Consider the following 137,882-nt stretch of genomic DNA (forward strand, 5'->3'; position numbering starts at 1 on the left):
ATGGAGTAAGGGGGGAAAGGCTCTGCTGTGTGGGGAACTCACAAGGGAGAGCAGTGGTGGGGAGAGCCAGGGGTCTGGTACCGCAGACATCTGGGTTTGAAGCCTGACTCTGCTGCTTCAGGGAAGCAGAACACTTGAACTTTGGGCAAGTGTTCTTATCACAAACTAATCAGTCATACCAGATTATTAATAATTATGAGTTAATAACAGCGTGTTGGTCATATAATACTGACCTCACTGTGTTTGGCGAGGACAAAAGGAGATTATTTCTGTAAACTATCTAGAATAAAAGCTAGAACAGAGAAGTTTGCTCCTCTTCCACCTCTGCCCTGAGGCCAAAGACCAAAGTCTTCAATGTGGCTCTGAGAGCCTCTCTGGGCTGGCCCCCCACTCCTTCTCTAGCATCATCACTGGCTCCCCATTTCCCCCATCCCTAGTCACATGAACTGGTGCGGCCTACTAAACCCTTTGCTTTACCATGGGCCTCCCTTTCCAGTGAGGCATCCCCCCCCCACCCCAGCCCAGGTGGCAAAGTCATACTCCTCTTGTTCTACTCAGCAGCAATGCCTCGTTCACCAAGACTGTTCGAGTTAGCGTCTCCTCTGTGAGAGTGACATCTCCCTTCTCTGAGCCGAGCTGCACCAGGTGCTTCCTTTCATCCTGCCCCAGGACATTTTCGTCCAGCCACCAGGCAGGCTGCAGCCCATGGGCCAAACCAACCCCCCACCTGCTTTTGTAAGTAAAGTTTTATCAGCCAACACCTATTAGCACACCTAGTTCAGGTCCTTACCTATTGTCTGTAGCTGCTTTCATGCTGAAATGATAACACCATGTAGTTAGAACAGAGACTGCATGGCCTGTAAAGCCTAAAATTTTTATCATCCAGCCCTTTACAGAAAAATTCTGCTGACTTCTCTAGTATCTAGTACAACTACACTGGTTTAGTTAGTATCATTAAGGGATCTGCTGTCATTAGTGGTGTTGACTCCTGTGTAACTGGAAAGTCTGAGTATAACTTTTTTTTTTTTTTTTAAGATTTTTTATTTATTCATTTGACAGAGAGAAATCACAAGTAGATGGAGAGGCAAGCAGAGAGAGAGAGAGGGAAGCAGGCTCCCCGCTGAGCAGAGAGCCCGATGTGGGACTCGATTCCAGGACCCTGAGATCATGACCTGAGCCAAAGGCAGCGGCGTAACCCACTGAGCCACCCAGGTGCCCTGAGTATAACTTTTGACTCTCCAAAAACTTAGCTAATAATGTAGCCTACTGTTGACCAGAAGCCTTACCCATAACATAGCAGTTGATTAATACCTAGTTTGTGCATTATTATATACTATGTTCTTACACTAAAGTAAGCTAGGAAAAAAGAAAATGTTATTAAGAAAATCTTAAGAAGGAGGGGCGCCTGGGTGGCTCAGTTGGTTAAGTGTCTGCCTTCAGCTCAGGTCATGATCCCAGAGTCCTGGGTTCGAGCCCCACATCAGGCTCCCTGCTCAGCAGGGAATCTGCTTCTCCCTCTCCCTCTGTTCTCCTTGCTTGCTCTCTCTCTCTGTCAACTAAATAAATAAAAATTTTTTTAAAAGCAAATCATAGGAAATAAAATATATTTATAGTACTGTACTATATTTATAAAACAAACCAACAAACCCTGAGTCTAGATAGACCCACACGGTGCAAACACATGTTGTGCGAGGATCAGCTGTCTAAACTTGTGTCCCCTCACCAGACTGTGACCTGATGGCAGAGTCACTTGGCTCTCGAACCCCAGCATACTGGAGCACACTGCCTGACACACAGCGAAGGATCCGTAAATGTTTGAAAAGTGAAAGACTGAGCTCATCAATCAGTGAATGCCTGTGTCTTCTTCTATCTCCCTGATCCCTAGGGGGAGTGAGGACCCACCATATGGTTTGAATTTAGAGGCACAGGATTTGTTTGACTGAGAGGAAGTTTCCCAGATCTCAGTATGTGTATCAGAATGAAATGGTAAAATGAAGTAGCTTTAGGGATCTGGGTCAGGAAACGTTCAATCACATGAAAAAGATTCAGTTTCTCTGTAAAAAGCTCTGAGCATGGCCCCTAGGATACCCCAGAAATATCAAACAGACAGTCTAGACAGAAGAACGTGGAAACCCGAAGTGGTGTGCACCTGCTTCTGTCTCACCTGTCTGAGGAAGAGTTAGTCAGATTTTATAAAGAGGGAAAGCAAGTGATCCAATCGGGCAGCCATCAAGTGATAATGACTTTGTGCATTCAGTTGGCTGGGGCTTTTTAGACCTATTTTTGTGGAGGGTTATACGGAGCCTTTCCTCAGGTAGACAGCATCTTTTACCCTGTGATCGTATTTAACTTTGCCTAATTTCATTTCTTTGGGGCAGTAAGATTTATTTCCTGGTGTTCTGCAGGGAGAGGGCTGGGCAGAGGCACCCTGGTGTCTCAGATCAACCACCAATAGGTAGAGTCCTGGTGGACTGAGAGCAGTGAAAACACCAAAGGTAGGCTAAACCAAGTGAAATCTAGGGCTTTTTCTAATTCTATAATTCTGCCAATCTTATTTGGTTACCCTTGGATTTGGGAGTACAAAACTCCCTTCACCTCCACGGACTCAGGTAAAGGATCTCAGTTCAGAGAGAGACTAGTATCTGTTCTCAAGGAGTAGCATGTTGTATCAACTGCCTTTGTCTTTTTTTTTTTTTTTTTTAAGATTTTTATTTATTTGAGAGAGAGAGAGAGAGAGTGCATGAGCAGGCAGAGGGCCAGAGGGAGATGGAGAAGCCAGCTTGCTGAGTGGGGAGCCCGATGTGGGGCTCGATCCCAGGCCCCTGGGGTTAATGACCTGAGCTGAAGGCTTAACCGACTGAACCGCCCAGGCACCTTCTGCCTTTGTCTTCTTGCACCCCTTTCTGCTTCGTCTGGTAACAGACCTCACTCTCCAGGCTGCAGAGACAGACAGAGGACCCTGGCCAGACCAGTGCCAGAATCTTTCTTAGGTAATGGACTGTAAGAATTTGAGCCAGAGCTATTATGCCCACGTACCCCAGAGACAGGGAGCACCTGTCAGAGTGGAGCTGTCATGCAGAGAGAGGAGAAGTGACACAAGCAAAGACCAGGGTGCATTGCCCATCAGGTCCACTGACCCCCCAAAAAATCTCCTGTGCTCAAGGTGGCTTGGGGTAGGTGGGTTTAGCTCACCAGCACAGGCAGCTGGCTTGCGCAGGCCCAAAGTGCTGCCTTGTTAATGACCTTTCCGTTCTCTCTGGGACAGTCTTGTCGGAAGTCCTCACGGCGGTTGCACAGGCAAGTGCTAGAGTCCCACTGGACTGAATGCTGTCACTCACCAGCTGGGAAACACTGGGCAGGTGACTGCCGCTCTGGGGGCTTCAGGATTCTCATCTGCAAATTGGGGACGGTCACAGCACCAACCTCACGGGATTGAATAAATACATGTGACGTGCCTGGGCCCGGAAAGGGCTACGTAAGAGATAGTAGCTATTCGCGTGCAGCACAGTGACCTCATCCTCCTTTTACTAACATTTAGAAAACGCATTTTAAGATGATAGCCAGATCAAGGGAGCCAGGGGTGGCGAAATATTTGACAACTGGCCAAGAAGGGCGGCAGGACCCCAGAGGAAGCCATGCCTCACCTCACTGGCCTGCAGGGGCACAACAGGTCATACAGGATCACAGAATGGCACATTTGCGAGTGGCAGAGTCACTCTGGGATCTAAAACCTTAGGAAAAGAAAAATGCAGCTTTCTGGGTTCCCAGGAGTGTCCTTTCCCAAGGGGTGTGCTGACATCAGCTGTGGGGTCCAGAGCCTTCCTGGCATCTATTAGAGCTGGGAGATGTCAGAGCGTGATACATGGTCCCCTTTCGGTCCCGATGGTGTCAGGACATTCCTAAACGATCGTGTCTGACTTTGTGTCCAACTCGAGCCGGACAGAACCACTTCAGATATATATACTTTTTTACTGCTTCATCTTGCATTATTTATAGAAATTCAGCATTCAGGCCCCATTTCCTGTTTAGGACCTGCAAAGTGCTTAAAGGAAATGATACATGTTAGCCTTTTGTGGCCCTCTGTTCCCTACATGCTGACCTTCCAGACAGTTAACCCCACCTACGTGGCTACCCGACCCTGGGGTGGCCTGAACAAAGTGCCCCGAGTCTGGTTGGGGGGGGGGCGGAGTGTGCAGAAGTAGCTCTCCTTCCTGCCCCAACTTCCGTGCCACCCACCCGCCTCTGTGCTCTGTCCTCTTCACAAAGCTACTTCATAGGGAATCATCTTCCGTCTTACGCGGCCTCCAGGCTGGCTCAGTCCCTAGAGCATGTGACTCTTGATCCAGAGTCATGAGTTCGAGCTCCACCGTGGGCATAGAGCTTACTTCAGGGGGAAAAAATTTGACTTCTGTTTACGTAACAGTGTTTCGCCAATTTTCATTCAACCCTCCAAAACTCCTCTGAAAATGGGCAGTGTTGGATTTCATTCCCATTTACAGATGGGGAACCTGGCTCCAGGAACTCAGGGTGCTTGACCTCTGGAACGTACCAGGGCTATAACCGGCCGTCAGAGCCTCCGGACGGCTACAATCCAGACGTGAGCCTGTCCATCCCACTGTTTCCTGTTGTCTCTCTCAGCTAGAGGGCGGCTTCCCAGCCTGGCCCCGTGGCAGCAGGCAGGGCTGTTGCCTGAGCAGAGGCCAAGAGGCCCGGCCACCATGGTGAGGCTTATGTCCAATGGGAGGTCACATCTACAGGGACAACTTTAATTACTCTGGCAAGGGCATGCCTCTGGCATCTCTAGGGATGGAAAAAGAGTGATCCGTCCCCAGGCTCGACAGGGTGGAGGCAGGTGGGAAGGGGGAAGCGCCCCTGCAGCTGCAGCTCCCGGGTCTTGAGCCCCTCTCCCCTGACCAGGAGGCTGTGGTGGGCTCAGATGAGGGGTTCCTGGGGGGCGCCCCCTAGATGCTGGGATCTGAGCTATGCAGGGCAGGTCACAGGACTGTTCCCATTAGTGAAGGAGACAAGCAGGGGAAAATGTAATAGGCAGTCTCAGGAACATTCTGTGGAGACAAGAGCCCGCCCCACGGCCTCGCCTTGAGGACTTGAAGAGCTCAGGGGTGGCGTGTGCTACAGGAAGCCACGAGGCCTGCAAGCTACCACAACAGGATCCCTCTGACCAACGTGCCAGGAGAGTCTGTTTCTGATGTGGTGTGGGTTCTCCTGCTTGCAGGACAGACAAAAACATCAACAAACTCAATCATCGTTTTGAGATGCCTCTTACGGGAGGCTGATGCCGGCTTCTCTGCTTGGCCGTTGACAGGGGCCAGGAAGGGGGACGGCCACCCTGCCACGCGGCGTCAGGGCTGAAGCCCAGATCTTATTCTGTTTGACCTTATGGGCTCCCTCATGAGCGAGCAGCTCTGAGGCCACCGGCAAGTCCTCTCCGGGCCTCAGTTTCTTGCTCTGTGAATCGGGTGTAATACCTTCTCTGTCTCTCTCCCAGGATGTCACATGTTTGAAGAACAGACGTGAGAGCGTATATGAAAGAGCTTCGTAGCCCACAGAGCACTAGGCCAGTCAGTTATTAGCCCAACAACATGGCGGCTCAAGCCAGGCTCCCATGGGAGATTTTGGCTACTCCTTGTTTGAAGTCTCCTTCCTCTCACTATCTTTTCTCCAAATAGGTACCATCTCTGGGTATGAGAGCTGTGATGTGGTGACATGGAGGGCGGCATGATCGACGCCACCCTTCAGAAATAATTCGTACGTCCCTTTATGACTCAGATTACCTTCCACTTCCCCAGCGACCACCTTCCTTCTCCTCTTCGTGTTACCTGCCCCCACAGCCTTGCGGGTTGCCATCTCCTGCTCCTCGGATCTCCTGGCTCTTTGGCGCCAGTCCTCCCTGTCCCTGAGCACTTTGCCTTCAGCCAGCCTGGACACAGAGCCCCACGGCTCAGGGCCCACCAGTTGCTAGAAATTCTCATCTTAGAAAATCTTACTCTAATTCCAAGGTTCACACCTTGGCACTCTCAATGCTCTCTAAGGAGAGACTCTCCTATTCCCTGGGTTTCCAGTATTATTTCAAAGCAGTTGCTTTTCAGATCTTTAGCTATTACCTCTCCTATGCTGTTAACCCTTTGGGGAGTCTGTTTTTTTTTTTAAGTTGGTATCATAGGGCACCTGGGCGGCTCAGTCGGTTCAGCGTCAGACTCTTGATTTCGGCCCAGGTCATGATTCAGGGGCGTGAGATGGAGCCCTACATCAGGCTCCATGCTCAGCCCATGGGGTCTGCTTAGGATTCTTTCCCTCACCCTCTGCCCCTCCCCCACCCACTCACATGTGCACTCTCTCGTTCTGTAAAATAAATAAACCTTAAAAAAAAAAGTTGGCATGATAGTGTTTTCTAGCCTGATGTACACATTCTTCACATTCCAAGGTCATTTCTATATTAGCCCAAACACATGAAACTGTAACTTGGTGGGTCTGTGGCCCTGACCCTGTTACAGCTGTGATGGTCATGACAGGTAAGTACAGATTTATTTATTTGTTTTAGAGAGAGAGACAGAAAGAGAGAGAGAGAGTAGAGAGGAGGGGCAGAGGGAGAGAGAGAGAGCAAATCCCAAGCAGACCCCCCGCTGAGTGCAGAGCACGACAGGGGGCACACAACCCTGAGATCACAGCCCCGAGATCATGACCTGAGCCGAAACCGAGAGTCAGACGCCCAACTGACTGCGCCACCCAGGCGCCCCCACAAAGTCTTTCTTTTTAACTGGAGGTCAGGTCAGAATATTCAGATCAACAGGAGCTGTGTTCAGTGCCCTGAGTTCTGGCAACTTCCCTCAGTTTCTAATAAAAGCTGCAGACTGAGCCACCTCATCCCTGAACCAACACAGTGAGATAGGACAAGTGACATTTGGAATATGTGTGACTAAAGGCATCAATCTAAAATCAAACAGGAAACCCTGTATCCCACAGATAAAGGCTGGGGGAAAATTTTGATCTTAGATTCGCACAGATTGGTACAAATCTGTCACAGGGATTAAAAAAAAAAAAAGCTGTACATTTCAGTCAGTCATGATTTCAAAAAGCATCTTGTAAAACATGCATCATTTCCCCGAGGTGGAGTCTGGAGACGCAGAGAGCTGTGGAAAGCTACACCAGAACTTTATTCACTGGGCAAAAATGTTTGACTCAGGAAGAAGGCCACCAGGGCACAGTGCTGTGATGGCGCAGCGGGAAGGTGGGTCCAGTGTAAACAGTATGTTCCTGCTGCCCCAAACACGTGCTATTCCCCAGCTGGTGACCAGAACTGATGCAGAGCCTGCCCTGTGTAATCATCCGGCCTCCCCTATCACCGATGAGCTCATCGCAGAGGTGAGGGCTGGGCGGCTCTCTCCGAGGAGCCTGCACCACCACACACAGCAAAGACCTCACACTTTGGGGTCAGCCTAGGGGCAGAAGGGATGGAGGGATCTGTGCCCATTTGGTTTTGGTTATTGCTTTTTGTTTCAGAACAAAAAGAAATGACAGGAAAGGCTGAGAGGAGACAGATCAAAGACTTCCAGGAGGCTAACGGGTACAAAGGCAGAAACCAGCGCTCAGACATTGGCCCCTGGGGCAGCCACTTCTCGGTGTCCTCAAGTATAAAGTAAGGGATTAGAGTAGCTCAAGTCATTTGAAATTAAGCTGAACACAGACACCCTTAAAATCATAAGATTTTGGGGGGTGCCTGGGTGGCTCAGTGGGTTAAAGCCTCTGCCTTCAGCTCAGGTCATGATCTCAGGGTCCTGGGATCAAGCCCCGCATCGGGCTCTCTGCTCAGCAGGGAGCCTGCTTCCTCCTCTCTCTCTGCCTGCCTCTCTGCCTACTTGTGATCTCTGTCTGTCAAATAAATAATAAATAAAATCTTAAAAAAAATCACAAGATTTTGACAGAATACTTACAGCTATTGATGAAATTAGACCAATTAGTCTCTGGAAAATACCCCACAAGGGGCGCCTGGGTGGCTCAGTGGGTTAAGCCGCTGCCTTTGGCTCAGGTCATGATCTCAGGATCCTGGGATCGAGTCCCGCATCGGGATCCCTGCTCAGCAGGGAGCCTGCTTCCTTCTCTCTCTCTCTGCCTGCCTATCTGTCTACTGTGAACTCTCTCTGTCAAATAAATAAATAAAATCTTTAAAAAAAAAAAAAAAGAAAAGAAAATACCCCACAAAACTAAGTTCTTCTGTATACATAAATATAATATTAAGATACAATTTTATAATATCAGAAATGGCTGTATTTTGCATTTTCAAGTAAATATTCTTTTAATTAACAGACTTTTTTTTTTTTTTAGAAAAGTTTTAGGTTCACAGAAAAATTGAGCAGGAAGTACAGAATTTTCCCATATACCCTCTCTTCCCTGACACAGTCTCCCCCATCATTAATTTGTGTTTAATGTGATTTTTTTTTATTTTTTTTTTAAAGATTTTATTTATTTATTTGACAGAGAGAAATCACAAGTAGGCAGAGAGAGAGGGGGAAGCAGACTCTCTGCTGAGCAGAGAGCCCGATTCGGGACTCGATCCCAGGACTCTGAGATCATGACCTGAGCCGAAGGCAGCAGCTCAACCCGCTGAGCCACCCAGGCGCCCCTTTTTTTTCTTTTTTTTGAGAGAGAGTGAGAGCGAGAGAGAAAGAGAGAGAGGCAGTAGTGGGGGGTGGAGGAGCAGAGGGACAGGGAGAGAGAATCTTAAACAGGCCCCACACCCGGCACAGAGCCTAATGCAGGGCTCAATCTCACGACCCTGAGATCATGACCTGAGCCTAAATCAAGAGTCAGACACTTAACTGACTGAACCACCATGGTGCCCCTGCAAAATTGCTTTTAAAAGAAAAAAATATTATTAGCATTGGCTTTTTTTCACAGGAGTGCCACTAATATTGCTTAGAAGAGAGTACAGAGTTGCAAAAAATGTTTACAAAATGGCTTATTAAATCACCAATTTGGGCCACCTGGGTGGTTCAGTTGGTTAAACGTCCACCTTTAGCTCAGATCATGTTCCCGGGGTCCTGCCATTGAGCCCTGCATGGGGCTCCCTGCTCAGAGGGAAGCCTGCTTCTCCCTCTCCCACTCCCCCTGCTTGTGTTCGCTCTCTCCCTGTGTCTGTGTCAAAAAAAACCCACCAAAAACCAACACCTGAAATCACCAATTTTATGTCACTTTCCTCAAAGTGTTTTCTTTTCTGTGTTACCCTACTTGAGCCAAATAATACTCCCATGTGTTTATTGCTCTCAAAGAAGCTAAAGCAGAGGGCAAACTGGCCCAGAGTCATCCAACTAATTTTGGAGAAAAGAGACAAACTTCCTGATTTAGAGCCGCAGGCCCTGGCCAGCAGCCCTCACCAGGGAGCCAGTGCAGGTGGACAGCTGCTTGTTTACCCATTCTAGAAGTCTGAAACTGGAGGTCATGTCTCAGAGGTGAAAGGGGTAGCTTAGAACCAAGGACAGGAAGTTGTTCTAGAGAATCAGGAGGGAGAAACTCAATCCGCTCCAAAAGGGAATTGACTGAAAGTGAGATGTATTGAAGAAGAGTTAGAACAAATGCATGGGTGGGCGCCTGGGTGGCTCAGTGGGTTAAAGCCTCTGCCTTTGGCTCAGGTCATGATCCCAGAGTCCTGGGATCGAGCCCGGCATCGGACTCTGCTCAGCAGGGAGCCTGCTTCCTCCTCTCTCTGACTGCCTCTCTGCCCACTTGTAATCTCTGTCAAATAAATAAATAAAATCTTTAAAAAAAAAAAAAAAAGAACAAATGCATGGGTAACTTTGTAACAGGTTAAGGAGAATTCCTAATCTTCCAACAAGTTGTCCTAGACAAGCCTGTCCTTCCGCTGCCTGTGTCAGAGACTAGACACAGTCACACTAGCTTGGGTGCACTGTGGAGTCAGCAAGTCTCTTTTTATTAAAACAATTTAAAAGTACCAGGAGAGGAACTGACAAAAAAATCACCAAAAAGTACAACACTCAAACACTTGATTTTCTCTTCCAGCCTTTATTAGTACATACATGGGGTGTTCACCTGGTTTATATTATAGTGCATAATACAATTTGTTTTCTACTTCTTTGGGGTAATTGATAATCAGCTTCGATTTTCTATATAATTATATTATTAATCATCATAATGGCTATGTAATATTGCATTATACTAACATACTAGTACTTTATTTTTGGACATAGGTTATTCTTAGTTTTCAGATGGCCAAAATAAAGTTTTATACCTACATTTTCTTCTTTAGGAATTTAAAAAATTTATTTCTTTGTGCTACATACAATTGACCCTTAAACAACGTGGGTTTGAACTGCATGGGTCCACTTATATGTAGACTTTTAAAAAAATGCAGTACAGTACTGTAAATGTTTTTTCTCTTCCTTATGATTTTTTTTTTTTTTAAGATTTTATTTATTTGACTGAGAGAGAGAGCAAGAGAGGGAACACAAGGCAGGGGAAGTGGGAGAGGGAGAAGCAGGCCTCCCACTGATCAGGGAGCCCGATGCAGGACTCAATCCCAGGACCCTGGAATCATGAGCTGAGCTGAAGGCAGACTCTTAATGACTGAGCCACTTCGGTGCCCCTCCTTATGATTTTCTTAATAACATTCTTCTCTGGATGACTTTATTGTAAGAATACAACATGTAATACATATTACACAGAAAATATGTGTTAATCAATTGTTATCGGTAAGGCTTCTAGTCAACAGTAGGCTCTTAGTAGGTATTTTGAGGGGGAGTCAAAAGGTATACAAGGATTTTCAATAGGGTGGGGGGTCGGCACCCCTATTCAGAAGTAGAATTACTTCCCCAAGAAAATAACCCAATTTTTACCTTTTTACTTTTATTTATTTATTTTTAAGATTTTATTTATTTATTTGACAGAGAGGGAGAGACAGTGAGAGAGGGAATGCAAACAGGGGGAGTGGGAGAAGAAGAAGCAGGCTTCCTGCTGAGCAGGGAGCCCAATGCGGGGCTCCATCCCAAGACACAGGGATCATGACCCATGCAAAAGGCAGACGCTCAACAACTGAGCCACCCAGATGCCCCTGCCTTTTTATTTTGAAATAATTTCAAATTTATAGAAGAGTTGCAAGAATAGTACAAAGAACTCCACTACCATCTCGTGAATGATTCTTTTTAAAAAAAAATAAATAATTTATTTATTTATTTCACAAAGAGAGAGAGATCACAAGTAGGCAGAGAGGCAGGCAGAGAGAGAGAGAGGGAAGCCGGCTTCCCGTTGAGCAGAGAGCCCAATGCAAGGCTTGATCCTAAGACCCTGATATCATGAGCTGAGCTGGAGGCAGAGGCTCAATCCACTGAGCCACCCAGGCACCCCTTGTGAATGATTCTTAACAAAACAACCATATTTAAAGGTACTTCTCAGGGTGCCTGGGTGGCTCAGTGGGTTAAAGCCTCTGCCTTCAGCTCAGGTCATGCTCCTGGGTTCCTGGGATTGAGCCCCGCATTGGGCTTTCTGCTCGGCAGAGAGCCTGCTCCCCTCTCTCTGCCTGCCTCTCTGCCTACTTGTGATCTTTGTCTGTCAAATAAATAAATGAAATCTTAAAAAAAAAAAAAAAAAGTACTTCTCAGGATGCCTGGGTGGCTCAGTTGGTTAAGTGTCTGCCTTTGGGTCAGGTCATGGTCCTGGGATCCTGGGAAGGAGTCCTGCGTTGGGCGCCCTGCTTAGTGGAGAGTCTGATTTCCCTCTGTCTGCTGCTCCCCTGCTTGTGCTCTCTCTTGTGCCCAAGTTTCATACCCGAGAGACCACCAAGGAGCCAACACCTATGCGATCACACAAGGGTTTAGTCAGAAAGCTTGGGGTTGGGCCCAAGTGTACTCAACACAGCAGAGTAGGGACTTGGACCCTGAGCTCCATTAAAGCAGGGGTATTTATATGTTATTTTAGGGGATTGCCAGTAGGGGGTGTGGACCCTGTGTCTCAAGGTCCAGTTTCTGTTATCATGCGGAATACCTGGTTGGCTACTACTAGGGTGTTCTGTGGTTTTTCTTGTAACTGACGCTTGTGCCATTTTGCGGTTTTTCCCGAAACTAAAGTTCAGCCCCTGTAGCAGGGGCCTGAGATGGCTGCCAGAGCTAAGATGGCTGCACTTGTGCTAAGGCTAAACTTGAGATGGGTCGGCCTCATTTTTCTTGGCCTCCACACACTCTCTCTCTGTCAAAAAAATAAATAAAATCTTAAAAAAAAAAAAAGAAAGAAAGAAAGGAAGAAAGAAAGACAGACAGACAATTCACAGGCTTTCAGCCTATTCGATGTTTCTCGGTGTTTATGTGGAATTCAGGTCACTGATACGGCTGAGCAATCTGAGAGTCTCTAGTTGGGGTGAAGGCATAGTCAACGAATATCATGTAGCACTACCTCACATCTGTTATGATATCAACCTCACTCCCCCCCACTTTTTTTTTAAGATTTATTTATTTATTTGACAGAGATCACAAGTAGGCAGAGAGGCAGGCAGAGAGAGAAGGGGAAGCAGGCTCCCCGCCAAACAGAGAGCCCGATGCGGAGCTTGATCCCAGGACCCTGGGATCACGACCCAAGCCGAAAGCAGAGGGTTTAACCCACTGAGCCACCCAGGCACCCCACAAACCCACTCCCTAAAAACTTCGATGGCTGGGGCGCCTGGGAGGCTCAGTCGGTTAAGTGTCTGCCTTCAGCTCAGGTCCTGATCTCAGGGTCCTGGGATCGAGCCCCATACCGGGCTCCCTGCTTGACGGGGAGTCTGCTTCTCCTTCTCCCTCTGCCTCTGCTTGTGTTCTCTCTCTCTCTCTCAAACAAATAAAAAATAAGATATTAAAAAAACCACCCTGATGGCTAACAAAATTAAATCTCCCTAGATTGTACACAAAATTGCTGTCTTCTGGTCCCAAACCATCTTGTCCTAAGGCTCTTGCCCATTTTTCTTTTCTTGGACTTCCCACAGACATCACATCATTTCTTAGTCAGACCGCTGGGGTCTCAGGGCCATCCTTGTTCTCATGCGCCATCCCTGCACCCACTCCCGTGATAAGGGGTCCCCACTTGTGACTCACACAATCTTCAAGGGATGGGGGCCGCCAAGAAATTAGGCCAGCCTGAGAAAGCGCTATAGCAATATTTCCTTCCGGTTTCCCTGAGCCCATTTTGTGTCCGTGTTACTTGGGCCTGCGTCTTAACTTCTCTTCCTGGAAAGCAAAGGGTTTGGATAAAATTTTCCCAGGATGTGATTTCACCAAGATTTCTTTTTTCTTTTTCCCTCCTCCGCAGCAATCCCTTGACTAGAATCAAGGCCTCCATTGTCATGTATCAGCTTCTCTACACCTACCTCCTCCTGCTCAGGCTTCCCCGAAGAACAATCTCTTTTTTCATAGGAACACAAAGGCCCCAGTTCCTAGGTTCCTAGGGAAGTATAATCTGCTCTGTCATTTGGGTGTATTGTAGCAAAGCTGCAGGGTACCTCTTGGTGACCTGAAACCTTTCCTCTTAATCTCCTGGTCCCTCTTGGTGTACCCCTCTCTCCCTCAAGACCTCAGTCCTGCAGTTCCCTGGAGGCCAACAGACAGTTCCCTGCTGGAGACTACTTTGAAGGCCTCGATTAAATTAGCATTTTAACTGGGGGCTAAAAACCTACCGGAATGCATTCCTAAAGGTGGGATTGTAGGCACCCTGACAAGGGGTAGGAAAGGACTCTCCGTGTCGGCCCCTGGATCACACCCTGTAATATACACCATGTAACATACATCGTGGTATAGACCCTACTCCACTGCTCAAGCTTAGGAGCCAAAACCCAGACTCCAATCTCCGTATGATCTAAGGATTTAAACGTAATTGTTGAGGAGCAAATCAGCCCCCACAGGAGTTCAGATGAAAGACTCCTCCATCCCTGCCCAAACATAAAGGGCAGAAAAAGCTGCTGGCCCTTATCACGGCAACCTATATTACAGGGAAGTGGGACAGAGCCACTCTCTTACCTGATGTCCGAGCTCTAATGCTCTGCAGCTAACTTGACACCCCTCCCCCCCCCAGCTACATAAAAATATGGAAACACAGTTTGACTTTGGACACGCCTGCCTTACTTCCCCTCCTCAAAGTCAGCTCTCATCTCAGCTTTCCTCAGAATCTTTGGCCTCTCCTACAAGAGCTGGTCCTCCCTCAATTTCTGCTGCCCGCCTCAGCCTTCTGATCCCTCTCCTGGCATCTCTTCCTTCTTTCTCTCACACTGCCTTGTCTAGGCCAGACCTCAACCAACACCACAGATGCCCCGTCTCGAGGCCCGAGATACACTGGGGAGCGTGTGTCCGGGGTGCTGCTCTAGTCCACGCACGGCACCTCCGATGCGCTAGCTCGGATCTACAAAGCCCTGGCTCCGGTCACGTCCTTCATTACTGGTACCGCTGATTCAAGCCTGCTCCTTTTCCTTATCAGTCATCTGCAGGGTTCTAACAGGTCAAACAGGTTGTGCATTTCCAGGAGCATTTACATTTAAGAGCAAATTCCAGAACAGGGGAAAGTCTCCCTCAGTCTAAGGGATGGAGAGCCGATGTTAGAATTGCCTGTTAAGGCTGTGCAGAGAAAGAGTTTAGACAGAGCACTGGCTCAGGGACCCCCTGCCTTTATTCCACAGCCCCATCCAGGGAATGCTGGAGCCGAGAAGTCCTCAGCCATCTTTTTTTTCTTTTTTTAAATTAATTAATTAATTAATTAATTTTCAGAAAAACAGTATTCATTATTTTTTCACCACACCCAGTGCTCCATGCAATCCGTGCCCTCCATAATACCCACCACCCGGTACCCCGACCTCCCACCCCTGCCTTCAGCCATCTTTGAGAGAGAAGTGAGATGATTTTCTCCATGATTGTAGGGCGGGGGAGTGGCAGGGCTGGTGGCAGGGTCCAGATTCCAGGCCGGGGTACTTTCCACAGCAGAGGAGCCCGGCCCACCTTTATCAACCCCCACCCCATGCCCCAAGTGGCCCAACGCCCCTCTCCCAGCCCTTCTGTGCCTGGAGGGAACTGGCCCACCTGTCCAGTCCTTCCTTCTACCCTCTTGTGTCTCGAGGGGCAGATTTACTGCTGGAGATTCCAGAAGAAGCCCTTGGGCCCCCTCTGTGTGCATCTGTTTAGAACTGTAAATTCCTTTTCCCATGATAAGCTTACAGCCAGTTGATCCTGGGGGTCTCATTTAGGTCATAGACCAGAGCCTTCAAGGAAGATGATTGTTAAGGTTCCGTCGAACTCCCCAATTCCTGCGATTGGATGACATCAGAATTGTGAATAATCAGGCTGGCCCTAAGCCAGGTCGGGCTGTGCTGCTTCCATCAGAAACTTCCTCCCCCTCTTTACAAAAACAGGCCCGCCCCGTTGGGCTCCCTCCTGGCCCTGTCCACTGGGCATCCTCCTGCTGCAGAGAAACCCGCCCACCCAGGGCCACTGACCCCACCCCCTGCCTTGAAATTTAAAGCAGGCCAGAGCCGTGCAGGGAGATTGGAGCTGAGGTCCTGCAAGAGCCCAGGGCTGAAGAGAAAGCTGTCTCGGAGGGAGGGAAGGAAGGAAGGCAAGCAGGGGCGGTAAGTTGAATTCTGCGCCTCTCTGTCTGTCCAAGTCCTCCTGCCTCTCTTAAAAAATCTTTCTGGCAAAGGGCGCCAATAGAAGAATGCCTTAATGAGGGACTGACTTTGTAATTCAGGCAAAAAGCGGATTAGCAAGAATCCGAGTCCCAAGGGAGCCTGCTTTTTGTAGCTGCATTTCATTGGGATGGGCTGAAGGCTTTTGGAGGGCGTTCGGGGAAGAGAGAATAGGAGGGATTATTTCTTGGAGAAAAGTCTCAGCAGAGTAAAGGAGAAAGTACAAAGAATTAGGGACAAATGCTCTGAAGAGACGATGGGATCCGCTCATGAATAATGGGCAAAAAAAGTGCCATCCGCCGCTGCCTTCAGGACTTGTGGCTAGCAGAGCCTGGAGGGTCCGCGGTGTCTGGCTGCCCCCCCCCCTCGGTGAGCCTGTTAAGAAGCTGAGGCTGGGAATGGGGGAGTGAGGCACAGGACTGCCTCAGAGCAGAATTAAGTAGGTGGAAAGTGTTGGGAAAGAGAAGGCCTCTGCTCTCCCTCCGCACATCCCCAGCCTCCATCTCCACTGGTCAGTTTTGGCCCAATGTGCAAGTGTGCGGTCCTCTTTAAGGACTTTGCAATTACGGCGGGGAGAATAAAATGAATGGTTTTGCTTCCTAAGGTGCTCTGCGCGATGCCTATCAGGGCTTTCCAGATTTTCGCTGTTATTATCTTTATTTTCTTAACCTCCCTGGGAGGGAGGGCGGGAGGGAGCCAGAGAAGTAGGAGAACACTCTGAGCTCCCAGGTAACTAGCGACAAACTCAAATGCAAAGAAGTGTGGAAAGGATTTACCCGGTGGTCAGGTCGGATTAATAGCGGTGATCTCTTGCAGAGGAAAATTGTGTGTGTGTGTGTGTGTGTGTGTGTGTGTGCATTTGCAATTCCATGAAGAAATATTGCAAATACAACTAGTAAGCAGAGTCCCTTGAAGGTGACTTCCTCAGCAGTTCCTGCCCATGGGCAAGAAGACACATTCTGGGATGTAGACGCTGACTTGTCCAGAATCAATATATGACGGTCAGCCCGAGGGCTTCCTGTGAGAGCAGAGCCAGGCTCGGGAACCAGCAGGGATTTATGAATGTTGAAATAGAAAGAGCCCCATGCCACCCATTACTTTATTCTACCTAAAGTGTTCTCAGAGATGCTGACCTCAAACCTGGATCTCATCAAGAGTAAAGGGTAGCTCCCCTCTGCCCAGTGGCTTAGTCTCTGTCCAGACTCCAGACTTATTTTGGGATGCCTCCTATTAGATACTCCTGGAGTCTGGGCTACTCTTCAGTGGCTTCCTCCTGCAGAGGGACAGCAGCCAGGGGGTAGCTGAGGGACAGTAGTGACTTGGGTTACAGTAGAACCATGCTCAGTACAGTTCAGACTATAGTAACCAGCGGCCCGGCCGTACTCAGTGACCATACCCATCTAATGCTTTTGTAAATGACTGGCTGGGACCACAGAGCATCGGGGGGAAACTTTCTGTCCAGGGGAGCCCTGGTACTAATCTGCAAACAGCACCTTTTCTGGTTAGGGGGTTTTATAGCAACGGAAGGGGCCCTTTGACTAAGATCATTGTTTAGAAGGAGCAGCATTTCCAAAGCTTCTAAAATGTGTGCCGGTTCTTTTTGATCGGACAGGTAAGGGGGCAACATGGTTCCCAAGAATGGTGGTGAACTTAGCTCCAATCCAAACTCAAAGTCCATGCACTTCTTTGAAATACTGAGTGCCGCTGCTGAGGAAGAATTTAGGTGTTGATGTGGAATGTTCAGTCTCACTTGATTATTTGGCACCGTGTGTCTGTGGTTTTAGAGTAAAATGTCTACTTTCTGTGAGGGAATTTCAGCTCTGCTCTGATAAGGTGGCTACGAGGGACAATGAGTGGCCAGAATATTCTCTTCATTTATTCTTTGGGTCATTAGCTTTGCACGGAGAAAAATTCTGTACAGAGTTTCAGGCTATAAGCCAACCAGCTCACAAAACTGGTAGTCTCAAATCAAACCAGATAAAAGAACGAGGACAATTTAGACTCACGGGAAGTCAGAGCCAGAAAAAATCTTAGCAATCTTTCACTCTGGTCCAACCCCAGGTCCATCCACATGGTCTCCCAATACTGGCTTCGTTGTCTACTTACACATAAGAATAGCCTATTTTTTTGACGATCTTTTGTCCATTCTCCTCCTTGAGAAATTGACTTCTGGGGAAGAGGGTAGAGTGACAGACAAGGCTCTCGATCGCCTGAAAAGTAACATGAGTGCCAAAGGGAAAATGAACAAGGTGTTAGCCACACAACAGGCATTTCATAAACATTTTTAAAAGGGATGACTTGGGCAAGTTTGGGTGCCTATTACCATTATCCAAGAAATACCAACTAGCTGTTCTGCCTATAAAACTTAATGCAATTGCATGTTCTTCGCAGCTACCCAGCACCATTTGTGTCAACAGTCACAGTCTTCAGGGTGACTCTTGACTAGCGGGCCTATGCGCAGGTGAGCACGGCTTGCCTATGGGATGCTCTGACACAGGCATCAGCGGCTTGGAGAGGTTGTCTGGGGCCTGATCTAGAAAACCTGATTCTACCTTGAGCCTCTGAAGTAACCCACTTCAAGGTCAGGCTGAACCTAGACACTGGGATACCTTCATATGCCAAGCCTTTTCTGTTTATTACATGGTCACAGATAGTCCATTAATTTGCAACCAGACGTTAGGGAATCGACACCGAACTCAGGCCACAAAGGCTCCTGCATCTTTAGAACTCTCGGGCTTTCCAAACCATACTTCCTCCTAGGAAAGCCCTCGAAGGGAGAGCCTGGGATGTGTGAATCGAATTCCTTTGTCCAGTGGAAGGTGTTTGCTGAAGAGGAAGGGGCTCTGGCTGCTGGCTGCTATTACCCAGACCACAAGGCTTTGTAAACGACTGATCATTTACAAAATGACCAGTTTACAGCATTTATTGACCATTTACAGCAACGGTCACCTCTTGGCCCTATGCTCTGAGGAGCACTTCTTTATTTTGTTTAACCAGCGGCTTATATAATAATATCAATTCCAGGAAACCTACCTTGACCAGCTCCTCACCTCACCAAGAGGAAGTAGATCTCGCTCCTCTACGTTCTACTAAGACCCCTTCTTCCTCTGCATTTCCGCCTTCTACCCCGACCTCCCTGCGTATACCGCAGCGCTGATCTCACTGTACTATGAGGACCTAATTACCTGTCTGTCCCATGCCTAAGCTATGAGTTTTTGCGGACAGAGCATATATGTCCTTATACCATGGAGCCTGTGCATGGGCCGTGGTGGGTGCTCTGCAAACATTTGATGGTGAATACATAGAGGTGTTAGATCTTTGCCCATGAATCCAAGAAAGGAGGAAATTAGACTGAGCTGGGGCTTGAAGGAGAGGGGCTGGGGTCACGGACCTGACAGATATCGCCCAAGGAGGACACGCAAAGCGGCTCTAGAGCCCCTTTGAGAAAGAGAGCATTGCATGAACATCTTGATGTCAGCTGAAGCCTCTGCAGGTAGGGGACAGGACAGTCAGCAGGGAAGCTGAGCCCAGTAACCTGCTATGAGTAATCTAAAAGGGAAAGGCTGCCCGCTGGTCAGCTGGATTCCTGCTGGCTTTTCATATTTTGTCCTGTTCATAGAAAAGAGAAACTTGCTTTAGTTTGCCTCATCGGAGCAAGAGCCAGTGTCTGCCCCCTGGGCTGCAGAGAGAAAGGGAAGTTTTTTTTTCTTCTTCTTTTTCTGGGAAGCTCCGATTTCCTTATTTTTCTAGCCTCCTGTCTCTGGTTTTTAAACATCCATGTGGTCTGCTTCGGACGGGCCTTATCAGTAGCAGCAGCCTGATTTCCCAGTGGTCTCAGGCACTAATTCCAGTTTCCTCGGAGAGTCCGGCATAATCCTGATGTAAATAGGTCCCGGAGAGGCAAATTAAAAAAAAGAAAGAAAGAAAGAAAACATTAAAAATGAGGTGAAAGACACTACCTCATATATCCAGAAAATAATGATTCCTGTTCATGTAGATGAAAGGCACGAACTTTTAGATCAGTTGTGAAGAATCTGGTTGCGGGTTATCACAAGATGTCCACATGATCGAGGAAGGAGCATTTGGGTATTAATGCTTGACCACAGTGGGGAACCCCGTAGATGTTAGCATCTTTCTGTCTTGGTAGCTTTAGGTTGTTTTTCCAGGGAGAAGCTGTTCATGCCGGTGCCCCTGTTATTGAAGGACGCTCGTGACTGCCAGTACGGTTGACCTTACCGTGCACTGGCCATTGTGTCATAGGGCCTTTGCCTGCTTCTTCTCTAATTCAGCAAGGTGGGAGTGATTGGCCCATTAAAAAATCCAGGAAACCATACACAACCTGTGTGTCATGGTTGTGTCATGGAATTTGAACTTAAGACTATGCCCCTTGCACTGTAACATGCTGTCCTTCCCAAATAGCAACTCTGAGTGCATGAAAAACATAACGGTCTAGCATCGGGACGCAGGAAGGAGGGTTGGAAACAGTGTCGGTTCGAGTCTTGACACCACCTCTCACCACGTATCCCGCCTTAGGGCCAAGGTCCTGATGCTTTTTGGAAGTTTGATTCTCTCATTCGTAAAAACAAGAGAATACTATTATTCTATTATATATTATAGAATGCTATTCTATAGTATTACATATATTATATATATATTAAGGTTCTGTAGACTCTGCCTGGCGAGTGGTAGGTGCTCCAATGCCCATGGAGCAAGGGGCATTAACCCACACACAGTTCTTGCAAACACATCGTAACATTGCTTTCCTATGAGCCCAAGAAAAACGTGTACGCATTCAGTAACGATACAAGGAAAGCTTCTGATCAATTTTCTGACTCATGGGTGTTGAAATCTGGAGGTAAACTAAAGAATTACCAAAGGATTGTGTATTTCATTGCTTTGCAATGATGTTGACTTTAGGGAGTGGGAGGATCATGAGGAACTACCTTCATGCTTAAAATGAGACATTGTTTTAGATCAACCTCAGATTGAGGGGTTTGTTTAAATTCAGACTTTGGGATTAACATTTTATCGCACTAATTGCATTAGCATTTGTCAGCTAAACCTTGTTTTTTCTTCTCCGGGTAAAAAGTTTATTAGGAAAGGGTTTCTTTTGTTTTTATCCTAAAAGGAGGCAGGATGGACTTCTGGTTTCCTAGACCCACAAAGAGCTCTCCCCTATTTCCTCCAAGCAACCAGCGTTACCTGGCAAACTATGGACAGCGAGTAGACGACAGAGCTCAGTGCCAAGATTTGGAGTAGCCTGGTCAGTTTCACATAACTCAAGTCACAAGTCATCCCCCCGCCTATGGTTTGAAGATGTTTTGGAGAGAATTCTGCCCTGAGTAACTCATGAGATGGGTGGGAGCTAGCAGAGGATTCTGTTCTATTCACCTCATTGGAATGGATCATATTAGATAAGAAACAGGCTCTTCCTCTCTTGTCCGTTATGAAACAGGCTCTTCAAGAAGAGAGAAAATAAACTTTGACACACAGAAAGTTAAGGATTGAGAAGTTAAGAATTGTTCACATGATGGCAGTTTTTGAAAATGGTTTTTATTCTGAGAGCACAGCCTCTATAAAAAGCGGGACCTGTGTAAGTGAGACGGGGCTGCGAGGCTAGTGTGGCTCCCGTCTCGTGTTCCATCTGGAACCTGCAAAGGTGAGCTTTTTTTGGGGGGGGGGTCCCCGCATATGGGGGCAGGACTCCTCTTGCCCTCTCACCCCCTCTGTTGTCCCAGTGAGATGCCTTTGCTACTCCAAGGAGTTCTTCCTTGGGCCATTTCTTTTCTAATTTGTTGGCATCCATTCTGGGCCATGGTGGTTGGGGGGGTGGAAGGAGGGTGTTGTTTGTTTTAAAGCTATGAGTCACTTTAAAGTATTGGTATTCTTGGAGACTGACTTTTTCTTACTCAGATTTCCAGAGAGAAGCTTTGCAAAGCAGTAATAATCTGAGAATCTCCTTTACCAAAGATTAAGCTAGCAAACCTTGCACACGGTGTAAAATTTGATCATAGTATCAACTTACTTTTGTCTTTCCCTTGCAATTTCCCTGCTCCTCTAGCTCGCTCATATTTCTGTCTTCTTCCTGCTGGCAAGAGTGAAAACAGTCCCTGAGTTCTATACCAGCAGGGGCATTTGCATTGTTTGTACCTAGAACCACAGAACTTGGTCGAGTGACTGTATTTGCACAGTTCTTCTATTGCAGATCAATTTTACACATGTGGTCATGTTTAAATAAAAGTACTAATACACATTTTTAAGTGTTTCACAGTTTATACCCATTATATCATTTCTTCTCATAATGGCAGAAACCACAGTGTGTCAACCCTGGAGGAAACCTCAAGAGTCCATCCAACTTGGTTTTGCATCCCTGGGAGCTGATTTTTTTTTTTTTTTTAAGATTTTATTTATTTATTTAAGAGACAGAGATCACAAGCAGGCAGAGAAGCAGGCAGAGAGAGGAGAGAGCAGGCTCCCCACTGAGCAGAGAGCCCGATTCAGGGCTCGATCCCAGGACCCCGGAATCATGACCTGAGCCGAAGGCAAGAGGCTTTAACCCACTGAGCCACCCAAGTGCCCCTGGGAGCTGATTTTTGTGCCTCAAAATATAGATACTTTTGGGAAGGGCGGTGTATCAACTTTTACTGTCAATGTAACCTATGTGAATGAACATACCAGTCCCTTTCTGGAAGGCAGATTTTTAAGGGGGAAGATGGAGAGAAAAGGCCAATCAATGCAAAGGGACACGAGGGGCCCCTGGGTGGCTCAGTCAGTTAAGTGTCTGCCTCCTGACTGCAGTTCGGGTCATTGTCTTAGTTCATTATCTCAGGGTCATGAGATTGAGCCCCTGTCTGGGCTCCATGGGGCATTTGCTTGAGATCCTCTCCCTCTGCCCCTCCCTCATCACTACTCCCCCACCACCTGGGCATGTGCTCTCTCTCTCAAATGAATAGATCTATTAAAAAAAAAAAGGACATGTAAAGGCACTGAGGACAACAGTTCATCTACTTTTTCCCAGGATTTCTAGCTGTCCTGCCGCTGTTCCAGCAGCTTCACCCAATGCAGACCCAACACCTATGAATGGGCGCCCATCAGGCAGCCTTGCCCCATGTTACTGCTGCCAAAATAAATCCCGAGTTCTGGCTAGCGTGACCACTGACTTCTCAGGCACAAGGGCACACTTCCTTGGCTCTGGCAGAGTAACCCCCTCCCTGGTTACCAGTCCATTGTTCCCGTTTTTCCCCTAGAACAGTCATCACTCATGGTTGTTCAGAGGGACCAGGGAACGGAGTCACTGTATTGCTGTTGCCAGCAAGACCCAGCGCAGCTTCCAGACAGAAGGTCAGAGCAGCTCTGGAAGCAGATGAGGCTTTCGCATGCAGACATGCAGACTGTGTCCCTCACCAGGATTTCTACCCGTGTCTCCTTGAAATCCAGGCCATGCTTAATTTGCCAGGCCCGTATCCTGGGTTTTGTTTTTGTTTTTGTCTTTTTTTGTTTGCTTGCTTTGTTTTGTTTTGTTTTAGTTTTAGTTTTTTTTTTTTTTTTTTTTTTTTTGCACAGAGTCTTTGTCCATTTGCCAAGCTCTGTGCCTGCTGAATTCCATCCACCAGAGAGGGTGTCTTTTGCAAATCTGCAGAAATCAATTCACGTGCTAACATGGACCTGACAGGCCTGGGGCCCTGGGACCTTGGGGTCCCCAGGCCTTATGCCATTGCAGAATCCATTACTCTCACACGACGATGTCTTCAGTGATTCAGGGATTCCAGTCTAACAAAAGTGAGACCTCCTGGTGGTTTTCTTTCTCCCTACCTCCCACTCCATCCATTCATTCTTGCTTCTTTCTCTTACTTCCTTGCTTTTTTAGTTCTCTGACTCTGGGAAACTATGAAATAGGCAAAAGGAAGAGAACACGGGAAAAAAAAAATAACAAGTCGTCTTTGTATTTGTAAAATGAGCCCAGAAGGATTTCTCACACTTACTCCATACATCTCGCCCCCCACCCTCCTCACCACGAACACAGGGCACTCCAGCCTCTGGGGGCAGCCCCTGTTCACAGTGTAGAAGCCTGTCCTGGCGCTGGCTGGCCCCGTGGTCCCAGAGTCTGAGTCCCTGTTTCTGGTATTCACTTTGTTTTTTGTCCAGGCACTGCCCCCAGACCTCTACACCCACCTCTTTAATGAAGGCAAAACAAGGACACATTTTTTTCCTCCCCTCTTCCTTCTCCCTTGTCTTTGGACAACACTGCTTGTCTGCTGGTGGGATGACTCACTTCTTTGTCATCCCTCACCCCATTCAGCCCGTCCAGATGCTCTCATTGCCTCTGTGCAACGAGATGGAGCTAGTGTCTTGTTTGAGATTATCACTGGATCGGCTCAAGGCCTAGCAAGGTCCCCCCAAAGTGAGGGAAGATAAGGACTGACAGAACAGAGACTGTCTCAGACACTGCCCGGAGCAGAAGGCAAAAATAGACTCCTTGGCCCCTTATGCCCCTGGAGTTGTCAAGGGTTTTCCCATGATGCAGCTGTGTGGGAGCCACAATGGAAGTCATACTAAATCATGCTCCGCCTCCCCATCTGGTCCCCCTCCCCCATTTGTCCAGAGAATGCAAATGTGTCAATACTGCACTTCTCACTTGGCAATTTTCCAACATCTAGAGTTATGTTCCAGTTAGAAGGACCCAGATGTCTTTTTTTTTTTTTTTTAAAGACCCCGAATTCTTGAAATAATAAAACTGTCTTGGTGGGCATCCAGAGGAAAAAATGAAAATAACCCTCTGGGAAAGGGCTGGTTGGTTTGACAGGCAGTGCTAACGAGGGTTAAGTTCCTTGTTGATGCATGGCTCATGTACTCATTCATTGCTTCAGAATTTCTTCATAAAGCCAAGATAATAAAGGATGAGACAATCTATATGCGTCTGTGAAACAGGATTAACATCCGGAAGAAAGAGAGGGGATGCATTTAACAAGGTCTATTTTTAAAAGTTAATAAGAAATGGGATAAAGGGGCGCCTGGGTGGCTCAGTGGGTTAAGCCTCTACCTTCGCCTCAGGTCATGATCTTGGGGTCCTAGGATCGAGCCCCGCATCGGGCTCTCTGCTCAGTGGGGAGCCTGCTTCCCTATCTCTTTCTACCTACCTTTCTGCCTACTTGTGATCTCTCTCTCTCTGTCAAATAAATAAATAAAATCTTAAGAAAAGAAAAGAAAAGGGATAAAATTAAGAAGGGAAATTTCCTCTTTCTTATCAAGAAAGAGGAAAGCCAGAGCAGGTCCCATGGCCAGAATCAGAAGATTCCACCAAGGGCTCTCGTTGCCCATGGGCTCAACTCCCTACTGTTCTCTTCTGAAACTCTGAGAAGCCGGTAGTAGTAAGCTTCCTTCTCCCAAGGAGAAAAGGCCCTCAAAGAGCACATCCTATGAGGAGGGTCCTTGGCCCTCCAAATTAGAACTAAGGCAGATTAGATCCTGCCTTCTTTCTGTTTCCTTCACCATGGAGGAGGAGGAGGGGGCGGGGGCGGACTTGGTTGGTGAGCCAGGCCTCTGAGCCTCGCCTGCATTTGCTCCTTGGAATCCTGTTGACCAGCCACCCCCCCACCCCCCCACCCCCGTTGCTCCCTCCCCTCATCCCTGTCCCGGCTCCCTTTGTCCTCCTCTGCCTGTCCCCAGCAGCCCCAGAAGAAGCATTGGGGCATAAAGAATCCTCCCCCCCACCCCCTCTTTTTACCCTTGCTCTGAAGGGGGCCTGTGGCCAGTGAGGGAACGGACACTTCCAACAGGGAAGTTCTTTGCAAAGAAACAAAGGAGCCAGAGACAGAACCGGATGAAAAAGTCTTGGAAGCCTCTGATCTAACAGGGCCCTGAGGATCCTGGCGATGGGGGAGGGGTGGGACCGAAAGTTGTTGTGACTGAAGGGAAATGAGTCAAGGAAGAAATGCCTGATTTAATTCTTGTGGACAAAGGAGTGAGTGGGCCTGCCAGACCACAAAATAACACCCCGACCAACTAACCTAGTTTAAGCTGTGGAGGGCATGATCACTGGGGAAAGACACATAGAAACTGGGAATTTGGGGTCTAGGAGGATCTGAGTCTTATGACCAAAGGCCAGATGGCTCGGTTCCTTTCTGCCTATCTGTACTTTGCCGGGCCTGCCTGTAAAATAAGAGACAGACCTTCCAAGGGAGCAGCGGGGAGGGCAAGAGCCAGAGCAGAAGAGCATTTCTTGTGCTGGGCAAGGAGTTCTAAGTGTGAGAACCGAGGTAATGGGGGTAGGTTGGCTCTGTGAGGTGCTGGCCGTAGAGTCCCTATGGTGTCCTCAGAAAAGGTTTCAGAGCGGACATTTCTATGTTCCACCTAGTTGACCCCAGGGCAGGAATTCACTTTGAGGACACCAAACCGGGACACTATTGCCAGGAAGCGCCAGGTGTGGTCTCACTATTCAGCCAGCCCACAGAGATCTCTGGGCAAGACAATCTCCTAGCCACCTGTGCCCGTTGACGGATGAATGGATAAGCAAGATGTGGTCTATACAGACAACAGAATCTTCCTCGGCTTTAAAAAGGGAGGAGAGTTGGGAGCACCTGGGTGGCTCAATCAGTTCAGTATCCGACTCTTGATTTCAGCTCAGGTCTTGATCTCAGGATCACGAGTTCAAGCCCCATGTTGGGCTCTATGCTGGGTCCAGAGCTTACTTTACACTCAAACACACACACACATGAAAGGGAAGAGATTCTGACACATAGTTCCCCATGGATGAACCCTGAGAACGGTATGCGAAGTGAAATGAGCCAGTCACAAAAGGACCCATAGTCTATGATTCCACCCAGATGAGGAAGCGAGCGAGTTGCCATAGTCATAAAGACAGAAAGTATTGTACTTTCTGGTGGTTGCCAGGGGAATGGGGGTTATTGTTTATTGGGCACAGAGTTTCAGTTTGGGAGGATAATAACATTCTGCAGAGGGACGGTGGTGATGGTTGCCTAACAGTGTGAACACACTTAATGCCACTGACCTGTGCACATAACAGTGGTTAAGATGGTCCATTTTATGTATCTTACCACAGTAAAAACTATATATACAATTGAAAACATCTTCCAGGCACCTGTGGCATTTCCTGCCGTGGGAGTTGATGCTGGAGGGACTGGCCATGATCGAGTCGTAGGTTCTCGAACTTTGCCACACTCCTTGATTTCTCGATCCCACTATGAAGTCTTTTTCTCCCCACTTCTTCTTCCAGAATTCAAGGTTCACTCTGAAGGAACCATAAATACAATGAAGAGAGAGCTGGTGTGCGTTCTGCTGCTTTTTGGAGCAGCCCTCTCCTTGTCCAGCCAGGTAAGAGGTCTGTGCCTCGAGCCCGCCATGTACCCTCGTTGGACTCAGGAGCCCCCCCGGGGGTTATGTCCGAGCACAGGGGTGCAGCAGAAGTCAGTAGGTATGGATCCTCTCTGTCTAGGATGCTCAGCATTCAGGGTCCGTAGGCACCTCTTCAGACTTGGGTAAATAGGCCATGGCCTGCCTTCTTTGGAAGGCACGGACTGCCTTCTTTGGAGCTGTTTTTAAAGAGTGTGTTTGCATTCATCCATAAGACATCTTTAAAAAGGTGGTGCAGCAGCCATGAAGCTGGAAAGCCGCCCTACGCTGTTCACTATCCACTTGGGATGGAAACTATACCCTGGACACACTCTCTAAAAATGCCCAGCAAGCAGGGGCATCATGGAGGGCCCAGTGGGTAACACCCGCAGAGTGAGATTTTACAGGAGACAGTTGGGGACGGCGACATGGTGGGGAGGGAGGTGGGCTACCACTGCACTGACCACTTGCGGCTACAGTTAAATGCAATTAAAGATTCAGTTCAGTCGCACTAGCCCCATTTCAAGTGCTCAGTCGCCGCATGCGACTAGTGGTTACGGCACTGCACAGCACAGGAATTAAAGATTTTCATCACTCAGAAAGCTCTTATGACAGCACTGGTCTAGAAGGAGAGGACGAATTAGAAAAGAAGGCAAGAAGTGGACATTGCACCTGGGGCCAGCTATACCTGAGGGGGAATCTTCGGGCCCGGTGGCATCTGATTGGTGGGGGTGTGAGTGGTCTGTGGGTCAACCACGTTTATTCCTAAAACGCCTAGCATGTGCTGATCCTTTTTCCATCCCTGGTCGCTTTGCAGGAGATCCACACCCGATTCAGAAGAGGAGCCAGATCTTACAGAGGTGAGGTGAAAGGGGAGGTAGAAGGGGGAGTCTGTGGAAGCGGGAGCCAAAATCAGGGCTTAGGAGTTCAGGGTGTTGGAGGCTCTGTCGGGGTTTCTCTTCCACCACGCCCAGCTTACTTGAGCTGCGTGAAGGTGAAATTTTGCAGGGTGATTCTGTGAAGATGTCTGTGTCACCCCCATCCCTTACTCATTCACTTAGTTAACTAAGGCCCTGTTTTGAGAGGACAGGAACAGACGTGCCCTCAAGGAGTCAGGCTGTCAGGGAGTCACAGAGCTGGCAGGGTGGGAGGGAGGGGCTGCCAGCTCAGTGGCCCGAAGCCCTGTTACACAGGTGAGAAGACAGAGCCAGAGATTGAATGATGGGCCTGAAGGCCACCACCGTGGCCAGGATGCAGCTGCGCAGGTCCTCTGGTTTCCTTTTCTGGGCTGGGAGCTCCATCCTGCTGGCATCTTTGTTAACTGCCATCTCTGTGCATACCTGTCTTCCGGTTGGTAAAACCAGAGTAATGAGCCTGGGTTACCTCACACAAGTTGCACAGTTGTGGAAAGACTTTTCACTCTAGAGTCGACTCTAGAAACCTGAGGAACATCCCCCATGAGCACTAGGTAAGATTCCAAAAATAGAATATGCTCGCAGCCAGATTGTCTAGACTCTGGTTGGAAGAAATCTAGGCCCAGCTTCAAGTCTAAAGCTACCAACGTGGGGCCCTCCTCTCTCGTCCTTCATGACCTAGTTCCTTTGGGTCTGGAAGGCTTTGCAACACCTCTTTTAAAGTGGAAGTTTCCCCAGAGTGAAGTATGCTGTAATTTTTTTTTAAAGAAAAAGTGAGATAGAGAGAGCACAGGCACACACATGGGAGTGGTGAGGTGGGGCAGAGGGAGAGAACGAGAGAGAATCTTCAGCAGGCTCCATGCCCAGTGCAACATAGGGTTTGAACCAAGACCCTGACATCATGACCTGAGCCAAAACCAGGAGTAAGACACTTAACCGACTGAGCCGCCCTGGTGCCCGAACACTATACTCCAAGCCTTCATTGTTGGATAGCACAGCATTTCCAACAAGGGTATCCTGGCCCCAGCAGAGCCCCAAAAGAAACAATAATGTTATTTACAATGAGCATGTGTCACTGCTTTAGTTAATGAAAAGTTGAAGATTTCCTAAGTTGGCAGTCTGCTTTGCAAACAGAGAGAGACGAAGAGGCCAGGAATATCAATGCGAGGACTCAGACCGTTTTCATTACGTCACAAATACTAGTGAGAGCAGCACATTCCCCCCACACACTATGATGTCAGTTTTCTTTTGGGCTAGCAATGCATCATTTGTGTGGTAATACTCAAATGGGTCAAAAACTCTGGTAGCCAATTATATACATGTACATATTTCTGATGAAAGAAAATGAAAAATTAGGGGCACCTGGATGGCTCAGTCAGTTGGGCATCTGCCTTTGGCTCAGGTCATGATCCTTGGGTCCTGGGATTGAGCCCCACATTGTGCTCCCTGCTGAGCAGGGAGCTTTTGCTGCTCCTCTCCACTCATGCTCTCCCAATCTCTCTCTCTCTCTCTGATAAATAAATAAATAAAATATTCTTTAAAAATAAAAATATAAAATAAAATGAAAAATTAAAATATCACTTAGTAAATGCATTTTGATAGGTAAATTCTTCCAAGATGAGGGTCCGTCCAAGGAAGAACGACAAACACAGTCTTTGGTGACTGATTGGTAGATGTGTGTTATCTTCCAGCTGGGATGACAGATGGGTTGTATGACTATGATTGAGGAACTTTCTCAGTAGGACCTGGGGTGGGGCGGTGGCAGCGTTTGGGCAGCTGTGCCATCAAGAGGCCACCTGTCTCTCATTCCAGTGAGCTGCAGAGATGAGAAGACGCAGACACTCTACCTGCAGAACGAGTCATGGCTGCGCCCGGGCCTTCGGGGCAACCGCGTGGAGTACTGTCGCTGCGTGGGTGGCCGCCCACACTGCCACTCTGTGCCTGTCCGAAGTACGTAAGCGCTCGCAGCCCAAGCTTGGAGCTCCAGCTCTCCCACTGCCCCCCCCACCACTGCGCATGCGTGCAGAACTTCAGCCATTGTTTCCCCATGGGCTCTTCCGTAGGCCCATGCGAAGGCACTGAGTCAACAAGTGAGACTGTGACCCGGGGCCCATGCCTTCTCCAGCCTGGCCTCAGCTTCCTCATCTGTCCAATGGGGACAATGGGTGTAACTGCTTCACGGTTTGCAGAGAGGATGAAATGAGCTCCTTTTATAAACTGCTGAGAATAGTGCCTGACACGTGGAGCTCACTCCTATTATCCTTGGAACTGCTTTTTAAGGTGACCAGGGGCTTCCTTGTTTTGTCCCTGACAGGTTGCAGCGAACCCAGGTGCTTCAATGGCGGGGTATGCCGGCAGGCTCTCTACTTCTCAGATTTTGTCTGCCAGTGTCCTGAAGGGTTTATGGGGAAGCGCTGCGAAATAGGTGAGTGGTAGGTGGGCGGTGCGGGAAGAGGGACAGAATCCCAAGTCTTCCCAGAAAGGAGAGGCAGTGTGTGGTGATGTGGGGAGGTGGGAGGCGGTGGGGGTGGGGTGAGGAGCGGGGCAGGGAAGGATCCTGCAGGGGTTGGTTAGGAAACCAGAGTGTTGGGCCCAATGGGCGGAGCCTTGGGAGCCAAGCTGGAGTCTCTCTGGTGGACACGGCCAGCCCCGTGTACCACCCGTGCCCCAATAGCTTCAGCAGCAAACCTGCCTCGCTGGTTTGGGGTGACAACAGAGCAGACGTGAAACCCCTTTGGAAAACTAAATGACAGAAGGGGGAACTCACATGGGAGGCATCACGTGTCCTGCTTTCAATCAGATGCCAGTGCCACCTGCTACAAGGACCAGGGTATCACCTATAGGGGCACATGGAGCACAGCAGAAAGTGGGGCCGAGTGTGTTAACTGGAACAGCAGCGTGCTGGCCTCGAAGCCGTACACTGGGAGGAGGCCCAACGCCGTCCAGCTGGGACTTGGCAATCACAATTACTGCAGGTGAGAGGGCCACCTACGCTCCTGAGCTTGCTCCCCTCCCTGGGGAGGAGCTGCTACATCCGGAAGCGACCTGGAGCCGATCTGCCACGGCTCTCCAGAGGAACAGAACCAATACACTCCCTACCAATATGGTGATTCATAGCAAGGAGTTGGCTCGCTGCGGGGGCTGGCATGTCTGAAATCTGTGGGCAGGCCAGTAGGCTGCAAACTCAGACAGGCTTCTCTGTTGCAGTCTGGAGGCCGAACTTCCACCCCAGCTTTCGCTCCTAAGGCCTTCCACAGATTGGAGGAGGCGACCCACACGATGGGGGTTAATCTCCTTCACTTCAACAGATTGCTGATATTAGCCACAGCTACAAAATCTCTTCAGCACAGCACCTAGATTAATGTTCGATTAGATAAATGGGCACTTAGAGCCAAGTTAATCCATAAAACCAATCATCCCAGGCCAGCCCTTGTCAACATGGCTTCTGTGCACAAGTCCTTAACCCCCCTTTGGTCTCCAGATGGAGACAGTAGCCAAGTCCTACTTCCACCCAACCTGATCCAGCTCTCCCGGGTACAACTGGAAGTGCACGGACCTTTTCCCCGGAAGAGGATGCAGAGTCCTTGGGTCTGAGAGGGAGGCTTCACTTCTCTCCTCCCACGGCCTTCCCTGGCTGCTTTTTCAGAAACCCCGACCGTGACTCGAGGCCCTGGTGCTACGTCTTCAAGGCAGGGAAGTACAGCAGTGAGTTCTGCAGCACACCAGCCTGCCCCAAGGGTAAGTGCGGCCTCCCCTTCCCCCCCAACCCTAGCGTCCTGGAAGTAGAGTCTCAGAGGATAAAGCAACTGTGTTTCTACAGCTGAGGAGACAAAGGAGTAGGCTGCTGGTTCATCATTTTCATTGCAGAGGCAAGACAAGTCAGGAGATGTAGGTCTTCACCCAGGCCTGGCCTCTAATTAACTGGTTGACCTTGAGCTGGTTTCTTTGCCCCCGACCCTCCATTTCCTCAGGTACAGAGGAGAAGGGGGCCCGCATTGGTGGTTTCCAGGCCTTTTGAGGGGGAATGGAGATTCTCCCCTTCATGATTGAGGGGCGTATTTTCCATTGCTCTCTCTCTTTTTAAGAGAGAGATGTTAAACATATTATATGTTTAATATAAGAAGATTTTCCAAATTTAAAAATACTAAATTATCAAAAAGCACTATGCATTCTGTGGTGCTTTTACAAATAATGATATTGCAATAGTATAAAACATGTGTTTTAAAGTTCTAAATATTCGGGGCACCTGGGTGGCTCAGTGGGTTAAGCCTCTGCCTTTGGCTCATGTCATGATCCCAGTATCCTGGGATCGAGCCCCGCATCAGGCTACCTGCTCAGCAGGGAGCCTGCTTCCCCCTCTCTCTCTGCCTGCCTCTCTGCCTACTTGTGACCTCTCTCTCTCTCTGTCAAATAAATAAATAAAATCTTTAAAAATAAATAAATAAAAAAAAATAAAGTTCTAAATATTCATACACAATATTAATGTGCCTTCTGCCAACAGATAAGTCTGACATGTCTGTGAATTTGAGGACCCTTTACAGTAATTCTAAAGCATCTTCTCCCCTCCACGGATCAGTAAACTGTGACTCACTGGTCTAGGTAGCCTTAAAGATCATGTTCCTTATGTCGTTTAGAGTGGTACACTCTGCCAGTTTCAAGTGGGGAGAAAGGAGGGTAAAATGGGGCAAATAGGCAGCATCTGTAGGTCCATATGCTCTCTTCCTGCTCAAGGCCAACAAACCCTTCAGAGCACTGGCAGACAAAATCTGAGAAACTGGGGTCTGCTGACATGTCACTCCATTGAAGAGCCCCGGTTCACCACAACCTGTCAAGTATAAACAAGGAAACTCCCAATTACCTTCGAAGCAGCTCCAGCAATAATCACTACCAGTTGGGCATAGACCCTTCCTACCCAACATGAACGAACCCTCAAGGATCTCTCCACACAGCAATCTAGGAAGCCACATCCAACTGATGAAAGCTGGCCCACCAACCGAAAGCCATTTACCACTCATGTAGAAGGGCTAGGAGGAGGGGGAGAGGGGAGAGGTGGGATGGTTATCTCCTCCCTCCTATGGGCAGGCTGGCTGCCTTCATCCTGTCAGGCCTGCCGCCCCTCTCAGGACCAGCTGCAAACCCTGACTTACCTGCGGTAGCATTTAAATTACTTTTGTTTCAGTTTGAGATTTCTTTTGTTCCAGAAAAATATGAGGACTGCTACTTTGGAAAGGGGTTAGCATACCGTGGCACGTACAGCCTCACTGCGTCTGGTACCTCCTGCCTCTCCTGGAATTCTGTAGCCCTAGCAGGCAAGGTCTACACAGCGTGGAAGAGCAATTCTCAGGCGCTGGGCCTGGGCAACCACAATTACTGCCGGTATGCAGCAAAGCGTCCGTGGGGTTCATGTCTGGGCAGAAGGCAGGACTGGGGCGTGGGATGGGAGAAGATTTCATACCTCAAGTTATAGGAAAGACCCAGTGGGTGGGATATGATCTAGTCACCCCCATTCACTCGCCAGCATAACATCTTTTATAAAGAGTGAAGTTCACCAGTTTGTCAGCCCACATTGCAAGTTCGAGGTGCTGTCCCTTAGCCACTTGGGCCTCATCTGCTCGGTTCTTATATGGCGCCTTTCTCCCAGTGAATCATAAGAGTGTCCTCACAGCATAGCTTACAGTTCCTTCCAACATCCTTGTCAGAGGAGAATGTTGTGATAGAAAATGTGATAGAAAAACAAAACTAAAGTTGTTTTCCTCTGGTGAGATCTCTGACAGAGCCAAGTTCGGAACTCAGGCCCCTCCTTTCCAGCTCATTGTTTGGCTATTGGTTTACTGAGCCTCCTTCCTCTCTCACATGGCTTGTGATGTGATTGAAAACCTTGAACTCTCTTATCATCTAGGAACCCAGATGGGGATGCCAAGCCTTGGTGTCATGTGCTGAAGGACCGCAAGGTGACGTGGGAATACTGCGACGTCCCCCAGTGCTGTAAGGACTGGCCCTTGGCCACCTGCCGCCGCCCAGCCCCCTCTTGACCATTTCCTCTGTCACTTCCCATGTCCTCACAGCTGTCTGCTTCAGACTGTGTCACTCCCAGATTTTCAGGAAGGCTTTGGTGGGGAGGGGCTTTCCATGATTGAAGCAACGCTCTGGGCAGGTGTTCATTCCCCATGCACGAGGGTGACACAAAGGGGCAAAGCGAAAGAGAACTTGCCAGTTTCTCTTAGAATTCATTAGGCTCTGAACTTCTCTCTCCGGATGCCTTTATTAATGGTTGGTGATGAGGTCGTGGTGAGCATGGAAGAGGAGAGCTCACATTGATGGCTGCCTCCATAACAAAGTGCTCTGGTAGCATTCTCCCGACAGCGTGGTCAGAGGTGGTCTTCCTCTCTTTAGTTTCCAGATGAGGAAACCAGCTCCCAATCATGTGGCTGCCGAAGCTCACTGGGCTCCAGGTGGCAGAGCCCGTGTCTGTCTGTTCCCACGTCCTCTGACCCCACAGCTTGTACTTCTGCTGTGAACTCTTCCAGCTTTTCTCACAGAGCCCGTTTCCCACAGGGGAGCTGGGTGGGTGGAGGGAGAGGAAGACTCAGAGGAAATTCAAGCTGGCACATTTTGCTAAAAAACCTTAGTTTAGAAGTTGTCTGAGAATAGATTATTATGACTCCATTCCTGTGAACACACATTTAGCCCGAATGTTGCTCAAGGAACGTATTACATAACTGGGCGGGTAAGTCGCAAACTACCAGCGGACTCACAGCGAAGGCCATGCCTGGAGAGTCCCCCGTGAGCAGCATCAGTAAGCTCGCTCGGAGCCTGGTGGGCTGGGAGTGTTAAGAAAGCTGCATGAGGAGGTAGGATCTCATCTAGGCCCTGACGGAGGGGCAAGGTGGGGGTAGATGGAAGAGAAATGGGGCAGGCATTCTCCAGGAGGGAGCCGCAGGACCACCTTATTAACGAAGCCAGGAGGCGGGTACGGGGAAAAACGGGCTAAGGAAGCATAGCAGAAAGATCCCATTGGGAGTCAGACAAATCTGGGTTCTAATCCAGAGGCCGCTGTGAGCTTGAGCAAAAATTTCCCAGCCTCTCAGGGTTCTAAGAGAAGAAACCGGGGTAGGTGCTCAAGGAACTCACCTGAGGACTGCAGGTCTGATCTCCTTTCTCTGTCCTTTCCTCTCCCAGCCACCTGTGGTCTGAGACAGTACAAGCAGCCGCAGTTCCGCATCAAAGGAGGGCTCTACACAGACATCACCTCTCATCCCTGGCAGGCCGCCATCTTTGTCAAGAACAGGAGGTCACCGGGAGAGAGGTTTTTTTGTGGCGGAATACTGATCAGTTCCTGCTGGGTCCTGTCTGCTGCCCACTGCTTCCAGGAGAGGTAGGGACTTCCAAAAACCCAGTAGGTCTCCGTAGACTTTGAGGCCTTGAAACTGGGGCCTGTTAGAAGCAGCCCCCCAGCAAGCAGCGCATCCTAAGGCTGTTTCTCCATTAGGTACAATCCCCACCACCTCAGGGTGGTTTTGGGCAGGACATACCGCGAGGTCCCCGGAGAAGAGGAGCAGAAATTTGAGGTTGAGAAATACATCATTCATGAGGAATTTGATGATGACACTTACAACAATGATATTGGTGAGACGTCCTATTGTCCCTGCTCCAGAGGACATGACAGCCACCCGGCCCCACCATGGGCGTCCCCACCTCTGCCTCCCATGCCCTCGCCCTCTCCGTCTTCCTCCCCTCCTATCAGACGGAGCATCCCATGAGGCTTATTCTCTTCCCGATCTCCTTCCAGTCCTGCTAAAACTGCAGTCGGACTCGCTACACTGCACCCAGGAGAGCGACGCTGTCCGCGCCGTGTGTCTGCCTGAGGCCACCCTGCAGCTGCCCGACTGGACAGAGTGCGAGCTGTCTGGCTACGGCAAGCACGAGGCGTGTAAGTGGAAGGAAGTCTCGGCTCCGTCCTGTCTGTCTGCAGGGCAGCGGGCCATGCAAATATTGAGAGGAAGAAGTCACGAGAATGTTCTAGCCCTGGCCCAGGCACTGGTGCTGTGTAAATGTAGTCATGTTCCCCGCAGACCAAGAAGCCACCGTCTGCCTTCCCCACCTCACAGGGTCACTATGCAGGTCAAGAAAGGAGTGAATAGTACAAGTGCTTGGAAGGGCTTAAGATGGCAGGAAAGTTCCGATGAGAAGGGGAGGCTGGTGATTAGGGTGTGGGGCTCTTGGGACTCTCTGGTCCTGTAGGTCTGAGTCCACACCCTAGATTTGCACCTGGTAGCGGTGGGAGCCAGGACATGGGTTTTCCTGTTACACAGCTCCGAGCCTCGGCCCCCTCACTGGGAACACGGGGGTAGAATCACCTAGTGCCTTAGAGTATGAGAATTCAATGACAGTAGGTTAAGCCAGTGGTTTTCAGCCAGGGTCTTTGCCCCCCAGAACACAATGGCCCTGCCTGGAGGCATTTTTGATTGTTAGGACTGAGGAAGGAGGTTTATACTAACATTTAGAGTTGAAGCAAAGGGCGCTGCTGAATACTTGCAATGCACAGCCCTCCTCAAAAAAATGATCTGGCCCCAAATGTCAATAGTGCTGCTCCTGAGAAACCATGAGCGAAATAAACTCTATAAAATATCTAGGTTGGGGGATGCCTGGGTGGCTCCGTCAGTCAAGCGGCTGCCTGGGGCTCAGGTCATGATCCTAGGGTCCTGGGATCAAGCCCCACATCAGGCTTCCTTCTTGGTGGTGAGCCTGCTTCTCCCTCTGCCTGCTGCTTCCCCTGCTTCCACATGCACTCTGTCTGACAAATAAATAAATAAAATCTTTTTTTTTTAACATTTTATTCATTTATTTGAGAGAGATCACAAGGAGGCATAGAGGCAGGCAGAGAGAGAGAGAAGCAGACTCCCCACTGAGCAGAGCCTGATATGGGGCTCGATCCCAGGACCCCAAGATCATGACCTGAGCTAAAGGTAGAGTCTTAACCCACTGAGCCACCCAGGTGCCCAACAAATAAAAATCTTTTTAAGAAGTAAAGTATTTGGTTTTGTCAGTCAAAGCAGTATTGATAACATTTCCTAGGCTTCAGGCCCATCCATCTGAAAGCTGGATCCAAACTAGCCATTATTAGAATAGTTGGCTTCCTCCTTCTAAAGGTTTATAAGTAACTTTCCCTAAGACCGTAAGTTATTTTCCCTTCTCTGTTTCAGCTTCTCCTTTCTATTCTGAGCGGCTGAAGGAGGCTCATGTCAGGCTGTACCCATCTCGCCGCTGCACTTCACAGCATCTGTTTAACAAAACCATCACCAACAACATGCTGTGCGCTGGAGACACGCGGAGTGGTGGGAACCAGGCAAACCTGCACGATGCCTGCCAGGTAGATGCAGGGGTCTTGCCTCACTCGGGCCCTCCCAAGGGGAAGAGTGGCTCTTGGCCCACAGGTTCCAAGCAAGGAAAAAGTTAGAGCCAGAACGGTTGAGTTCTTCTTGGTGAGGCACTGGAGATTCTAGATGAGGGCTTCAAAGAAATAACACCATCCGAGTGAGATCAAAGTTACCCAAACCTAAGAAATCTAAATTGCAGGAAATTTCCCCGGTGTCTACCCCGGAAACTCCACCTGATTCAGGGTTTCCTGTAAGCCCAGGCAATTAATCGACTATTGAAGTGATGGGTAAAGCCACATAAATGAGGCGATGCTTGACTTCTGGAGGCTGGAGAGTTGGAGTCCGCTATGTAGGGATGGGGGAGGAGGAGCTGCTGCTCACCCAGAAGTTCGACCCAGATGAATTGTGAGACAGAAGTTTCAAAAACTCATACCAGCCTTAAGAGGAGGCTGGTCACCTGGGAAAGCAAACTATTTCAGGCTGTGTTGGCATCCTTATCAGAGTTGGTACTTCGGTTTTGTGATAACCAGACACCCGTAAGGGACACACCAGCCTGTGGGATTAGGACCTAGATATAACCAAGGCACCGTTATCAGTGAGCCATTTCAAGCCTACAGTGTGCCAGGCTCTCCATCGAGGGGCTGGGGTGAGAGGGGAAAAAAAAAGAAGGAAGCAGGGCTCCTGCACTGCAGACTTCGTGGGCTTTCTTCTTATAAGGTAAATCGCATCAGCATTTTCCCCCAGTTCCTTGACAACCTTTGTCTCTTTTCGGATGGTTTCTTTAGAAACCTCAGCTGTACCCCTAGCTCAACAGTCATAAAAGGTTGTATGCAAAGTGAAACCTTGATCTGCAAGCTTCAAGTCAAAAACAAAAAACAAGTGATTTTGATTCAATAAGACAATAACGGCCAACCGTGACCAAGAGTTTTGCAAAATGTCATGCTTTCTCCCAATTAATTCCCAGAACGACCTCTTACAGTAGAGAGTAGGATCCCGATCTTCAAGATAAGAATACCAGAAGCACAGTTAGCCTGAGGCCACAACTACTGGGTGGTAGAGTTAAAAGAAGGAGCGTTATGGCCCGAAATGGCTGAGCAATTATCTCAATTCCAGTTTGCAATGTAGATACAGCCTAACCGTGGACAGGATCTAGACAGTAGGAGAAGGAAAGGATAAGTGGATTGGGGGAAATGCGAGGGGGAGACGAAGCATGAGAGACTGGATTCTGAGAAACAAACTGAGGGTTTTGGAGGGTGGGGGGTTAGGTGAGCCTGGTGGCGGGTATCAAGGAGGGCACGGATTGCGTGGAGCCTGGGTGCGGCGCATAAACAGTGAATCTTGGAACACCGAAAATTTTTTTAAAAATCTTAAATTTTTTTGGAAAAAAAAAGATCATTGATAAAAATTTCCCTCTCTGAACTAAATACTTTGAAGAAGATGACATTAGGACTACAAATATTAACCCTAACTTCCCCTCAATGAATCTGCATTTTTGGCAAACAACTAACCTGTTCTCTCTACTGCAGGGGGACTCAGGCGGCCCCTTGGTGTGTATGAAGGACAACCGCATGACTTTGGTTGGCATCATCAGTTGGGGCATTGGCTGCGGGCAGAAAGACGTTCCTGGCATATATACCAAGGTTACGAATTACCTAGACTGGATTCAAAACAATATGCGACCGTGACCAAGGACATCCAGTTCCCTGAAATCACAGGGAGACCCTGCTTCCTCTACTTCAGAAGACACACCCAGGCGAAGTGCTTCTTTACAGAGCTGAGCCATCACACAGTACAAGCAGGTGGCGGGGCAGGGGGAACCCAGAGGAGAGGGAGAGGATAGGTTTTCATAGGTACTTCCCATTTTAGAAGTTTTCGGGGGTTAAGATCTGATTTCAGAAGATAGTTTGGCAGCTGAGAAGACAGATAAACGCCAACCCCTCCAGGAATACCATCATTTAAGGCAGAAGAGAGGGAGAAGAGAAGCCCAGCCTCCTGATCTGTCACCACAAGAAGCTTTGGAAATGGGACCACAAAGATAAAAGCATGTCTCAATAGTAAAAAAGTAACGAGATCCTTCAGGAAGGAAGGATTGCATTAGAAATGGAATGTCTATTTATAGTGACAAGGAAGCCCAATGGGGCCTCCTAATAAGGGATGGGCTGGCTGGCCAGATCGTGTTCCTCAACACCACCTTTTAAATCAAGTATTTGGCTTTTCCCTTTCTCCACTTTACAGATCTTGGAAGGAAATCTTTTTGTGTATAGTGTAAATCTTTTTTTCTATATAAACCTTATAATAAAACAGACTTGTATCATTTTAGTAACTGATAAACTAGGCTTTAGTATATTTATATCAACCCATTTTAGTTTTTATTTTGTTGCCACGCCCCTGTATTATACTGTGCGGAAATAATAAATTCAGATTATTTTTCACATATTTTCCCCAATCTGAGTGGGATAATTTTGTTATACTTCTGCAGAATCTTACAGGTCTTTTATTCTTGGTACTCACTGTCACATTTTAAAAAATCATCTCAAATATTTCCTTTCATTCATTGGACATACACAGAACACTTGCTGTATACAAGGCAACATGCTAGGTAAAAAGGGGGAGGAAAGCTGTTCTCAGTTTGACAGGAAAATAGGGTACTTAAAGAAATACCCAGGTACAACACAGATGGGTCATGAAAACTGGGTTTCAGTTGCAGGAAGTATGAGGGAATCTTAAGGAAAAACAGAGTTAGATAGGGCTTTCAAAAACTGGGCGAGCTTTGGACTGGTGGGGAGGTATGGGCAAGGCATCCTTGAGATCAGGAATGTCACTGCATAGAAATAGAAAGACCCGGAGAGCAACGTGGGCTGTGGGAGTATGGGGAAGGATTTTGTACAGGTTGTCAGAAGTGAAGGTCCTGAAGAATGTAGATAGGAACTTTGATTATCGTGCTTCGAAGGCCAAACTGAGTTTTGGACTTAATTCTCTAGGCAACACGGAGCTACTGGGGCTTGTGTGCAACTGAAGTAAAGAAGTGAGCATGCGCTGGGGGAAAATGCACCCCGAAGGGGTTGGAATGAAGGCAGGCTGGGTAGGCAGACTCCATGGACAGCACCCAGGGTAGTAGAAAGGGGAATGGGAGCGTGACCTTGTCAACACAGCAGCATCCCACCGCGTGTCAGCCGAAAAGCTAGTATTGGCCATTTTCTTTCCAGTCCATTTTCCTTTCCCGTTCATCTGAAAGAATGAACTCTTGGACCATGGGATGCCCGGCAGCCTCAGTTGGAGGAGCACACAACTCTTGATCTCAAGGTTGTGAGTTTGAGCCCTATATGGGGTGTAGAGATCATTTAAATAAATAAAACTTAAAAAAAAAAAAAAAAAGACCATGCACTCCCAGACCAGTCCATGCTAGTATGTTCCTTAAGGATGCTGCTTTCTGCTCCTCTTAGACTATTTCTTAGCTCAAGCTGTAGCTCCTATTCTTGGCTGCAAGCTGACCGGTTGTATCATCCCTGCCCGTCTGGCCCCAAGAAGAAATCTAAGGGTGCTTGCTGTTGGATATATGCCAGCAGTTTCCCAAAGAGGAGACAAAGTTGCAATTGCCTCTATCTCTTGAAAAGCTGTGAGAACAGCTCACTTTAGAGGTTCTTAGAAGAAGAAAAGTATGTAGTTTTAGCTCACAGAGGAGACTCTCTAAAGCCCAAGAGTTTGATTTAGAGGGGAGTGAAACCCAAACTTCCCTGAAATACTCAAGCCCCCTCCTCCCCCACCCAGAGCAGTTAAGCTCAAGGTCACAGATTCCTCCACCTTAAACCTCTCCCATGCGTTTTCTCACGGAAACAGTACATTTCATGGAAGACAGAAGTGTGCCCTGACCATTTAGACAATCCCTGCTCAAGGGCATCTCTGGCAGGAAGTCAGTGGGTTTCTCCCCCTCCCCTTTGCATGACAAGACTTTCTTCAGAGACCCGGATGAATGAAATAAACTGAAGCAGCAAGGCCTCCTGGGATAGAAATGCCAAGTTCCAGGCCCCAACATTCCTCCGGGTGAGGTCCTGGCAACCAGAGGCTGGGTGGAGACATTGCTCACAGGCTGCCGCCGACCAAGCTGCAGGGCAGAGTCTCAGCCCCACAAACAGATTCCTGTGAGTTACACTAAAATACATTCAAAGAACAACACATCATTCATTACCTGGTGTGGGTTAGGAAATTTAGGATAAAATGTCCCAGAATTTGGCAGGCACGGGAAAGGTGAAATTAAATAGTTCCTTATTCCCACCTGGTTAATAAAGCAAACAGACACTAATAGATCTGAAGGACAAGAAAGATTCTTAGACAGCTGTGCAATACATTTTAGTGGGTAAAGACTTAGAGGTACACAGATGATGGAAACTGCTATTGTCCTAGAGCCTCAATCTTAAGTCTGGTTATCAAAAAGAGTGTTATAAATTTGGGTAGGGGGTTTAACTTCAAAAGTCGAAAACTCACACCATCCCCAGTACTTGGGATCCCCCAGCACTGGAGGAAAGTTTAAGAGTTTCAAATTTGAATCTCTCTTTTAAAATTCTATGATCAATAAATTAATTTCATTGCTAGCACTGAGTCTCCACCTACTGGTCACAGAGGAAAGTACATGTATTTTTATATAAAATTCACTAGGTCACACCACAGTGCAACCAGAACAGTGCCAGCACTGGCTGGCACTGGGGAAGAGATGTTACCAGCCAGGACAGATGCAATGGAGTATTCATAAACACCAAACACTGTAGTTCATAAACAGAAAAAAAGCCCTAATGTCTTTTCATGACCACGAGGGATTTACCAAAGGATATCATTACAGATACGGGCTAACAGCCAGTGTCCATACTTCACAGATTGCCCATGACTTAACTGCATTTCACGCCTGAACTGGCCAACCCAGGATCAAGAGCGTGGTGAAAGCACTAGAATAGCCGTCGGCAGCTTTAATGGGGAAAAACGACTGATCTTCACCTTTGTTCTTACCACTTTATAAGTGACATTAACATCAACATCCCCTATTTCCAGAAGTAACAAGAATCCTACCATAACTATGGTGTTAGGTCTACTGGTTTGAAAAGACAAAAGCAGTAAGATCCTCCTGAACTGACTTATTTCTCACTGCTTCTTCTGAGGCCTGCCTGGCATAACACTGCCGTTAGTCCCAGTAACGAGACAGTCAGGACACAGAGAACTGGTAAAACTCAACTTTATTACGATTCAAACACAGGAGATACTTCCACGCATGTTAAACACATATGGAATTGAACAGCTCAACCAAGATGCCCTGCTGGGCAGTTGCAGCAATGCCCTGCTAGGCTTGAGGTCTCCTACACGCAGGATACCTTACTCCATATGCTAAGGCCTGTGGGTCCCATACCCTAGATATTTTACTTCTCCTCAAGTTCTTCCCTTGAAATTAGGATGAACTGTCCTGAAGGAAATATCATAGCTGGATGTATAACCCTAAAAACATCCAGGAACCAAGACTGACTGTTTTCCTATGACCTAGGAAACCTTCAAATCCTCCAGAGCTCTTAGAAGAAGTAATTCTGAGTATTCTGGAATCATAGGCAGAGCTGTTCCCCCTACCCTGCCAGGTGTGTATAAAGGACATAGTCATTTGGGACAAATTCTGGAGTGATGGGAGTATGAAACACACCTGTTTGTATACAACACAATTCATCCCAGAGGAAAACCACAAAGCAACATTACTGTGCAGGAAAAACAAGTTCAGGAAGTAGGGAGATAAAACTCGCAAAACAAAATTGCTGAAGGACTTGGAAACGGCTTCAGAGAAAAATGTAAGGTTTGGAGAGCACAGGTCTTTATTTTTCTCCATGCATGAAGCAGAGCACAATATCACTCTTTTAGCTAGAACAATAATAATTTTTAAAACCTGTCTTTTATATAAATATTTAAACGGGTAATAGGCATATTGAACTTGAATAAAAATTACCCATTGGGAAAGTCTGAGGTACTCCCTCAGCCGCCATGTTTCTTAAACTGGGGTACACATGATCAACATGGCCCACCTTCCTTCAGTAACAGCTTTATTCAAAGGTTTAGAGGATATATATATATCTTGAAACAAAGATGGGCCAGTAGATTTAGATTACTAATAGCTCTATTATAGAATGGAGCACAGAAGACTCCAAGGAGTTAACTTTACTGAGCAGCTTCCAGGATTAACCATGCCTCTCAATGGTAAGCATTCTTTTTACTTAGGGTTACTGATGGAAAAGTGTGAGACAGCAAGGCTTAGGCTCCAGCACTAGCCCAGCACCGACAAGTGTTAACTTAGGAGTCACTGGGTTACAGCTGTGATGCACTTTGTGAGGAAGTTGGTCATCTACACCCAACACTGTTGACACACAAAATCTGGCTGCCCTGGGATTATAGGATTGGCTTTTCTGCAACTGCCCTTGGGTAACAGGAAAAAGGCTGGTGAATTCTGCAGTGTAAAGTGAGTAAACCATTTTGGGTTAGGGAAAGGGGCATTTCAGGCAGCCTCTGCCAGGAAGAGGGCAGACCCCCTTCTCACAGAAGATGACAGACCAAGTGCTAAAGGCAAACAGTAGTTAGTACCTGAAAACTGGTCAGATATCATCATAAGTCTTCAAGGGAAAATCTAAAGCTACTGGGGTTTCCCATGTCATTAGTGGACTCAAATTTAGGAAGCTTCCAGTTCACTTCTAGAAGTACTGATGACTTTATATAAATATATCAAAGTAGAGGGATCAGAAACTCAACTCCACTCTTCCTTCCAACCCTCCTCCTTCATGTGGGGCTTGACTGCTTTTTCTGCCCCTTTCACTTGAGCCTGTGTCCTCATACTTCTTCGGTACTGTTTCCTTTCTTCTCCCTAATAGATCAGATTCATTATTAACTGGCCTTTCTGTGACTAGCATTCATTTCCTTCTAAGCTTTCTTTCCTTCATTCTAATCTTTCTACCTGAAAAAACAAAAAGAAGTCATTCACTGGCTTTATATCGTTAAAGCCAAGCAAGTAACAAATCCTACTCTTTTTCTATGGTAACCATGTTTAAAATAGTTAGATATGGCATCAAGTGTCTCTGCCCCCCGTCACACATCTCTTCTTGCAGAACTGAATGGGCACCGATCGTGTTTCAGTTCTGTCCAGTTCTCCCTGGCGACCCTTCGCTCCCTTGATTAGCTCCATGGCACGGAAGGCTAAGGAAAAAAGGGAGTGGGTGGGTCCAGAAGGGGATACTGACCTAGGAGACAGGCTGATTTTTTTACTTTTAGACAGTAAGAAATGAAAAAGCGTTCATGACTGTTCTTTTTGCAAAACTCTCCCTTCAGGTTCGAACTTGGAACTTTCCAGCTTTGGTCATGTATTTTATGCCCTTAAAGGGTTTGTACTTTTCTCCGTACATATCCAGACGATTCACCTTGAGTCCTAGAAGGAAGGAAGATAGGCAATTATTCAAAAAGGAGCATGTAGCATGTCTGTTTAAATTCATTGTAATGGGGCGCCTGGGAGGCTCAGTTAAGTGTCTGCCTTCCTGGGATTAGGCCCTGCGTCGGGCTCCCTGCTCAGCGGGAAGCCTGCTTCTCCCTCTCCCTCTCCCACTCCCCCTTGCTTGTGTTTCCTCTCTCACTGTCTCTCTCTGTCAAATAAATAAAATCTTAAAAATAAAACTCATTTTAATTCAGAGGAATCAGTGCAATAGAGATAGTTCTAACAATGAACCAGAAAAATAATAATAATTGCCCCTTATTTATTTCATTTTCCTGAAGCTCACAGATTTTTCACTCTTGGTTCAAACACTGATAATAAAAACTTCTCCAACAAAAAGGTATCCTATTTGGAAGACCTGTTTGTAAAGTGGCAAGGGCAGAAAGTTAAATGCAGACGGAAATGAGGATAAGGATAAAATAAGACCCTTCTATATTTTTCTCAAGTTACTGGATGGAATACATGAATTAATAATAATAAAATTCATGTATAATGAAATAAAATACAACTTAATTAATGAATGAGTGCTTCCTAGTGTTCTCACTGTACAGTATAAAAGCAAAATACCTTTAATACTGCACAGGGCTTTAAAGTTTGTGAAGTGTTTTAAGATGAAAGAGTTTATAATTGAAGTGAATGCTATCCACTTAAATTAGACAAATTCTGTTGGTAAAGAAAAACTTTATATAAAGCTGAAGTCATCTCCTATCTGCCTTACACACTTATTCTAAGGCAAATAATAGCATAGATGGAAAGTGCCTGGCACATAGGAAATGTCCGGTAGGCAGTTTGAGACAGGTGCCGATCGCAGTGGGCTGATGTGGGTTCCACATGGTAATAAAAGCAAATGTGAAAGTCCTTCTGAATCTGGGGGAAAGGAGCTGAAATTGTTCTTCTTGGTTGCCAGCTGAGAGTGCAGAAGCCTCCCATCCTGCAAACCTTGGGAGCCCCACACTGACAAGGCCAGGATGACTCAACTCCTGCTCGTCAACACTCCATCTACCCACACTGCTTCCTTCTCCACTGTGTCTTATACACTGGCAGTCAGATCACTTCAGCCAGCTTCAAAGTAAGGATGATGAACTTTCCCCAGAAATGCTAAAGAAGATTTTACTCAAGATTACCTGCCAGGAAATGAAAACAAACTCCATAAATAGGGACCCAGCAGAAGGCTTTCTGAGATATGTGGACGCAGGTCTGGAGGTGTCTCTGGAGAGAGCCACTTCTGTTCTCATGAAGCAACATTAAGCCATGAGTCACTCACCAGAAATGGCCAGCTGCTGGATCTTAAATTGCAGGTTAATTGTGGGGTTCTCATCCGGTTTGGAAGCTCCAGCCTGAAGACTCATGGTCCCCTTCAAACTTGGTAGCTTTTGGGGATTTATTTTTCCTACATCCCATGACAGCATCTTCAAAGAAAAAGAAAGAAGTTAGAGTGGAACTCTTCATTTGAGGTGATTGAGCTCTAACCTCAGGGCATCTATTCACAGTGTTACAAGCTGCCTCTAAAGTGGTTTTCAATAGAGAAAACTATTTGTTGCCACAAATTATCTCAAGGAGAAAAAGGATGTCCCCTTGATTATGCTTCCCTTTCAACAAGGTATAACGTCTAGGCGGAGGGCTCCTGCAAAAACACTTCCATCTAGTATCAGCAATTCAAAACCTCTTGCTTATTCTCCTCCTACCTTGGTAACTGGGTCAAATGTATGTGTCCCCTGAGATGGAGCGAGGCTCATATTCAGGACCCCTTTGGGCATCTGGCTGGTGACCATCACTCCCTCTATGGTCTTCCCCATAGTCTGCTTCGGTCCCACTGTAATTTCGAAGCGTCCAAGTGAACTACTGTCCCGGAAACTGATGCTATGTTTGACATACACTGGAATTGCCACAAGACTGGAAAAGAGACAAAAAACCCTTTTCGTTACTCTACTTGGAAAAATGGCGACATTTTCTTAAGCTTCCCCCAGCCCCCCATTGACAGCTTTTCCTTCCTTACCTAATTCTTTACTCATTTAAAAAAAAAAAAAAAAGCTCAGAAAAAACCCCCAGTAATCTTTATTTTTTTTTCTTTTTGTAAAACTAAGGCGCTAATAAGTGAACCAACTCTTCTAATGATTGAATAATATTAACAAAAACCAAAGAGTATACTAAATCTACTATGAGAAAGGCATTAGAGATAAAAATTAGGAGTCACCATATCTCTGTGTTTTACTTTATGACATATGACCCATAATTATTTGTATTTGGGAGAGCACTATTTATACCTCATGGACCTTTTATAGTATCTTCAGAGTGCTTTTACCAGACTTCCTCTGATCCTCACAAAAATCTTATGAGGTATGTATGGTAGGTTGTCATGATAGGACAGAACAGGAAATAGAGAAATCACAGAGTATTACCAAAGCAGTAATAGTCCTTAATAGCTATTAAACAGTCCTGTATGCCAGCACTATGCTAAATGTTTTATCTCCATTATCTTGTTTAATCCTCCCAGTAAGTATGAACTAGGTACTCTTCCTGTCCTGATTTTATACATAAATGATACTGTCTTTGTACTTCACTAAGATTAAGTTAACTTGCCCCAGGTCAACTGCAGATGGGGTTTAAATGTAGGCAGTCTGAGCCCAGAGCCTTTGCTCTCAAGCATGTACATTTTTTTCCTAAATTATTTATTTCAAATTCCAGATTGGTGGCTCTGAGGTGTCATGGCTCCCTCCAGTCTGTATACCTTCTACTACACGCCTTCTACTAAGGGCTTCTAAAGTCCTTTGACAAGATATTAAAGAGAACGTTCAAGACCAAAAATGACTGCCTTTGATGGTTTTTCATAGCCTTTTGGTTCAGGGGTCTGAACACAGGTGTACTCAGATTCCAATTTGAGAGAAACGGTAGTCCTGTTTAGACATATAACCACCACAAAAACAGCAACAGAAAACCTAATGAGCACCGACTTTGTATAAAGCACTATTTAGAGACTGTTTTACTTAATCTTCAAACAAGGTCCATTTTTTGTTTTCCACTTACAGATAAGAAAACAGACACAGAAAGGTTAAACAACTCAGCTGAGGTTACCCAATTAGTAAGAACAGAAACTGGAATTTGAACCCAGGTAACTCTAGAGCCTGAGTCCTTAATCACTACAGGTACTGTTTCCACATATACACTTATACACAGATTCTGTTCGTAATTATAAGGGCTGCTTACTTCTGTGCACTGACATGGTAAGAGAGCAGGCGGAAGTTTCCATCAGGAGGGATGAAGGAGAGGATACGCTCAGATTCCCAGCGCTTGAAACGAACACAAGGATGGAAGCTGACATCATCCAGCAACCTGGGATTCTGTAGTCACCAGTCAAGGAAAAGCAAGAAGTAGGAATTAAATACCCATACTTCTTTTGAGAAAGTTATTCAGAGGCTGTCTTTATTTAAACGCACGTGTGTGCGTGCACATACAAACACACACACACGCACACAAATTCTGTATCTACTTAAAGAAATTCAAGCCTGATATAAGTTTTGTGGCTGTGCTTAATTATTTTTTCTTTTTTTCTTAAGGCTCTGTGCCCAGTGTGGAGTCCAAAGCGGGGCTTACACTCAATAGCCCTGAGATCAAGACTTCAGCTGAGATGGAGAGTTGGCTGCTTAACTGACTAAACCAACCAGGCATCCCATCCTTAAGCATTTCTTTTTTTTTTTTTTTAAATATTGTATTTATTTATTTGACAGAGAGAGACCCGCTGAGAGAGGGAACGCAAGCAGGGAGAGTGGAGAAGGGAGAAGTGGGCTTCCCACAGAGCGGGAAGCCTGTTGTGGGACTTGATCCAGGACCCCGGATCATGACCTAAGCTGAAGGCAGACGCTCAATGACTGAGCCCCCCAGACGCCCCATAAGTATTTCTAACTGTTCCATTCCATTCTCACCACTGTCTTTCCAGAAGCAGTTAATTTGTCATCTCGAGATCTGAACCTATGGTTTAAGATTTTACCATGAAGGAAAGTGTAAGGTCTGGCATTCCAGTCAGCTTGACACAGGCATCAATGACCCCCTGGATCTCAGCAGTGATAGTGGAACCTGAGATAGGAACAAGACAAAAAGACTGTAAGAGGTTATTTAACGTTTCTCTGTCTTTCACAACCAATTTATTTCCTCCCTACTACCTTCTCTGACGTTCTGTCTTCCTCCCCAACTTTTGTCTTCTCCCTTCCTCTTTCCTTCTACCCAATTCATCTACCAAATGCACTGGTCCATCCTTCTAAATATTGATCAACTGCATATCAAGTATGAGACACTTTGATGAAGCAAGGGGGATAAAAGATTAATGAGACCTTTATTAGCTTGAAGAAGTCTTCCATCCAGCGTAAGAATCAAACAGGATATCATTGTAACCAACAGCTCAGAAAACATCAGGGCAGAAACTGCTCTCCCTACTGTGTCATTGATCAAATGGATACTTTGAGTCTTTATCCTACAGGAGCTCTCTGTAGCATGTCATTGTTGACATCTCATTCTCCCCTCGTAAAATCCTCCTTTCTCCTAACCTCTCCTAGTTTTCTGCTTTTCTAGCTCCTGTTCCTCAGCGCTCTCTGCAAGTTTCCCCTCTTTGTACAGCTTTGAAATGCCCATGTTTTTCCACAACTCTGGACTCCTCTTTTCTTTCACTCAACATGGTTTCCTTGAGCTTCTCCCACAGGTTGTCTTTTTACTGTGCTGACTGTTTTTGTTGTGCAGAAACTTTTTAGTTTGATGCAATCCTAACTGTCTTTCTGCTTTTGGTGTCATATTCAAAAAAGCCACTGCGCAGACCAGTGTCAAGAAGCTCTTTCCCTATGTCTTCTTCTAGTAGTTTTATGATTTCACATTTTACATTTAAGGCTTTAATCCATTTTGAGTTTTGTTTTTTGTATTTTTTGATGTGAGATAAAGGTCCAATTTTATTCTTCCACATGTGGATATTCCACTTTCCCAGTATCATTTAATGAAGAGACTATCCTTTCCCCATGATGTAATCTCAGTTCTCCTGTCAAAGATCAGTTAACTGTAAATGTGTGGTTTTATTTCTGAACTTTCTATTCTATTTCATTGACCTATGTATCTGTTTTTTGGTTTTTTTTTTTTTTTTTAAAGATTTTATTTATTTGACAGAGAGAGATCACAAGTAGGCAGAGAGGCAGGCAGAGAAAGGGGAGACAGCAGGCTCCCTGCGGAGCAGAGAGCCCGATGCGGGGCTCGATCCCAGGATGCTGGGATCATGACCTGAGCCGAAGGCAGAAGCTTTAACCCACTGAGCCACCCAGGCGCCCCTGTCCCCTATGTACCTGTTTTTATGCCAGTATAATAGTTTTGATTATTGTAGCTCTGTGATATATTTTGATCTCAGGAAGTATGAAGTCTCCAGCTTTGTTGTTCTTGCTCAAGATTGCTTTGGCTAGGGCACCTGGGTGGCTCAGTGGGTTGGGCCTCTGCCTTTGGCTCAGGTCGTGATCTCGGGGTCCTGGAATCCAGCTCCGTGTTAGGCTCTCTGCTCGGAGGGGAGCCTGCTTCCCTCACCCCTCTGCCTGCCTCTTTGCCCACTTGTGATCTCTGTCAGGTAAATATATAAAATCTTTGAAAAAAAAAAAAAAGATTGCTTTGGCTATTTGGGGTCTTTCGTGGTTCTATATAAATTTCAGAATTATTTTTTCTATTTCTATAAAGAATGCCATTGGGATTTTGATGGGGATTACACTAAATCTATAAATTGTTTTGGATAATATTAACTTTAAAAAAATTTTTTTAAAAGTTTATTTTTGTTTAAAAGGGAGGAACGGGGAGGGGCACAGGGAGAAAGAGAGAATCTTAATTTTAAAAGATTTATTTGAGAGAGAGTGAGCACAAGTGGGGGGTAGAGGCAGAAGGAGAGGGAGAAGCAGACTCCATGCCAAGCAGGGAGTCCGCCGTGGGGCTCAATCCCAGGACCCTGCGATTATAACCTGAGCTGAAGGCAGACGCTTAACCGACTGAACCATCCAGGCACCCTTGAAGATTTCAGTAATATTAATTCTTCCACTCCATTAACATATTTATTTTCATTTACTTCCATTTATTTGTGTCTTCTTTAATTTCCTTCACCGATGTTTTATAATTTTCTGAGTATGAGTTTGGTTAAGTTTATTCCTGTTTTATTCTTTTTGGTACTATTGTAAATGGGACTGTTTTCTTCATTTTCTTTTAGCATAGTTCACTGTTTATATTTAGAAATGCTACTGTTCTTTATGTTGATTGTGCACCTTGTGACTTTACAGTATTTATTAGTTCTAACAGTTTTTTGTTGAGTCTCTATGGGTTCCCATATATATGATCATGTCATCTGCATCATAATATTTATTCCCAGTACCTAGTACCTAGCACAGTGCCTGACACAAAGCAGGCACTAAATTAAAATGAGTGATCTTGAATGAAAGATAATTCTGATACTAGCAAGTATTATATGAAGGATACCCTTTCCACTCTCTAGTTCTGAAAAGAGATTAAAAGCACCTACCTGATTTATCAATGATGGCATCAATCTCTTCGATCACGTCAAAATAGGCCTCATTGTTGGTGTACTTCACCCCAGTCCTTCGCCAGGGTACCACTGACAGCTGTCCAGTAGGAAGCTGATCACCCACATTGGTGCTTCCTAAGATAATGAATATGACTATAATTTAATTCCAACTGGATAATTAGATGTAACTAATTATCTAATAATCATAGAACACTTTCCTAGAAGTTTCTATGCTCCCATTATTCATGCACTCAATTGGGAGAATTAAAAAAAAAAAAAAGCTAAGAGTTTTCTCAACTTCTATCTGGGTAACCTAGTCTATTCTAAAAACCTATTATCATCTGGTCTGCTTCTTTGAGCAGAATGAAGGTTAAAAGTTACCTGAGAAACAGATATCATATTTTGGTTTTAAAAGAAACATGAACTTGGTCTCTCAAATTTCACAATAGCTTGTAGCTTAAATAATGTACTGGTTTTCAGCAGGGATGGCGAGCTACATATTAATATAAAATTTTCATGGGTAAAAACAGTATTCTAGTTCAAGGTAGGTTTTTAAGCACATTTATGCTAGTTAAGAAAACGTACACATTTTACTCCTACTAATACTGAATCTTAGGAAAAGAATACAAATTAGGCCTTTCCCTGTCTGTAAGAGTTGTAAATCAATCCTTGTTTCACCCCCAACAAGGATCAAAAATATTTTTTTAAACCAAAAGTTCTATGCTGAAATTCTGAAATATTATAACTAATTTAAAATCTATTTCCTTCTTTTGTAACCTGGATATTTTCAATCTAAAGAAAGAAACGTTAAACACACACACATATTCAGCACATTTGCAGAATATTTCAGCTTTTCAAAAATGACTCCCAGGTACCTTTTTCCAGATTTAAGGGAGATACAGGAAAATGACTCTGTAGTATTCAAAAATGATTCAGGCACTAACAAAGAGTTTAAGAGCTCAATGAACCCAAAATATTGAAAAACCCAACAAATGTGTTTTCTTAAAAAGAGGCACCATATATTAAAACATGATATATCAATTTATAGTAATTAAAGCAGTATATAAGGCAGGAAGCCTAAAAGCAAAGAATCCACAGTGCCTTAGTACAAGATAAAAATATTTTAAAACAGGGAAAAAGGTTAGGTTATTTAATAAATGGTGCTGGGAAAGCTGGTAGGCAATGTTGGGGAAATAAACATGGAGTCTTTCTTTACACTGCATACCAACATAATTTCTAAATAGATTAAAGAATTATGTCCAAACATAAATCCATAAAAGAACTAGAAGAAAATACACTTTTTTAAAAAGGAGAACTTACCTTCTCTGAGCTTAAAAAAACATTCCCCTATGTTTTCTTCTAACAATTATAAGATTAGTATTTAATTCTTTGACCCTGCTGGAATTTATTTTGTGTACAGAATGGGTAGGGGAACTTCATTTTTTTCTATATCAAAGCTGACTGTCCTAACACAATATATTTACTGATTGGCCCCTGGCCCACTGATCTGATATATGACATCTATATATACCAAATTCCTACAAAAGCAAGGGTTTGTTTCTGAACTTTTTCTTCTTTTTAAAGATCTTATTTATTTTTTGACAGAGAGAGAGAGAAAGAAAGCACAGCAGAGGGAGAGGGAGAAGCAGACTCCTGGAGTTGAGCAGGGGAGCCTGATGTGGGCTCAATCCCAGGACCCTGGAATCATGACCTAAGCCGAAGGCAGACGCTTAACCAACTGAGCCATCCAGGCACCCTGTTTCTGAACTTTCTACCTCATCCCAATCATCTATTTGTCTATTACTAGGCCAATACTACGTTTTTAAAATTACCAAAATTTTGTAATATATCTTGTACCCATCTGATTTTCTCTACTGCTCTTGATCTTTTAAAAAAATACTTATTTTCAGGGCACCTAGGTGGTTCAGTGGGGTCAGGCTCTCTGCTCAGCAGGGAGCCTGCTTCTCCCCCCACCCCCCAGCCTGCCTCTCTGCCTACTTGTGATCTCTCTGTCAAATAAATAAATAAAATCTTAAAAAAAAAATTATTTTCAGATCTCCTGGGTGGCTCAGTCGGTTAAGCATCTGTCTTTGGTTTGGGTCACGATCTCAGGGGCCTGGGAGCAAGCCCTATATCAGGCTTCCTGCTCAGTGGGGAGCCTGCTGCTCCCCTTGCTTGTGCTCTGTCAAATGAATAAATAAAATCTTTTAAAAAAATGAAATAAATATATTTATTTCATAATAATCATATTTATTTCATAATATTTCATAGAATTTCATAATATTTCAAATAAATAAATAAATTTATTTTTCAAAACTGTCTTGGCTTTTATAGCTTATCTATGAGTTTTTGTCTCCTGTACCATATGAACTTAATATAGCTTGATACTTGACAAGGCAAATCTTTCCAGGCTTTGTAATTCTTTTTCAAACTATTCCCAGGTTTTCTTGCATATTTATACTTCTTAAAAATTATCTTTCGTTTGTCAAATGCCATGCAAGCCCTTGTTTATATATTAAGCAAGACTCAAAATATAAAAGCTGAACAAAGCAGAATGACTAGTTTGGCTAAGTCAGAATTAAATGTGGCTAAACAAACACACCATAAACAATGTTAAATGACAAGTGATAGACTACGAAAAAATATCTACAAAAGAAAGGATCAAAAATACACAGAACTACAAACTACCATGTATATTTCCAAATTTTCTACATATATGATAGTTTAATGTCCTTAAATAAAAGGAATTCTTTTTCTTTTTTTTTTTTTAAAGTAGGCTCCACACCCAGCATGGAACCCAAATCAGGGTTGAACTCACAACCCTGAGATCAAGACCTAATCTGAGATCAAGAGTCAGATGCTTAATGAACTAGGCCACCCAGGTGCCCCGAAAGGAATTCTTTTAATTTAGTAGGAAAAAAGAACCACATTCCAACAACAAAAGAAAAATTGGGCAAAGGACACACAACTAGGTAATTCAGAATAGAAGAACAGTCAATAAATACTCAAAGGGTTTTAACTTCCTTAGTAATAAAAAATGAGGGTGTACATAAGATATGACTAAACTGGGGCGCCTGGGTGGCTCAGTTAGTTAAGCATCTGCCTTTGGCTCAGGTCACGATCCCAGAATCCTGGAATCAAGCCCCACAACAGATTCCTACTCAGTGGGGAGCCTGCTTCTCCTTCTCCTGCTCCCCCTGCTTGTGTGCTCACTCTCTCTGTTAAATAAATAAATAAAATATATTTTTAAAAAACATATGACTAAAAAAAAAGATATGACTAAGCCAACTGCCAAAGTTTTGAAAAAACTAATAACAGTAGGGTTGTCTAGGATGCACAGAAACTGCTACTGAAAGCATGAATTTTCGGAGCAATTTGGCACAATGCATTAAAGTTCTTAAAATGTGAACAACCTTTGATCTAGTACCTCCATTGCTAGTACTGAAAACAAATAACCCTACATGTACACAAAGATTTAAGTGTAAGAATGTTAATTCCTTGTTATTTAAAAGAACAAAAAATCAGAAACATCAAAAACATAGACTGAGTAAATACCTTAAGGTCTATTCTATATGAAAGAAAATTACATATTTTTTAAGATTTTATTTATTTATTTAACAGAGAGAGATCACAAGTAGGCCAAGAGGCAGGCAGAGGGCGAGAGGGAAGCAGTCTCTGCGCTGAGCAAGGAGCCCAACGCAGAACTCGATCCCAGGACCCTGAGACCATGACCTGAGCCAAAGGCAGAGGTTTAACCCACTGAGCCACCCAGGCGCCCCTGAAAGAAAATTATAAAGTCACTAAAAATCATGTAGAATGTATCAAAATGGGATAATGTTCACAAAATATTGATATGTCATAAAAAATATACAAGAGTTATTTTTAAAACATTCTATGTATCTATTCATTATTCATCTATCTAGAAAAGATAAAAAACATGTCAAAACTGTGGCGGGATTAAGAGTTATTTCTGGAATGCGTGGGTGTCCCAGTCAGTTAAGCCTCTGCCTTTGGCTCAGGTCGTGATACCAGGTTCCTGGGACTGAGCCCCAACTACTGCTCCTTGCTCAGCGGGGAGCCTACTTCTCCCTCTGTCTGCTGCGCCCGCTGCTCATGCTCTCTTTCTGACAAATAAATAAATAAAATCTTTTAAAAAAAAGTTATTTTCAAGTTCTTTGTGCTTTCCTGTATCTCTGACATTTCTGTAATTAGAAAAAAGCCTCTTTTTAAAGAGCACACTTTATTCTGTCACTGAAATCGGGGTACTTTTTACCTAACAAAGACATTATTTTACATCATAATCAGACTATCATGAGCAAAATTAAAGCATCTGGACATCTAAGAGCCCCAAAGACAAGCACTCAAAAACAGTGCACAACACTGGAGGGAGCCACACCCAGGACAGCAGCTCTGTGGGTTTCCCCTTTCTCCATACCTGTTATTGTGTTGACAACCGTCCGAAGGATCGTGGGAGGCTTTATCAGCTCTTTGAGGATGTTTGACTCAGTGGCCAATGGAAACCCATTATCAAGCATCTCCTCTAGTACCTCATAAACCACAACCACATTATCTTTGATCACGGGCTCTGAACAGACTCCAAAATAATCCTGATGAAAAGATCATACATATATCAAATAAATCATTCAGAGACTGTGATAAGGAGAAAGAATCTTCCTAGAGAATAAGGATCTAGTACTATGTATGTGTTTACACAGTGCTTCTGGCATATTCTACGTTAGGGGAATGAAGCATAACATATTTCTCTTAAGCAGCCCAATTTGGTAGAAAGAACACTGGACTGGCTTATAGTAGCAGTGTCATAACTACTTTTAAAAATTAAGAGTAAGTCATTTAACCTTTTCGTAAGTTAGTTTCTTCAACTAGACAAAACATATAGAACACAAAACTGAATCTAGACTATCATACATGCTTAGGAAGAAGAATCTGAAAGAACTAGACAAAACAGTAATACTTGATATGACACAGATTGGACCCCAAAATCTTTTTAACCCTTTCCATTGTGCTATTCCTTAACATTCATGCAGCAAATACAAACTGAGAGGGGAAATAAAATGAAATGAGGGAGATGAACTAGCACACTAGAAAATCTCTTTGAATCATCTCTACACTAAGATGCTAGGATTCTAAAAATGCTTTGTCCTTTTACTAACAAAGACTTCGATACTCAATGATCCAGGTTGTGGAAAAAACGCTGGATTCTAAATCAGAAGACCTGTATGGTAACCTTATTGTCACTTACTAGAAAAGTTATGCTAATTAGGGTCTTGATTTCTCTTAATAGTATAAATAGTATAATACCACTGGACGCACAGGGATGTTTTAAGAACTATGCATGATTGATTAAATGATAGTATTTGTGAAAGTGCTTTGTAAACTATAAAGTACTTTGAAAAATGTGATGCATGATGATAAAAAGAAATGCTTGTAGTCATTTGATATGCCCCTTCTAGCAACATCAGTCACATCTTTTCAGGACCTCTGAGATAGTCATATAACCCTCCTTGAATTCATCCACTGAATGGAAATTCACCCTTTTGAAAAAGCCCACTCTATTCATGGAAAGCTCTGATTATTAGAAAGTTCTTTCTTTTGCTAAGCTGAAATGTGCTTCCTAGATCTGCCTTACAGAACAAATTTTCATAACAGCCCCACAGTCACTTGAAGACAGCTATAAACTTTCACTCCAATTTTTTTTTCTCCCAGCCAGCCAGTTTGATCCTTCCACTATTCATGCTGTGACATGATTTCTAGATCATTCCACCACTTGCCATTTCTTTGAATATGCTCTAGTTTTCCAATATGGTCCTAAAATCATGACATCCATAACGGAATGGACTACAGATGTGATCTAATTTACATCAGATAGGGCGCCTGGGTGGCTCAGTGGGTTAAGCCACTGCCTTCGGCTCAGGTCATGATCTCAGGGTCCTGGGATCAAGTCCCGCATCGGGCTCTCTGCTCAGCAGGGAGCCTGCTTCCTCCTCTCTCTCTCTCTGCCTGCCTCTCTGCCTACTTGTAATCTCTCTCTGTCAAATAAATAAATAAAATCTTTAAAAAAAAAAAAAAAATTTACATCAGATAACAGCAAGTATCAGAGACATTCCAATATTCAAGAACACTTAAGAGTCAGGAATGTGTTTCTAAGACAAGATTTCTTCTTTAAAAACGAGAATTTAAGAGGATGGGGGAAGTAACACATTCCCTTCCCAAGAGTGCTTTCCTTTTGAAAAATAAAACACCTCACGAGGTTTTATAAATCAGACATAATTGAACTGAGTCATTGGAAAGAAGACCTGTAAGTATGACAAACTGCTATAGCAACAGTGTTTGCAATTCTACAGTTGGAACTCTTCCAACATATTCTAGTACTAAAAAAAAGTAATGCAGCCAGAGAGAAAAGACATTAAAATCAGGAGATGTCCACTTACTTTTAACAAATCTCTCAAAAATGACAAGCTATGAAGTTCCAGACTTCCAAACTAGTGACTTTACAGTTATCCCCAATTCCTCTGTGGTTTCCACTAGATTAAGCAACTTTTCTCATTTCCTGTCTCATAATAAATTACCTAATATTGCTATGGCAGTATGAAGCAAATGCTGGGTTTCACCAATGGGACTATTCATCTCAGAATGGGGTAAAGTATCATATGTGGAAATCATAATAAGCCCCAAGGAGAGTAGTTTATAAGGTCATAATACTGGGTTCTTCTACTTCTAGTTCCTCTACATATTGGGATTTATAATTCTCAAGTTTTTACTGTGGGAAGGAACTAGTATGCCACATGAGAACTAGAAACCCAGAATCGGGCTACCACCAGGTATTGGTGGGAAAAAAAATTATGAAATGTATTTTAACTTTCTTGGGACGAAAGCTGTTCTAGACATGTGATACAGATATGACTGCAAATGAAAGGGCTCTTTGACTTGTTTTTTAATTTCATCATCATATCAGAGTCATCATTCTCTTCTTCTTCTCTAATTCCACAATTTCTGCATTCATATGATCAATTCCAGACTTCACATGACACAGAAGTTCAACCAAGGAGCCCTTGCTTCTCACATATTGTCTGAGTTATGCAAATAACTGTAACAGAATTTGAACAATTATTTTAGGGGGAAGGATCCCACTGTTTGCATTCACAGTCTGGGCAGCCTAAAATCCTGTGCTGTAAATGGTGCTGACATCCTGGTATAATTCACTTATACTTCCCCTACACCCTGCTCCCCCAAGATCTTCAAATCTATTCCTGAAAGAAAAACAAAGCGAAAACACTGTCTCGTAAAATATCACTTAAATTCTTAAAGGAACAGAAGATTTTCTGATCTTTGTTTTTAATGAGAGTACTTTCTTATACAACAGGTTCAAAAGTATTCAATTTGTCATTTCAGATGCAGCCAATTCAATAAACAGAAACAAGAATCTTACCAGATGGGAGAGGAAGTGAGCAATGCCAGTTTTGATTTTTTTAAGAAGTTCCTTAATTGAAGCTGAATACAATGGAAAAAGAACCATAAAGACACTTTATAATTTACATGTACGAGCCTCCTCACATTCACGCACCTGAAATGTGTCCACTACTCGGTGAAGGAACTCAATAACAAATAGAGGTGGAACCTCTGTCTGGATCACAGCCACAAAAAAGATCTTGTGACGGTAAACACTTAAGAGATAGTGGTGAGGGGTAGGGATAACTGGAGGTACATTTTCTGCCTCAGTCGCTCTCTCTTGAGCCTCAAAAAAGTAATCACAAACAGAACGGCTGACCACACTTTTCCAGTGTTTTTCCAGGAAAATATCTCCAGAGGAGTTGATCAAGAAGAGGCTATGAATCATGGTGGAGATTGTCAGTGAGACAGAAAAGTCTTCTTCGGTCTGCAAGTCTCAGAACTGCCAATTTTCAACCCTAAAAATAAAAGAAGGTATGGTCAATTCCACTCAATCAAAACACTGTATGGGGCGCCTGGGTGACTCATTGGGTTAAGCCTCTGCCTGCAGCTCAGATCATGATCTCAGGGTCCTGGGATCGAGCCCTGAATCGGGTTCTCTGCTCAGCGGGAAGTCTGCTTCCCCCTCTTCCTCTGCCTGTCTCTCTGCCTACTTGTGATCTCGCGCTCTCTCTCTCTCTGTCAAATAAATAAATAATCTTAAAAAACAAAACAAAACACTGTGCCAACTTTCAAGAGCAGACTCCAGTCTTCTACTGTAAGAGCCTAAAGTATCCCTCCCTAGTATTCTTTTTTTTTTGGTAAGATTTTATTTATTTGATATATAGAGAGACAGCAAGAGAGGGAATACAAGCAGGGGGAGAAAGAGAGGGAGAAACAGGCTTCTTGCTCAGCAGACACCTGAAGTGGGGCTCGATCCCAGGACCCTGGGATCATGACCTGAGGAAGGCAGATGCTTAACCAACTGAGCCACCCAGGTGCCCCTCTCCCTAGAATTTCTAAGGATAATTATCAGCCATCCTGTTTGCCAATCATCTACTGCCTCGTTATCTTTACTAATGCCTTAATTATAACCAACTAAAATTCAACTTAATTTTTGGATGTTTGTTTTCTCAACTAGACTGTAAGCTCCTTGAAAGACCAGGCCTTAACGTTTTTTTGTTGCCTCATTGCAGTGCTCCCAACACAGAAGAAAAGTTTCAAAGAATACTGGTAAGTTTCTTATCTTTAGCCACAACTCACACATACATAAGAAATGCTTATAGCTGTCCAGTCTCATATGGTAGCCATTTAGTTAAATGCTGCCACTGAGCACTTGAATTATGTCTGGTCTGATCAAAGATGTGCTATAAGTACACACCAGACTTTTTGAAGGTTTTGTATGAAAAATGGAATTTTAGATACCAATAATTTAATATTAACTATTAATATTGATTAAATATTGATTAGTATTGGTTAAATAAATATTAATATTGATATTTTGATATATCAGGTTAAATAAAATAAAAATAAAATTAATTTAACTTTTTTGGGGGGGTCTTTTTGTATTTTTAAAGATTTTATTTATTTATTTGACAGAGAGAGAGAGAGAGATCACAAGCAGGCAGAGAGAGAAGGGGAAGCAGGCTCCCTGCTGACCAGAGAGCTGGTTGCCTTACTGGATCCCAGGACCCTTAGATCATGACCTGAGCCCAAGGCAGAGGCTTTAACCCACTGAGCCACCCAAGTGCCCCATAACCTTTTTTGTTTTTGTTTAAAGATTTTATTTATTTGACAGAGAGCGAGCGAGTGAACACAAGCCGGGGAACCGCAGGCAGAGGAAGAAGTAGGCTCTCTGCTGAGCAAGGAGCCCTATGTGGGACTCAATCCCAGGACTCTGGGATCATGACCTGAACTGAAGGCAGAGGCTTAACTCACTGAGCCACCCAGATGCCCCTAATTTAACCTTTTTTTTTTTTTTTTTTTAAAGTGTGGCTACTAGAAAAATGTCAAATTACACAGCTGGTTTGCTTTTCATGTCTATTGGACAGCGCTGGCCCAGGGACGGAAAACCATCACCACGGTCTTCATTCAGTCGGTCAGACCCCGTTCTCGAGTACTTGCTATGAACAAGGTTCTGCATTGAATGCCCTAAAAAAATCCACCTGGGGGATACCCAAGGTCTCTCAGGCGGCAGCATATCTACGGCGCCCGGCCCCAGTATGTGGCGGCCGCGCTGGACCGCAGCTGTGGCCATTCCACCAGCTGGCTGCGGACTGGCCCAGGTGGTCAAACGGCAAAGGCCTGCTGTACCCAGTGCCCCAGGGCAAGCTTAATCCTCTGCCCGCCGATGAGGCAGCAGGAGGGAGGGGAGAGAGGAGTAACTAGGCCGGGAAGGAGGAGAGGCGGCTGCTAAAGTGGGTTATTTTTGCGCTGGCCTCAGCCCAGCTGCCTTCGAGCAAAAGATGATGGAGACCGTTTAGGGCGGGGGTAGCCAGGGGGGCGGATTTAAGGTGTGCACACGTTCAAGCGAGGAGAGGGGTCGCCGGACTGCACAAGTGCGTTGCCGTGGCAACAGTGTCCCCTACTCCCCCAGCCACCGGGACCGAGCAGGTCCCCTCCCCAGGCCGGTACTCGGTCCCTCAGCTGGCCGCATCCCGTATCTCGAAGGGTCAATCCCACAGCAACCCCTAACTCCGAGCCTGCCCCGCGCGCCCCGCCCGAACCCTCGTGAGTCCCCGTCCCCGTCCCCAGCCCCCAAACCCCAGCCGGGTACGTGCACGCGCTGCCCCCAATCCCAACCCGGGTCGCCAGCTCTCCTCACCAAGCCTCATTCTTCGCAGCGCCCACCGTTTCGACGCGCAGACAGGCCCCGCCCCTCGGCGGCCTCCCGCACGCGCGCCGGAGGCCGCTCACCTGCTGATTGGCTGGCCTCTGGGCCTCACGCCAGCACCACCCACGACCGAGATCTTAAAGCCTCTGATTGGAGGTCGGTGATCTGCTCCTCCCTTCTGATTGATTGCTGTCCTCCAGTCACATTCTTCTCGACTTTGAGCCACCAATTGGCTCTTGTTGATGCTTCGATAATCTCCAATTGGTGCAGCTCTGTGGCTCCGAGCCCTGATTGGCTGCGTGAACAGTCTGAGGGCCCTTCGTCACCCAGTCACAAAGGGGTGGCTGCTGCTGCCACCTGCGTAACCCTGGAATGCACCTGGAGGGGGATGCTAAAAAGTGTGATTTCCAGGACGCAATTTGTCAAATAGCGTATCATGGATACTAAATCATGAGCAGTGGGGCGCCTGGGTGGCTCAGTCGTTAAACATCTGCCTTCGGCTCCCGTCATGATCCCAGGATCCTGGGATGGAGCCCTGCATGGGGCTCCCTGTTGCGGGGTGGGGGGGGGCGGAGTCTGCTTCTCCCTCTCCCACTCCCTCTGTTTGTGTTCCCCTCTCTTGCTGTGTTTCTTTCAAATAATTTTTTTTAATCTCTTTAAAAAAAATAAATCATGAGCAATAATAACTACTTTCCATTAGGTAAATGCATTTAAAAAGAGACACGATGCCTTTTCATTGATGTGCATTGGGGGGAGTAAAGGTGACTGGCTGTATAGCCTCTTATTGTAAGCTCTGGACTTGGATTCAGGAGGCCTCTTCCAGCCCGGACTAGACCACCACCTGCTTGACCTTGGACAAGGCACTTAACCTTTCAGAATCTCAGTTCCCAGATCTGAAAATAAGGTAGTTGGGCAGGTCTCTGGAAAAAGAAAAAAAAAAAAAGGTGTTTTAACGACTTTGATAATAAATTTTAAGTGATTCAAATCGTGATCCAGAGAGTCACAAAGTAGAAGTTAGACAAGGTTCCCCTTTAGCTAAACTAAAAATTTATTATTAAATAAGATGAGGTGTGGGAAGGTGCCTGGCACATTGTTTGTGTTCGATAAAATGGCAAACTGGTGTTAATGGTAATAATGCTGATCTTGACCCTGCTCAGGCTTTGGTTTCGCTTTGCTGAAAGGGAAGTATGAGTGGCGGCTCCTCCATAAGGAAGGCCCTGATAAACGTACATTAAAGGTGGTATGGATTGTTCTTTGACATACTTGCTAAGGACAGACAGTTGACTAATTTTTGAATAAGCAAAAGGACAAGTCCAAAATTAAAATGGCTGAATGATGTGGGATCGTATAAGCTTAGGAGTTCTGGTGCCAGACTGCCTAGGTTTTAATCCTGATCCAACACTTGCCAGCTCTGTGATCTTGCGAAAGTACCTTGAGTTCTCTACATTTCAAGTTTCTCCCTTCTCAAATAAGAGCACTCAGAGTACGGGCTACACAGAGTTGTGAGGATTGAGTTAGGAAAGTGTTAGTGATTGTTATTACCTAAGAAGCAGCACAAGATGCAATTGCACATGGTTACTAAGCAATGCGTGTGGAAGGTGCAGCAATGCAGGCACTGCTGTGGGCCTTTCTCATTCATCGCATTAATGTTTACTGAAAGACTCCTATGTATCAAGCCCGGGGCTGGGTACTGGGGATGCTGCAATGACTACCATCACAGGCATAGTGTCTGTTGTCACAGATGCTAGCTGAAAAGACAAATGAGAAGCAAGTAATTACAAAGCAGGGTGATGAGCAAGGAGCACATGGTGGTGGGGTGGGGGGGCGGTTTGCTGGTGGAGGGGGCTGACCTAGAGTCAGGGAAGTTCTAAATTGAAACTTGAGATGAACGTAGATTCTGCAAACATAAGGGTGGACAGAGAGAAGATTACATTTGGAAAGCTCTAGAGATGAGAGAATTATGTATAGCTGAGCTAGAACTAGAGAAAGAGTTCAGGGAGATAAGAGTAAGAAGATACATGGGAGCCAGGTAGTTGTGAGCTTAATAACTGTATATATTGCTTATAAAATGATATATAATAATGTATACTATAATTATTATTATGTAATTATAATGTATAAGAATAATTATATACAAAGCATATATATATGCATATACACATAAAAACACTGTGTTGCATGGACTGTCCATCTATTCCATAAATATTTCATGAGCTCTACTATGTACCATCACTGTTCTGGTGTCTGGATGCAAAACACCAGTGAACATAAAACAAGAATCCTTGCTCTAGGGGAGCTTGCATTATAGTGGGAGAAGACAAATAATGAAATAAATGTAATAAGTAAAGTATATAGTATGTTAGAGGGTGGTATGTGCCGTGTGTGCCGTGGAAAAAAAAACTAGAAGGGAAATCAGGAGTGTCAGAGAACTGGGGAAAGTTATCATTTTTAAAAGGGTAGTGAGAGTATATCTCACTGAGAATAGACATTTGAGCAAGGACTTGAATAATGAGTTAGCTATAGGGATATCTGGGGGAAGAGCATTCCAGTAAAGGGAATAGGCAGTGCAAAGGCCTTAAGACCAGAGCATGGTTGAGGAGACCCAGAGGAGCAAGGATGATCCTGGAGTAGAATGAGCAAGGGGTAAATTAGGAGATGAGATTACAAAATGGGGGCCGAGGACTGACTACATAGGATCTTAAAATCCATCATAAAGATTTTGGCTTATAGTGGTCATGAAATGGGAAGCCAATGGAGGTTCTGAGAAAGGAGTGACAGCATCTGATTTATCAATCTGTTGGCCTGAGAAGAGACTGTGAACAGGCCAAGGTGGAAGGAAATCAGTCAGGAGGTTCCTGTAATAATCTAGGTGAGAGATGATGGGGTTTGGTCCAGGATGCAACCACAAGTGTTGGTTGGAGGAGTCTGATTCTGTCTACAACTCAAAAGAGGAGCCAGCTGGATTTCCACGTGGATGGGATGTGAGGAGTGAGAACAAGAGAAAAGTGAAGGGTGACTGAGTCTGAGCATCTGGAAGGACAGTTTCAGGAACAGAGATTAAAAGGACTTTGGGCAGAGAAGGTTTGAATGAACCTTAGGAGTTCAGCCTTGGACATAATTAAAGTTAAGATATCTATTAGCCGTCAAGTGGCCATGTTGAGAAGGCAGCTGATTCTAGGCTTCAGGAGAGAGGTCTGAGCTGGAGATGCACATTTGGGAGTTAGCAGATATGGATATTAAAGCCATGACTCCAGCTGAGATGACTAAGGGAGTGAGCATGGGGAAGAGGACTAGAATTCAGGGGCACTCCAAATTTAAAGATTTACAGAGGAGAGGAAGATCCAGATTCATACAGTCTTCCCAACTACCCTAAAATAAATCACTGTTATGATCCCCTTTTTATAGATGAAAAAACTGCAGTGAGTGCTTAAGTAACCTGCCAAAGGTCAAGTAAGTAGGTAAGTAACACAGTTGGAGTTCAGGCACACAGGAAGATCTAAGCGGTCTGGTCTGGCACAGACTGCATAACTCTTCCCTCTTTTAGAAGCTGGGGCCCGGAGACCCAGTGAAGAAATGTTAAGCTGGAGAGTGAATGGGTTTCAGATTTGCATTTTGGAGAGACCAGGGATGGGGGATGGGTTGAAGAAGGCCAAGCTTGTGCATAGGGAGATAATTTCGACTACTGCAGTAATCCACATGAGAGCTGCTAGTGACTACAACCAGCTTGGGGCATTGGAGAAATTAGTGGACAAATTCCAGAGGTGTTTTGGTGGTAAAATGAAGGGAATTAATTAGAAAGTAAGTAGTAAGGAAGAAAGGGGGTTCCAGGATTATTCATAGGGTTCTGATTTGGGCAGCTGTATGGATGGAAGTAACATTTGTTGAGATGGGGATCCCTGGCAGAGAACCACATTGACAGGAGGGAGAGGCGACATGAATTCATTCCTAGCAATGCCAATGGCCATAACCAAAGTCAATACTCAAATATTTTTTAATTTAATCAAACATCATAGAATTTGGGAGCTCACACGGTGCCTTTTCATGATGTTAAGAGGGGCCACAGGAAACCACTACCAAATGTCAAGTCCATTTTATGCATAAAAATCTCTGGGAAAAGATTTTCTAAACCTTCCACTGACAAACCATTCTAGTGTTTAATAGCTCTCACTGCTGAGAAGTTTGTCTTTTTCTTTTTCTTTTTAAGATTTTATTCATTTAGGGACACCTGGGTGGCTCAGGTGGTTAAGCGGCTGCCTTCAGCTCAGGTCATGATCCCAGCGTCTTGGGATCGAGTCCCAGCCACTTCGGGCTCCTTGCTCGGCGGGGAGCCTGCTTCTCCCTCTGCCTCTGCCTGCCACTCTGTCTGCCTGTGCTTGCCCTCTCCCTCTCTCTCTCTGACAAATAAATAAAATAAAATCTTTTTCTTTTAAAAAAAAAGATTTTATTCATTTATTTGAGAGAGAGAGCATGAATGGGGAGTGAGGGCAGAGGGAGTGGAGAAGCAGACCCCTGGCTGAACAACCTCCCCAGTGAGGGACTTGATGTGGGACTCTATGCTGGGCTCGATCCCAGGGCCCAGCAATCATGACCTGAATTGAAGGCAAATGCTTAGCCAACTGAGCCACCGAGGAGCCCCTAAGTAGTTTCTCTACTGTGAGAAGCCAATCTCAGCTATCAGGGTTCCCTGAAAATTATTTACTTATTAGTAATATTTTAGTCCAGGACAAGAGAGGCTTTGCTCCCTGAGAAAGACATTTTTAAGGGCTCTGCAGTGAGGCCCCAAAGCCCCTCTCTAGCTTTGCCACTCCTTCCTCCTATCCATGAATGCTCCCCTTGGCTCAAACCTCACTACTGGTCATGCATGGAAGAAACAAAATGCCTTCTCTCTGTGTCTTTGTTCTCACTGATCCCTCTTCTTGGCATGTATTTGTCTCTTACTCATCCTATTTGCAGAAATTCTCTCCAGCCCTCAAGGCCCCAGCCATATGTTTTCTCCTCTATGAAGTCTGTCCTAAGCTAGCCATATGTTTTCTCCTCTATGAAGTCTGTCCTAAGCTAGTGCCCCCACACTAGAAGTAATTTCTCCCTCTTCTGTGACTAAATAGCATTTCACAGCTCCTTTAGGTAACCTATAGTGCTTTTAACACTGTGCCACACATTCATGTATGCAATCTGATCACCGCAACTGGATTGTAAACTGTTTGAAAAGCAGTGTGTATATCCAACGCCTAATATATATTCATTCATCTATTTAACTAATATTTATGGGTGCTTACCATATCCTGGACACTAAGGGTACAAAGAATTAAAACATGTCTTCAAGGAGCTTATAATCCAATGTGGGAAAAAACTCTAAAGAAAAATTCAGGTGCTTTAAAAAAATTAAAAACAGCTCCTTTAAGCCTGGTCATTAAGGATGAAGGAGCCTGTCCTTCTGGAGAGGAGAGCCTAAAGTTAAGACCCCTAACCCTCAAACAAGAGTCTCACCTTCCCCTTAGGGACTCCTGCTACTGGCTGTCCCCACCATGCTGGACTTGGGAGATTAGTATTCCTATAGCTCTTTAACACCAGTGTAGACACACTAGTTTTTGTTGAATTTCCCATAGCAGAGCAAAGACCAGGGTGGACACTTATACAAAGCTTATTTAAAGACTTGGGGATAATAAAGGGAAAATGAATAGACAGCATCATACACAAATAAAAACATAACTTAAAAGATGTGATGTGTTGAAGGTATCCTGGATGTATACCTGCTTCTAGGTGGCAGAACTTCTCTGTAACTCCTCTTAAATAGGAACCCAAGCAAAGTCATCCTAAGTTCCTGAAATCCAAACCCTGCTTGATAAGAAGACAACAGCATCCCTCTTCCAGCATCCTCAGTTCTAGTCTCCCGAAGGAAGTAATCATTGAACCAAATGGCTTCTTCCCTAGATGCTATACCCAGGGCATAGCATTATTCTGTGGCTAGATGCTAGCCATAAGAGCTAGCCATAGGATCTATCAGGAGCTAGATTCTCCTTCATTCTCTCTCTACACTCCTTGTCTAGATCACCTCATGACTGTAAGTACTCTTTCAATTATTTAATTTGGATTTTGTATCTCCAACTTCAACCTCTTCATAAACCTCCAGACCCACATATCCAATCACCCACTTGACATCTCCACTCAGGTGCCTCACAGACATCTTAACAGAGGAACTCTTGAGTTTTCTTCCCAAATCTGTTCCTTCTTCTAGCCCTACTCCACCTCCAGCTTTCCCCACCTCAGTAAACGACATCACTATCCATTCAACTACTCACACCAACACCCACAAGTCATCCTGAGGTCCTCCATTACCCTCATCCCTGCATCTGATCCAGAAACAAACCCTGTTGATTCCCTCACCAAGTATATCAGGAACCCATCCTCTCTCCAACTCTACTGCCACAGCCCTAATTCTAGGCCACCAATGCCTCCTGCCTGAAAGACTATAAACCACCTGCACACTGGCCTCCCAGTTCCACTCTCACCCCTTTCAGTTCATTTTATATACAACAGCAAAAGTAAATTAAAAAAAATTATTAATGGTTATGTGCAGCTCAGATCCTTCAATGCTTTTTTATAGCATTTAATTCAAATGCCTTTATCATCTTGCCATAGACTGTTTGTGTCCCCTCAAAATTCATATGTTAAGTCCTAATGCCTGATGGGATGGTATTTGGAAGTGGGACCTGTGGGATGTGACTAGGTCATGAGAGTAAAGTCCTCATGAATGGGTCTCTTATAATAGGCCTCATGGAGGAACCCCAGCTTCCTCACCAAGTAGGGATACAGAAAAGATGGCGGTCTATGAACCATAAGGAACGTCCTCACCAGGCACCAAATCTGCTTGTGCCTTGATCTTGCATATACATCCTGGGATGGTGTACGTATAGACTACTACAGATGGAACTAGTAAGGGTTCAAAAAAAAAAAAGTTCAAAAAAAATTTAAAAAGTTCATTCAGTAAAACTGAGTTCCTAGTCTACGACGTTCTTATTCTCTATTGGAGCCAGTGGGGATTGTTGGGTCGGTGGTTCCGGGAATGCAGGAGGAACAATAGAAATGACTGCCAGGCCACCATCTTCCAGTCCCCTCCCCACCCTCTTCCTTAACCCTAGACTCTCCCACCAAAAGGGTGTACGCATAGGTAACCTGATACCTATGCAGGAAACAGGAGCCCTCACCCTATACCTTCAGATCACCAAATATGGATGTGAACCCATGCCCTGACTTGGCCCAATAAAAGACCCCCCCCCCAATTCCCTCCCAGTGCAACTTCCCCCACTCCCCTTTCTGGAGGCAAGGAACCTCACCCAAGGGTGCCCACCACCTCCCAGCCGACTTTCCTGGCTCCCCTTCTCCTGAGCCCTGAAACTTTGCCAGAGAGTAGCCTTTAATAAATCTTGCCTTGCGCCTACCTGCCTGGTGTCATGTTTATCTAGCCTATAAAACTTTACAGGGATCACATTCAAGAGCTGGAATGTCAGCTTCATGTCAAGGATTCAGGCTTCTCTTAGTTTGTGATTCCTCCATTCCTAGGGTGGGGCTTTCACCTTCATGCTCACAACATTGTCGTCGTGGCTCCAAGCATCGGGCTATATTCCAGGAGAAAAGGGAGAGAAAGACAAAAAGCAAATGTCCGTGAACCAATGAGGAGTCAGTTGCCTTTGATGAGCTTTTCCAGGAGATCCTGCTTTTGCTCTATTGTTCAGTATTGAGCTAAAGGAGGTCCCGGGAATACTTTTAACTGGGCATGTTACTACCCCAACTCCATTAAGATGGGGACTCTGTTAATAAGGAAGACAGGAAAATGGAAAATGAGTAGACAACTAACAGGCTGTCCACTGCCAGTGGGAGTGAATAGAGTAGCTACAGTCCTTGAATAGGTTGGATATTTTAAAGTCTGGAACTCAAAGACTTAGGGAAGATCGACTAGAAAACAGGAAAGCTCTGCAAGGTAACTTTTATGTAATCTCCACAAGATAGATTAAAATAAGAAATGACAAAACATGTCCATAGTAACAAGAAGGTCTGGTAAATGATGGCCAGGAAAGGGGCAATGTGGTCAGCTCTGATCTGAAAGGACTATAGGATGGCAACAGGTCACAGCATAAATAGCCACAAACTGACCATATGACCTTGTGCAGGTTATCTAGATAAATTCCTCAGATCAAAATGTTACCTATAGGGGCACCTGGGTGGCTCAGTGGGTTAGGCCTCTGCCTTCGGCTCAGGTCATGATCTCAGGGTCCTGGGATCGAGTCCCACATCAGGCTCTCTGCTCAGCAGGAGTCTGCTTCCCCCTCTCTCTGGTCTGCCTCTCTGCCTGCTTGTGATCTCTGTCTGTCAAATAAATAAATAAAATCTTTAAAAAAAAATGTTACCTCTAAAATGAGATGATTGAACTAAATTGTCTTCAATATCTTTTCCAAGTCAGGGTCCCTGGTGGTTCAATGGGTTATGCATCTTCCTTCAGCTCAGGTCATGATCTCAGGGTTCTGGGATCAAGCCCTGCATCAGCCTCCCTGCCCAGTCCCACTTCTACTTCTGCTTCTTCCCCTACTTGTGCTCTCTCTCTCTCTCTCAAATGAATAAAATCTTAAAAAAAAAAAATTCTCCAAATTTCTACTAGTAATGGTCTTTTTTTCTTTCTTTCTTTAGCAGTGAAATATTTTAGACAAATGAAAGCTTACACAGAAAAGACAGAATGACACAGGGATCAAAATCTTGGGAGTTCGACTTGGCCTTGTCTTAATTCCCATGATGACCACTAAACTCTAGAGAGTATATTTCTACATAGTTCCCTGTGCGATTCTAAGAAAATAAAATGATGTATTCATTGGTATAAGTCAGCCTACAGATACAGCCATGAGTATTCTTTCCTGAAAAGGAAAACTGCTTTTATTTCTTAATAACAATTTTCAACACTTTAAAAAACCTCATTAAGTTACATAACGAGGTTTCAAATCATGACTCTCATTTGAAATCACTAGGGAAATAATCAAATCTCACAGGAAAATTGGCAGAATTTCCTCCAAAATTTATTCAGTCATGTTGGGGAAAAAAAGAAGCCTGGATTGTAAAGAGAAGTTTACAGAGTAACATACTTATTATTTTCTAGGTAGTTATTTAGATAAAAATAATTCTCAGAGGGGGGGGGGAAACCCTTCACTTTGCAAATACTTGTTTCCTGTGTGCCAGACTTGGCTGCTTCCTGTTTACCAAAAGTAATTGTTGATAATTCAAAGCAAAGACCAGAAAACTGTACTTCTTGTCAGTCACCTGCTGAACTTCCTTCCCTTTCACTTGTTATACTTTTAACATTCCCAAAGTTTTTAAAAATACTCTTTATAGAACTTTAATTTTTCGAAAAGTAACAGTAGAAAGACACTGTGAACTCTGAAGCAGGTATCCTCAAATTTCCTCCTCTCCTTTCTACCCTTCGCAGGATAAGATTTTATGAAAAGTGACTATTCTTCTGATCCACATTGACTCCTAAGCTTATCTTTGTCTCCAAAATAGCCCAAGCATCCCGGTTTTTTCCTTTCCGTGGAGATTCCCCACACTGGTGTCTGTAAGCTGCTGCATTTTTCTCTCCACTGCTTCCATCCTCCTTCTTGATCCTGTTTTTCTCTCTCACCAGTGTAACCTTTCCCATTCCCAGCAAGGGCTGGAAAACACCATCTGTTCCAAGAACCCCCGGTGCAGAGGACACGTTCGGGGGCACTATTCCTTGAACCCCAAATCCCAGGCGCATGGTCAGCCAGACTTTTTCTTTCTTTTTTTTTTTTCTCATTTTTTAATTTTTTATAAAGCTCCTCCACAGAAAAAAATAAAGGCAATTGTATTTAGGGCTTCATGAAAGGTGATGCAGATCTTTAAAACGTATTTTAATCATACGTTTCATTAAGAAACTTGAGGGAAAAAAATACAGGCTATTGTCTCCATCACCGTGTCGCCCTGATATCGGCCGGAAGGGTGTCCCGCTGCCTGCGTCCGACGTCCCCAAACCGAAGCCCTCGTCGAACGAAGCGACTAGTCTCTGTTCTGGTGAACAGGCCGAATTGGTCAACTTTTCGGCGCTAACGACGGGGACGGACCCGGCAATGAGCTCCTCGCTACAGAAGGTGGTGCTATTGGGTCTGAGGGGAGAAGCGGCCGGCCGGGGAGCTCCGCGAGCGGCGTCGCGGAGCAGAAGCCCGGGATTTCTGAAGTGAATTCCCCGACTTTGAACCCTCCGCTGGAGAGCGAGACTCCTGCGGCCTCAGAGAGTCAGAGGTAAAGGCAGCGACGCTCCGGCAGGAGGGAGCCCGGGAGGAAAGAGACACCAGAGCTAAGCGGGGGCGGGGGTGCGACTCGAGGCCGGACTCTCGCATCCAGGGGCGCCTTCTGGGGACCGGGCGCGGAGAAAAGTTGTCGGGCGGAGAGAAAGGGTGGCGAGGAAAACCAAATGTCTTTCATCCCCCGGAGACAAAGAGGTGCCTTCTTTTGACAACAGCTGCCAGTGCCCCACACACCATACGGCGGGGCCGGCGGGGGAGGGGAGCCGGCGACAAGAGCGGCCGAGGCGGGGACCGGCTCCGACTTTCAATAACGGGGTGGTTGTCATGGTGACGAGCCCTCCGTCTGAAGGGGGCGGCTGAAAGGACCCATTGTTCTGGAGCGGGGCTGCCCGGCCGGTGCCTGTTTCTCAGGGACACCTTTGAACACCTCCCCGCGTTCCCGGGAGGCCGGCGGCCCGGTAGGCGGCAGGGTCTCCCCGCGGAGCTTGCGCGCGCGGCCCGCCGCATACCACAGAGGACGACGCCGCCGCGGCTGCACGCGCGCCGCGACAGGAGCAAGCAGCCGCTTGCACGCCGCCTCGCTGCCGCCCACGCGGGTCCGCCCCAGAAGTCGGCGTGGGACCGGCGCGCTCGCCGCCGCCCGGCCGCACACGCCCCGACACTCCGGGGGTGACGCGGCCGGCTCCCGCCGGGGGCCCGCGGAGCCCGACGGACGCGAGGCTTCCCAGCGGTGCGGGAGGACGCACCCGCGGCTCCGCAGACACTTGTCGCGGCCTGGGGCCGGAGCCGGGGGCGGGGCCGGGGGGCGCGGGAAGGCTCCCCCTCTTCCCCCAGGATCACTTTTCAGTTGTGCTCGAGGAAAACAAAATCACTGCAACGACGGAGTTACCGGCAGCCGCGCAATCTTCCTTATTCGGGCAAACAGAAAGAAGCCTGAAGTCCATGCCGGGGGCGGGTTAAATTGTGGGGGGCGCGCTCCCTCTGATGAGATGTTAAGCTGCCTTTAAAAAATATAAGTCAACTGTGTGTGCAGAGATACGGGAATTTTCGGGAATCCTCTAACCAAGCAAGGGGCCGAGCAGCGTGTGTCCGCACGCAGACGCACGTGCTGGTGTGTACGTGTGTGCTTGCGTCCGTCCGAGCGGTTGCTGCTTAGGACGGCAGCTGTGGGACCAGCGGTCGTAGTGCGGAGATGAAGAAAACTTCCTTTTCAGAAAGCCATATTGTCTTTGGTACGTTTTGCAATTTGTCCCATATACCATGTATTACCTCTTAAAGCGCGTGCGCGCGCGCGCGCGCGCACACACACACACACACACACACACACTTTCAAGGAGAGCTGTAAAATTGTATCTGCTTGAATACTGTCTAATGCGGTTTGGAACTCTTCATAAGTCCTCTGAATACCTTTATCCAATGCTTTAACAAATGCTAATTTTCAAAGTATATATATACAAACAATACAGGTATATACCATTAACTCGCAGAGATGTAAAGGAAGTCCCAGTGGCCAAGTCCAATATAAAAACATACACCGAGGGTCAACTGATACTGGAGGATCCTGCTGTGTAATTCATCTATTATATCGAATTAATCACAGGGCTTCCAAATTAATGACATTACATTAGGGTGATTTTCCTAACTACAACGTGATTCATAATCAGTGAAATGGACTACTGATAGTCTTCCCACACAGATAAAAATAAAAATTACTTAGCAGTGACTTCACCCAACAATGAAAACCAGGTAACATCTATTGAGCCTGTACCCTGTGCCTGACTAACACTGTGTTAGGGGTTTGATAGGTATTATATCTTTTAATCGTCCAAACAAACCATTTGCTTCTTTTACAAATGAAGAAACGTGTAAAATGTTTTGTTTCTCCATTTTCTCTAATATCATACACCTAAGAAGACTGCAGAACCTCAGTCCTTGTGATCTCTCTGTCAAATAAATAAATAAAAATCTTTAAAAAAAAAAAAAACTTAGACTGCAGAACCTGGAATTTACATCTTACTCTAAAGCCTATGTTCTTAGCATTTACTTCACGTTTCTTCTTAAATTATTGTGACAATAATATAGGCTCAATATGACCTTCTAATCCTGTGGTTTCACAAATTGAATAAACAGTATCTAAATATTAAGAGTTAGACTGTGTTTGAGGGAAATTTGTTGTAAACGGAGTTGTGGGCTGGTAAATTTTTAACTCATACTATGGTTTGGTTGTACCGTGTAAATAGGAAGACTTTGTTTTGTGAGTAATGTCTTTATATGGGTGCCCATAAATAAAGTTTAATTGGAATAAAGCCACCTTCGTTCGTTCATGTATTTGTGGCTGCTTTTGCACTGCCATGCAGAGTTGAATACTTGTAAGATAGACTGTATGGCCCACAAAGACTAATTGATCTATAGTTTGGCCCCTTACAGAAACTGTATACTGATTCTTGATCTGGAGTTAAGATCATGCACTTAGAAAGGCAAAAAGGAGTTTTATAATTTAAAAATGCCATCTCCATTCTAAAAGTGTTCTTTTTATATTTGCCCAAGTATTCTTCTCCTGTTCCAAACTGTATATTCAGGGCTGTCTGAAAGGGCTTCAGAATTGAGAAATTTCTTTCCGTTCTTACAAGATAAAGATGATATATGTATGGCCTTGGGTTTTAGTCAGCCAGGATGCCTTTTTTCCCTTGTGATAGGTAGCTCACAGATGAGCACACCTCGCTTTGCTTTGGAGCCTGTTCTAAACTGAAAACCTTCCAGGAAGAGAAAAAAAGCCAAGGCTATATGATACTTTGCCAAAATGAAGCAATTATTAGGAGTTGAAATACATAGCTTGTGATATCATGTACAGTAGTTGGAGCCAGCTTAGAGGGATGATTGCCACCCTCTTCCTTAGATTTCAAAGACCTGTGTTCCCTTTCCTCTTTTAAAGCTTTAGTGATTTCCAAAAGTCAGGGAGAAGGTTGTATAAATTTGGAGGAGAGAGCGCGAGGGAGAAGAGCACTGTACCGTCCACGGGGACAAGTGCCACTAATCATAAAATATAACTTTTAGGAAAATTGGTTTGGGAGGATATGAATCCCAGTTACCCCTTCCTCTCCATTACTGTTCCCATCACCTTCTAGCGCAGTGCACTTGGCAGTTTCTCCCTTGTTGCACAACCAGCAAGTCCTAGATTTATGCCTCTGGACAACACCTGCTTTTAAGAGCCAAAAGCTGTAGGTGTATTTAGGCAGCAACCTGGAGAACTTTTTTGAGTTTGAAATTTTGTTTCTTTAAGCTGGGAAGAACTCTAAGCTCCTCCACCCAGTTAACAACTGACCTGTGTTGGCTTGTTTAAAGCGCTCATGGAGTTGGCCATAGTACAGAACTCTTATGAAGCACCAGGCTTACCAGTAGGAACAGAACCTTTCCTATGTAATTATGGTAGAACTATCACCCTACTCAACATCACTGAGAGGCAGGCAAACACTAATTCCAGCTAATAAAAAGTAAATCCTGACTATAGAATCTACACTAAGGGTGCATGGGTTTTCATTGTACATTTATTTCAAATTTTCTATATATTTGGAAGTTTTTCTAATCAGATGTTGGGAAAAATCAGGTTCTAACTTGAAGGCTCCAATTTCTCTAAGCTTCTGAGGAACAAAACAAGACCAATATTTGAGAAAATACTAGAATTTTTCATTTAAAAACACCCGCAGCCCCATAAAAGTAAAACAAAAACACCTTAAGATCATAAGACTACTATGAATAATAAGAACACAGAATGGAATCCAGAGTCTAAATAATTTCAGTGGTCTTTTCTTAAGCTTGAAAACACTTTAGGGAAAATATTTGGGCATTTTCTATGAAATGATTCTCAGTATTATTCTTAAATTATTAGAGAATGGTAATAACACTAGCTGTGTGTAAGAGTGGAATGTTCTTTTTTTCCCTTTATATTAAATTTTACATTGGCATTACTTGTTTCTGACTCCCAGATTGCCCTCTTTGTAGGCATCCCTCTACCAAAAGTTCCTAAAAGGCCTTGACCCAATGTATATGTCAAAGTCTCAAAGTCTTCTTTTCCCTTTTCTCTCATCTCAGTAAGCATCTGTGGGCATCTCTTACCACAGCTGTCAAACTACCCACCAACTTCTACTTAGTCCGTCCTTAGCCCTCTCAGCACCTCCCCTATCCTAAAAGAAGTCTTTTGATTAAGTGCATAAGGAGTTAAGCTTATCTTACCAAATTAGGAAAAAAGAGGGGGGAAACTATGAAGAGAAACTGAAAAGAACAGTAAAAATTGAAATTAATAAAGTTGAAAACTGACCAAGAAAAAAGAGAGAGCAAAAATGGAAAAGAATAAGAAAGAGATAATTATGGATGTAGAAGAGTTTTTTTAATGTTTTCTTCATAGAATTATGAATCATGTAGCAGCATATTTGAAGATTTATATGACATGTATAATTTCTAGGTAGAATACAAATGACAAAGAGTGACCCAAGAAAAGACGGAAATTCGAATGAAATTGGAAAGATAATTAAACATCTTTCTGTTAGAAGAAGACGAAAACAAAAACTATTCTTAATATCTTCAGAGACATGAGATGGATCTATGGGAATGAGAACAGAACAATATGAGAAAAGAGAAGAAAAGAAGAAAAGCCAAGAAAGAACTCTTAGGAACTCAAATTATGGCTATCTTAACTTGAAAATTCAATAAAACATTTAGGAGAGTAAGTCTAGAAATCTCCCAGAAAGTATAGAAAAAAGACAGAAGTTGAGAAAGCAGACAAAAAATATAAGAAAAACACTAGACCAATGCAGAAAGTCTACTTTATTAACAAGAATACTATAGAGAATTGTGAAAATGGAGAGAAGGAAAAGTTTTGTTTTGTTTTGTTTTTAAATCTAGTGAAATTCCTGGTTCTGAAGGGCCTGAGTACCTAAATTTAAAGGACTGACTGCGTACCCAGGTCAAAGAATGAAGCCACCCACAGAAGGAAAAAGAAATATCTAAAACCTGTATGGATTTAAATAAAATGGAGGAAGACAAGGAGGAGGGGGAGAGGAGAAGGAGGAAGAGAGGAAGAACAGGAAGAAGAGGGAGAAGAAGAAGAAAAGAAAAAAGGAAGAGGTAAAAGAAGAGAAGTGATAGATAACCTGGTACATTTGACCAGAGGGATATAATGGAGAGGGCCTATATAGTTCTACTGGAGAGTGAAAAGAAGAATGATTTGGGTACATAGGAACCTGAGCAAAAAACCAAAAAGTAACCAGAAAAAAACAGAATGTTGTGTAAGAAAAGAAATCTCATCACATTATATTATTCAGTTTATTAGTGATAAAGGGTTAATATCCAGATATATAAGAAACTTCTATAACTCAACAACCAAAAAACAACCTGATTAAAAAATGGAGGGGTTGGGGTGCCTGGGTGGCTCAGTTGTTAAGCGTCTGACTTCGGCTCAGGTCACGATCCCAGGATCCTGTGATTGAGCTTTGCATCAGGCTCCCTGCTTGGCTGGAGACCTGCTTCTCCCTCTCCCACTCTCCTGCTTGTGTTCCCCTCTTGCTGTGTCTCTCTCTGTCAAGTAAATAAATAAACTCTTTATAAAAATAAAGTAATTAAATAAAATCTCTTTTTTAAAAAAGGGAGGGGTGCCTGAGTAGTTCACTTGGTTTAGCATACAACTTTTTTTCTCCTTTTTTAAGATTTTATTTATTTATTTGGTAGAGAGAGAACAAGCAGGGAGAGCTTCAGGCAGAGGGAAGGGAGAAACAGGCTCCGCGACGAGCAGGGAGCCCAATGTAGGGCTCAATCCCAAGACCCCGAGATCATGACCCAAGCCAAAGACAGATGCCCAACCAACTGAGTCGCCCAGGCGCCCCAGGCATCCAACTCTTGATCTCAGCTTGGGTCTTGACCTCAGGATGATGAGTATAAGCCCTGTGTTTAAAACCAATTTGTTTTTAAGGCGCAAGAGACTTAAATAGACATTTCTCCAAAGATGACATAAAACTGGACAACAAGCATATGAAAGATGCTCAATGTTCCTAATCATTTGGCAAATGCAAATTGAAACCACAGTGATGTACCCCCTCACACCCTTTAAGATGGCTACTACAAAAAACAACAATCTAGAATAAGTGTTGGTAAGGATATAGGGCAATTAGAACAGTTTTGCACAATTGGTGGGAATGCAAAATGGTGTGGCCATTATGGAAAACAGCATAGTAATTCCTCAAAAAAATTAAAAATATAGAAATATCTTATGATCCAACAATTTCACTTCTCGGTTATATTGAAAAGAATTGGAATCAGAGACTTCAAGAGATATTTGTACACCCAAGCTTATAGCAATGTTACTCATGCAATAGCAGAAAGGTGGAAGCAATCTAAGTGTCCATAAACAAATAAATAGACGAATAAAATGTGGTACAGACAAATAATGGAATATTAGCCTTAAAAAGGAAGGTTTTTTTTTTTTTTTAAAGATTTTATTTATTTATTTGACTGAGAGAGACACAGCAAGAGAGGGAACACCAGCAGGGGGCGTGGGAGAGGGAGAAGCATGCTCCCCGCCAAGCAGGGAGCCCAGCATGGGATTTGATCCCAGGACCCCAGGATCATGACCTGAGCCAAAGGCAGATGCTTAAAAACTAAGCCACCCAGACACCCCAAAAAGGAAGATTCTCTTGACATAAGTGACAGCATGGGTGAAAATCAGTCACAAAAGGATAAATACCATATGATTCCAATGAAGCAGGTGTCTAGAGTAGTCAAATTTATAGAGACAGAAAGTAGAATGGCAGTTCAGGGGCTAGAAGAAGAGGAAAATGAAGAACTATTGTTTAATGGATATAGAGTTTCAGTTTTGCAAGAAGAAAAAGTTCTGAAGAATGATTACACAACGATGTGAGTATACTTAACATTATTAAACTGTACACTTAAGGAGTAGGATGGTAAATTTCACATTATGTGTATTTTATGACAATTTAAAAATGTTTAATTCAAAATAGATCAAAGACCTTAATGTAAGAACTAAAACTATCAAACTCATAGAAGGAAACAGGTGTAAATCTGTGTGACCTTGGATTATACAATAGTTTCTTAGGTATGACACCAAAAATACAATCAAAGAAAAAATAGATAAATTAAACTTCATCCAAATTAAAAAGACACTATCAAGAAAGTGAAAAGACAGCTGACAAAATGGAAGAAAATATTTGCAAATCTTATATCAGATGAGGATTCAATATCTAGAATATATAAAGAACACTACAATTCCTCAAGAAAAAAGACAAGGGGTGCCTGAGTGGCTCAGTGGGTTAAGCCTCTGCCTTCAGCTTGGGTCATGATCTCAGGGTTCTGGGATCGAGCCCAACATTGGGCTCTCTGTTCGGCGGGGAGCCTGCTTCCCCTCTCTCTCTGCCTGCCTCTCTGCCTACTTGCGATCTCTCTCTTTCTCTCTCACTGTCAAATAAATAAATAAAATCTTAAAAAAAAAAAAAAGAAGAAAGACAAGTAACCAACTTTAAAATATGCAAAGGATTTGAATAGACATCTCTCCAAAGAAAATATATAAATGGCCAATAAATAGATGAGAACACACTTAAGATCTTTGGTCAAAAGGAAAATACCAATCAAAACCACAAAGAGATACTACTTCATACTCACCAGGAAGGCTATAATAAACAAACAAACAAAAAATAACAAATGTTGGGGTGAATGTGGAGAACTCAGAAACTTCATATATTGCTGTTGAGAATGTAAAATGGTGAAACTGCTGTGGAAAACAGCTGGGTGATTCCTTAATAAGCTAAGCATGGAATTACCCTGTAATCCAGATGTTTCTCTCCTAAACATACATACCTTATATAGTGAAGAGAATTGAAAACAAGTTCACACAAAAACTTGTAAATGAATGTTCATAGCAGCATTATTCATAATTGCCCAAAAGTAAGAACAACTCAAATGTCCCATCAACTGATAGATAAACAAAATGTAGTTTATCCACACAATGGCATAAAAGGACAAGTAATGATACATTCTACAACAGGATGAACCTTGAAAGCATATGCTAAGTCAAAGAAGCCAGCAACAAAAATCACATATATGATTCAATTTATGGAAGTGTCCAGAAGAGGTAAGGTAAGGTAAATTATAGAGACAGAAAGTATATTAACCTGGGATTGTGGTAAGGGAGAGTGGGAATGAGGAGTGATAGCTAATGCGTATGGAGTTTCTTTTTGGGTTGGTACAAAAGATTTAATATTAGATTGTGATGATGCGTAATATATTACGCATCTTTGCACACCTTTGTGAATATATTAAAACCCATTGAATTGTATACTTTATCTGAGTGAATGATATGTATGAAATGTAAGTTGTAAAGTACATCTCAATAAAGCTATAAAAAATGAATCTCACAAAAAGGAACTATTATTTCTCCCTCATCCTTCTTCTTTTCATTGCTATCATGATATTTGGATTCCTTTCCATTTTCCGTAATCTTAGACTGCATTCTCTACATATTCTATTTTCTGTAATACAGAGTGAGTGTCTTTCTGCCTTTCCACTTTCTCCCTCCAACATCCATATGTGAGAACTGGTCGCTTGCTGTTTCCTCCTTTCTTAATCACCTGTGAACAGCAGGAGGGCAAGAAGGTTGAAAAGAGGCAAGGGCTAAAGCAGGAATACCAGGAAAAAACCTACTATGATAAGTAAGGTGAGAAATGACAAGGGTAGCCTCAGTAGAGATAGTGGAAGTAGTTAGATTCTCCATATAATTGAAGATGGGGCCAACGAGATTTCCCAACAGATTGGTTATGATGTATGAGAGAAACAGGAGTCAAGAATGACTTTAAAGTTATTGACTTGAGTACTTGGAAAGAATGAAATTATAGCTGCTTACTAAAATGAAGAGTCTAGAGGAGCAGGTTTGGGTTGAGATATCAGGAAGTCCATTTGAGATGTTTAAGCTTGAGATGTCTCCAAGTAGAGCTGTTGGGTAGTGTGATATAATAAAGAATATATCTAGTTTTTGTCCTGGCACAGAGCTTCAAAACTTCTGAGGAAGTCCTGGAGTGGTAGAAATGTCTTGTTATGCTAATGAGGTGACTCCTGGTGGGCCCCTAGGTAACTTCAGGATGGGGGCTGGTCACCAGAAAATCCAACCTCATGACTAGAGGGCTGGGACGCTGGGCCAGCATGACCTCAGGAAAGGGGAGGTGGGTTGGAGATTGATTTTAGTCTACCAGCCAGTGTGATTTAATCAACCATGCTTACATAATAAATCCCTAATGAAAACTCCGGACACTGAGACTTGGAGGAGTTTCCTGGCTGGTGAACAAATCAATGGGCCTGGAGGGCGATGCGCCCTGACTGCATAAGGAGTGGACATAGAAACTCCCCACTGTCCCCAAGGCTGTACTCTATGTGTATCCTTTAGAATAAAACTAATTGTAAGCATAGCACTTTCAGGGGGTTCTGCGAGCCATTCTAGTGAATTATTGAACCTAGGGGGATCATTAGGAATCCCCAAATTTGTAGCCAGTCAGTCAGTAGTGTGGTGGTCTGTAGACACTGGTGGTTAGCATCAGAATTGAATTGTATTACAGTACACCCAATTGATGTCAGACCAGGAAGGGTGGAAACAGTAAACTGGTAGTTTGATATTCAACTCTGAGGATTCAGGGGAAGTCAGGGCCAGAGGGAAAACACTGTGAGCTTTGAGCAAATAGATCTCATTTTTAAAGGCTCAAGACTGGATGAAGTTATCTAAAGAGTGAGAGTGGATAGAAAAGAAAAGAGAAGACTTCTGAAGCCATGCCAACAAGGGAGGAAGATGTGGAGGAACCAGAATAGAAGACCGAGAAGTGCCCAGACAGGAAAACCAGACAAGTATGATCCTGAAGAAAAGAAATTGTGTTTAACATTGCTGATAAGTTGATAAGACAGAATTTTTCATTAGACTTAACCATGTGGAGGTTATGAGAGGACAACATCAGAGAAACTTCAATGGAGTGATGGGGTTCAAGAAGGAATGGGAGGTGAGAAATTAGGATAACTCATTTAAATAATTTTATTGTAAAAAGAGGAAGAGAAATGAGGCCATATTTGGAGGAGGAGGTAGTGGAATTAAGGAGACACTGGGTTGTTTTTAAATGGGTGAAGTAGCAGTAGGTTTACATGCTGATGGAAATGATCCTGTAGAAAGGGAAAAAAATTATAGAGAACAATCACTGGAGGGCCAAGTAACAGGTGAGTTGGGACAGAACTTAGTACACACATGAAGAAGATTATCCATAGTAATCACATGTTTAGGTGACCCATCGTAACAGGAGAAAAAGTACAGTGCACAGATGGCAGTAAGTATGTAGGTCTGCTGTTAGAAGCTTATGGAAACTTCTCTAACTGCTGTTGTCTCAGATTGGTTTGTTTAGAACAAGCACTGAGACAAAGATGTTCATTGGGAATCAACACCTATGAATAGAAGTGGAGGGAGTGGAATCGGACAGAGAAAAAACATGAACTGGGAGAAGAACCCAGCAAGACCTTGGCCAACTCAGTGGGGTGCTATTGAGGAAGTATTGCCCTCCAAAGTTGTTCTGCATTGGGCTGTCCTCTAGATACCAATCTCCCCCAACTCACTCTAGAGCCTAGTATAGTAGATTCTCCTGCTTCTCCTAGTAAAAGACTGTCATACAGATGGGGGCATGATTGATGGGGCTCGAGCCCCCAAGGATGTTCTGAAACTACCTCTTCTAGGCCACTAGGTATTGTAACTGGTTTCAGGGAACTGTAAGCTCAGCTTGTAATGTATATACTGATTCAGTAGCGCTTATCTGTGGGAAGGAAGGATATGTGGGGTGCAGAGTGGGGTTGTGGCAGCCTATGTACAGGGAGAGCCAAAGGAAGATTGAGAAGATAAATAGTAGGTAGACCAAGCTGAGTTGATAATTCAGATCAATTCAGATGTCAAGAATGGGCTCAAGAATCCATGCTTTGCTACTGGGTATTTACCCTAAAGATAAAAATGTACTGATCTGAAGGGGCATGTGCACCTGAATGTTTATAGCAGCAATGTACACAATAGCCAAATAACTATGGAAAGAACCTAGATGTCCATCAACAGATGAATGGATGAAGAAGATGCAGTATTAATATACAATGGAATACTATGTAGCCATCAAAAGAAATGAAATCTTGCCTTTTGCAACAACATGGATGGAACTAGAGGGTATTATGCTGAGCAAAATAAGTCAATCAGAGAAAGACAATTATCATATGATCTCCCTGATATGAAGAATTTGAAAGGCAACATGGGGATTTGGGGATAGGGAAGGAAAAAATGAAAAAAGATGGGATCAGGAGGGAGACAAACCACAAGAGACTATTAATCTCACAAAACAAACTGAGGGTTGCTGGGGGAAAGGGATACGGAGAGGGTGGTTGGGTTATGGACATTGGGGAGGGTATGTGCTATGGTGAGTGCTGTGAAGTGTATTAACCTGGCAATTCACAGACCTGTACTCCTGGGGCTAATCATACATTATATGTTAATTAAAAAAAAAAAAAAAAAGAACCCATGCTTTGGCCAAGGTTAGGTCATTCCCGTTTCTCCACTGGTATGTCCTCCTCTTGTGTAAATTTGGCTTACCATTCACAGCCATGAACTGCTCATTAGGTCACTTGGGGGCCCTTTGATGTGGAGAATAATTCCTGTGTGCTGTGTATCCTCTGTTTGGCCCCAGAAATCTACTCTCCACATCCCTCTGCCCTGCTGTCTACCACGGGAGGTTGACCTGCATAATTTAGCCTCTTTCTTCCTTCTTCTGGGTTGAGTAGAGTCAATAGGTAATACCATCAAAAAAACAGAAACAGGAAGGAGAAGGTCAGAGTTTTTTCCCCCCTCATTCTCTGTGATGTAGCCTTGGGCTGACTGTGTCCTTTGACAAAAGGTCACTGGTTCTCTCAAGGCACCTTCATCTACATGACTCTCTTTCAGGTTACAGTCAGACTTTTCCTCCTCTCATCCCTTTAGGCTGCATGCTTCGGGTTCCTGTCTAGTTTCTCATGTGGGTGTCCTATACCCTAGCCACATTTAGGAAATTAATTCCTTTGTAAATAAACCCTTTAAATATTTAAGTATTAAGTGTTTCTTATCCCTAGCTGACCCACCCTCCAAATCCTGACCTGCTGCAGGAGCAGCTAGGAGTGAAGGATGAAGAGAACTGGGTGCAGAATCTGTCATCAGAAGAAGAGTAGTGTGGACCTTTCAGGGTCAGTGGTCAAACCAGCGAAACTAACTATGGTGGAAAATCATACCATCAGTTTGTATAACCAAAGAGCACAGAGGCAATCTCTCTTGAGGCATAATTCATTTAAGGACTTAAGCATGTCCTCAAGACTTGATCTCTTACTTTATCTATTGCTTTTGCCTTCCTTGGTGTTGGTTTCCATTACGGCCATGCTCTTTTCTTTGTGGAGGCAAGGACCAGCTAGAGGAAATACTGTGCTTCTTTAGTCCATTAGCTAGGAATAGAAAAGAAAGCATCTCTTTCCTGACCAGTAAAGGTCCCAAGTCTTCTGCTTGTTGGGCTAGCTTGGGTCACATGCTCATTCCTGAACCAATCATAATGACCAGGGGATGGTATGATAGAATTATCCAGACCTGGTTCATCTGCCCAGTTCTATGGTGGGAGTTGGTGAAGGGCTAGCCCCCGTTGAAACACACAGTATGACTTCCCCATAAGAAATAAGAGCTCTATAACCAGCAGTGGAGGAAGGGAAATGGTCTGGGAAGCAGACTCAAAGCTACCACAGTTCAGTATAAATGAATTTAGAGTGGAGGTGTGAATGGCAGTGTTTGAGAGCCTGCTGTGAGAAACTGTTGAGCCCATTTACTCTGAGAGTAGTACCACAGCATCACAGCACTCTTTCTACACTTGGTGGTCAGCCTGACAGGTGGTCAGATTAGTTGAAGGTGAGTGTGAGTGTGTGTGGTGGGGGGGTGGGGGCAATAGAAGGTTGTGGATTGCTTTGAAGCTTGCTCATATCTCCTGAGATGGAGAATAACTTGGAGCCTCCATGTCTGATTGGAGAGCTCATAAGCAATGATATGGAAAGTATGGGATTCAGAGAGCCATGGCTAGAGAGAACCAAGTGCATCTTCAGCCAAGCAAAGCAAAGCCTCAGCCTAGGAACTGATAGGCAGATACATGTGGAAGCTCATCCACTACCAGCCTCCACCAAGATGCCCTCTTTGGGACCTAAGCAATTTCATCGTACATGCAGTTTCCTAATGCGCCATGCATTCGACCTTTTTGGAGCTCTGTGTCTTGCTTTTGGCTTTCCTTCAAGGACTCCTTCTCCTATGTCATTGGTTTATTTTTGTTGTGTCAGTTTCATTAAAAAAAAAAAAAAAACCAAGCTCATCTCTCCCAACCTCCACCATGTTAGTCCCATTACGGAAGGGGTGTCCACCTCTTGGCTGTCTCTATTAGAGCAGGACCAGCATTTTTGGTTAATACAGCCACCTTGTGAAGAAGAGAGGACTCTTTATGGCCCTAAGGTAGTTCATTCTGCCAGTATGTTCTCAAATTGTCCTACTAAATATGCATTCTTGCAGAGCTATGAAAGATATTGTTCTCCCAGCTGCCTTCCACTTGCTCCTTCAAATTCTCAGTATCCCCTCATGGGTAGCTGTGAAGTGAAGATGTGCCAGGGTCTATAGGTCAAGAGTTAATGGGCCATCTGACCCTCCAGGAAAAAGAGTATCCAGCGTTCAGAGGCCAGGAAAATATAGGACCTGGGCTCACTTGGCCTGTACATAGGGGCTGTTAGCAGGGAAATAGTCATGGGCCAAGGAGAAGGTTATCTCTTCAGTCAGTAAGACCTGTTGAGCCAGAAGGTAATAAGCAGAAAGCCAAGCACTAGCCATGAGACTAGAGAAAGGAGACACAGATATAGAGAAATGAATGAGCCAAGTTGGGTCAGTCACAGAGAAAGCAAAGATGTGATGAAGTGTAGCTATGGACTAAGGTCAAGCAATTGGGAATACTATGGACACCAGGCTTTTAGAAAAGTTTATGTTTAACTGTCATATACCCATCAAGTAGGGGTAGGTTTAAAGGAGCAGGCCCCACCAGACACAACATTGTAGACAACTAAAGTGATAACCAGCTTAGGCTAGAACCAAAAGTTCTAGGGCTATGTCGACTACCTTTGGGACCAAACTGCAGAGCCTAAGGGGGTCAGATGAGTATAGTCCGTTGGCCTCCATCAGAAGAGTCAACAAATGACCAGGAAGTGAGTGTTTGAGAGGGGTAGGTAGGTAACAAGTAAATTTGGACACAAGAGAATTGGCTAAGGTGAACCCCTGAAGGTTGAGAGGTCCCTGGAAGCACATGAAGCTAGGAGGACAGAGGTAGAGATGATCTCAATAGGTGGCAGAATTTGTAGTTCCCAGATAAGACACTAGCTTAGGATAGCATATGACGGGCTTAAATGCTTGGTCCTAGCCTCAGCACTTTTTCTGCTGAGGCCTTCAAGTGCTCCCAGGGCTAAAGTCATGGTGTTGGATCAGCAAACATTTTTCAGATGCTCAAAGACTATAAAAATATGTGAGGGTGGGCGATAGAAAGGGTAGGGGGTGAGTCGGGTCCTCTAGGGAGAGAACTAAGTTTCAAAGAGGACTTCAGTCATTAGGACCCCTGCAAATAGATCAGTTGAATTCTGCAGGACTTAGTTCTCCCCATCCTTAAAAAGGGGGGGGTGCCTGGGTGGCTCAGTGGGATAAGCCTCTGCCTTCAGCTCAGGTCATGATCTCAGGGTCCTGGGATCAAGCCCCGCATTGGGCTCTCTGCTCAGCAGGAAGCCTGCTTCCCGCTCTCTCTCTGCCTGCCTCTTTGCTTGCTTGTGATCTCTCGCTCTCTGTCAAATAAATAAATAAAATCTTAAAAAAATAAAAAAGAATAGAGATTAAAGAGAGTGAAGAGGAATAGTAGGAAGAGCAAATAGAGCTAACCAAGTTAATTTCTAAGACCAGGCATGAGAATCCATGCTGTGGCTAAGACAAGGACCATTCCCAGTCTTCTACTGATATGCCCTCCTCTGATATGCATTTGGTTTGTTGGGCATGAGCTACTCCTGGGCCAACTATGGTCATCTGGAGGCACTCTGGAATGACCCAAAAGGCCAGATTTTGGAGGGCCAAGTTGATTGTATTTTGTCAGTCCTTCTCCAAACTTCCATGCCATGTAGATGTGGTCAAATACTTCTCACCAGCTCAGCTTTGCTCAGGCCCTGTGTTGACTTTATTTTCTAAAGAGAGCTTCCATAATAGCTCCCATTTTATTGAGATGCAATTCAGTACCATATAATCCACCTATTTAAGGTATATGGCAATACTGGGGTGCCCAGGAGACTCAACGGGTTAAGCATCTAAATCTTGATTTTGGCTAAGGTCATGATCTCAGAGTTGTGAGATTGAGCTCTACATTGGGCTCCACACTGGGTATGGAGCCTACTTAAGATTCTCTCACTCTCTCTCTCTCCCCACCTTTGCCCTTTCCCCTACTCTCTCTCTTTCTCTTAAAAAAAAAAAGGAATTAAAGCATACAGTAGTTTTAATACATTCAGAATTGTACAACAACACTATGTTAAATTTTGGAACATTTATCATTCCATCCCCCAAAATCCCCACTTATCCAGAAATCATTTCTTCCTACCACCCAGCCCTAAGCAATCACTAATCTAATTTTTGTCTCTATAGATTTGCCTACACTGGACATTTCATATAAGTGGAATCACAGTATGTGTTTTTTAATGACCGGCTTCTTTCACTCTGCATGGTATTCTCAAGGTTCATCCATGTTGTGGCAAGTATCAGACCTTCATCTCTTTTTATGGCCAAATAATATTGCACATGAAAATACTATGTTTTATTCATTCATTCATTCATCAGCTGCTGGACATTTATTGTTTCCATATTTTTGCTATTATGAATAATGCTTCTGTGAACATTCTTGTACAAGTTTTTGTGTAAACAACTTTTTCATTTTCTTGGGTATATACAGAAGAGTGGAATTGTTGAGCCATATGATTATTCTATATTTTAACCTTTTGAGGAAATGCCAGATTGTCTTTTAAAGCAGATGTACTTTTGCATGTCCATCAGCACTGTTCAAGTTTTTTCACATCCTTATCAACACCTTTCATTATCTGTTTTTTCTATTATAGCCATCCTACTGGGTACAAAGTAGTATCTTATTGCGGTTTCCATTGTATTTCTCTGATGACTAATCATGCTGAACATTCATATTGGTTATTTGTAAATCTTCTTTGAAGAAATGTCTATTCATATTATTTTCCCATTTTTAAAAAAAGATTTTAATTATTTATTTAAGAAACACAGAGAGAGAGAGGGCATGCACACAAGTGGAGGGAGGGAAAGAGGGAGAGAGAATTTCAAGCAGACTCTGCACTGAGCATGGAGCCCCATGGAGAGCTGGATGTGGGGCTCCATCTCACAACCCTGATATCATGACCTGAGCCAAAATCTAGAGTTGGACACTTAGGTGACTGAGCCACCCAAGCGCCCCTCTCTGCCCATTTTTAATTGGCTATCTGTTATTATTGACTTGTAAGTGTTCTTTATATATTCTAGATACTGATCCTTTATCAAATATATGATTTGCAAATATTTTCTCCCATTCAGTCACTTGTTTTTTCACTTTCTTAATGGTGTCCTTTGCAACATAACAATTTTTAATTTTTATAAAGACTAATTTATTTTTTCTTTTACTGTTTATTTTTTTTTTTTTTTGAGGTTGTATTTAAGATACCATTTCCTAATCCAAAACCATGAAGATTTATGCCTATGTTTGCTTCTAAGAGTATTATAGTTTTTGCTCTGACACTTATGTTTTGATCCATTTTTATATATATTGTGAGGTAAGGATCCAACTTTATTCTTTTACAATTAGATATCCAGTTTTCCTAGTATCATTTGTTGAAAAGATTATTCTATTTTTCCATCATTGCACTGTCTTGATACCCCATCAAAAGCCAACTCATCAAAAATATATGGGTTTATTTCTAGACTCTCCAATGAAAGTTTATCCTTATGCCAATACCACACTGTCTTGATTAGGGTAGCTTTATAGTTAAGTTTTTCAAGTGGGAAACACAAGTCTTCCAACTTTGTTCTTCCTTTTCAAGATTGTTTTGGCTATTTTAGGTCCTTCAATTCCATATATGTTTTAGCATCAGCTTGTCAATTTCTGCAAAGAAGTCAGATGAAATTTTAAAGAGGTTACACGGGATCTGTACATCAATTTGGGACGTACTGCCATTTAAAAAATATCCAGTTTTCTGACCCATGAACATAAGATTTGTTTCCATTTACTTAGGTCTCTAATTTCTTTCAACGATATTTTGTAATTTTCAGAGTTTAAGTTTCACATTTCTTTTGTTAAATCTATCTCTAAGTATTTTATTTTCTCAATTTTGTTTTCAGATTATTCATTACAAGTATATAGAAATACAATTGATTTTTGTATGTATTGATTTTGTAACCTGCAAACTTATTGAATTCTCATTAGTTCTAAGAGTTTTTTAAAATTTATTTATTTATTTTAGAGAGAGTGTGGGAGTGAGGGATGACAGAGGGAGAGGGAGAGAGAGTCTTAAGCAGATTCTGAGCTAAGTGTGGAGCCCAGCATGGGGCTTAGTCTTAGGACCCTAAGATCACAATTTAAGGCAAAATGCTTAGGTTGGATGCTTAACTGACTGTACCACCCCGGTGCCCCCTATAGTTTTTAATGGATTCCTTAGGACTTTTTAAAAACTTTTTTGTTCTTCAGAACACCCTGTTAGTGTCAAGTAGTTCATTTTATTTTCTAATTTTTTTAGTTTAAATTCAATTAGCAAACATAAAGTATGTCATTAGTTTCAGATGTAGTGTTTAATAAATCATCAGTTGTGTTTAACACCTGGCACTCATCATCTTTAGGATTTTTTATATTCAAGATCATTTCATCTACAAATAGAGTTAGTTTTACTTCTTTCTTTCCAAACTGGACTTGTTTTATTTCATTTTATTGACTAATTGTCAGCTTCCAGTACTATATTGAATAGAAGTGGCCAGAGGGGAAATTCTTGTCTTATTCCTGTTCTTGCAGGGGAAATATTCTTTCACCGTTAAGTATAAAGCTAGTTGTGGGTTTTTTGTAGATGTCCTGTATTAGCTTGAGGGCCTGTGTGCTTTTCTCCAATGTAATGTGTCACTACCTCATTAAGAGAAGTAGTGTCTAATTCTCCTCCCCTTGAATCTGGGATGACTTCCTTGACTCACTTGTGGCCAACAGAATGAGGTAGAAGTGAAACCACTTGATCTTGGTAGTGAGGTCAGCAAAGGCCAAGCAGCTTCTGGCTCTTTAGAATCCTTGCTCTACAGAATACTCACTTTTGGAATTCAGCCCTCATGCTGTGATAAGCCCAAGGGACATGGAGAGGTTCCAGTTGACAGTTCCAGCTAAGCCCAGCCTTTGTGTCTTCCCAGGATTGACACCAGACATGTAAGTGAATGATTCTAGCCCTCAGCCATATGAGTCACTGTCAATCATTTAAATCCTCCCACTAAGGTCCCATGCATGCTAGAGCATTGGGTCTTGTCTGAATACCTGGCCCACATAATCCACAGACATGATAAAATGGTTATTTTAAACCACAAATGTGGGGCCATTTGTTACTGAACAACAGATTTCTAGAATAGTTCTCAAGCTTTCAAAAGCGAGCCTGTTCAGAGTGTTCTTTGCATCAGTAGATAGGAGTTGGGGATCTAAATCTGCAGTACAGTGGTCTAGGAGTTGTGGATGAGGGAATGGATGAAATTGCAAGTTTCTCAGAACCTCTCCGTAAGCAATCCAGCTGCAACACCAGCCTCCCATCCAGGTAGCCTCCTGAAGGTGAAGCCCAGCTTTGAACCTCAGCCTAATTGACTCTTCTTGCCAGTCTCTAGTTCCCAAGGCTCAACACTATTCTCCCTCAATTTCCAGTTGATTCTCACATTATACTGGACTGTTCTCAGTTGGAACTACCGCCCAGGGCTTTGTCCTGGCCCTGGGTTACTGTAGACATTTAATACATCTTTTATAAATGAATGAACCGTGACTCTGAGGCTGAGGATGGCTTTATCCTTTCTGTCCCAGAACCCTTACGCATCAGGGCTCAAGTCTTCTGGATCAGATCTGAGTTTGCCACCCCTTGAACTTCGTGATTTAAATAACTGTTTTTATAGAATTTCTTTCCTGGCAAACTTCAGTTTTTACTTTTAAGGTCTTCGATTGATTGGATGAAGCTCATCAACATTATGGAGGCTAATCTCCTTTACATAAAGTCAGTCGATTGATCTACAAAATACCCTTACAGCAAAACCTAGATCAGTATTTGATTAAATAAATGGGTTCTATAAGCTAGCTAACTTGACACAAGAAACTAACCATCTCAGACACGGACATCTTGGGGAGGGGTATTATTCTGCCTACACCAGTGAGAATAATGAAAATGATAGGAATGGCCATGCTCTTTCTGAGAATCTGAGGCAGGCCCTCAGGAAGGGAAGGCATTACACAAAGTCCTGATAATAACTGATATGACAAAACACTCATAATTCCAGAGATGAAAATTGCTGATGTGGGGCAAAGCAATATGTTCAGTTTACATTTTTGGGTTGGAAAAGGGTTTCCAAGAGACACTATGGTAAATTTCTGAAAGGGGCTGTCACATAGAAGAGGGTTGTAGGGGTAACAAGGGCTTGTGCCCTTGATTCTCATAAAGAGATCTGTGCCCAGGAGTTAGGGGGTGACAGGGCTCAGAATGAGCAAATTAAAGTTATTATGAGCAGGCTGGGGAGAATCCCTAAAGGTAGAAGCTGAAAAGCTTCTCTAGCTAGAAGGCCTGTGGGAAGGAAGAAGACTTTGATAGAATAAAAAGAATTTCCAGTGGCTTTCGAAAGTAATGCAAAGACTGGAATCCTGGAAAAGCCTGGAAGTTTGAACATAAAAGTGAAGGCAAGTCAAGGTTTCACATACTCATTTAGAAAAAGAATCAATTTTTTTTTTTTTTTCAAACTGGGGCTGTCTAATGTTCAAGTCTGGCCACTCAACTTCAGGTATTTGTCAAAGATACTTTCCATTAATTAAAGCTATCTGCGGCCAGTTGGTCCCATAATCACATGTGGGATTTTATGAAAGATTGCATGGATCAAGGTGCTACATGAAGGGCTGAAATAAATGCACCTGAGGGGAAGTTCAGGGTCTTCAAAAGGGCCCTGCAGGAGATAGCTCGACAAGGGGGAATGTAAACCACGGAGGTGGCAATTAATGGATTGGAAGGCACGTGGCCACAGTCCCTATGCACGGCTCGGTGGAGTTTCAAAGTGCATCCCTATGAGTGAATGTTGGCTTTCTGTGCACAAGGAGCCACACCTCTTGGAACGTGGTTGCACAGGTTGAGTTGCTTTTGTGGAGTCCCTTGAAGCTTGCTGTGTTTCACTAGGAAACATCTACTAAGCCCACAGAGTATCTGGCCTGCGTGTACAGGCAGATCCGCCCATCTTCCTGCCTTGTGCTATACCATCAGCTACTAAGGAACAGGACTTGATTCACATCTGAAGGAATCCATCTTTTATGAAGATTGGGAGCTAGATGAGAAATCCTCAATTTCATGAGATTCCCCAACCATCACAATGGAAATCCAAGTAGGCAGAGTTGGGGGGACATGACTAAGATGGGGAGATCATTTGTCGGGTTCTTACATTGGCTTAATTTTCCATCCATGCACAGGAATTATCTGCCAGCAGAAGGGTAAGTGTCGTAGCAAACCCACCTGTGACCTTGCTCAGAGATGGGTGTAGCTCAGTGGGACATTTGCAGCTCTATCAGTGAGAACCAAAAACTTTTACTCAAGAATTATTTTTCCCTGGGCCACCTGGGTGGTTCATGATCTCGGGCTCGTGGGAGGGAGTCTGCATCAGGTGCCCTGTTCAGCAGGGAGCCTGCATCTCCCCTCTCCCTCCGGCCCTCGCCCCCGCTTGTGTTCTCTCTCTGTGTCTGTCTGAAATACATAAATAAAACCTTTTTTTTAAAAAAAGTATTGTTTCCTGTGTATGTCCTTATTATAAAAACTGGGACATATAGATAAGCACAAAGAAAAAGTGGAAATTCGCCCACAATTACATCACCCAAAGACAGCAACTGCAAATATTTTCTTATATGATATGAAAGTTCTCTGGAAACAATTTAGATCACTTTAACATGAATGCAGAAATTACAATGGCTCTTAGATTCATCTCACAACTGTAGAGTGTCGATCTCAACTGGTACCTCAAGACTCCCTCTGTTACTTCTGAGGGGTCTGGGATGTGTCTCACAAAGGCTCAGGAACAGGACAGCATGTGTTCTTCCTCCTCATGGAGATTCTGCTGCATTCCAGCTCTTAAGGAAGTTGCTTCAGCTACCGGTGTCCACCATGAGAGCATTATCTCCTGGTCCTTCCACTCACAACGGGCCCTGCTGTCCCTGCGTGCTAACATGGAGCAGAGAGAATATTCTTCCCCCACCCCTTGGGGTGACTGGTCACTGGATCCTGAAGAGGCATGGCTTGTATTCAGAGTCTCAAAGTCTATCCAAAAGGAACAGACACCACACCATTCCTTCATTTCTTTAATCTCTAAGCTCCTCCTGTGCAAACAGGAGGAGAAGCCCCAATAACTACAAGAATGTCTTCCTCTCTCAGGGAAGGGAAACAATATGAAATGCCCCCAGTATGTAAGAGTGAGCATCTATTTCGTACTTCTGTGTGTCCGGCATGGCTTTAAGCCCTTTCTCCATACTAGTTCCTTCGCTCCACACAATCCTGTTAAGACTGGTATGATGTATGATATCTTCATTTTACAGATGAGAAAACTGAGGCACAGAAAGGTTAAGTAACTTGTCTGAGGGCTCGAAGCTTGTAAGTCTCAGAGCAGGACCTGAGCCTGGCAGTCTGTCTGGAGTGTCTGTGATCTTAGGGGTCATGCCTATTAGTCCCCAATACAGCAGTCCAGTTTGACATTTACTAGGGTACCATATTAGAGGTGTGTATCCTTCTAGGTTTTTCTCAGTGCGTATATATACTTCCATAAAGACAAACTTCTCAACATTTCACCCAAGGCTGACATGACTCCAACTCCCTGCACAGCCTCTTTTGTCCCATTCCCCAACACCCACCCCACTCTGAACCATGGAGGGAGCCTCCCCAAAGCTCTCCTAGCCCTTCTGCCTCTGTAGATAGCTACTTTCCTTTCCTTCTGTATTGCTGGTGGATCCTGTCTCACTTTTGCCATCTTCTTCCAGGTGCTCTGTGATATTAGGCCTTCCCTGACTTCTCCAGGCAGCTGGATGCTCCTTCCTCCCTATACCCATGCCCCTAACCTCCCTGTCTTAGAGGCCCGACACATAATATTAGAGTTCGTCGTGTACTTGTCTGATTTCCTGTGGAGCTGGGAGCTCCTGGAAGGCACGTATGTTTTTTTATTACCATATCTCTAGCACCTAGGATAGCCTTAATTAACTCATTTTAATAAACTAATTAACTTTTACAAATGAGTGTTTATTGTGCTTTTCAACAGTTGCTAGGAAGGCTAATTTCATTGCTTTTCTCAGTCGTCAATTCCAGTCTCTAACCTTCTACATAGGCCTTTCTTTTAAATATGTACAATCTCTTTCTCTCTCCACAATTGTTACAACCTCTGCTCCTTCTTCCTGGGTGGAAATTTTGCAAAACGGTGATAGGACATTGTAAATAGCCTTAAAAACACAGGTGGCAAGACATATTGATTGAGAAACCGTACCCAATTCCACTGCACCATTTCAGAAGAAGGAATAATTTCCACTGTTTATGGAACATTAATTTTTTTTTTTTTTTTAATTTAAGCGAGAGAGAGAGCACAAGCTGCGGGGAGGGATAGAAGGAGAGGGAGAAGCAGACTCCCTGTCGAGCAGTGAGCCTGATGTGGGACTCAATCCCAGGACCCCGGGATCATGACCTGAGCCAAAGGCTTAACCAACTGAGCCACCCATGCACCACTAAAGCTAGTTTTAAATCCTCATTGTTTTGAGGTTGGGGCCTTTGCCCTTGCAGGATCTTTTAAGTCCTACCGCACAAGCAACATCACAGAAACACTTCTGGCCAGAGCCAAAGAATTGTTACATCAAAATCGCAAATCTCTGAGATTTTGGCCAAGAGATACCCATTCTTTCTACAACATTTTTGAGTGAGAGGCAGGTTATTGCCTTACACTTTTTGTTGTTGTTGTTGTTGTTACAGATTTTATTTATTTATTTGACACACAGTGAGAGACACAAGAAGAGAGGGAACACAAGCAGGGGGAGCAGCAGAGGGAGAGGAAGCCTGATGCAGGGTTCAATCCCAGAACCCTGGGATTATGACTTGAGCGGAAGGCAGACACTTAACGACTGAGCCACCCAGATGCCCCCACATTTTTATCATTAAATATCATTTCACCTTTTAGAAGCATGTATTTTTCCTTATGGGTGTTGTTTCCCTGGTCTGCATTCCTCTCGGGTGCTTTAGGTATGGATATCCCAACTCATCTGGGAGCTGCCCATCAGGATCTTTCCTGCTGGAGAATACCGGGGAGATGCCCCTGGGGAGTTCACATGCACAAAACGTTAGCAATAGCTCCTCACTCTTCAAAACTCCCCGGCAAGCAACAATACAAAGCAGGGTTCAACTTGCAAAATCAAGAGCAGCTGGAGGCCTCCTGGCTCCGTGCCAGCAAGGTCTAATGAGTAACTCCTCTAAATCAAAAGGGTACTCTTGATTAAGAATTATCTATATCTAGAATGGTCTAGTGAGTTATAAATCTTAAATACAAGATTCTGTGCAACACGATAATGACCAAAGTTCTTTGGCTTCATTCAGGTTTGTATTCAAACTTGACGCAACCTGACGGAAATGGCCTTGACATCCTTCACTCCCACACAGCTTCTTATCGCACCTTTGCTTCAGTTAGACCCAGGTGGTAATGTCGCCTGTGCCTCTGCTGTCACCCATCCTGGAGCTCTGCTCCCGTCCTCCCCGCTCTCTGGAATGTCTTTCTCCCCTGGGCATCCAGTTCCTCCTTAAAAGTCATTGTCTGAATTAATTGATATTTTCTGCTCTGACATCTTTGCCACCCCTTGTCTTTTCTTGTTAAGCCAAAATAATAAAAACCTGCCCACTTTATACCACACACAAACATGCTAATGGCTGCCATTTGCTGAGTGTTTGTCTATGCCAGATACTGTAGGAATATACACCTTCTAATTAATGACACAAAACCCTAACAAGTATATTTATTTTACATCTGAGAACACCGAGGCTCAGAAACATCGAATGATTCCCCAGGGTCACAAAATGAGTAAATATTAGAGCTGAGACTGGGTCCCACAACTAACTCAAAGCCCACGCTTGATTTTTCTATGATTTTTATGTGTGATACATAAATTAATGTCTGTAAAATAGATTTTTGAATGTGGAAATGTCATGTTTGAATTGTCTTTATGACTTGTAGAGATTAAAGACATTCTTTGAAGAAAAGTTGCTCAAATGACCTCCTGTAACTGGGTCTGAGGCTTCTTCTCCATGGATGTATTTCTTCTTTGACCTCGCGCTAGAAGGATATCCATTATATTGGGGTGAGGCTGCTCCCAGACTCTCTTGGTAGACAGAGCTAAGGAATGTATACATGTATGTATGTAAGTAGGTATGTATTATATACATGCACATATATTCCATATTCACATTCATTTTATTATCCATCTCTCTATTGAGTTCTCATCAACACCTCCAATTTAACTGATTTTTTCCCCTTTCCACTTTGTAATTCCCTTTCCTGATCATGAGAAAACTGATTCATATTTTCTTTAATATCTTTTTTTTAAAGATTTTATTTATTTATTTGACAGACAGAGATCACAAGTAGGCAGAGAAGCAGGCAGAGAGAGAGAGAGAGGAGGAAGCAGGCTCCCCGCTGAGCAGAGAGCCCGATCGATGCGGGGCTGGATCCCAGGACCCTGGGATCATGACCTGAGCCAAAGGCAGAGGCTTTAACCCACTGAGCCACCCACGTGCCCCTTCAATATCTTTACTTTGGGAATCCACCTGTCTGTGTTCACCTGTCTACTGTTACTAATGCCCTGCCATGTGCACATCTTTCTCACCCTGCCAGCACTCTGGCACCGCGCAGCCCCAGCCCCAGCTCCAGCCCCAGCTCCAACCCCAGCTCCAACCCCTTCACAGGTCCCACCTTGCATGGTTCCGACTAATTGTTTTTGGACTCAATGAATCAGAAGACAAGGAAATAAGGCCAGTCAAGTCTCAACTTAACTTTTTTAACATCTGGGACACGGTCATAATACGTGTGATACGTCCTCCTCTGCTGATTCTAGAAGCTATGTCAGTCCTCCGTCAGTTTTGATTGATTTAGCTCCATATTATGGGTCACCTTTTCCTTCTCCTCTGCATGATTGGTAATTTTTTTAATTGAATGTCAGACATCATAAATTTTACCTTATTAGGTGGCAGGTATTTTTGTATTATTATAAACATTCTTGACCTTTGTTCTGGAATGTCGCTACGTTGTTGGACACAGTTTGATCCTTTTGGGGTCTTTTATTTTTTTAAGATTGTTTATTTATTTGACCAAGAGAGCATGAGTGGGGTGGGGGGGCAGAGGGAGAAGCAGGCTTCTCGCCGAGCAGGGAGCCCGATGCAGGGCTCGATTCTGCGATCCTGAGATCATGACCTTTGCCGAAGGCAGATGCTTAACCGACTGAGACACCCAGGAGCCCTCAGCTCTAGCATTCATGATTTGTTAGGAGGGTCTGGAGCACTCAGTCTAGAGCTAATTAATTTCCCTTACTGAGGCCAGGCCCTTCTGATTACTCTATCCCATGCCTGTAACTCAGCAGGCCTCTGCTCTGGCTGGTGGAAACAGAGTTCTGGTGTGAACACCAGGCACTGTTACCCATTCATCTTTGTGGATGGTTCTTTCCCTGACTTCAGATAGCTTCCTCCTCCACATGGGTTGCTCAGCAGTACTCAGCTGAAGACTCAGGGAGGATCCTGTGCACATCCCTGGCTGTCCCTCTGTGTAGCTCTCTCTTCTTTGGCAACTCTTAGCACCTCCACCCAACCTGGGGAATCTTCTGGGCCCTCGCAGTTGCTCCTCCCCGTGCCATGTCTGGGAAATCTCTCAAGGCAGTGACCTGAGGCAGTTGCTGCACTCACCTTACTCTTTCCCACTCTCGCGGGGATGATTGTTGTCTAACGTCCAGTGGCCTAAAAACACTGTTGCAGGGATTTTGTCTGTTCCAGTTGCTGTTCTAATTTCAGGCAGAAAGGTAAATCTGGTTCCTGTTATCCCATGGTGGGTGGAAATAGTAACAGCAGTGCGTATTTCAGATGAGAAACCTGGGTTTAGTTCCTAAACTCTCAGCCTTCAATATGTTTCTCAATTCAGATTCAATGCCAACAACCAGTGGGTGAAAGGGCCCCTAATGTTTCAAAGTTCATGATCCTAAGAGATAAGGTCCAAGAGATCTTGGACCTTAGCTAAAAAGTAGTGGTTAGGATTACTCCTGATTCTGGTTTCCAAAACTCAGTTCAACTTGCCTTTTTTTTTTTTTTTAAAGATTTTATTTATTTATTTGACAGAGAGAAATCACAAGTAGTCGGAGAGGCAGGCAGAGAGAGAGAGAGAGAGGAGGAAACAGGCTCCCCGCTGAGCAGAGAGCCCCATGCGGGCCTCAATCCTAGGACCCTGAGATCATGACCCTGAGATCATGACCCGAGCCAAAGGCAGCGGCTTAACCCACTGAGCCACCCAGGCGCCCCTCAACTTGCTTTTAAAAAATGCTTAGTGCTTCTTGCTGAATGTCCACAATAGAGTCCTTCCCATGAAGAACTTGCAGCATCTCAGGGGGAAAAAACACAATACATGTGTAAAATGAAATCGCAGGGCAGTATTGTTCATGTTGGAATGACTAAGATAATGAGCAATAAAATACCATGGCCAAAATTGATCTTCTTCCTAACAGTGGACATTTTTTGAGTGTTCTTATGCTCTTTTCTTCATTTTTTTTTTTTTAAGTCCAGGACAACTATAAAACACTTCCACACAAATAGAGGAATATTCTCATTTTGTCTGGTTCATTTGCAAAGAAAAAAATTACAGGCTGTGGCAGATACAGTAGACTAAGTCTCTCATACTTATCTCAACCTCCTTTCGGGGAGCCTCCTCAGGTTGCAGAAAGAGAAAGGCTAACATGGCACTCCCCAGACTCCTATGCGGCTTTGGGGTCTGGTGTGATTTGGGTTCTGTCAATCTTGCCTTCACGCAAGAACTGAATCTGAACCAGAGATAAGCAGCAGAGGCCTTGGTTTTGCTGGTGTGGCTCGAACATTCTGGAGCAGACCTTCTGGTGGTGGTGCTGACCCACAGATCACAGCTGAGGCAGATGGGCCTGGAAATGACAATCTGACAGCAGCTTCCTGAACTGACCTGAGCTGAGATTATGGTATTTTAAAGGAGTGGTTCTCAACTAGGGGCTGTTCTGCGCCCAAGGGCCATTTAATAAAATCTGGAGACATTTCTGATTGTCACAACAGGGGGCGTCCATCAGCAATGAAGCAGGCAGAAGCCAGGGATGCTGTTTGATATTATTCAATACACTGGACAGCCCGGTCAACAAAGATTTATCCTGCCCCAAATGTCAACAGTCTGTGCTAGAGCCTGAGTTGTGGATGCTAGCATCCTGATTCCCAAAGCTCTCGATCAAGGCAAAGTTGCTGTTCCCTCCAAGGGTAACTTCATGTGTGTTTACTTTTCTGTTGAATTTGTTCCCAAGCCCCAAGTTTTTGTTTCTTTACTTTTTTCTGGGATCTTTTCCTTGCATACAACCTTCTCTTCTGGCTTAGGAACAATCTGCTCTGTCCCAGTCAGGAGCATCTCGATGTGACAGGAGGAGCTCAGGTAGGGGGAATCCAAGCAGAAGCTCTGTGAGTCCAGCAGTGCAGCCTGGGGCTTATTCACCTGCATGAACTTGATGATCAGAGAAATGACATCTGAATCTTTACATTCAGTGTTACTCTCTGTGTTTTTATGTATGTGCAACAAAAATGCAGCATTCCTTTTGGGCCGCCAACTCCATGCCCAGCGCCACTGTTCGGGCTGGGCACACCTACCAGCCCCATCATTAGAACTGTGGAATGACTCACATAAAGTTGGCTAACTTCATCTCTAAGCTGTCCATGGGATCTTGTCCTGTCCCAGGGAGCTTGTGCAGATTGAAGTAAGAAATCTATATACAGCAGTTAAACTATGCTTATGCATAGTAATGTGATTTGCTTGTTAAATAAAATAAAAGCGAAGGCAGAAGTTTAGATGGGGGGCATGTGTACTGTGAAATGACTGAAGACGTGTCTGAGGTGGGTGCAGGAATGGCAAGGCTAGACCACAGGAAGGAAATCGGCTCTATGGCTGTCCTGCGTGCTGAGGACAAGTGGCATGAAATGTAGGCAGGAAGGTGGGAACATGAGTGGAGAGTCTTGAAGATCTTCCTAAACAGGATGGTCTTTCACCTGTGGAACTTGGGGACCCTACTGGAGGCTGTTTGACAGACAGGTGACGTGAAGAAAGAGATGTTTTGGGAAGAGCATTCTGAGGGGGACTTTTTTTTTGTTGCCATTCCTACCTTTATGCCAACCTGACACACCCATGAATCACTTCCCAACTGGCCCATAAATGGATTGTTTTAAACACCTACAAGTATTCATGGCAGCCATCTTGCCTTTCTCTACTCTGAAATTCCCGTCCAGCCCTAGACAGCTTCAGGGGTCCCTACAGTTGGGGAAGGAAGTTTGGAAAATGATTAATAAATGTTGGTCTTAAAAAAAATCATAGTTATTCTACAAGGTTCTATTTTAGTTTAAAAAAGCACTGGCATCCCTTGACAGATTTCTTTTTTAAATGTTTCTGCTATATCTTTTTTTTCCCCCCTCAGCTATATCTTTATAGGTCCTGGATGCTCCCTGGTCACTGGTAGTCTTTTAAACATTCATTAGTATCCTTAGGCAATATCTTCCACTGTCACCCATCTGGTGTCACGTCCATAACAATAGGCACCCCAGATGTTACAGTAACCATGAACTGTGATTTCTTTATTACTGATGGGAAAAAGAATATCTTGGGCTTAATTAGAAATAGGATCACTTTAAATTTCTTTTCCCTATATGAAGAAGACAGTGGCATTTGGAAATGAAGATGCTAGAAATATCTAGAAAATAAACAACAGAGTTCTTTGTAAGGGGATAGGGGGGGAGGAAAAGTTAAGGGACAATTCCGGGATCTCTGGCCTGGGTTGTTGGATTGATGGCATCATTGATTGAAACAAGGAAAAAAGAGAAGCAGTTGGGGCCAGTGACATAATTTACAGGGCTCATGGAGCAAAATGACATTGCAGGGCCTCTAAATGTTAGAATGTCAAATTTCTAATTTATATTTAAAAACCCAGTGAGTAAAATTATGAACTTAAAGTACAAGGTTATAATACTCTGTATAAAAATTGAATAATGTGTGTGTGTGTGTGTGTGTGTGTGTGTGTGTGTAAACTTTAATACCAAGAACCAATAATATCATAGGCAGGACTGAGACTCAGGGTAGCTGTCAACTTCTGAGCCAACTATCAACCTACATGTCAAGGGACTTGCTACCCTGTCCTGTGTTGGACTAAATAGACTTCACCATGGTAAGACTAGTAATGACCTTCAGTTTATTTTTTTCTTTCTTCTTTTCATTTATTCATTTTAAGGACTTGGCTTCTTAGATATGTGATTGTTGCCATCTTGACCTGATTCCCTACTCAGATGTTATCATTTCAAGAACATAAATAGACGGGGAGCCTGGGCGGCTCAGTCATTATGTGTCTGCCTTCGGCTCAGGTCATGATCCCAGGGTCCTGGAATTGAGCCCTGCATTAGACTCCTTGCTCAGCAGGAAGCCTGCTTCTCCCTCTTCCACTCCCCCTGCTTGTGTTCCCCCTCTCTCTGTCTCTCTCTCTGTGTCAAATGAATGAATAAAATCATAAAAAAAAAAAGAAGAAGAACACAAATAGACATAACTCTCAACTTAGGGTCTTATTGTCCAAATGCGAAAAACTCTTCTTCCTTTCTTTCACTCTCTCAACTTGTCATGGTGAGCTTGATTTCCCACCTAACATCATACTCTCTCAGGTACAGGGACACACACGGGGTGGGTGCAAGCCCTCACAGACTCCTGGGGCTCTCACCTCAAGAGCTTCCAGGCAGACCTCCTGCCAACAAAGGACAAGCGTCCCTGGAACTCAAGTCAGGCATCTACCCCCCAACCCTTTTTTTTTTTTTTTTTAAGGTTTTATTTATTTATTTGATAGAGAGACACAGCGAGAGAGGGAACACAAGCAGGAGGAGTGGGAGAAGGAGAAGCAGGCTTCCCATCAAGCAGATAGCCCATTGCGGGGCTGCATCCCAGGACCCTGGGATCATGACTTGAGCTGAAGGCAGCCGCTTAATGATTGAGACACCCAGGTGCCCCAGGCATCTCCGTTTGTCATGAGGCCACAGTCCCAACCCCCAGCAGATGGGTGACCCTCAGGAATGCTGTTACTTCCGTGCCAAGGTGTACTACCTACCAGGGACAGGGATAGGCAAGCAACTTGCCCACCAAGTTGCCCTCTAAATGTGCCGCAACACTGCCAACCTGGGGCAGCGACAGCCAATGCCATGCCCTGTCCCGAGATACCACAGTGTGCCTGTGCCCAATCCTTCTCGCATCCGGCCAAGGATCCCACCAGTGGGGACAGAAGGTGGCAGCAGTCACAGGAGATGGGCAGGAGAGGCCCTTGGTACAAAGGGCAGGAGCAAGAGTCTTGGAACCTAGCCCAGGGATGCAGGGAGGTAGCGTGAGGCAGGATGTGGGAGTGAACTCACATGCTCCACCGTCTCACAGGACTCCACTTACAAAGCATACATTCAGGGGCTCCTGGGGGGTGCCATTGGTTAAGCGCCAGACTCTTAGTTTCGGCTCAGGTTGTGATCTCAGTGTTGTGATCTCAGGGTCACGAGATCGAGCCCTGTGTCTAGTTCATGCTCATCGTAGAGTCTGCTTCAGAGTCTCTCTCCCTCTCTCTCTGCCCTCCCACCCCAGCTCATGCTCTCTTTCTAAAACAAATAAATATTTTAAAAACCCGTAAGTTCAAAGATAAAGTTCTTTAAAATTTCAAAACAACTAATGGAGAGCATTAAACTCCAAGCACAGGGCCCTTCTGAGTTTGAGGCCCTATGGGACTGTACTAGTTACAGACCTGTTGTTATGCACTCAGTGTTTTGGTTCACTGCCCCCCCCATCATTTACTGAAGCGTCAACTGCCCCCACACATCATGTGACTGTATTTGGAGATCGGGTATTTAGGAGATAATTAAGGTTAAGCGAGGTCATAAGGGTGGGGCCGGGTTTCCCACCCTTATATAAGAAGAAACCGCTCAGAGACGGAGGAAAGTTCATGTGAACATGCAGTGAGAAAGTCACCACCGGTCAGCCAGAGAGAAAACTCACCGGAACCCAGCCCTTTGCACCCTGATCTCAGACTTCCAGCCTCCAGAACTGTGAGAAAATAAATTTCTGTTGTTTCAGCAATCCAGTCTGTGGCGTTTCTTTCAGGCAGTCTGGGCTGACTAACAAGCCTGTGAAGTCAGACCTGGGAGCGGGTTGTTTGAGAAAGATCGTGAATTCCGTTATGGACCTGTTGAGTTCTAAGGGACCAAAGTGAGTCATTTGGCAGTTTCTCATTTATGGACTCACAGATCCAGCAGCGCAGCGCGAGGCTAGAAATACCAGTTTGGGAGTCACTGATACATAAACAGCAATTAGAGCCACGGGAGGAGATGAGATCACCCAAACACAGCGTTTAGAGTGAGAGGAGGGTGAAGTTAAAACCGAGGTGGGCGTGCCAACATTTAGAAGGTGGCCAGAGGTGGGCAGATCACAGAGAAGACAGGGACCGAGAAGGCAAGATCAGAAAAAAGGAAGGAAATTCAAAAGTCGAGTATGGCATTCTGGAAGTGGAAACAAGGTTAGAAATTGGTTATCTTGTCAAATGCTGTTAAGAATTCAAGTAAGAAGATGGGAAAGTGTCCTATGGATCTAGCCACAGGGAGGTCTTAATTTAAGAACTAAGCAAAGAATGAAGGGGAAAAAGGAGACAAAAAATACTCTTTTAAAAAAGATTTTATTTATTTATTTGAGAGAGAGACAGTGCAAAAGAGAGAGCACGAGCGGAGGACAGGGGCCTAAGGAAAAGCAGATTCCCTGCCACTTCCTGCTGAGCAGGGAGCCTGATGCGGGGCTCGACCCCAGAACCCTGGGATCATGTCCGATCCAAAGGCAGACACTTTAGCCAACTGAGTCACTCAGGCACTCCAAAAAAAACCATCCTCCTAAATACAGAGAACACTGGTGGTTACCAGAGAGGGGGTCAGTGGAGGGAGGGGTGAAACCCATGAAGGGGATTAAGAGGACATTTATCTTGTTGAGCACCGAGAAGTGTACAGAATTGTTGAATCATTATGTTACACACATGAAACTAATATAACACTGTAAGTTAATTACAACACAGTAATTTAAAAAAAACCTTAAAAAAAAAAGATACGTAGAAGGATCAACAAGAAGTACCAGTCTTAGCTTAGGTTGGAGACCACTGATTTCTTCTTTGTCTTGTCTCTGTAATATATATGGCTTGTTTTAGTTGGCCTCTATAATTGTTTAGAAATCATAGATTATACTAGTGGCATGTGCTGAAGATAACTCTTCCATTATCTTCAGCTTCTTCTTCTGTGCCAGCATCATACTCAGAATTTTTCATTATTATCTCATTTAATCTTCACAACAACTCTGTGATATATGTCCCATCCATTAACCCCACTTTATAGATGATGAACGGAGACTTAAAGAGATTTAACTAAGTGTCAATGTTGCTCAGCTAATTAATTTCAGACTAGGGTTCTCAACCCTAGGTTGGGCAGATTCTAGAGCTTCTGTTCTTAATGGTGGCACACCCTGCATTCATTAGAATTAAGTTCTGATAGTACATACAATGGAATGGTGGGCTGGGGGAAGGAACTGGACAGATCTATCCAGTTTGGAAATCTGTCATTATTAACTGTATTATGCAATCTATTTACATTTATTATTACTGATATCTTCAGATTTAATTATCTGGAAAAAATCAGGTTAAAAAATCTATTTTTTGCTCTTTACTGGTTTTATTTCATTTTTGTAAAGATTCCCTATTAATTTATTTGATAGAGAGAGAGGATGAGCACAAGCAGGTTGAGGAGCAGGAGAACTAGACTCCCCACTGAGCAGGGAGCTGGATGTGGGACTTGATCTTGGGACTCTTGAGATGATGACCTGAGTCGATGGTAGATGCTTAACCAACTGAGCAACCCAGGTGCCCCTCTTTACTGGATTTAAAGATACAAATTAAAATTATTTTCTTATAGTAGTTAGTTGCCCTTGTAATAAAGCCTATGTAAAATGCCTCCCTACCTTTTAAAAATCTAATGATAGGGGTACTTGGCTGGCTCAGTCAGGGGAGTGTGTGCCTCTTGATCTTGGGATTGTAAGGTTGAGCCCCATGTTGGGTGTAGAGATTTCTTAAAAATAAAATCCTAAAAAAATAAATTTTAAAAATCCAAAGGTAATTAATATCTTTAAACTTCAAATAATATTTTAACTCCAGTAACTCAGGCTTACATTATTACCATAGACCAACCACTTCATTCTATCTTGCTGTGTTGTTTTTTTTTAACCCCATACAACAAATATCATTATCACTGTTGTCTAGCCAACTAGTGTTTAGAATTACCCACATCTCAGCTCTTCTTTCCAGGATTGTTTTTTGGTTTTTTGGGAGACATAGCCTTTGGAAATTCCTTTAGTGCAAAATAAATTTCTTTTTATTTATTCTTCTTGGAGTTTACTGGGCATTCCTGAATATGTGGATTACTGCTTTTCATCAGTTACAAAAATTCTCAGCCACTGTTACTTCGAATGTTGGTTCTCCCCCTTTCCATTATCTCCTTCTAGGACTAACTCTGTTAGGACAGATGGCAATTTCTCACTTTACCAATACATATCTCAATATTCCATAGCCTTTTATAGTCTTGATCACTTTTGTTCCTGGGCTGCATTCTTTGAGATTCCCCCAGATTTATTCTCTAGGTCAGAATTAAAATTTTGTCCATTATGCCACTTAACTTTTCAGATTTTTCCTGGATATTTTATTATAATTTTCAAAATACAGGTAAGGAGAATTTTACTCTAAACTCCCTTATACTTACCCCAATTGTATATTTTACGATTAACATTTTACTGTACTTGCTTTATCACAGATCTATCCCATCTATCCCTCGATGTATCCATCAATCGAATTTTATATGTGTATCAAAGTAAGTTGCAGCATCAATAAATGAACTCCAAATTCTTCCACTTAGCTTTTATTTTCGATTCTTTTATTTTCTATTTCCCAAAGGTTCCTCTCCGTCTGGTCATTTCTGATGTTTCCTCGTTTATCACTCACCTTTCCATGTACATCTTTTACTTCTCAAACATACTAGACATATTTACTTTATAGTCCATAAGGCCATATTTTAACAACTAAAAATACAGAATGCCTAGTTAAATTTGAATTTTAGGTAAACAACACATTTTTAATGTAAGTATGTCCCAAATACTGCATGGATATACTTATACTTAAAATTTACTTATTACTTACCAGACGTTCAAATTTAATTGAGTGCCCTGGTATTTTGTCTGACCGTCAACTGATAATTCCCACATCTGAGGTCTTTATAAGACTGGCTCATTCATTTTGTTGACTCTTACCCATGATGGCTTGTTTCCTTGTGTGTTTTGTGATTTGGGGTTTTTCACTCATCTTCAAGTTTCACTGTCAGACTTCCTCTAGGCTTCAGCTGAGGAGACATTCCTCCTTGCTTCTGCCAGGTATCTGGGACACTATAGATCTGGTCTACTTTAAAGTAAAAATTTCAGCTGATGGCTTTCTAGACCATGCAAAGAGTGAAAATTTGGGCCAGGAGCCCTCAGAAAAAAGCAAGTGGCCACAAAATGTCAATAGAGACTTTTTCCTTCTTTTTAAAAAATGTCTGTACAAAGAAAACATGGAAGCAATTTTGGTTGCTGTCTGCCTTTTCTAAGTGCTCTCTCCTAGCTCAAAAAACTTACCACTGCTAAGTCGTGGCGTTATTTTTTCCGGTGTGAGGAGCTTACCATCCCGAACAGAGCCAGTGCTTCATACCAGGTGCCCCAGAGCAGAGGTTTTGAGTTATTACACAGCATCTTCAGGGCTTATTTCCTTCCTTCCTTCCATGGACTTCAAGGCTGATTTGTTCCTGACATCAAAAGATTCCACTTGAAACCTTCAGATGCATCCCTCTATTTAAATGAGTGATTTTAAAAGTTTGGTTGGCTTTTTAGATGTTTTGTAGTCTCTCCAGTTACAGTTATTGCTGGAAGCCTGTATTCTGTAGTCAGCAAACAATTTTTGGATCTTATAAAGTTAAAGAGTTGCTTTAGGTATTATTAAACCTGGAGATCTCAACCAGGCAGACCCTATGTGATTATAAACATATGTAAAACAAAATAAGTAGAATTCCTTCTTACTTTAAAAAGCTAATCTTTTTCTAGGTATGCCACATGATATAAAGGTAATTAAAGTGGCCACATTAAAACAAACGAACAGTGCAACTGGAATGACCTGCTCCACCAGTTCGGTGTACAAATGACATCCTATTCTTTTATATTCAAAGTCATCACCTTATTGGAGGGAGAACTAGAGCCACTGATTGTGATCAATGATCCCCATTTCCAATATTATAGAGCCTACTCTCCATTCCTGGGGTCCCCCAGGTTCAGACTTTTTATTTCATATGCACACACTCTGCCTGCGTTTCATACTCACAGATTCTGCCTTAATTTCTCAAACTCCTCCTAAGGGTCTGGATGGCGGGGAAGGAAGGAGAGTCCAGCTTCCCACCCCGTGGCAGTGTTCCTGGTTGCCCTGCCTGGGTTTTTGGTTCAGAATCTCTTTCCCTCTACTAAGCAACTGTCTGGGGACACTTGGTATCTTTTTGTGATGGAGGACGTCAGACTGGCCCAACTCAATACAGCTGAAATATTCTGACATTGTAGCTTAGATGCGGTGGAATGAAGGTCCCAATTCTAGAATACCTTGGAGGAATCTTGGTCTTTCTGCAAAATGTCCTTTCTCCTTAGCATCATAGTAAAGAATATTGGGAGGGGTAGTCTTTGTCAATTTGTTAACAAGTGCCCATGCTGTATACCTGTCCTGGGGCATTAAGTGCTTAATTAAGAAGATACATGCAGGGGTGCTTTGGTGGCTCACTCAGTTAGGCAATCGATTCTTGTCTTTGGCTAAGGTCATGATCTCAGAGTCGTGAGAGTGTGCCTGTGCAGGGCTCTGCGCTCAGTGTGAAGTCTGCTTGGGATATTTTTCCCTCTTTCTCTCCCTCCCCATTACCCCTCCCCAAGTGCAAGTGCACTCTCTCTCTCTCAAATAAATTAATTAAATCTGGGGGGAAAAGGGGAAAAAAGAAGATGCATGCCAATGATTGTTTTAGAAAAAAAAATTGCTCCCAAGAGCAGTTGTGATCTCTCAAGGAGCCTTGTGATCTCCAATACTAGACATTAAAGCAGACTGAACTTTTTTTTTTACTTTATTTATTCATTTGACAGAGAGCAATCACAAGTAGTCAGAGAAGCAGGCAGAGAGAGAGGAAGAGAAGCAGGCTCCTGGCTGAGCAGAGAGCCTGATGTGGGGCTCGATCCCAGGACCCTGAGATCATGACCTGAGCTGAAGGCAGAGGCTTTCACCCACTGAGCCACCCAGGTGCCCCCGGATTGAACATTTTAATTGCTAGCTTATGCCTTTAAAAAATATACAATTTGGGGCACCTGCCTGGCTCATTCAGTAGAGAACATGTGGCTCTTGATCTCAGGTTCATGAGTTCAAAAAGAAAAAAAGTACAAGTGTTTGCGTCACCAGAAAACCTCTGTAGGAGAGTGTATAGTTTTCCACATATAGATTATTCACTGCAGGGAGAATAGTAACTGTACAGTAGTAAAACCAGATAATAACTACACCAGATGATCAGACTTAACTTCACAAACTAAACACCTGTATTTTCAAAAAAGAAAGATCTCAATTTACATCTTTTACCTTCCAACTTAAGAAATTAGAAAAAGGAGGGGCACCTGGGTGGTTCAGTCGTTAAGCATCTGCCTTCAGCCCAGGTCATGATCCCACAGTCCTGGGATGGAGCCCTAAGTCTCAGCAGGGAGTCTGCTTCTCCCTCTTCTTCTGCCTCTACCCCTCTCCCTTCCCCTGCTTGGGCACACTCTCTCTCAAATAAATAAAAAATAAAAATTGTAAAACAACAATAATAATAATAAAAAAGAAATAAGAAAAAGGAGCAAAAACCCAAGGCAAACAAGAGGAGGGAAATAATAAAGATTTCAGTGGAAATAAATGAAAGAGAGCATGGAAAACAATAAAGGAAATCAACCAGACTGAAGTTTGGTTCTTAAAACAGATCAACGAAAGTGATAAACTTTTAGCTAGAACGAAGAATTTGAGAAAGGGAGACAAGTCAAATTCCTAAAATCAGAAATGAAAAAGGGAACACCACTCCAGCTTCTCAGGGGAAAAAAGGAATTAAAAGGGAATACTATGAAAAATCATGTGTATCTAAATTAGGTAACTACATGAAATTGACAAACTCCTAGAAAGACAAAAAGAACCAACACTGGCCCAAGAAAAAAAACAGAAAATCTGAAAATGTCTATAAGAGGCTAAAGGATTGAGTTAGTAATTTAAAAACTTCCCACAAAGAAAAACCTAGGCCCAGACGACTGCATCAACATGTAAAGAATTATATCAATCCTTTACAAACTCATGTCTTCCCCCTGTGAGACCAGGAACAAAACAAGGGTGTCTGCTTTTACCACATTTAATTTAACTTAATTTAATTTATTTATTTGAGAGAGAGAGAGAGAGAGAAGAGGGAGAAGGAGAAGCAGACTCCCCACTGAGCAGGGAGCCGGACTCAGGACTCAATCCCGGGATCCTGGGACCATGGCCTCAGCCAAAGACAGATGCTTAATTGGTTGAGTCACTCAGGTGCTGCTCACCCCCAACATTTATTAACATTGTACTGGAGGTTCTAACTCGGGCAATTAGACAAGAAAGAAATAAAAAGCACCCAGATTAGAGAGGAGGTAAAAAAACAAAACAAAACAACGACAACAACAACAAAAAAACCCGATGATATGATCTTGCATATAGAAAATCTTAAGGAATGAGAAACTATTAGAGCTGTAATTGAATTCAACGAGTTTGCAGGATACGAAATCTAACTATAAAAATTAGTTGTATTTTTATACATTAGCAATGAACATTGTAAACATGAAATTAAGAAAGCAATTACATTTACAATAGCATCGAGAAGAATAAAATACTAGGTATAAATTTAGTAAGAGAAGTGCAAGATGTATGTGGCAAACCATAAAATACTGTTGAAAGAAATTTTTTTAAACATTATTTATTTTATTTATTTTAGAGAGAGGGAGATCTTATTTTATTTATTGATTTATTTTTAAGATTTTGTTTGTTTATTTGAGAGAGCGCGCATGGGGTGGGAGTATCAGAGGGAGAAGCAGACTCCCTGCTGAGCAGGGAGCCCAATGCGGGACTTGCATCCGAGACTCGGATCATGACCTAAGCCGAAGGCAGTCGCTTAACCAACTGAGCCCCCAGGTGCCCTAATAAATCTTATTTTAGAGAGAGCACGCAAGTCGGGGCAGGAGCAGAGGGAGAGAAGGAGAGGCAGACTCTGTGGTGAGTGCAGGACCTGATGTGGGGCTCCATTCCACTACACTGAGATCATGACCTGAGCCATGAACCTTGAACCCAAGAGTTGGGTGCTTAATAGACTGAGCCACCCAGGTGCCCCAAAATACTGTTGAAAGAAATTTAATAAAATCTCGGTAAATGAAAAGACTTCCCATGTTCACAGATGAAAGATTTAATACTGTTAAGGTGGCAATATTTCCCCAATTGCTCTACAGATCCAACTCAATCCCTAGCAAAATTTCAGCTGGCTTCTTTTCAGGAACTGGCAAACTGATGCTAAAATTCACGTGGAAATCCAGAGACCAAGAAGGGCCAAAACCATCTTCAAAAAGAAGAACAAACCTGGAAGACTCATAATTTCCACTTCAAAACTGATTACACAACTTCAGCAATCAAGATGTTATCATATTAGTATGCAGGTAGACATAGAGATCTATTAAATAGAACTGAGAATTCAGAAATAAACCTTTTCATTTATGGTCATTTGAAGCTGGATGAAGATGGCAAAATAATTTAATGGAGAAAGAATAGTCTTTTCAACAAATGTCATTAGGAAAACTGCATATCCACTTGCAAAAGGTTGAAGCTGGACCCCTATTTCACACTATGCATTCAATAACTCAATAACCCAAGTAACACAAATAACTCAAAATGATTGAAGAACTACATGTAAAACTATAAAACTCTTAGAATGAAACACAGGAGTAAATCTTCACAACCTTGGGTTCAGCAATGGCTTCTTTCAAGACATCAAAGGCATAAGCAATGGCAAAAAAAAAAAAGAAAATTTGGATTACATGAGAATAAAAACTTTCATGCTACAAACGATACCATAAAGAAAGTGAAAAGACTACTTGGAAGTTGCTAAGAGATCTTAAATGTTCTCAACACACACACACACACACACACACACACACATACACTAAATTACATGAGGTAATGACTGGGTTAACTAATATTATTGTGGTAATCATCCATAATATATACATGTATCAAACTGTACTGTATACCTCAAACTTATGCAGTGTCATATGCCACTTATATTTCAATAAAGCTGAATAAAGAAATGAAAAGACAACCCACAGAATGGGAGAAAACATTCGCAAATCATATTATCTGATGATGGACTTGCATCTGGAATAAACCTCTGTTAACTCAATAAAGGAAAGGCAACCCAGTTTTAAATTGGGCAAAGGATTCAAATAGATATTTCTCCAACGAAAATATACAAATGGCCCTTAAGTACAGGAAACGCTGCTCAACATCATTACTCATCAGGGAAGTCAAAACCACAATAAGATTCTACCTTACACCCACTAGGGTGGTTATAATTTTAAAAATGGATAATAACAAGGTTTGGTGGAAAGACGGAGAAAATGCAAGCCTCATAGGTTGCTGGTGAGAATGTAAAATGGTATAGCCATTTTTGAAAAACTGTTTGTCAGTTCCTAAAACATTTAAACAGAGTTACCCTATGACTTAGTAACTTCTCTTGGGTATATGCACCCAAGAGAAATGAAAACATGTCCACATAAAAACTTGTACACACATGTTCTAAGAAGAAGCATTATTCCTAAGAGCCAAAAAGTGGAAACAATCCAAATGTCCTTCAACTTATGAATGGAGAAATAAAATGTGATATATCTATACAATGGCATATTATTCAGCCATAAAGAGAAATCAAATACTGATACATGCTATGGCATGAATGAACCTTGAAAACAGGATGCTAAGTGAAAGAAGCAAGTCACAAAAGATGACATATTATATGATTCCGTTTATAAGAAATGTAAGAATAAGAAAATTGATAGAGACAGAAAATAGATGAGTAGCTATTTAGGGCCGATGGTAAAATGGAGGCAGGTTGGGGGGGTGAAGGGGAGATGGGGAATCACAGCTAATGGGTAGGATTTTTTTTAGGGGGAATGAAACATTCTAAAATTAGATTGTGGTGGTAATTGCACAAACCTGCGGATAGAGTAAAAACCACTGAATTGTACACTTTAAATGGGCGAGTTTTACAGTATGAGAATTATGTCTCAACAAGGTTTTTTGGGTTTTTTTTTTGTTTTGTTTTTGTTTTTGTTTTTTTTTTAAGTAATCAACTTCATCACTGAGGGGCAAGTAGAAGTCACACAGCTCCAGAGATGATCCCCTGAGTAGGATCCATCACTTTTGTAGTATTCTGGCTAGGAATGAGTGCCTGAAATCTAATCCCAAGAAAACAGAACATTAAGTGTGGACCATTCCAAGCGATAATTTGTCTGTATTCTTAAAAATTGTTAGTGTCATGAAGGACAAATGAAGGCTGAGGCATTTACTTTATTAGAGACTAATGAGACCTACACTCTGTGATCCTGAACTGGATCCTACCTAGAGGGAAAAATGCCCTAAAGAACACATTAACAAAATTGGAACTGGTTTGCAGATTAAAATGTCATATCAAGGTTAAATTTCCAGAACTCCATAAGTGCACTATAGTTAGGTAAGAAAACATCTTTGTTATAAGGACAAAAACCTACAAGTAAGAGGCATGGTACATGCAACCTACTCTCCCACAGAGAGATTAGAAATCAACATAAAAGAATATATATGAAGAAAAGCAAAGGAGTGATGATCACAGAAGACCAGTGGGGAAGAAAGGGATACAATTGGAGAAGGACATGAGGGGGACCTTGCAGGCAAGGGAGAGTGCAGGGGAATACCGTTCTATGTTTTAGCCAGGGTGACAGAACACAACTATTTATATTATTATTATTGTCTTTGAAAGTAAGCTGTTTTGTGGATTTGTTACATTTTACAGTAAAAAAAATAATTTAAAAGGAATAAATCTAAATTCCTATACAAATAATCTTAAAAGAAAGTCAAAACCAGAATAGTCTAATCAACCTGACATTTTCTAGGACTTGCTTCTGTCCCTCAGTATTAGGATTTTGGTAAATTTTCCCTATTAAATAATCTTGTTAAGGTCTGCCTATTAAATTAAAAAAATACGCATTAATTCTGGATGTGGGTAATAGGTAAATAGTTAATAGTTAAATTCTCTACATTTCTGAGGATATTTTTCTTACGAATTAAAATAAATTCAAAAGTGCATGCCTTGGGCACCTAGGTGCTCAGTTGGTTAAGCATCTGGCTCTTAATTTTGGCTCAGATCATAATCTCAGGATTGTAAGATCGAGCCCTGCAACCAGATCCACCCTCAGGGGAGAGTCTGCTTGGGATTCTCTCTCCTTCTGTTACTCCCCTCTCTCTCTCTCTTTATAAGTAAATCAATCTTAAAAAAAAAATAAAAATAAAAATGCATACCTGATTCTGCATAAGAAAACATTTCCTAGGTTCATGGGTAAAGGTGATTTGCCAGAGAGTGCCAGGCTGAAAGTTAGGATTTTCTGGGGTTTGATACCTGACCACTTCTATGACCTGGATCTACATCATGGATTAGTTACTAGTTTTGTGATCACAGGCCATCTACTTAAACATTCTTTTAAAAAAAAATTTCCCTCTTTAAAGCAGGAAAGGGAATTTACTCAGTCATTTTGTTCAGAAATAATGTTCTTTCAGGGAAGTTACTAATATTGGAAGTCACTATGAAAAGAATGCCATATGTCCTAGGTTTAAAGAGCTTACCAACTTAAAGATATACCATTTACTTAAAGCTTTAAGCTTTTTTAAAAAAAGATTTTATTTATTTACTTGAGACACAGAGAGAGAGAGAGAGAGAGCATGAGTGGAGAGAGGGGCAGAGGGAAAGGGAGAAGCAAACTACCCACCAAGCAGGGAGACCCAATGTAGGGCTCCATCCCAGGACCCTGGGATCATGACCTGAGTTGAAGGCAGACGCTTAACAACTGAGCCACCCAGATGCCCCAAAGCTTTAAGTTTTTTGAGGAAAAATTGGGGAGGAAAGAAGGAAGGAAGAAGAAAAAAGAAAATGAAGGAAAAAAGGAGAGAGAGAAAGGAAGAAAGAAAGAAAGAGGGAGAGAGGAAGGAAGGAAGGAAGGAGGAAAGAACCACCACGTTGAATTAAAAATCTTCCCAAAAGGTACATTATAGTATCAAGAAACTACAGTAATTAACCTCTTTCTGCCAGTATCATTTTGCCTTGGTCTGATTGCCTTCCAACACACCGAAGGACCGAGGCAGCCCTCTTCGTGAACATTACAGTTTCCTCATAGAAATCCTCAGTCTTGGTCCTGTGTGACTCGGAAGAGTTGGCAGTTGCTAGGAACTCTATTAAAGTGGCAGATACACAGCTATGCAAACCGTGGGGGTAATACAGCAGATTAAACATATGCATCCAATTTTGCCCCCTCTTAAAATTTGATTGAAACTAGAGTAGAAATATGCTTTTTGAAAAGACATGACAATGATTGGTGGAAGAGATAGGAAAGGAGAACAAAACTGGCAGCTAGGATGCTGGTGGGCATGATACTGATTTGGAAGGCCTTGGGAAGCTGGATTCCCAATTTTGCAGTGGGGGCGGTCAGAGGCAGGTCAAATTACATCAAAGAATGCTGAAAAATTGGCAGTGCCAGATACCTCTGGAATTTGGGGGTAAGAGCATGGCTGAAACAAGGAAAACTGCTAAAAGGTGTTTGTGAAACTGTGACATTACCTAGATCCCCCCTCCAACTCCATACTATTAAGCAACTGTTCCTCACCTACTGATAAGAGAAATTCAGCTTTATCATCTAGAGAGAATGAAACAGAAACTCTCTTGTTTGAGGGAGGCCAGGTACATTGAAGGCATAGAGGGCAGGACTCTTTATTCTCAGATGGTTCAGAAAAATAACAATGTGTGTATATTTGGGGAGGGGGTAATAAAATGTTAAATATGGCAAAATATTAATAATTGGTAAATCTGGAAAAATGTATATAGACATTTTCAGTAGTATTCTTGCAACTTTTCAGGAGTATTCTTGCAACTTTTATGGATATTTGAAACTCAAAATAAAAAGTTTATTTTGGGGGTGCCTGGGTAGCTCAGTGGGTTAAGCCTCTGCCTTCAGCCCAGGTCATGATCTCAGGGTCCTAGGATCGAGCCCCGCATCTCGGGCTCTCTGCTCGGCAGGGAGCCTGCTTCCCCCTCTCTCTCTCTCTGCCTGCCTCTCTGCCTACTTGTGATCTCTCTCTCTCTGTCAAAAAAAAAAAAAGTTTATTTTGGGGATGCCTGGGTGGCTCAGTGGGTTAATTTAAGTCTCTGCCTTCAGCTCGGGTCATGATCTCAGGGTCCTGGGATCGAGCCCCCCATCAGGATCTCTGCTCAGAGGCGAGCCTGCTTCTTCCTCTCTCTCTCTCTCTCTGCCTCCCTGCCTACTTGTGATCTCTGTCTGTCAAATAAATAAACAAAATCTTTTAAAAAAAATTTATTTTATTAATTTATTTTTAAAGACAGACAATGCAAAGAACAACCGGCCCTTTCTGCTTCTACTGACTATCAAAATGCCAGTAGCCAGATATTTAACCTAGAGAAAGGGGATTTGAACACCTTTCTCCAGGGAATTACCTCGAGCAGAAAGATAACTGGAGCTCCATTAAGATATATGGAGCCTTCTTTCCCCAACAGCCCACTGAGACTGTCTTTATGAAGCTAAAGGTCTGTGAGCCCCAACCACATTGTCAGACTTTGCAATCATGTTTTTACTATTTCACACTCAGGGTGCCTGGGTGGCTCATGTGTTCAAGTGTCTGCCTTCAACTCAGGTCATGATCCTGGTTTGTGGAATCGGGTCCCCGCTCAGCAGGGAGCCTGCTGCCCCCTCTCCCTCTGCCTCTCCCCCTTCTCTCTCTCTCTCTCTCAAATGAATAAATAAAATCTTCTTTAGAAAAACTTTAATTAAAAAAATCTTTAGTACTCCACACTTATTAATGAAGAAACAGCTAAAGAGGCAAGGTAGATACAGAAGGCAAACAGGAAAAACAAAGCCCAACTTAGCGAGTCAGGCAGCAAGGAGAAAAATACCTGGGCCGGAGGGGGAGGTTAGGTGAAGGGACTAACATTAACATCCTTATGGAGATAAGATAGTGTTATGTTCATAAACCAAGAAGGGGTTGCTTTTAAAAGAAACAGTAGGAGAACAAAAAACAGCTGTTAGAAATTAAAAACATGTTAGTGAAAAGGAAAATGAAAAACTCAATCAAATATTGGAAAAATAAGTCTTGAAAATTTCCCAAAAGTAGAGAAAAAAGACAAAGTGATAGAAAGGTAGAGAGAAAAAGTGAGAAAACAAGAGGATCCGTTCAGTGGGTTTCAAACCCAAATAATAGGAAGTCTGGAAAAACAGAAAATGGAGAGGCAGAAATCAGAAATTAAAATAATTTGAGATAATTTCTCAAAACTGAAGAACAAATTTTTCAACTAAAAGCTCCACCAGGTGAATTTCAGAAATTTGGAAACCTGAAATTTTCTTTCATCAGTAGGAGGTGAGAAGCAGTTGCCCAATGGTGTAGAGTGGGGAAGGGTATGGAGTCTTGCAAAATTGATTAACAAGACTCATATGAAGGTGTATCACTGTGAAATTTCAGAACAATGGGAACAAAGAGAACATTTTACAGACATCTAGAGACAGAAAACTAAAACTCTTAAGTTTTAAAAAGAAAGGGGCGTAGACTTTGGAGTCTAATGTTTTTGTTTTATTTTTCAACGTTTACTTACATTAGTTCTTTTCTGTTCCAGTCCCTGCAGTGTGCTTATGTTATTCATTCACAGTACATTTAGATTCATTTTTTATAATTTATAGTCTATTTTGGGTTTCCTTTGCAGTCTGGGTGATTTTTTAAGATTTACATTAAGATGTTTTTTTCTTTATTTTCTTCATCATGATAAGTGTACTGTTTAACCCCACCCCCTATTTCCCCCAGCCTCTCATCCATCTTCCGTCCGATAACCACTATTTGTTCTCTAGAGTTAAGAGTCTTTCTTGGGTGCCTGGGTGGCTCAGTGGGTTAAAGCCTCTGCCTTCGGCTCAGGTCATGATCTCAGGGTCCTGGGATCCAGTCCCACGTCGGGCTCTCTGCTCAGTGGGGAGCCTGTTTCCCCCTCTCTCTCTGCCTCCCTCTCTGCCTACCTGTGATCTCTGTCTGTCAAATAAATAAGTAAAATCTTAAAAAAAAATTAAAACAAACAAAAGAGTCTTGTTTCTTGGTTTGTCTCTTTTTTTTCCCCTTTGCTTATTTGTTTTGTTTCTTAAATTCCACATACAAATGAAATCATATGGTATTTCTCTTTCTCTGACTTATTTTTCTTAGCATTATACTATATAACCTTCATAAATGTAAATTTCATAAATGTCTCTTCATAAATACTGTTGCAAATGGCAAGATTTTGTGTTTTTTTAAAGGTTTTATTTATTTTTTTGACAGAGAGAGATCACAAGCAGGCGGAGAGGCAGGCAGAGAGAGAGGAGGAAGCAGGCTCCCCACCGAGCAGAGAGCCCAATGCGGGGCTTGATCCCAGGACCCCTGAGATCATGACCTGAGCCAAAGGCAGCGACCCAACCCACTGAACCACCCAGGTGCCCAAGATTTTGTTTTTATGGTTGAATAATATTCCATTTTACACACACACACACACACACACATATATCTCACATCTTTTTATCCATTCATCATTCGATGGACACTTGGGCTGCTTCCATATTTTGGCCATTGTAAATAATGCTGCTATAAACATAAAGGTGCATGTATCCTTTTGAATTAGTATTTCTATATTTTGGGGGGTAAATACCCAATACTGTGAGTCCTGGATCCTAGGGTATTTCTGTTTTAAATTTCTTAAGGAACCTCTATTCTGTTTTCCGCAGTAGCTGTACTAATTTGCATTCTCGCCAGTAGTGTAAGAGGGTTTCCTTCTCACCACATCCTCACCAACACCTGTTGTTTCTTGTGTTTTTTATTTTAGCCATTCTATAGAACATTGCCTTCAAGATTCTGAGAGAAAATAATTTTCTTATATTTTACTTTATACCCAGTTCATTTATCAGTTATATATGAAGATAGACTAACATTATTTTCAGACTTTAAAATCCTCCCAGATTTGCTTCTTATGTACACTTTCCTTAAGAAAGAAGTTCTCAAGGAAAAAAAAAATAGCTAAGAACTAGGAAAGATATGGAAAAAAAAAAAAAAAGAAGAAGAAGATTCCATACAAGAGAGGGATAAAAGGATCCCAGAGAGGTACCAGAAAAAGAGGTTCTAGGATAACAGCTATGCACTGGATGTGAGGGCAAACTCTCCAGTGTACCCAAAAGATAAACATATAGAAGGCTATAATTTCCGATATCCCTGTGGCTATTTTTCTATCTCTTTAATTTGAAGACAGAATGAGGGACGCCTGGGTGGCTCAGTTGGTTAAGTGGCTGCCTTCAGCTCAGGTCATGATCCCAGCGTGCTGGGATTGAGTCCCACATCAGGCTCATTGCTTGGCAGGGAGCCTGCTTCTTCCTCTGCCTCTAGCCTGCCACTCTGTGTGCTTGTGCTCTGTCTCTCTCTCTCTCTAATAAATAAATAAAATCTTTTTTTAAAAAGATTTTATTTATTTGTTTGACACAGAGAGAGAGAAAGATCACAAGCAGGCAGAGAGGCAGGCAGAGACAGAGAGGAGGAAGCAGGCTCCCCGCTGAGCAGAAAGCCCGATGCGGGGCTTGATCCCAGGACCCTGGGATCATGACCTGAGCCGAAAGCAGAGGCTTTAACCCAATGAGCCACCCAGGTGCCCCCAAATAAATAAAATCTTAAAAAAAAAAAAGAGAGAAGAAGACAGAATGAATCTGGCACTGACTCCAAACTAACCTTGATTTGACTCAACCATATGCTAATGAATTACTGCTCTTGTCTCTGCCCAGCTGCCTGAATCAGATGAAGACACACAAAAGTAGTCTGCTTTCATTCCACAAAAGTGGTCTGCTTTGATCTATTCATGAGGACTACAGGTGGTTCATCAGCACAGAATCTGAAAATATAGAGCAACACACTTTGACATATTTCTGCCATGCATCCCAACAGTGGCCCTTTCTTTACACATCTAGGTTTCTACTTGTTACTGTTTTCAAAACAATGTATGTTTAGTTTAGAAATACATAGATGGAAAACCATAAAGTAAGAAAATTATAAACACAGGATAATGATTACTTGGAAATTGGAAATTGGAAATTGGGGAGGGGAAATGAAGGAAAAACATTAAAAGTACCAGTAATATTCTATTTATTAACCTGAACATGTTTAGGGCTCAGGGTGTGTGTGTGTGTGTGAGAGAGAGAGAGATGTAGATGTTCATTGTATTATTATTCTGCAAATTATACATATTTTATATTATTTATACATATATTATATCTGCACATTTGTTATATTCACAACAAAAATTTCTTTTAAAAGAGAGTAAGCAGAAGGTTGCTGGGAGGAGGGGGGAGAGGGAGAGGGTGGTGGGGTTATGGACATTGGGGGAGGTATGTGCTATGGTGAGTGGTGTGAAGTATGTAAACCTGGTGATTCACAGACTGGTACCCCTGAGGCTAATGATACATTATATGTTAATTAAAAAATAAAAAAATAAAAAATAAATAAAAGAGAGTAAGCAAAATTACTGGTACTATGCTTAAAAGTTCTTTTTACTTAAGAATTTATAAATACTGGCAGATAATTTAAAGCATTTTTTTTCCCTCAAGGAATTTTAATGGTCCCTCTAAAATCCATTTTTAAATGCTCAAGTAGTTCCATATGGTTGGAGGAAGGATGAATGTAACTGAGTGCAAGAGATGAATTTCTAGAAGCAGACAATGCCAAATCATGAAGGGCCTTGTATGTTAAAATAATCCTGGCCTGCAGTGATGTCTCTAACTAAACTTAGATAAGGTTCACATATGTGAGGTTAGTGACTTCTCCATTCCCCCCAGCCTTTCTTCATCAATGTGTCTGGAACAGATTAGGAGGTACTACGGAGTCCCAGCAACATGTAATGAGCAAACACACAGGAAATGTGCCAGGTTCTTAGAGAAGGTAAGTATTTTTTTGAGAAAGAGCTTTCAGCTTGCCAGTAGGCTTGGGCTGAGTTTGAACGCCTGGTCATTAAATACCAAGATACCATGTAACCTAAGCTGCCTTACATGGACCAGGTGTTAGCTGGTCCAATTAGCTATTATACTGCACCTGCCCAGAGGTACTACATCAAAAAAGGGAATTAGTATGCATAATAAGGACTACGCCTGAACAGGTTTCAAGAGCAATGGTCATATTTGCTGTACGTCTACTTATGCTACATTCTGGTTCCTCCTTGACTGTGGACACTACCGGGTCATCATGGGGAATTTCCTAAATCCAGGTGACTGAGGATGAACTATTTTGAGCCTGCTTTATTAATGGTGCTTGTGGTGTAGCCCCTCTCAGTTGTCCTAAAGGACAGAAAAGCAGAAAAATCTTCCCAGTGTGTACAACATTAGGTAATACATCTCCCTGTCTACAGTATCTAGGGGAGATAAGCCTGAATTAAGAACCTACATCAATTCACGGACAAAGGCTTGTGTCTTCAATGGATGATCAGTGACTTGGAATGACCATGATGCAGAGATTGCTGACTGTTGACCAAGAGGGAAGAGGTTCAAGGACAGACCTCTCAGAAGGGGCCAAGAGTATGCAAGCATTTGGGCCCAGGGTCAACATTCACAAAAGCCCTCTAGGACGGAGAAGATTCATCATAATTAGTTTGGCAAGATGACTCATTTTGCGGATAACAGTCAACCTCCAATCAGTGCGTGCTCATGAATAAAGTGGCAGGCGTGTCAAGACAGAAGCTGTGCAAAGTCTCATCAACATGGACTTCCCCCCACCAAAGCCAGGCTGTAGCATGGGCTAATTGCTACCGCCCAGTGCCCCATCTACGGGTAGCAACAATCCCCAGTGCCTAGTGTGGGGGCTTCCCAGGGGAATCAGTTGCCACCTGGCAAGAGGTTGATTGCATACTGCTGGAACTCTTCAGTCATGAAAGGGGCAGGAATGCACCCTCATGAGGATACTTATTCTGAATTTGGACTCATTTCCACTGTTTGCTATCCTTCTAGTACCCTGTCCATGGACTTGCGGAACACTACACTGTCATGGTACTCCCAAATATTACTTCTAACCAAGAAAATCAGTCTACACCAAAAGAAGAAAGGTCATGGGTGTATCTTCTCAAGATTCACTGATCTTAGCATGTATGCCATCACATAAGAGCAGCTGTCTAGCTGCCCATATAGAATGGTAAAATGGCCTATTGTTGACAGGTGGGAATGAAATTGCAATTGCCTATAGCCTCAGACAGAGAAAAGAGCTTTGTAGTTGGAATGGCACTGCATATGCAGATGCATGAAGATATGAGAAAACCCAGCAGATCTGAGGTGTTGCAGTTATTTCAGGAAGGCAGAGAAGAGGGAAGGCAAAGAAAATGGGTTCAGCAGGTAAACATAACTCTTGTTGAGAAGCATTACTCTCTTTTGTGGGCGATAGGGACCCGAGGAAGGCTGCCATGTGAGACTGCCGAGGACCCGCTCAAATTCCAGTACAATTTACAATTTGCAGGAAACTCTCATAACCTCTTCCCCTCCATAAGCCTGGCACTATCCCTTCCTCCTCTGAATGACAGTTCATTGCATAAGTACTGGTGGTGTCAGCATATTTGTAAATTCCTTAATACTCTTCCCTCTGGGAGGTAGGGATTCACCTTCCCCTTGAAGGTTGGAGGTTGGAATGGGTGACTGGCTTCTAACAGTGCAGTATAGAATGGAACAATAGTAACTTCACAGTAGAGAAGTCCCCTTAACTAAGCCACCGAAGTTAACATCACCAGAAATATATCATATCAATATCATGTAACCCCTGATATGATGCAATGAGAAGGAGCGTATCATCTCTGTGTTTTTCCCAAAAACTGGATTAAGGGCATGGAGGAGCTTGTTGTAGGATCTCTGTAATTCTAATATAAATAATTACCTCAAAATAAAAAAGATTAAAATTATTTCAAAGTAAGAAGTAAATTTTTTTTAAAAAAGTAAAAAGTAAAACTTTTAAAAAAACGTTTGCTTCCAAAAGGTTCTCACTAAAGAAAATTTTAAAGGATATATTTCAAGTGAGTGAAATAATCGTACCTGGTAGGTCTGAGATTCAAGGAGAAATGATAAGCAAGGAAATTGTAAGTATTCGGGTAATTCTAAACAAACAGCTACTATCTAAACAATTAATCATGTTTTGAGGGGTTAAAAAGTAGAGAAAATGTATATGAAAACAGTACCAAATATATCCAAATGGGGGTATAATAGGTTAAATGTTCTATGATGCTTGTGTCATTCAAGAAGATGATCAGGATATTACCTTGGACGTTGACAAGTATACATATTAACATTTTTGACATTACCACTAAAAGAAGGATATTTAGCATCCAAATCAGTAAAGTTTTATAAAAATCTAAAAAAAAAATCCAAAATAAGGCAAAAAAGTAACTACAAAGAAATATAGAAAAGGTAAGATACATAGAAACTACAAAATAAAATAGTAAAAGTAAATACAAGTAAATATAAACAGTCTAAATGCTCTAGTGAAAGAAAAAATATTAAAAACTATTTTTAAAATTTAAGATATACGGTAGCTTTCAAGAGCCATTTCTGACATAAGGATACAGAAAGTTGAAGGAAAAGAGTAGGTAAAGATATAGAAGGCAAATAGTAAACAAAGGAAGGCCAGTATCAGATTAATTAAGCTTTAAGGCAAAAAGTGCTACTGGACCTTACATATCACAGTATGTATGAGATTTAATTCCCTAGAATGATGTCACAATTCTAAATGTGTATGTACCTAGTTCCATAGGCTCAAAATAACATAGCCTCAAAATACATTTGTATTTTTATTTTTTTTTAAAGATTTTATTTATTTATCAGAGAGAGAGAGAGAGAGAGAACACAAGCAGGCAGAGCGGCAGACAGAGGCAGAGAGGGAAGCCGGCTGGCTCCCCACTGAGCAAGGAGCCCGATGCGGGACTCGATCCCAGGATTCTGGGATCATGACCTGAGCCGAAGGCAGCGGCTTAACCAACTGAGCCACCCAGGCGTCCCACATTTGTATTTTTAAACTAGGAAAGAATTTTAAGGAAAAATAGACAAACCATCATCATAGTAGAAAATTTTACATTATATTCAATGATGGATAAATCAAGCAAGAGAAAAACAGCATAAAGGAACATTAATTTTTTAAAAAGATTTTATTTATTTATTTGACAAAGAGAGCACACAAGCAGGGGGAGTGGCAGAAGGAGAAGCAGGCTTCCTGCCAAGCAGGGAGCCTGATGCGGGGCTCGATCCCAGAACTCTGGGATCCTGACCTGAGCTGAAGGCAGCTGCTTAACAACTGAGCCACCGGCACCCCAAGAAACAAAAAAATTATAAAACTGAGAAGCTTCATTCAATAGTCATATGTATAGTATTGGTTTCCAAACTCACTTTTTTTTTCCAAGCACAGTGAAATATTTGTGAAAGTGATCACATGCACTAGGTGATAAAGCAATTCTCAACAAATTTTAAAAGGAGAGGCACCTGGATGGCTCAGTTGGTTAAGCCTCTGCCTTCAACTCAGGTCATAATCCCAGTGTCCTGAGATTGGAGCCCCTCATTGGGCTCCCTGCTTAGCAGGGAGCCTGCTTCCCCCTCTCTCTGTGCCTGCCTCTCTGCCTACTTGTGATCTCTGTCAAGTAAAATAAATAAAATCTTAAAAAATATTTTATTTATATATTTACTTATTTATTTGAGAGAGAATGAGAAAGAGAGAGAGGAATGTGGGTAGGGACAGAGGAAGAGGGACAAGTAGACTCTCCGCCAAGCAGGGAGGCTGATGCAGGACTCGATCCTAGGATCCTGAGATCATGACCTGAGCTGAAGTCAGATGCTTAGCCGACTGAGCCACACAGGTACCCTGAGCACAGAACGCTTGATCTCAGGGTTGTGGATTCGAGTCCTATTATGGGTGTAGAACTTACTTAGAAATAAAGTCTTTAAAAGAATTAATATCATGCGAGTTATGTTCTGTAATTAGAGTTTAATTAAGAATGAATAATAAAGGGGTGCCTGGGTGGCTCAGTGTAGTTAAGCCTCTGTCTTTGGCTCAGGTCATGATCCCGGGGTCCTGGGATCAAGCCCCGCATAGTGCTCTCTGCTCAGCAGGGAGCCTGCTTCCCCTCCTCTCTCTGCCTGCTGCTCTGCATCCTTGTGATCTCTCTGTCTAATAAATAAATAAAATCTTAAAAAAAAAAGAATGAATAATAAAAAAGATAATCAGAAAAACTTCCTATATTTGGAAATTAACAAATAGGATTTTAAGTAACTCAGAAAAACATTCTGAATTTAAATGATGAAATTTAAATGATGAAAATGATCAAAACTTACAGAAGTGTTAAACTTTTTTTTTAAAGACTTATCTTTAAGAGAGAGAGAAAGAGTGTGCACACACATGTAGCAGGGAGAGGCAGAGGGATAGGGAGAGAGAGAATCTCAAGCAGACTCCTCACTGAGGAGCCTGATGCAGGGCTTGATCCCACAACCCCAAGATCAAGACATGAGCTGAAATCAAGAGTCAGCTTAACCAACTGAGCCACTTAAGTGCCCCTAAGAAGTGTTAGATATTTATAATAGAAAAGAAGAAAGGTGAAAGTAAATGTGCCAAATACCCAAATTTTCAATTCATCCAATATTTCAATCCAAATATTCAAGAAGTTAAAGAGTGAAAGAATAACTCTAAGGAAAATAGAAAATATTTATGATAAAGATGAAAATCAAGAAAATAAAAAGTAGACAAAAAAAAAAGAAAAGAGTAGCAATCCAGAAATTGTTTCTTTGAAAAGATTTATAACATTGATAAACTTCTGCCAATAGTATTTAAAGAAACAAAGGTAAGAAGGTAACCATAAATAATATTTAGAATAATAAAGAAAACAATTAGAGATGCTACAGAAATTACATGGATTGTAAAAGAATATTATAAACAACATCTTAAAATGAAAATAAAATGGACACTTAGAAAAATATATCAAAACTGATTAAAGATAGAAAATCACAATAATTTTACAACCATTGAGATACCGAATCAGCATGCAAACATCTTCCCACAAAGAAAACACGAGGTCTGAATCATTTTATAGGTGAATTTTTCCAAATGTTTAAAAACCAGATAATTCTGTTTTAGAAAATTATCTAAAGAATAGGAAAAGAAAGAGCTCTCCTTTCTTGTTTTACGAGGTCAGCATGACTCTGATACCAAAAGGAGCAAGAATAATACAAGAATAATACAAGACAGAAAAATCATAGATCAGATTCACTCATGGACATAGTCACCCAAATCCTAAATGAATTATCGATGCATGTAATCCTGCTATTTATAAAAAATATGTATGACGAAGTTGGGTCTGTCCCAGGAATGCCAAGTTGCTTTAACAACAGAAATACAGTCCTTGCTACCCATTACCTACAGAGATTAAAAGAGAAAATCAACAATCATGTCATTAGTCACAGGAAAACAATTTGACAAAATCCAACATCTGGTAATGTTAAAAATTCTTAGCAATGTGAAAATAGAAGTTTTGATATTCATAAAAAGCATTCTCAAAGACTACAGTAAATATCATCCTCAGTTTGAAAGCATTCCTTCTGTAAGATCAGAACCAACTCTCACCACATAAATGGTGAGATCAGGGTACCAACTCTCACCACATAAATGATAAAAGAAAGAATACATTTATGTAAATTAATAATAGGTAAATTAATAATACATTTATATAAGTTAATAATAGGATACATGTATGTAAATTAATAATAATCATTTACATGTAATTTGTATTACATATAAATGTAATAATTTACATTTGTATAAATTAATAATAATTGTTCACCCATGTATATATAAAGAACAAAGAAAAATATAAGCAAGCAATAGAGGAATAGGCAAAAGGCTGCAACAAGAACTTGACAGAAAAGAAAATTCAAGCAGCCAATAACCATATTAAAAAAAAAGTCTGTCTCACTAGTAGTCAGGGAAATGCAAATTAGAATACCATGATAATAATACTAATAAGTGTTCACTATGTAACACAGACTATTTTAGTGTAATAATGATAAATGTTTAAATTCTCTCAACAATCCCATGTGATAGTATTTTAGGCATTTGTGCTATTAGTTGATAGGCCCTGCATGAAAAAACTCAGGAAGTCTTAAAGTCAGGCCATATAACTCCTGCAACTTTGTTCTTTTTCAAAGTTGTGTGACCATTCTACCTCTTTGTCATCTCAATAAGAATTTTAGAATCTGGGAGCACTGACTGGATGGGTACCAGTTGAGTGCCTGACTCTTGGTTTGACTGGGGCATGATTTCAGAATCTGCTTGCCAGTTTCTACAATTGACATCCTAACAATACCAAGTTTCTTGGGTTGGAAAACTTAGTATTGTTAGGATGTCAATTATCCCCAAACGGATTTATGGATTCAGTACAATCGCAATCATAACCCCAATAGGGTTTATTTGTAGAAACTGGCAAGCATTTTCTCTGAGTCTGCTTGAAGTTCTCTCCGCCCTCCCTTTGCCCCTCCCGCTCACGCTCTCTCTCTCTCTCTAAAAACAAACAAACAAACAAACAAATATTTTTTAAAAATTTCCTGCAGGGCACCTAGATGGCTCAGTCAGTTAAACCATCTGTCTATCTGTCTTCAGCTCAGGCCATGATCTCAGGGTCCTGGGTTCAAACCACATGTCAGGCTTCCTACCTGGCAGACAGTCTGCTTTTCCTCCTGTCCTCCCACCAACTCATTCTCTCTCTCAAATAAATAAATAAAATACTTAAAAAAATTTTCTCTCAGTAATATGTTTTAGCATTCGATGAGCAAATCCTACATATCTTTTGTTTGATTTACCCCTAAATATTTCATAGTTACAAAGTTTTTTAATTTAAGTCATCTCTACACCCAATGTGGGGCTTGAACTCACAACCCCAAGATCAAAAATCACATACTCTTCTGACTGAGCCAGCCAGGCACCCCTTAATATTACCAATTTTTGATGCTATTGTAAAAGATATTGTTCTTCAAATTTTCATCTCTAATTGTTTGTTGCTGGTATATAGAAATACAGTTTATTTGTTTTTTTTTTAATTTTTTAATTTTATAAACATATATTTTTATCCCCAGGGGTACAGGTCTGTGAATCACCAGGATTACACACTTCACAGCACTCACCAAATCACATACCCTCCCCAATGTCCATAATCCCACCCCCTTCTCCCAAACCCCCTCCCCCCGGCAACCCTCAGTTTGTTTTGTGAGATTAAGAGTCACTTATGGTTTGTCTCCCTCCCAATCCCATCTTGTTTCATTTATTCTTCTTCTACCCACTTAAGCCTCCATGTTGCATCACCACTTCCTCATATCAGAGAGATCATATGATAGTTGTCTTTCTCCGCTTGACTTATTTCGCTAAGCATGATATGCTCTAGTTCCATCCATGTTGTTGCAAATGGCAAGATTTCATTTCTTTTGATGGCTGCATAGTATTCCATTGTGTATATATACCACATCTTCTTGATCCATTCATCTGTTGATGGACATCTAGGTTCTTTCCATAGTTTGGCTATTGTGGACATTGCTGCTATAAACATTCGGGTGCATGTGTCCCTTTGGATCACTACATTTGTATCTTTAGGGTAAATACCCAATAGTGCAATTGCTGGGTCATAGGGCAGTTCTATTTTCAACATTTTGAGGAACCTCCATGCTGTTTTCCAGAGTTTATTTGTTTTTAATTGTGGCAAATAAGCATAACATAAAACTTACCATCTCAGCCATTTAAAAATGTGTAAGTTCCTTGCTGTTAAGGACATTCATGTTGTCATGCAATTACCAACAACATCTATTCAAGACTCTTCATTTTGCAAGACTGAAACTCTGTACTCATTAAACAACAACTTCCTATTTCTTCCCCCCAGCCCCCGCAACCACCATTCTACTTTCTATCTCTATGAATCTGACTACTCTAGGTACCTCATCTAGGTGGTATCATATGGTTTTTGTCTTTCTGGTTGGCTTATTTCACTTAGCATGTTTCAAGGTTTATCCATGTTGTAGCATGTGCCAGCATTTCCTTCCTTTTAAAGAATAAATAATATTCCATTATATGTTTATGCAACATTTGGTTTATTCGTTCTCCCCTCAGTGGACATTTAGGTTGCTTCCAGCTCTTGGCTCTTATAAATACTGCTGCTTTGAATATAGATGTGCAGCTATCTCTTCAAGACTCCATGCTTTCAATTCTTTTGGATATATCCCCAGATGGGGTATTGCTGGACCAGATGATATTTTTATTCTCAATTTTTTGAGGAACCAGCATACTACATTGTACAGTGGTAGTGACATTTTACATTCCTGCCAACAATGCACATGGATTCTGGTTTCTCCACATCCTCATCTACACATCTTAGAGATCTCCTAATGGGCATGAAGAGGTATTTCATAGTTTTGATTTTGTATCTCCCTAATAATTAGTGATGTTGAACATGTTTTATGTGCTTATTGGCATTTGTATCTCTTCTTTGGAGAAATGTCTATTCAAATCCTTTGTCTGTTTTTTAATCAGGTTGTTCTTACACTTGATTTTTGTATATTGATCTTACAGCCTGCAACCTTGACAAATATTAATTCTAGTTGTTGCGGGTTCTTTAGGATTTTCTAGATGGGTAATTTGTTACCTATGTATACAGACAGTTTTCTTTCTTCCTAATCTGGATATCTTTTTATTTCCCAGCCTTACTGACCTAACTAGAATTTACAGCACAATGTTGAATGGAAGTGATGACAACAGACAACTTTGCTTTGACAATTTCTCAAAGAAAAAGTATTGGTCTTTATTTATTAAATATCATGTTAGTTGTAGATTTTTCATAAATGCCCTTTATTGGTGTGAAAAGGTTCCCTCCTATTCTTAATTTGCTGAGAGATTTTTCTTAGGGATAGATGTGGGATTTTTATCAAGTGCTTTTTCTGTATCTATTGAGATGATCATATGATTTTTCCTTTTAGTCTGCTAGTAAGGTGAATTATATTGATTGACTTTCAAACGTTAAACTGGCCTTGCATTCTTGGGATAAATCCAATTGGTCATGATATTTTATCTGTTTTATATACAGTCATCAGATTCAGTTCACTAAAAATTTTAAGAGAACTTTCAGATCTCTGCCTCTATGTTCATGAAGGGAATTCCTTTTTAGTCTTTTTCACTGGAATTAGAGTAATCTGACCTCAGAAAATGAGTTTGGAAATATTCTCTTCCCTTCAATTTTCTGGAAGAATTTATGTGAATTGGTTTTATTTATTTATTAAATGTTTGGTAGAATTTACCAGTGAGACCAGATATGCCTGAAATGTCTTTGTGTGGAAGGTTTTTAAACTATAAATTCCATCCCTTAAACAGAGGTAGGGATATTCAAATGGTCTTTTTCTTCTTGTGTGACCTTTAGTAGATTATGTCTTTCAATCCAAGCTGTCAAATGCATTGGCCTACAGCTGTTCATAATTCCTTTGTTCTTTTAATATGTGGAGGATGTGTGGTGATGTCTCCCCTTTCATTTTTTATATTGTTGACTCAAATCTCTGTTTTGCTAGCCAGTCTTCTTAGAATTTAATGGTTTTAAAAAATCTTTTCAACTAGCTCTTAGTTTTATTTTTTCTATTGTTTTTTTTGCTCTCCATTTCATCAACTGAAGCTCTTTAAGATTTCCTCCCTTCTGCCTACAATGGGGGTTATTTGCTCTTTTTTTTTTTCTAATTTCTTAATGTAGATGTCTTGTTAATTGATTTGAAACATCTCTCTCTCTCTCTTTTTTAAAAGATTTTGTTTGTTTATTTGTTGGAGAGAGAAAACGTGGACTAGCAGCGGGAGTGCCATGCATAGGGAGAAGCAGCCTCCCCACTGAGCAAGGAGCCCAACTCAGGACTCAATCCCAGAAACCTGGGATCATGACCTGAGTTGAAGGCAGATGCTTATCTGACTGAGCCAACGAGGCATCCCCGTTTCTTCTCTTCTAGTAGAATCATTTAATGCTCTGAATTTTCTTTTAGCTGGACTCTACACATTTTGATATGTTTCTTTTCATCTTCATTCAACAAAACATTTTCTAATTTCTCTTGTAATTTCTTCTTGGATTCAGATGTTGGTTAACTGGCAAATATTTACTGATTTTCAAGATAAATTTCTATATTAATATCCAGTTTAATTTTATTTTTATCAGAGATCATACTTTGTATAGTTTTAATCCTCTTAGACTTACTGAAACTTATTTTATGACTATAGCCAATTTTGGTGATATTATGGGTGCACTAGCAGAGAATGTGGATTTTTCTGTTGTTGGGTATGAAGTTCTACAAATCTCAATTAGTTAACAATGTTTTCTACAGATTACATATCATTACTCATTTTCTGTCTACTGCTTTTTATTAAGTACTGATATAAGAGTGTTGACATTTTTAACTATAATTGTAGATTTGTCTACCTTTTCATTTCTATCTGGTAGAAATAATTTACTTCAGTATTTTGAAGGTCTGTTATTAGTCTCATATACTGTTGACTCTCGAACAACACAGTTTGAACTGCATGGGTCCACTTATACATGAGTTTTGTTTTATTTTTTTAAAAATGTTGGACAACTTTTCAGAGATTTGAGGTTTGTATAGGTTAGAAATATCAAAAAAATTGAGAAAAAGATATGTCATGAGTATATAAAACATATGTTGATACTAGTCTATTTTATAATTTACTATCATAAAATATGTACAGATTATAAAAAGTTAAAATTAATAAAAACTTATGCACATCAACACTTACAGACCAAATATAGTGCCATTCAGTTGAGAGAAATGTAAACCATGAAGATGCCATATTAAGTCATAACTGTATAAAATTAACTGTAGCACATACTGTACTACTGTAATAATTCTGTAGTCACCTCCTGTTGCTATTGTGAGCTCAAGTGTTGCAAGTATCTGCTTAAAACACCATGTGATGTTAATCATCTCCATGTGAACAGTTTGCATCACTAGTAAATTTTGTATTGCAGTAAAAAGTGATTTCTTGTGGTTCTTGCATATTTTTCACTGTGCTTAGTGCATACAGTAAACTTTGAATAACACCATGGGACCCATACAAAGTGCCACTTAGTGATGCTGGAAGCATTCCCATGAAGCAGAGATAAGTCATGACACTACAAGAAAAGGTTGAATTGCTTGATATGTGTGGTAGATTGAGGTCTGCATCTGCAATAGCTCACCATTTCAAGATAAATAAATCCAATGTAAGGACCACTATAAGAAAAGAAAAGGAAATTCATGAAGCCATTGCTGCAGCTATTCCAGAAGGCATGAAATGGCTTGTCCTCTTATGTTGAAAAATGTGACTTTCATGTGGGAGCAGAATTGCTGTAAGAAAGGCAAACATATAGTCTAATATGATTTGGGAAAAAGTGAAGTTATTATATGACAACTCAAAGCAAAAGGAAGATGAAGGATTTAAAGCTGGAGAAGTTAATGCCAGCAAAGGATGGTTTGATATTTCAGAAAGATGTCTGGCTAAAAATATCAAGCCCTTCATCCTGGAAAGGTAAAGATAAATACCAGCTGCCAGTCTTCTAGTTGTATGAAAAGGGCTGGACAATGAGAACCCCTTTTCTTGATTGGTTCCACTGATGCTTTTTCCCTGAAGTTAGAAAGTACCTTACCAGTAGGGGGCTGACGTTTAAGGTCCTTTTGCTATTGGACAAAGCCCCTGCCCACTCAGAATCCCAATGAATTCAACCCTGAAGGCATAGAAGTGGTCTACTTGCTCCAAAACACATCTCTAATTCAGTCTCTAGATTGGGGGCATAAAGACCATTGAGGCTTATTATACACAGTACTCTATGAAGACAATTGTCAATGCTATGGGAGAGAACCTTGATAGAGAGAACATCATGAAAATTTAGAAGGATTAAACCACTGAACATGCCATTGTTGTTGGAGAAAAAGCTGTGAAATCCATTAAGCCTGAAACAATAACTTCCTGCTGGAGAAAGCTGAGTCCAGATGCTGTGCATGACTTCAGAGGATTTACAACAGAGCCAGTCAAGGAAATCATGAAAGAGAGTGTGGATATGGCCAAAAATGTGGAGGTTGGGGATGGTGAAGTGTTTCAAGATATGGATCTTGGATCTTGGAGAAATTCAAGAGCTAGTAGACACCACACTGGCAGAATGAACAGAAGAATACTTGATGGAGATGAGTGGTTCCAAAACAGTGCCAAACAATGAGGGAGGAGATGTAGAAGAAACACTGCCAGAAAACAAGTTGACATTAGACAATTTGGCAGAAGCATTCTGATTATTCATACCTGTATTTAACATCTTTTATGGTATAGACCCTTCTATGACACAGACACTGAAATGAAAGCAAAGTGTGGAAAAAGGTTTGGTATCTTACAGAAACATTTTAGAGAAACCAAAGAGCAAAAAAGTCAGAGATTATAATGGATTTCTGGAATATGCCTGTCTCTCCTGTCTCCTTCCAAATCCTCCGCTTCTTCCACATCTGCCACCCCTGAGACAGCAAAACCAAACCCTCCTCCTCCTCCTCAGCCTACTCAACAAAAGTTGATGAAGGTGAAGGCCTTTATGATGATCCACTTTCACTTAATAAGTAGTAAATAGACAGCACACAATCATCATACCATACAGTTAATGTGTATATGTGTATGTGTCTTCATGTGAATTTCTAATAACTGTACAGCAAGAACTATGAGACCCTTTTGTGTCATCATCACCATCATCGCCTAAGTAGTCATTGTGCAAAACATCAGTGTGGGAGGCCTGGCTGGTTCAGACAGCAGAGCATGAGACTCTTGATCTCAAGGTTATGAGCTTAAGCCTCAAGTTGGGTGTAGAGTCTACTTAATTAAAAAATTATGCACAAGGCTTATATGGAAGTGGATAGCCTATCTTTATGTAGGCATAAAGTGAGTGATATTTAGCATAAAATTAATAATGTGTTAGTTTATTTTATAATTTTACTTTCAAAGAATTACATCAGTATACAGTATACCTCTATTGTAATTGAAGAAACTATCAGCTTATCATCACAGGTAAGTGGTTTTTAAAAACTATAACAATGTTCCTAATACCCTATTATAAATATGTTAGTAATACTATATGCCTTAGAAATTGTATAATGATTCATTCTTTAATGTATAAGCTAGGGTACTGTGAAGCAATTGGATTGATTATAGTTGGCTACCATAAAGCAATCATATTGCTTCTTCTTAATTATTAGTGAATGAACCATTATTCCTATAAATAAATATGAAATTGTTTTCACATTATCTTTTTATTTTTGGTGTCTAGTGTTAGGAATACATAACATCTGCAATGTTTTGTATCATATAAGACAATATTGATGTAGGTACAAGGATATGATATGATATGATTATGATAGACATAATCAGATGATGTAAGTTTTCAGCACCAATAAACACAGTACAGTATTATAAATGTATTTTTATGATTTTCTAGCTATATACTGTAAAAATACAGTATGTAACACACATAAAATAAAAAATATGTGTTAATCAACTATATGTTATTAGTAAGGCTTCCAGTCAACAGAAGGATCTTAGTAGTTCAGTTTTTGGAGAGTCAAAAGTTATACATGGATTTTTGACTGTGTCGGGGTTGTCAGCTCTAACCCTGGTGTTGCTCAGGAATCAACTGTACATTTATGATTGTTATGTTCTCTTGATGAATCAGGTCTTTTATCATTTTAAAATATCTTTTTTTATTCCTGGTAATATTCCCTGTTTTAAAATATACCTTTTAAAACATTAATATAGCAATTCCAGCATTCATTAGTGTTTGCATGATGTATCTTTTCCCATTTATTTAATTCTAACTTACTTGTGTCTTTTTTTTTTTTTAATTTTTTTATTTTTTATAAACATATATTTTTATCCCCAGGGGTACAGGTCTGTGAATCACCAGGATTACACACTTCACAGCACTCACCAAATCACATACCCTCCCCAATGTCCATAATCCCACCCCCTTCTCCCAAACCCCCTCCCCCCGGCAACCCTCAGTTTGTTTTGTGAGATTAAGAGTCACTTATGGTTTGTCTCCCTCCCAATCCCATCTTGTTTCATTTATTCTTCTTCTACCCACTTAAGCCTCCATGTTGCATCACCACTTCCTCATATCAGGGAGATCATATGATAGTTGTCTTTCTCTGCTTGACTTATTTCGCTAAGCATGATACGCTCTAGTTCCATCCATGTTGTTGCAAATGGCAAGATTTCATTTCTTTTGATGGCTGCATAGTATTCCATTGTGTATATATACCACATCTTCTTGATCCATTCATCTGTTGATGGACATCTAGGTTCTTTCCATAGTTTGGCTATTGTGGACATTGCTGCTATAAACATTCGGGTGCATGTGTCCCTTTGGATCACTACATTTGTATCTTTAGGGTAAATACCCAATAGTGCAATTGCTGGGTCATAGGGCAGTTCTATTTTCAACATTTTGAGGAACCTCCATGCTGTTTTCCAGAGTGGCTGCACCGGCTTGCATTCCCACCAACAGTGTAGGAGGGTTCCCCTTTCTCCGCATCCTCGCCAGCATCTGTCATTTCCTGACTTGTTGATTTTAGCCATTCTGACTGGTGTGAGGTGATATCTCATTGTGGTTTTGATTTGTATTTCCCTGATGCCGAGTGATATGGAGCACTTTTTCATGTGTCTGTTCGCCATCTGGATGTCTTCTTTGCAGAAATGTCTGTTCATGTCTTCTCCCCATTTCTTGATTGGATTATTTGTTCTTTGGGTGTTGAGTTTGCTAAGTTCTTTATAGATTCTGGACACTAGTCCTTTATCTGATATGTCGTTTGCAAATATCTTCTCCCATTCTGTCAGTTGTCTTTTGATTTTGTTAACTGTTTCCTTTGCTGTGCAAAAGCTTTTGATCTTGATGAAATCCCAGTAGTTCATTTTTTCCCTTGCTTCCCTTGCCTTTTGCGTTGTTCCTAGGAAGATATTGCTGCGGCAGAGGTCGAAGAGGTTGCTGCCCGTGTTCTCCTCAAGGATTTTGATGGATTCCTTTCGCACATTGAGGTCCTTCATCCATTTTGAGTCTATTTTCGTGTGTGGTGTAAGGAAATGGTCCAATTTCATTTTTCTGCATGTGGCTGTCCAATTTTCCCAGCACCATTTATTGAAGAGGCTGTCTTTTTTTCCATTGGACATTCTTTCCTGCTTTGTCGAAGATTAGTTGACCATAGATTTGAGGGTCTATTTCTGGGCTCTCTATTCTGTTCCATTGATCTATGTGTCTGTTTTTGTGCCAGTACCATGCTGTCTTGATGATGACAGCTTTGTAATAGAGCTTGAAGTCCGGAATTGTGATGCCACCAACGTTGGCTTTCTTTTTCAATATCCCTTTGGCTATTCGAGGTCTTTTCTGGTTCCATATAAATTTTAGCATTATTTGTTCCATTTCTTTGAAAAAGATGGATGGTACTTTGATAGGAATTGCATTAAATGTGTAGATTGCTTTAGGTAGCATAGACATTTTCACAATATTTATTCTTCCAATCCAGGAGCATGGAACATTTTTCCATTTCTTTGTGTCTTCCTCAATTTCTTTCATGAGTACTTTATAGTTTTCTGAGTATAGATTCTGTGTCTCTTTGGTTAGGTTTATTCCTAGGTATCTTATGGTTTTGGGTGCAATTGTAAATGGGATTGACTCCTTAATATCTCTTTCTTCTGTCTTGCTGTTGGTGTAGAGAAATGCAACTGATTTCTGTGCATTGATTTTATATCCTGACACTTTACTGAATTCCTGTATAAGTTCTAGCAGTTTTGGAGTGGTGTCTTTTGGGTTTTCCACATATAGTATCATATCATCTGCGAAGAGTGATAATTTGACTTCTTCTTTGCCGATTTGGATGCCTTTAATTTCCTTTTGTTGTCTGATTGCTGAGGCTAGGACCTCTAGTACGATGTTGAATAGCAGTGGTGATAATGGACATCCCTGCCGTGTTCCTGACCTTAGCGGAAAAGCTTTCAGTTTTTCTCCATTGAGAATGATATTTGCGGTGGGTTTTTCATAGATGGCTTTGATGATATTGAGGTATGTGCCCTCTATCCCTACACTTTGAAGAGTTTTGATCAGGAAGGGATGTTGTACTTTGTCAAATGCTTTTTCAGCATCTATTGAGAGTATCATATGGTTCTTGTTCTTTCTTTTATTGATGTGTTGTATCACATTGACTGATTTGCGGATGTTGAACCAACCTTGCAGCCCTGGAATAAATCCCACTTGGTCGTGGTGAATAATCTTTTTAATGTACTGTTGAATCCTATTGGCTAGTATTTTGTTGAGTATTTTCGCATCTGTGTTCATCAAGGATATCGGTCTATAGCTCTTTTTTTTGGTGGGATCCTTGTCTGGTTTTGGGATCAAGGTGATGCTGGCCTCATAAAATGAGTTTGGAAGTTTTCCTTCCATTTCTATTTTTTGGAACAGTTTCAGGAGAATAGGAATTAGTTCTTCTTTAAATGTTTGGTAGAATTCCCCCGGGAAGCCGTCTGGCCCTGGGCTTTTGTTTGTTTGGAGATTTTTAATGACTGTTTCAATCTCCTTACCGGTTATGGGTCTGTTCAGGCTTTCTATTTCTTCCTGGTTCAGTTGTGGTAGTTTATATGTTTCTAGGAATGCATCCATTTCTTCCAGATTGTCAAATTTATTGCCGTAGAGTTGCTCATAGTATGTTCTTATAATAGTTTGTATTTCTTTGGTGTTAGTTGTGATCTCTCCTCTTTCA

The 137,882-nt window shown here is 42.9% G+C and overlaps 2 protein-coding genes across 4 annotated transcripts; one reads left to right on the forward strand and one right to left on the reverse strand.

Annotated features, from left to right (window-relative positions):
- Positions 1-15,447: 15,447 nt before the first annotated feature.
- PLAT (plasminogen activator, tissue type) lies at positions 15,448-39,744 on the forward strand. The gene is made up of 14 exons (XM_045070952.1): positions 15,448-15,601; positions 26,892-26,989; positions 27,825-27,867; positions 29,734-29,871; positions 30,236-30,346; positions 30,722-30,896; positions 31,568-31,659; positions 33,123-33,297; positions 33,821-33,906; positions 35,101-35,296; positions 35,411-35,547; positions 35,711-35,851; positions 37,125-37,291; positions 38,825-39,744. The coding sequence occupies exons 2-14, from the start codon at positions 26,927-26,929 to the stop codon at positions 38,981-38,983; spliced, it is 1,683 nt and encodes a 560-aa protein (XP_044926887.1). The 5' UTR covers positions 15,448-15,601; positions 26,892-26,926; the 3' UTR covers positions 38,984-39,744.
- Positions 39,745-42,503: 2,759 nt separating this feature from the next.
- Positions 42,504-61,831, reverse strand: AP3M2 (adaptor related protein complex 3 subunit mu 2). Of its 3 annotated transcripts, none has more exons than XM_004777688.3 (9): positions 61,679-61,831; positions 58,899-59,241; positions 55,752-55,923; positions 51,314-51,451; positions 48,779-48,864; positions 47,998-48,131; positions 46,479-46,686; positions 46,058-46,202; positions 42,504-44,733 (listed from the first exon to the last, which is right to left on the reverse strand). In XM_004777688.3, the coding sequence occupies exons 2-9, from the start codon at positions 59,169-59,171 to the stop codon at positions 44,633-44,635; spliced, it is 1,257 nt and encodes a 418-aa protein (XP_004777745.1). In that variant the 5' UTR covers positions 59,172-59,241; positions 61,679-61,831; the 3' UTR covers positions 42,504-44,632. The 3 variants fall into 3 exon arrangements, with proteins under 3 accessions (XP_004777745.1, XP_004777744.1, XP_004777746.1); XM_004777687.3 differs by lacking the exon at positions 61,679-61,831 and adding an exon at positions 61,587-61,674; XM_004777689.3 differs by lacking the exons at positions 58,899-59,241; positions 61,679-61,831 and adding an exon at positions 58,764-58,886.
- Positions 61,832-137,882: the final 76,051 nt, after the last annotated feature.

The sequence above is a fragment of the Mustela putorius genome, unplaced genomic scaffold (assembly GCF_011764305.1).
Source record: "Mustela putorius furo isolate JIRA1106 unplaced genomic scaffold, ASM1176430v1.1 tig00003976_pilon_pilon_pilon, whole genome shotgun sequence".
In the NCBI taxonomy this organism is placed as follows: Eukaryota; Metazoa; Chordata; class Mammalia; order Carnivora; family Mustelidae; genus Mustela; species Mustela putorius.

Coding starts and splice junctions, on each gene's coding strand:
- PLAT (XM_045070952.1), top strand. CDS start 26,927: ATGAAGAGAGAGCTGGTGTGCGTTCTGCTGCTTTTTGGAGCAGCCCTC. Junction 30,347..30,721: donor GGGGAAGCGCTGCGAAATAG/GTGAGTGGTAGG, acceptor GCTTTCAATCAG/ATGCCAGTGCCACCTGCTAC. Junction 30,897..31,567: donor GGCAATCACAATTACTGCAG/GTGAGAGGGCCA, acceptor CTGCTTTTTCAG/AAACCCCGACCGTGACTCGA.
- AP3M2 (XM_004777688.3), bottom strand. CDS start 59,171: ATGATTCATAGCCTCTTCTTGATCAACTCCTCTGGAGATATTTTCCTG. Junction 48,132..48,778: donor ACCTTACACTTTCCTTCATG/GTAAAATCTTAA, acceptor TGGTGACTACAG/AATCCCAGGTTGCTGGATGA. Junction 44,734..46,057: donor CCAGCAGCTGGCCATTTCTG/GTGAGTGACTCA, acceptor CCTTCCTTCTAG/GACTCAAGGTGAATCGTCTG.